At 46.5% G+C, this 141,808-nt stretch overlaps 5 protein-coding genes and 1 long non-coding RNA gene across 16 annotated transcripts; 4 read left to right on the top strand and 2 right to left on the bottom strand.

Moving 5' to 3' along the window:
* The first annotated feature begins 10,490 nt into the window (after positions 1-10,490).
* UPK3A (uroplakin 3A) lies at positions 10,491-18,494 on the top strand. The gene is made up of 6 exons (XM_025471426.2): positions 10,491-10,622; positions 11,554-11,709; positions 12,963-13,242; positions 14,730-14,812; positions 16,402-16,534; positions 18,199-18,494. The coding sequence occupies exons 1-6, from the start codon at positions 10,571-10,573 to the stop codon at positions 18,359-18,361; spliced, it is 867 nt and encodes a 288-aa protein (XP_025327211.1). The 5' UTR covers positions 10,491-10,570; the 3' UTR covers positions 18,362-18,494.
* Positions 18,495-26,200: 7,706 nt separating this feature from the next.
* Positions 26,201-28,557, bottom strand: LOC118350136 (basic proline-rich protein-like). The gene is made up of 2 exons (XM_049115063.1): positions 28,043-28,557; positions 26,201-27,908 (listed from the first exon to the last, which is right to left on the bottom strand). Exons 1-2 carry the CDS (start codon positions 28,555-28,557, stop codon positions 26,201-26,203), a joined length of 2,223 nt encoding a protein of 740 aa, XP_048971020.1.
* FAM118A (family with sequence similarity 118 member A) lies at positions 28,113-52,625 on the top strand. 10 transcript variants are annotated; one of them, XM_025456585.3, is made up of 10 exons: positions 28,136-28,213; positions 33,855-33,991; positions 37,660-37,715; positions 38,503-38,758; positions 41,966-42,187; positions 43,884-44,012; positions 45,323-45,608; positions 47,420-47,452; positions 48,315-48,398; positions 51,436-52,625. In XM_025456585.3, the coding sequence occupies exons 3-10, from the start codon at positions 37,669-37,671 to the stop codon at positions 51,453-51,455; spliced, it is 1,077 nt and encodes a 358-aa protein (XP_025312370.1). In that variant the 5' UTR covers positions 28,136-28,213; positions 33,855-33,991; positions 37,660-37,668; the 3' UTR covers positions 51,456-52,625. The 10 variants fall into 10 exon arrangements, with proteins under 10 accessions (XP_025312381.1, XP_025312375.1, XP_025312370.1 ...); XM_035696016.2 differs by lacking the exon at positions 28,136-28,213 and adding an exon at positions 28,599-28,778; XM_025456581.3 differs by lacking the exon at positions 28,136-28,213 and adding an exon at positions 31,180-31,305.
* Positions 52,626-54,322: 1,697 nt separating this feature from the next.
* Positions 54,323-125,337, bottom strand: SMC1B (structural maintenance of chromosomes 1B). Its single transcript, XM_035696015.2, has 25 exons — positions 125,182-125,337; positions 108,403-108,591; positions 106,071-106,183; positions 105,778-105,981; positions 102,758-102,996; positions 102,052-102,310; positions 101,005-101,145; positions 97,098-97,180; positions 96,311-96,518; positions 93,619-93,804; positions 92,089-92,268; positions 85,223-85,369; positions 81,708-81,845; positions 81,305-81,421; positions 79,795-79,901; positions 69,438-69,579; positions 68,465-68,610; positions 66,763-66,916; positions 64,470-64,568; positions 62,562-62,718; positions 61,722-61,876; positions 60,569-60,720; positions 58,702-58,771; positions 56,052-56,162; positions 54,323-54,836 (listed from the first exon to the last, which is right to left on the bottom strand). Exons 1-25 carry the CDS (start codon positions 125,288-125,290, stop codon positions 54,735-54,737), a joined length of 3,708 nt encoding a protein of 1,235 aa, XP_035551908.1. The 5' UTR covers positions 125,291-125,337; the 3' UTR covers positions 54,323-54,734.
* Positions 63,556-66,924, top strand: LOC112666068 (uncharacterized). Of its 2 annotated transcripts, none has more exons than XR_004803019.2 (3): positions 63,556-64,298; positions 65,481-65,575; positions 66,622-66,924. It is a non-coding gene; the product is annotated as an uncharacterized LOC112666068 (long non-coding RNA). The 2 variants fall into 2 exon arrangements; XR_004803018.2 differs by lacking the exon at positions 63,556-64,298 and adding an exon at positions 64,884-65,155.
* Positions 125,338-125,439: 102 nt separating the features above from the next.
* Positions 125,440-140,640, top strand: RIBC2 (RIB43A domain with coiled-coils 2). The gene is made up of 7 exons (XM_025456572.3): positions 125,440-125,744; positions 126,995-127,076; positions 128,879-129,223; positions 133,246-133,364; positions 134,901-135,128; positions 139,021-139,187; positions 140,464-140,640. Exons 1-7 carry the CDS (start codon positions 125,631-125,633, stop codon positions 140,540-140,542), a joined length of 1,134 nt encoding a protein of 377 aa, XP_025312357.1. The 5' UTR covers positions 125,440-125,630; the 3' UTR covers positions 140,543-140,640.
* Positions 140,641-141,808: the final 1,168 nt, after the last annotated feature.

Here is a 141,808-nt window from a genome sequence, read left to right as displayed (position 1 = left end):
CCATTTCCCCATGTGGGGGGCGGGAGCCACCTGCTGGGCCTGGAGCAGTGTGGTGAGCACGGGGCAAGGAAGCTGTTAAGGATTATTGGGGTCATGTCAAGGGGACGCAAGAGCTTACTTAAGGGACTCCCATTGGCCAAAGTTTCTACCAATTTGAAGATCAAAAGGAGATCGACTGTAATTGATTAAGGCAGACTGATTTTATGAAAAAGCACGCCGACAGTGACATATAAGTTACCGTCACGTCCTACCGAAGGCAACCGTCATAGAATGTGCTCACGTCTTATCATTCATTCGATTACCATATCACTAAAGAATACATTTGTCTGAAGACATTTGCCTACTCAGGTGAGGACTCCTAGAATAATCCAGTATTCGGTAACTTCAATAGTTGTAAATTAGGGTTTGATTTATAATAATGTCAGGGGAGGGGCCAAGGGGTGTCAGCACAGACAAAAGAAGATTGATGCAAGAGCCCAAAATTGTCAACGTTGGGGCATCGGGACTAGAGAGTCATTCTCTACTCTTGTATGTATTTATGATTTTCCATGATAAAAAAAAAAAAAAAACTTTAAGTCAGGAGGATGGGTGAAACAAAATTGGCAAAGCTCATTGGTGAGGCTGAGCACTAGGCACTTACTCTAGTCCTTCTACTTCTGCATGTGTTTTAGATTTTCCATAACAAAAATCACTTTTTCTAAGTGTTCACATCTGCTAGAGTCATTCGTTAGAATCCAAGGTTCGCAGGCTGAGCTCAAAGGCGAAGGAGGACCCCTTGAGGCTGTCACTGCCCGCAGTGCCTCCAGCCACCCGACCTGGAAGGGGCAGGGACCAGACCAACTCCACATGCCCCTTCTGATCCCTTTTCATCTTTCCACCCTCCTCTGGGCCTCCCGACCCCCAAGGGCTGCCTGCAAGCTCCCTGCCACCCGGGGTTTCCCATGTGTTTGGCTCTTCTGGAGGCCATGGACAGGAGCTGGGTCTCCTGCCTTCTAGCAGATTCTCTTCTTGCCCCCCGCGGCCTGGGGGGCCAGGGTGGCAGGAGGGGCCGCAGCACCCCTAGCTGGTGTGCAGTCCTGAGTTTCCTGTTCTGATGTGCAACGCTGTCTCGCGCTGGCTCGGGAGCCCCCCGCCGGCCAAACCTCATCCCCCAGAGCCTGGCCGGGGTGCCACTACCTCGGGGCACCTCTCCCATCAGCCTGGAAGGAGTCCAAGCCCCGATTCTAGCCTCACCCTAGCCTGTTATGGGGTTTCTTTGTTTGTATGTTTGTTTGATGTGTTTTGTGTGATTATTTGACAAATGTCTCCTTTTCCTAATAGAAAGCATCCTGAGCGCGGGGCCTGTTTCCTCCCACAATTGTCGGATGCTGTGCTCCCAGCACATGGTTATAGGCCCTTAGTAAGCGCTTGCTGAATGCATATTCATTCGAAGGAAGGAATCGTGAGGCACCTTGTCCTACAAGCAGCCACTGTCACAGGTGTCCTCAGGTGTCTCGCCTCTTATGCCGGCCCCCGTCCTGACCAATAAATGGAATCCCAGAGTGATGCCCCATGGACAGCCAACCTGGCCTCCAGAATAGCACCAACAGAACCTTCTGCAGTGGGCAACTGGATGGCTCAGTGGTGGACCATCTGCCTTCGGCTCAGGGATCGAGTCCGCATGGGGCTCCGTGCAGGGGGCCTGCTTCTCCCTCTACATCTGTCACTGCCTCTCTGTGTGTGTCTCTCATGAATAAATAAATAAAATCTTCAAAACAAAACAAAACAAAACCTTCTGCAGTGACAGAAATGTTCTAGATCCTCCGGGTCCGGTATGGCAGCCGCAAGCCACATGTGGCTACGGGACACTTGACATGTAGCGAGTGCACTTGAGGAGCTGGATTTGTTATTTTATTTACTGTGGGTGGACCGTGAACACCCAGTGGCTGTAGTATTGGCCACGCGGGGCTTTGGAGAAATGGGAGGCTCGACGACAGGGATGGATTGGAGGAGCAGCTGCAGACTAGCCCCCACCCCAAGACTCCCTCCCACCTCTGGGGTTCTTCGCGTGGAGGCAGCACCTACTAAACACGCAACTGCCCAGGGTCCCTTTTTAAAAAATTTTTTTAATTTTTTTTATTTATGATAGTCACAGAGAGAGAGAGAGAGAGGCAGAGACACAGGCAGAGGGAGAAGCAGGCTCCATGCACCGGGAGCCCGACGTGGGATTTGATCCCGGGTCTCCAGGATCGCACCCTGGGCCAAAGGCAGGCGCCAAACCTCTGCACCACCCAGGGATCCCCCAGGGTCCCTTTATTCAACGTATACGCTCTTACTGAATCCTTCCAACTGAGTCCTTTGCTACATACGGGAGTTTATTTAATCCTTAGAGCAGATGGAGCATTTCCAAATGAGGACATCGTGCGGCAAGTACTGTGCTCGGCCACAGCGACGTGCAGCTGCCCGGCTGGCCGCAGGTCCCTCGGGCTTCACCTGGAGGCCTCCTGGCTCCTCCAGGGCACTGTCCAGGGAGGTCCGAGACATCAGGGATTCGTGAGAATGGGTTTGTCCGGCCCCTCAGGTGCCCTAAAGGGGCTTTAGTTAGAATGGGGACATGACATGGAAAAATCACTTTCTTTTTTTTAATTTTTAAAAAAGATTTTATTGATTTATTCATTGGAGACACAGAGAGAGGCAGGGACATAGCAGAGGGAGAAGCAGGCTCCTCACAGGGATCCCGATGCGGGACTCGATCCTAAACTGGGATCCTGCCTTGAGCCAAAGGCAGACGCTCAACCGCTGAGCCACCCAGGCATCCCGAAAAGTCATTTTCTGTGGGGCTGCTGGCAGGGTGTTCACATGCAGACTCCGACACCCAGAGGGCAGTGTCGGAAAACACCAGGCTGGAGCTGTCCTGTGTCTGAGCCGCGAGAGGCAGCAAAAAGGGGCTAGAGCATCATCGGGGATGCAGGAGCATGGATGGGGCGAGAACGGATCTCTGAGCCCACCAGGCTGGGGCTGGGCTGAGTGGCTGTCCCCGGCTCTTCCCTCCAGTCCTTGGGGGGTCTGGATGCCCACAGAAGCCCCTGCCAGCTGGCCGGGTGGTGGGCTGGTTGGGGAGAGGGTGAGCTGAGCAGCATCCCATCAGACCGAGGCCAGGAATCCAAGCTCCCAGCATCCCCTGGAGTCTGGGGGTGCCCCACCCCATCCCTCCATCCACAGTCTCCCCCCCCAGCCCCTGACCCTCTCCCCAGAAGTCCTGCAACACATGCTCAGTGTAGCAGAGCCTGCACAGAGCCAGCAGCCTGGGTCGCAGGTTCAGATTCTGGCAGGAGACAGGGAAGACACTGCACCTGGAAGTCCTGTTTTCTCCTCTGTAAAGAGGGGGTGCGGGTTGGGGAGGGGGCAGACAGCCTGGGCCTACGCCCAGGGGCTGCAGGGATGAAGGGAAGCAGCATGCTGTGCTGTGGGGGGGGGGGGGTAGCCTGGGGAGCTATGAAGTGCTCTCCGTCCTCCCACCAGGGCCTGCGCTCATCCTCCCGGCTCCGACCCACCCAGGTTGGCTCAGGGTAGAGGTAGGTGGGGACCGACCATGTGGCAGAGTGAGAGGGATCCCGAGCCTGCAAAGACCTTTGTGGCTGGGTGAGAAGGGCCCCCAGGCCTGCCAGCCTCCAGATCCCGCAGATAAGGAGAGATTGTCTAATCTGGGCTTCATTCCAGAGATGGACAAACCAGTTTGCCTCACCTTCCCCCAGGGCAAGGGGGTGGGGGCCAGAGCCTCAGCCTGAACCTCCTCTGCCTGGGGACAGGCAGTCAGCCCCTTGGCCTTGACTCTGGGGCCCTGAGAGCCTCTCCAGGACTCAGCCCTCCGTCCTACTGCCCTCTGTCCCCTGTGCCCTAAGGCGTTTAGGGACATTTGGTAAAGGTACAGTCAGGTTGTAAATCAGTCCCCCACCTCCTGCCACCCTCAGGCGTCACTGGGGGGAGAAGCCGCCACTTCTGCTGCACCAGCTCCCTGGAGCCCTGGGCCAGGTCCTTTGATAGATCCCAAAGTGGACGCCACCAGGAGCAGTAGGAGCGGGTCTGACAACGGCGCTGGGCGGCCGGGTGGCCCCGGGCCGTGCTTTAGGACAGCCTCTGCCGGGGACCAAGTTGCACGTGGCACACCCAAAAGAGTCTCCTCTCTCCTCCTTATGCTAATTTAAAAATCCTTGCACTCATTCCTTCAATACGGATGGGCATGTGGCCTGGGTGGGGCACGGGAGTCACTGTGATGAGGACTCTATCACTGCCCTGGGGGAGGACTCTGATTCTGGGGTTCGGGGGGAGCAAGACACACCAGTGGAATGATGTCATCAGAGCTATGCAGGCCGTGTGCAGGAGAGCCAGGGAAGGAGGACGCCCGGAGGAGGAGGAATTGGGGCTGGGTCTCCAGGATGGGGATGTCCCTGTAGGAGCTCAGCACGGGTCCCCCAGGCAGAAGGCCCAGCGCTTCAGGGCAGCGGTTCAGGAGAGGGGCCTTGAGAGCACTAGTCATTGATACCAAAGTTGGGGACAACAGAGAAAGCCCTTGTTTTTGGAGCCTAGAGAGAGTGTGGTGAGCTTGGGGACGTACCAGTGTCTAGTGGGGCTGGTGCCAGGGGAAGGGGAGGGAGGGGAACAGACAGGCTGGCGGGAGCTGACCTGCCTTGCAGAGCCTTGGGGGCTGTGGCTGTGTCCTGCGGACACAGGGCCCCCAGGGGGTGACAACCAGATTTATGCTGTAGAAATGCCACTCTGGCTTCCGGGTGGAGAGGTGACAGGTGAAAGAGGGGACCCAGGAGGAGGTAGGGCCGTGTAGAGGTAGGGAGTGCACACTGGGGTCCCCTAAGTTTATTTATTTTTATATTTTTAAAGATTTTAATTGAGCAGCCTGGGTGGTTCAGCGGTTTAGCTCCACCTTGGGTCCAGGGCGTGATCCTGGAGACCCAGGATCGAGTCCCACACTGGGCTCCCTGCATGGAGCCTGCTTCTCCCTCTGCCTGTGTCTCTGCCTCTCTCTCTCTCTCTCTCTCTCTGTGTGTGTCTCTCAGGAATAAATAAATAAAACCTTTTCTTTTTTTAAAAGTGGTGCTAAACCTCTGAGCCATCCAGCCACCTGCCCCCTTAACCTAAGTTTAAAATCTGCTTCCCTACTTCCAACCTGGGGGTCACCCGACAGGTCCATCCGGCCAACACAGCAGTGTCAGGAACTGTGCTGGGTGCGGGCGTTAGAGACCCTGCTCCTGCCCAGGCCGAGCCTCCGTTCTCACGGGTACCTCCTCAACCCCTCTGAACCTTGGCTGCCCGCCTGCAAAGTGGAGGCAATAATCATACTGCCTCCCAGACTAGGATATGATACAGGAGTTGATATGAGTAAAATGCTTAGCGTCGTCCCTGTCGTTATGTTACTCGTCCAGGCAAGAAGGCAGGGGAGCAGCCAGTTGTGAACTGCGTCCCCTCAGGTCCATAGGCTGAAGTCTCAAACCCCCAGGACCCCAGAACATGACTGTGTTTGGAGATGGGGCCTTTGAAGAGGTAATTAAGGGGAAATACAGTCATCAGGATGAGCCCTAATCCAACCTGATGACAGTGACAGAGGCGTCCTTGGGAAAAGAGGAGAGTGGCCTGGGAGGAACCAGCCATGCCCACACTTTGATATCAGACTCTTGGCCTCTAGAACTGTGAGAAGCTAAGTCTCTGTGGCTTAGGCCGCCCAGCCTGCGGTATTTGCTTCTGCAGCCCTAGCAGACTAATAGGATGCACCAGGCAGCGTGGCAGGACCGGGAAGGAGGAGATGGATTTGGGTCCCTTGGGGGACTGGTGTGCCCAGCACACAGTAGGCGCTCAGGAGACATCTGTTGAGTAAGGTTCGATTCAGCATAAGAGGAGCCAGAAAGGGGGGACTGGGCATCCCAGAGGGGGCAGGACAAGCCTGATGGGGCCGGGCAGAGGGCGGTGGGAGAGAGATCTCTAACCTCCAACACTGCCCAGTGCCCCTGGCACAGAGTGTGTTCATCCCTCGACTGCACTCAGGCCTCCGCATGTTCTGGGACACCTCCATATCCCACATTTACTGAAAAAGAAACTGAGGCTCTGGCAAGGGGCAGGGGGTCCTTTAGGACCCCCAGGGGGGCACTCTGCAGGACGGGTGGCTGGAGCATGGGGGAGAAGGGGGTGCCGCTGAGAACAATCCGGAGCTGGGACCCGGGAGTTCCCAAGACTTGTGGGTTTGGGTTGCTTTGCTCGCCTTTCATTTCATTTAGTTCCAAAGTGACTGAACCTGAGCAGCCTTGGAAGCTTGACCCTCAGCCCCTCTCAGATGGAGCAAAGGCTGAAAGCAAGGGCGCTCCGGGGTCAAGATGACCCACAACTTCTCTGATTTCTAAAGAAAAGAGTAGTGGAAACCGGCTCAGGCCTCTCTGGTGCTGGGAGAGACATTTCTGGGTGGAGAATGTCCAACCCATAAATTCCCCATGTTTCGAATTCAAAGGAGGCCTGTATGGGGCCGGGAAGTTTGCATAACCTCTCACATCACAGGACTTCCTGCTTGCGGTGGCCTCCTGACAGGCTTGTCATCTGGGCCAGGGTTCAGAGACGGGCTGAAGCATCTGAGGTATCCGAATGGGTCTGAAGTCAGTCTGAGGCTCGGAGCCATGGAATCTGCTGGATCAAAGAGCGAAAAATTAAAATATATACATATATATTTTATATATATATATAAAATGTTGTGACAAAAATGTTTCGGGAATGTGTACCCAGGATGCTGGGCCACAGCACAAGGACACGGGCAGGGTGCTGCAGGGGGACAGTGGTGTCGTGGTCCTCTCCGTACCCCACCTCCCTGCTCACACACCAGCCTGGGTGTCTCCTGGGGGAATGTGCCACAGTCTCTCCTCTTTCCTGCACTTGTCCCTCTTCAGAACTGGCCACACCAAAGTCAGCATCTTTGAAGTGGAGACTTGTTTATAAATCCAAGACTTTTTTATTTTATTTTTTCCCAGAATGTTTTGGGGCCTCTGCAGATTGTTATTTTAACTCTTTTCCCCAGATGTTCTAGCCATATTTGGGCAAGACAAGAGACTGGAGGACTTTTTGTATGTTTTTTTTTTTTTTTCTTTTTTTCATGAGAAATTGCAGTATCTGAGAGAAGACAGCAGTGCCTGGGGTCTTCTCCCTCTCCCTCTCGTGGGTGATTCTGGGCTGAGCTTTTGTGGTCAACTTGGCCGGTCCCTATTTATGTCCACATTCACAAACAATCGTTGGATGAGAAATGTCAGTCCATAAAAATTCTTGGAGGAAACTCCCACCGCCTTGCCCAAGAGATCGCTATCTCTGGGGCAGTGACTTTCTGTCCCCCAGCGATAGGGATCTGACCATACACTCCATATGTCCGGGCTCCAGTGACTGGACCCCTCCCCATGTCACAGAGGGGAAACACGTCCAGAGACGAGCATGCTCCAGAGAGCATGAGTTTTGTTTTTTTTTTTAAGATTTTATTTATTTATTCATGAGAGACACACAGAGAGAGGCAGAAGCAGGGACATAGGCAGAGGGAGAAGCAGGGTCCCTGCGGGGAGCAGGATGAGGACTCAATCCCAGGACCCCAGAATCACAACCTGAGCTGAAGGGAGATGCTGAGCCACCCAGATGTCCCCAGAATGTTTGGTTTGTAAAAACACTCTTACTTGGGCAAATTTCAAACTATAGACACATTTCGAGAACAATACGATGAATATCCATATATATATTTTTTATTTTTATTTTTTACCAATTGTTAACATGATGTGACATCTGCTTTCTCTCTTACTTTCTCTCTCTGACTTCCTCATATACTTGTGCTAGTTTCAGATACGGTGACATTGTACGCACAGTACTCCAGCACACGTCTCCTTCCACGTGACCACCATACCACAACCACATTCAGGAAACTGAAGGTCTACTCTGTGTTATTATCCAGCACACATCCCATAATCCAGATTTCTCTCATTGTTCTGCTAACTACAAGGGGGCTCATTATAGGTTGGGTTTTTTAAATATTTTATTTGTTTATTTGAGAGACAGAGACTGAGAGAGCACAAGCAGGGGGAGCAGCAGGGTGAGAGGGAGAAGCGGACTTCCCGTCAAGCAGGAGCCCGATGCGGGGCTCCATCCCAGGACCCTGAGATCATGACCTGAGTCGGAACCAAGGATCAGCCATTCAACCATTCAACTGGCTAAACCAATCAGGTGTCCTACAGGTTGTTTTTATCCAACAATTAATCAAGGGGCACAAGGAGCAGTGAGCTGTTATGTCTTCTTCAACCTACGACAGTTCTCAGTCTTTTGTTTTGTTTGCCTCTGCCTTTGTGGATATGAGCATTTTCAAAGCATCCAGACCAGTTGGTTTGCAGAAAGTCCCTCAATTTGGATCTGTCCGATTGTTTCTTCTTGTTTAGATTTGGGTTAAAGTTTTTGGATGGGAGCACCACATAGATGGTCCCAAGCCCTTCTCAGAGGCCCCACCCCAGGAAGCACATGAGGTCAGCCCACCCCATTCCTGGTAACCTTAGGTTCAATTACTTCACTAACTTGACGCCCCCAGATTCCCACATATCTTGTTCCTTAAAAATCTTTCATCAGTGGTTTTAACATTGAGAGGATTCTTTCCTGTAATCCATTATTACCAGGAGGTTTGCAAATGACGATTTTTGTTTTGTCATTCCTTGTACATTTATTAGTTCGTTTTCTTCTTTGAAGGAAAATGTTCTCTTTTGCAACTTTTCTTAAAGTACCAGTATTGACTCATGGATTCATGTTTCACCCAATGGGCTAAATATGTTGCTTCCACTATTTATTTTGTGCACAAACTTTCCATTGGGCTGCTGGAAAGTCTAGGCCAGTACCTTGGACATAACTCCATCATCTTCCAATACTCCTCCAGATTCTAGGATCCTCTTGACATTCCCCATCCCAGCCCCAGAGTCACCTAAAAGGCCCAGGTGCCCTTTACTGGGGAATGCTGTTTCAGGATGCAGGGTGCTAAGTGGGCTCCTGTCACTTAGGAGTCACTTCAGTAGGTAGCACTAGGGGGCTGTTATTTTGTCCTAACAATGCTACTAATTCAAAACTCCAAGGGGTATCTGGGGGTTGGGGGGTGTCTACCTTCAGCTCAGGTCATGAACCCAGGGCCCAGATGGAGCCCCTGGACTGTGGGAGGGGGGGTCCCTGCTCAGCGGGGCGTCTGCTCCTCTCTCTCCCTTTGCCCCTTCCCCTGCTCATGTGCTTTTGAGCAGCCGGCTCTCAAATAAATAAATAAAAAATCTTAAAAAAGTCCCCACACCTCCGAGAGTTCTTCTTCCTCCCTTCCAAATCTCCTTCATCCCATAGTGAGGACCTGGGTCCTGACCCCAGTTCTAGGATACACCCAGTTGCTACAGAACTGCTCTGCCCTCCCCTCTGCCTCACTCCTGCAGAACAGGGTTCAGAAAGCTCTCTCTGAGGGAGTGTAGTCAGACAAGCTTTCCAGTCTCTTAGACACTTTTTTTTTTTTTTGCACAGGATTGTGTCTGAATTCCTTACTTTCTGTTGGTTTCTAATTCTAGTTTTTTCCCATCCTTGTTGACTTATGTCTTAAATGTAAAATATAGTATTTAAGATACTCTTGCGGAAAACTACCATTCCTGACTCTGGAAGGAACCATCTAGACCAGATGAAGCTCACAGCACTGTTTTCAAACGCTCCATGGGAAGCAGGCCTTTTGAAATAAATAGCCCAGGCTGGGCAGCAGGACTGTGCTCCTCCAATCTGGGCGTTTCGGAAGTCCCTGAGGAGCCCTGGCCTTGCACCTGTGACCACAAAGGGTCACCCCGAGGATGCCTGGGTGGCTCAGTAGTTTAGCGCCTGCCTTTGGCCCAGGCGTGATCCCAGGGTCCTGGGATCGAGTCCCATATCGGGCTCCCTGTGTAGAGCCTGCTTCTCCCTCTGCCTGCGTCTCTGCCTCTCTCTGTGTGTCTCTTATGAATAAATAAATAAAATCTTTAAACAACAACAACAACAAAACAAAGGGTCACCCTGGCGCAACCAGATAGCTCCCAGGCCCGGGACCTCAAGGTTTCCATGACAGCACTTTCTCTGATGAACCTGTTGCAACTATCTCCACCAGAGCCCAGCCAGCACCTGGCACTTAGTAGGGTCTCCATAAATAGCTGTAGGAATTAGCGCCCGGTTTCCCAGTGTGGACCCGGCGGCCCAGAGAGGGGATGTCTCGCCCCCCCGCCGCCCTCGAGGTCTGATTAGGCTGTGAAAGCGCCGCCTGAGCCTGTGCACACAGTAGGCGCTTCGGTAAAGGCGCGCGGGGTCGAATGGAGGGAAGGTCCCACAGGTGTGAGTGAGCCTCCGGGGGCACCTCGAGGTCCGGGGGACGGGGGCGGCGCGTATGCAAATAGGCCGCGAGGAGCCCGGGGATTGGCCAGCGCGGCCGGGGGGCGGGGCGCGCCGAGGGAGGCCGGGCCGCCAGGTGCGCGGACGCCGAGAGGCGCTGGGCTCCCCGGGCCCCGCAGCCGGCCGGCGCTCCCGCGGCTTGTTCAGGGCGATGCCCCCGCTCTGGGCCCTGCTGGCCCTCGGCGGCCTGCGGCTGGGCGTGGGTAAGCGGGGAAGGGACAGCGGGTCGTGGCCCGGGAGGGCGGGCAGCCGGCCCCACGGTCCTGAGCGCAGGGATGGAGCGCAGCCCTGGGAACTCCCTCTGTGCCAAGCCCTGGGCAGGCCCTGGGCATCGGATATTAATAATAAAGACAGCACTGTTTAATGAGCTCCCTTGGGTGGGGGATTCCAGGGCTCACGGATCAGATTCCTGGGATGGGCGCTGTGACACACACAGGGTCTGCGGGGGAGCAGAGAAGGGGCTGGACTAGACCCTGGAGGTGCCGGGACATTTCAGGGGAAGAGGCAGCTGGGCAAGTTCAAGAGGGAGGCAGTGTGGTCTATCCTGGGAACCTCCCCACCGGGGTCCATCAGCCTGGCTGGAGCATGGGATGGGGTGGGGCGTGCTTTGGGGTGAGCCTGGGCACCCAGGGAGGCAGAGCCCAGAGCTTCTGGACTATGATGCCTCTCCAGAGAAGCCGGACTGCGCTGGAGGCCCTTCCAATGCAGTGGGCGAGCCCCAGAAGGGGCCTAGCAGGAGAGCGACAGGGTCAGATGTGCCCGTTAGGGAGCAGAAGACTGGGGGAGGGGGGCTTGTTTCTGGGGTCCAAGTCAAGAGAGTGGAATTCCCAGACTGGGCTGACTGGGTGAAGAGATGCCTGGGGAGGCAGTGGGGTTCTTGGCAACTGACTGTCTGTGTGTGGGGAGAGAGGGCAGCCGTTAGGCCAGACTGCTTGGTTTCTGGAGGGACGGCTGGTAGGGGCAAGGGTGCCGCCTGTGTCTGAGACAAATTCTTGAGATGGGCCGCAGGCAGGGTGAGCCCCAGGGCCTGGCACACCCAATAATAGTATGCAGACTGGGGCGGGGGGCAGAGTGTGCCCATGGGTGTGGACAGTTCTACCGGGGGTCAGCGCCTGTCCTCCCTGCCTCCTATAGGTGTGAACCTCCAGCCCCAACTGGCCAGCGTGACCTTTGCCACCAACAACCCCACCCTCACTACTGTGGCCTTGGAAAAGCCTCTGTGCATGTTTGACAGTGCGGCGACCCTCAATGGCACCTATGAGATCTACCTCTATGTCCTGGTCAACCTCGGTGAGGGTTTGCTTCCCTTGGGTGGCGCTGAAGGGGGCTTTGGCCTGTCTGCGGGGAGGAGGAGAGGGGGCAGCTCGGGGGACGCTCTAGCTCTGTCATTCAGCTACCCCCGGGGACCTCACCAACGGCCACCAGTGCCTGCCGTGTGCCAGCCCTGGGCTGCGTGCTTGCCCTGGAGAGATGTTGGGCAGGTGGAGAAGTAAAGACAGTGCCAGTCACTGAGCATGTACATCATGCTCAGGGCTTCACATGCCTTGGAGCGAATGTTGACAACCAGCCCGCAAGACAACTGTCCCATCACAGAGCTGATGCCCATCTCAGAGCGAGGGACCTAGGCTCATGGAGACGGGATGGCTCCTAGGAGCTCCCAGGCTGGGAAGCAAACCCAGATCTCTGTGGCCCCTCAGACCCCAGCGCTTCCCCGTGCTTCCCCCGGTGGGTCGCAACTGGCGTTGGTGAGGGGAACCATGCACTGGGACCCACGTGCTCTGGGCCAGCCCCTGCCCAGTCACCAGAGCAATCCTGGGCTTCCCAGGGACCACCTCTTACGTTCCTGGCAGCCAGTCTTTTACAGCAGCTCATTCAGAGCTGTCACCTGGGCCTGTGCCCAATCCGTGCACACAGTGGGGTGTTTCTCTCCCATTTCACAGACAGGGATCCAGAGAGGTAGAGTGCATTGTCCAAAGTCACCCAGCAAGTCAGGAAGCGGCCTAGGACCCAGCATAGGTGTGTGCACCTCCACACAATTCCCCCTGAACCATATGACCCCCCTTCTCATTTTACAGAAGAGAAGATCTAGGGGCGCCTGGGTGGCGCAGTGGGGGGAGCAACAGACTCTTGGTTTCAGCTCAGGTCATGATCGCAGGGGTGTGAGATCGAGCCCCGTGTTGGGCTCTGTGCTCAGCGCGGAATCTGCTGGAGACTTTCTCCCTCTGCCCCTTGCCACTACACTTGCTCAAGCTCTGTCTCCACAAATAAATAAATCTTAAAAAAGAAGAAGACGATCCAGTGGTCTCAGGGGAGAATGACAGAAGTCTGTTGTAGTAGGAGGACCTGTGAGATCTTACAGGCCTGTAGGAAGAGGGGGTGCTCTTGCCCTAAGTCAGGGGTGCCCCTGAGGAAGCCCCTGAGGAACCCCACCCCCGGCTGGGACCCCCAGAGGATGTGCGGCAGTGCTGGGTGACTGGCTGAGTGAGTACCTTTGAGCTGGGGTGGCCTGACTCCTGCCCCTGCCCCTGCCCCTGCCCTTGCAGCCAGCTCCAGGAACGCCTCGGTGCAGGACGGTGCCAGGGCCCCACTGAGCTCCACGGTCCAGCAGACAGAGGGAGGGAGGACAGGCCCCTATAAGGCCGTGGCCTTTGGCCTGATCCCCTGCAGTGACCTGCCCAGCTTGGACGCCGTGGGGGACGTGGCCCGGGCCTCGGAAATCCTGAACGCGTACCTCGTCAGGGTGGGAGCCAACGGGACCTGCCTGTCAGACCCCAACTTCGGGGGTCTCTGCAACGCGCCCCTGTCAGCAGCCACGGAGTACAGGTGGGTGCGAGAGGCAGCGCTGCCCTGGCCCCGACTCAGGAAGGCCCAGGAGGGGGAGGTGTGCGAGGCCACATGTCTTGTGCCTGGTCTCCTGAAGGGCCGTATGACCAGGCCAGGACCCCTGGGCTCAGAAGGACCTGCTTGGCTGCTTGGCTTAATCCTCTGCTGTTGTCACCTTGAAATTCTTTTTTTTTTTTTTTTAACCAAGGGGCCTGCATTTCCATTTTGTACCCAGCTCTGCAAATCCAGCACCTGGTCCCGGCTCATCACCTGTGGCAGCTCCTTCCCAATCCACTTCATTTGACAGGGACTAGCTGGTCTGGAGAGAGGAGGGGTCCCCGCCTGAAAAGCAGTGGCCCCACATGAACGACAGCCCCAGCCCATCCTCTGCCTTTTCCTGCCTCCTTCTGACATATCCTCTGTGCCCCCCTCTCCCGACCACAGCACGTCCCTGATTCTTTTCCACACTTGTTTCTTCTCCTTGCGGAGCTGGGGGCTCAGCCCTGATCCATGGCCGTGGGGTCCCGCCTGTGCCAGAGCCTTGGGTACCCCCACTCCTGTAACCATGGAAGCGCCCAGGCCCGAGACTCTGCACCTGCTAGGTGCGCTCGGGGCCCAGACCACCCTGCCTGCCATCCTATCAGAGGGCTGGCGTCTCCTTCGGCCTCAGCCACAGGGCCGGACAGAAGCCTCGGTGTCCTCTCCCCTACCTCCAACCTTGTTCTTAATGAGGGAAACCCCTCCCCTCTTCCACCTACATCCCTGAGCCTCCTACCTGGGGAACTCGAGGCACATATCCTGGCCTCTGGAATTCTCTTCAAACCCAGAGAAATAGGAGGTTAAGCAAAACACTGGAGGTTGTAGAGATTTTAAGGGTCATCTTTTTTTTTTTTTTTTTTAACATCATACAAGAGGCTGTCAATTTTTTAGTTCTCAGACTATCCATCATTTTTAGCTGACTGTGTAGGAGGCCTCAGGTGGGCTCTGGAAATTTTGTGCTGATCTTTCATTATGGTTAGTGGCACTGGATTGGAATTTCTATATAAATGTGTAGTCCTGTCTCAAGGCAGTTGGGTTGGGAATGAATATTATTCCTTCTTTTGTTTGTTTTTTAAGTCCCTTTTGTGATACCAAGGACCAGGCTGGGAGGAAGGCACGAACTCCATGAGGACAAATGGGTCAGCCAAAATGCTACACTCATCCTGTAGATAATAGAGAAACAGGGGGGCCCCGGAGGGCGAGCTGCGAGGAGGGCCACTGACCCTGAAGGCTTTGTGGAAAAAGTCCAGGGGCAGGAGTAGGGGGCAAGGGCCCCAACGCCAAGTCCAGCACTGTCCTGTGGCCCGGAGCCCACCTTGTAGCCGTCTACACTTCCATCTCCTAGAAGGACCTCCTCTGCCCCCCCAACCCCATCCTGATCCCTCCGCCTGCCTCTGGCCGGGGCGCACAGGATGCTTAGACGTCCCCCTCTCTCTGTCTCCTTGCAGGTTCAAGTACGTCCTTGTCAATATGTCCACGGGCTTGGTGCAGGACCAGACCCTGTGGTCCGACCCCATCCGCACCAACCGGCGTGAGTGGCAGGGCTGGGCTGGGGGGCGACCCTCAGGGGGACGCGGGACACCCCCTCAGGCCATCGCTCAGCAAAGTACCCCCAGACACAGGCAGGCTAGTGGGCTGATGAGGAAAAGGCAACCTAAAGTGGTTTGACCCGAGACCCCCCCTGCCTGCCCTCATCTCCCTCCCCTGGGGCCAGGTGTCGGCAGAGGCAGGGGAAGGATGGGCTGGCATGATGGCAGGACCATAGTCAAGGCTTTTGCCTCTAAGGGGCAGGGGGTCTATCCCGCATTTCCATCCCAGCCTGCCCCTTTGTGGAGACCTCACAGCCACGTCAGATGGTTCCAGATGGTTCCAGATGGTTCCAGATGGGTCCGGAGGCGAGGACTTGGTGCAGGGGGCGAGCAGGGGAGGCAGCCAGAGTGCCGCCCACCTCTCCACCCTGTTCTCTGGAAACTCGGCAGGGCTCCTAAAGGCCAGGGAGCTCAGGGGCCCAGGCGGCAGCCTGTGGTCCTGCCCTGTCCCTCCTCAAGCCTCCATCCGGGTTCTCAACATGCATCTGAGGTTTAGACACAGAATCGTGTCTGCTGAAGCAGAGGGGCAGCGGAGGAGATTTCCCAGAGTAATCTTGACAGCACCTGACCCTAATGTTAGAGCCCCGGCCCCCACACCTTGGTGCCCAAGTTGACACTTGACAGCTCAGCATAAAGCCTCCTCAGACCCCCGACCCCCTCGGTAAGCTTCCAGGGCCTGCAGTGGCTCAGAAAGCTTGCTTGAGGTCACAGGGCTAGGGTGGGGTGTGGCTGGGGTGGCCCCCCACCCATCCTTCCCATGGCACATCAGTGCATCGGAGTCTCCCTGCCCTGGGACCGAGGGTGCTGAGTTCAAGCCCAGCCCCTGCATCTCACCGCTCTGTGAACCCGTAAGGACCTCAGTCTCCACATCTGAGAAGTGGGGAGAAAAGCCCTTGCTCTGCGTCCCCTCAGGGTTCCTTGGAACAATGCAGACAGAAGCGCTAGGCCCAGCTCTTCTTGGGCAGGGCAGGAGGTCAGCTTGGGACAGCGTGCCCTCTGGGACCACCCAGCCCCGTAGACTTGGGTCTGGGGTCCGGGTGCCCTTGAACAGGAGCCCAGCCTCCCTTGGCTGTGATGAGCGATCTGCAGAGCAGGGGTCTTGTCAGGTGTGCGAGGGACAGTGGCTGCGAAGCGGCTGGCTCGCAGGAGGACCTATGAAGAGTTCGTGTAGTTCCAAAGGGTGACGCAGGCCAGAGCCGAGGGGAAGCTGAGGTGCACTTGGCCCCTTAGCCCGGGCCCTTGTTCCGTCCTGAATCGCTTATAATCTGCGTCCCTTCCATTTCACCAGAAGGGTTTAGTTTGTAATTGAAAATTATGCAGAAAGACAATTAGGGAGAAAGGAGACGCGCCAGGGAGGGGCAAGCAAGGGGACTGCATCTCGGGGCTGCGCGGGGGGGACACAGACACTGACCGGGGTCCCACTTCATCCCGAGACCCGTGGCTGCCCGGCCGGGTGGGGGGGCGTGTGTGTCCCTGGGAGAAGGCTGAGGGGTGCCGTGTCTGGGGACTAAGTGGGCCCATGTCCTGTTAGCCACCCCGTATGCGGCGATCGACACGTGGCCGGGCCGGCGGAGCGGGGGCATGATCGTCATCACGTCCATCCTGGGCTCCCTGCCCTTCTTCCTGCTGGTTGCCTTTGCCGGCGCCGTTGTCCTCAGCCTTTTGTGAGTACCTGCCGGCTGGAGGCCCGGACTGGGGGCACTGGGGGCACTGGGCGCACTCCACCCACAGGGTCTTCTGAGGTGGGGGAGAAGGCAAGGGAGCCGCCTTCCACCCTGGGCTGGGATGGGGTCCGGTGAGAGGGGAGCAGTGTTCTGGGGTGTCCACGGTGGAGTCGTTCAGCTGGGTGGGGGGGACCCAGCAGCGGGACTTTGTGGGCAGGTCGCAGCTCCCACACGTCTCCCATGCCTCAGTGTTCCCATCTGGGAAAGGGGGGGGCTAAAAACCATTATCCTCCCTGTGGAGTCATGACGGGTCAGTGGCATAATCCCCACGGAGTTTGTAGGGCGGCACCTGGATACCCCACAAGTATTAGGGTTCATTGTCATAATCCACCCCCTGCCTAGACTCGTGGGGAAACTGAGGCCAGAACAGGGGAAGGGTGGCCCCGGGTCACATGGCCAGTTAAAACAGCTGGGACCGGAGCCTGGGCTCCTGGTGCTACCGACAGCCCTGACGTGTGTCCGTTTGGATCAGGACCGGAGGTCCCCTGTGGGTGTCTGGAGCAGCTAACAGGCTGCCTGGTGGGAAGTCAGGTGTGCACACGATCCACCAATCCTGGGCGGGTGGCACGGGGCTGAAGCGAGGCGCCAGCAGGTGCCATGGGAATCCAGAGGAGGCTGAGGAAATCCTGCCGGGACCACCAGGGTGGACTTCCTGGAGGAAGGAGCAGCAGGAGCGAGGTCTCTTCGGGACTGAGATGACTCATAAAAGTCCTATGACTTGTCAAGTCCTCTCAGCGAGAGGGAGGGAGCCCCCCGGGAGGCTTTGGAGATGGAGAGGGGTGCCTGTCCCGTGTGGGTGGGGGGAGCAGATGGAAAAGCTCGGAGTAGGTGAAGTTCAGTGGATGCAGAAATTAGCCGGGTGGAAAAAGCCACGGGGGCTGGAGGGGGGTGGGGGATGGAGTCAGGGGCAGGGAACTTGCAAATCAGGTGCCCCCCCCCCCCATGGTTAAGTCAATAAAAACACAAACAATAGGTAAGATTAGCCACCAAGAGTCTGGTCTGTCTGGCCTGGGAGCCGGCAGGACAGGGTCATGTCCCTCCCTCCTTTTGGGCAATGGGTTAATCTGGCACCAAAGGTCCTGTTACCTGCCGAGGGCCTGGCTCCTCCACTGAGCCCTCCTCAGTCCCCCGCCCCCGCCAGCTGCACCCAAGTGCCCACTTGCCCCAGACACTCTCAGCCCTTCCTCTCACATGCCTGGAATGCCTTTCTCCACCCACTCTCCACAGGCTATGCACGGTCCCCTCCTCCAGGAAGCTTTCTGGGGGCTCCCACCCAGACTTGTCCATTACATCTGGTCATTCTTTGCTGTGGCCCGTTTCCCCATACAGTCGTAGCTCTTTGGGGATTTGGGACCACGGCCTCCACCGTGTCCAGCTCCTGCTAAGATCTGTAGACTGTTCACCCAGTTGCAAACGGTGCCCCCCGCCCCCTGCACTCCCGCATCTCAGGGCTTGGTGCACAGTGAGTGCTCTGCCAACACTGGTCTACTGAGTGCACGCCTGGGGTGACAACAGCGTCTAGGGCGAAGGGCTCCGGCCAGCCGGAGGGGTTTAGGGTTGCTCTCTGCGCCCCTAACCCTCGCCCTCTCCATCTGCTCGGTCAGGGACATGGGCAGCTCTGACCAGGAAACGAGGACGCACGACTCCCAGATCACGCAGGAGGCCGTCCCCCGGTCCCTGGGGACCTCGGAGGCTGTGTACACGTCTGTAAACCGGGGGCCACCGCTGGACAGGGCTGAGGTGTACACCAGCAAGCTGCAGGACTGAGCCCGGGCTCCTCACCTAGGGGGCTGCAGGCAGCAGGTGCCCGCGCCCTGACCCCAGCCTCGGAGAAACAGGGCACGTTGGTCCTGCGTGCAGGAAGGCCTCTAATAAAATCTCCCCAAGATTCTGAGTTCAATAGAGATTTGCCGAATGAATGAATGAGAGGATAAAGGAATGAATGAATGAGCCAATGTCATAGGGAGGGGTTGGGTTGTATCTCTGCGGGGCGGGGGCGGGGGGGTCGTGCGGAGCAAGGATTCATTTGCAGTCATGGAGGTGGGGAGGGTTAGGAAAACTGGGGATGGGCAGCCCCCCGGGGGCGGGGGTGGGGGCAGCGGTGTAGCGCCACCTTCTGCGGGGGGGCCTGATCCTGGAGTCCGGGGATCAGTCCCGGGATAGAGTCCCCATCGGGTTCCCTGCACGGAGCCTGCTTCTCCCTCAGCCTGTGTCTCTGCCTCTCTCTCTGTGTGTCTCATGATAAATAAATAAAATCTTAAAAAAAAAAGGGGGGGGGAACCAGGGCTGTCAGGCCTGGAACATCTAGATGTGAGAACCTGCCCACCCCTGCCCCTGGGAGGGGGAGGGTCCTGACAGGCAACACGCTCAGCACGCGTTTGGGGTTCACTGGCCACGAGGAACTGGAAGCCGATCTGGGCCCCCTGGGGAGGGTGCTGCCTGGCCGCTCCTGTCACCCCCAGCAGCCGTCTCCTTCCCCCTGGGGCTCAGCTTCCTCATCTGGAAAATGCTGGTGTAAATGACTAATTTCAAGGCTCCTTCCCTAATTTCCTGAGGGCCCCGTGGTGGGCCGGCAGAGAGGCCTCGGACATGAGGGGCCCCAAGGCCTGGGGCGGGGAAGGGGCCGGAGGGACTCTCCCTGTCCTGCTTCTCAGCTCCCATGACTCACTTCTGTCTTTTGAGCCAGGTAGCAAGACCACTTCCCTTTGGGTAATGTGCAAACCAGGTGACCGTCCCACGTCCCATCACTGAAAGAAGACACTTGTCAGAGCAGGGCTGGGTCATAAAGCAGGAACACCACCGGCCACCAGCTGGGAGGAAGACCACCTTCCTGAGCTGCTGCACGCTCCCCATGGGCCTTGTCAGCAGGGGTGGGTGGGGTGCTCTGGAGTCACCTGATGGCCCTCTGGGGGCGCGGACGGGGGCTGAGACACGCACGTATCTGCCAGAGGGTTCCAGAGCTGAGAGGGCTGGAGGCACAGGCTGTGGGAAGAAGCCTGAAGGCATGAAGGGGTCAGGAGGAGCCAGAGCAGCTGAGCGTCCCAGGACCTGGGAAGAGCCCAGTCCCCGGGCAGTGGGGACAGGAGGGAGCCATGGTGCTGCTCTCCAGGGGGCACCCAGCCTGGGGGAGCCTTCCACTAGCTCCCAACCCCTCAAGACTGACTTCCGGGACACAGGAGGCCAGCCTGGGCAACCGCTGGAATTCCCGCTTCCTCTATCTTGAGCCTTCTCCTGACAGTCCTTCCAGAGCTTCTCTCTGAGAGTCGCCCGCCGCAGCAGAGGGGAGGCAAAGCTCCCTGGAAGTCTGCTGTTGGAAATTCATGCCAGTTTGCATTCCACTTCATAACATGCCTCTTTTGATTTTATTTTATTTTTTATTGAGGTGAGATTCACATAGCATAAAGTTAACTTTTTAATTTTATCTTAAATATTTTATTTATTGGGATCCCTGGGTGGCGCAGCGGTTTGGCGCCTGCCTTTGGCCCAGGGTGCGATCCTGGAGACCTGGGATCGAGTCCCACGTCGGGCTCCCTGCATGGAGCCTACTTCTCCCTCTGACTGTGTCTCTGCCTCTGTCTGTCTCTCTCTCTCTCTCTGTGTGTGACTCTCATAAATAAATTAATTAATTAAAAAAAAGATTTTATTTATTTATTCATGAGAGACACACAGAGAGAGGCAGAGACACAGGCAGAGGGAGAAGCAGGGTCCCTGCGGGAGCCCGATGTAGGACTCCATCCCAGGACCCCGGGATCACAACCTGAGCCGAAGGCAAATGCTCAACCACTGAGCCACCCAGGCACCCCTAAAGTTAACTATTTTAAAGCAAACAATTCAGTGCCATTTAGAACATTCTCAGTGTTATGCAACCATCATCACCTCAACCTAGTTCCAGAATGTTTTATCACCCCAAAAAGGAAACTCTGTACCTATGAAGCAGTGACTCTCCATTTTCTCCTCCCCTACTCTGTGTCCCTGACAGCCACAGATCTGCTTTCTGCCTCTTTGGATTCCCCTACTCGGGGCATTTCCTGTCAGTGCAGTCCTACAATGTGTGACCTTTTATGCCTGACTGCTTTTACTGAGCATGGTGTTTTTGAGGTCCACCCGCACTGTAGCAGGTGTCAATGCTTTGTTCCTTTTTATGGCTGAGTAATAAGTAGTTTGTTGTATGGATCTCTTGCTCATCGTCGATGGACATTTGTTTTTTTTCCACCACTTTGCTATTGCGCTGTTGTTTGTTTAGAACAATAATGCTCTGATTGTGTCTTCATGTACTTGTGTGAACACCTGTTTCACACGTCTCAGGTATGCCCCTAGAAGTGGAATTGCTGGGTTTCATGGTCATTCTATGTTTAACATTCTGAGGAAACACCAAATTGTTTTTGGAGTGGCCAGACCATAATGCATTCCCTCCAGCAACATCACCTGCATTTATTTTAGTATCAAAACAGCTAGAATGCATCAGTCGCTGTGGAGAAGGCCTCAGAATTATTCTATGGGTTTGAGTCTGGATCCATCCCCCCACCCCTTGCTACCACCATTTGAAAAGCAGGACCCCCAGGTAGCCCAAGCCCCTGTCTGCTAGCAGGAACTATCCCCTCACTGGGGCCGCTGGGTGGTGGCTGTCTCTTGATGCTGAGTCCTCTTCCCACTGGCCTGGCTGACTGAGGCCCAGGGGAACACGAACTTCCAGCTATGGAGACACTTTAGCATGAGTTCATGACACAAAAGCTGAAGGGACAGAACCACTGGAACGCGGATGGGAAGACACATGCTGGGGCTCCGAGTAAGTGAGCAAATGAGCGCTCGCTGGTCTGTGGCTCAGGCAGGACCCAGCTCCCTGGGTGATGAGTCTCCTCTCCCCAGGGAGTGTTAATGAGGCCCTGCTTCTGGCTCCGAGGGGACCCCGTTGGGAGAGGCTGTTGGCCTCGTGAGTAAAGCTCAGCCTCTATGGAGTCAGATCTGACTTACCTGTCAGCCGGCAGAACGTAAGTGACCCATGGTGCCTGGTGTTTACTTACTCCTGAGAGACACACACAGAGAGGCAGAGACACAGGCAGAGGGAGAAGCAGGCTCCCTGCGGGGAGCCCAATGCGGGACTCGATCCCAGGACCCTGGGGTCACGACATGAGCCGAAGGCAGACGCTCAGCCACTGAGCCACCCAGGTGCCCCTGAAAAGGTTATGCTTGCTTCCTCCACCAGCATCAGGCCCCCCTGGGACAAGCTGGGGCCACTTCTGAGCAGCTCCTCAAGAGCCGTCAGGTGGCTCCCCTTGAGGGAACATGTGCCAGGGCCACGAGTGAAGAAGACACTGCGGAGCAGAGCCACAGCCCACGTGTGATGCGAGCAGGAATGACACCTGGGGTTGCAGACCCCTGAGCCTTGAGGGTCGGCTGTCCTGGGAGGGGATCCACTCCCAGCTGTGCCCAGGGCCCTGGCATGCGGTCGCACCGGCTCCGAGGCAAGGCTGCCTCACAGCTGCCCCCGCCGCCGCCGCAGGCCCCGCGATCTTCCCAGGACAGGTGAGCAGGGCAGGTGTGGCAGCAGCAGCCACCGAGCCGTGTGCCACCAGCCTCCACGTCTTCCCAGGAGTCCGCCTGGAGCCCGTGTCCCGTCCTGGGGTTCTGATGAGGTCTGAGGCCTCCTGCCTCCCCTCCTGGGGGTGCGGCTGTAGTTGGGGAGCTGGGCACGGGGTTCCCCTGGCCCTGCGGCAGTCGTCTAGCCCCTTCTTTCCGGGGTCGGCCTGCGGGGGGTGGAAGGTGGGGAGCAGGGGTCTTGCTTGGTCTCCCTCCGGCCTGCGTCTGATGAGGAATGCTGTGTGTCAGCAGCCAAACCGGGCCCTGGGCCTTGAAAGTCGTGCATCGGTCACCACGGGCTCTGCAAACACGGTGTGAAGCCCTGGGACTGGCTGGGATCACTTAGGAGGGTGGCTACAGGGAAGGCAAAGGACAGAGCCCGCTCAGCACTGGGACCGACCGGTAAGGAGGGAAGAGAACTCACTGGAAAGGGATCCCTGCCTACCCTCCGTGACCCCACTCCCTCTCCGGCCTCCATTTTCCTGCTCAGCCCCAGAACCTCCTTGTCACCGAGACAGAGGCGGTGTCGCTCACCGTGTCCCCCTCTGTGCTCAGAACAGCCTGCCTGGAGGCCTTGGGTTGGTCCCTGTGGAATGTGGCTCCAGGCTCTCCCCGCCCCTCCCCAGGCCGGTGACCCAGCATTTTTCAGAGGGTGAGTTTAAGGCAAGGCCAAGCCTTCACTAACTTCCAGCCAGCTCGACCCGGTGTGAGCACAGTGACCCAGGCGGTGCGTGCAACAGCCGAGCGTGGCTCATGAGCCCTGGCGGGGGACGAAGCCCTCACAGAAACTGCTAATTATAAATATCCGCGGGAGCGGGTTTCCTAGCTCCCGTCCCAGATTCTGAGGCTGCCCCTCTCCCGCCTGACTGAGATGGCAGAGCCTTCGGAGCCGAACTTTCCGCCTCTACACGGAGACCCCAGGCACGGCTCATGCATTAGCTGATCACACAGACGGTGCTGTGTGGCGGGGGGCAAGGATGTAACCTCTCTGTGCACCCTTGACCTCCTCTGTGCAGACAGGGTCAGAATGCTGGGGAAGCCTGCTCTAAAATGGGCGATTTGTTTTTTGCTGTGATCCGATCAATCACAAAGTGATGCCAACAGAACCCTGAACCCCAGGCTTAGGAGAACTTGGAGCCACCCATCTGGGCAGGGGAACAGAACTGCACGGAGGATTTATTGGGGGCAGAGCCTTGGGCAGAGCACGGGCAGGCCTTCAACACACACGCCGGGCTAGAAGTACTGTAGAAATCAGGGCTTGAATAGTCAGGAGGGCTTCCTGGAGGAGATGGTACTCTTCCCAGATCCCTACCGCGTCTCTACCCAGAGCTCCTGAGGTCCTGTCACGGTAGATAGAGGCTGAGTAAACAGTGATAAGTTCCTGGGATGTTGTAGTTCTCGTTTCCTCCAGTTTTAATCAACAATTCTACATTTTACCAGCTGTGCAGCATACAGACAGGCTGCTTGAGAAAAGAGAAGAGGAACCCAGGGTGCTCCTGAGCCAGGCCTCGGTCCCCTGCCCTGTGCTTTCTTCTGGAACACAGAAGGAATTTTGTCCCCTGGCCATGGCATTCATCCTTGGGTGAATGGGTGTTTCCGGGGACACTTGGGTGTTGCCAGCTCGGGGTGTCTCATGGGTGCGGCTGCCGTGAACGTGTGTGTGAGCTTCTACAATGGTTTTCTAGTTTTTTCTGGGATGAATCCCCGAGGATGCAGTTGTTGGGCAGCGTGGAGGGCATGGTCACTACTTTCCGGGGACGGGGGCGGCTGGGAACCATTTACGATTCCCCAGCAGTGGGTGGATGATCCAGTTTCTCTGCATCCTTCCCAGCACTTGGTGTTACCGCTATTCTTTATTTTAGCCTTTTGGATAGGTGTGCGCTGCCTGGAACTTGTGCCCCCCGCCCCCCCCACCGCCACCACCAGGGCAGCATGGGAGGGCTCGGGATCCCCCTGCCCCTCAGCTACTCTTGGTGTGGTCGCCTTTTGGTTTTGGCCGCTGGAGTGGTGTGTGGTGCCGTCTCTTCGTGGTTTTCATTTGCGTTTCTGCAAAGGTTGAGTGTCCTCTTAGGTTCTTATTTGCCATCCACAGACCCACCCTGATGAAGCATGTGTTTGGGTTTCCAAAAAACTGGGCTGTCTGTCTTCTATGAGTTACAAGAGTTCCTTATATATGCTACACGAGGTCCTTGGTCAGACACACATCGTGCACGTTTCTCCCCAGTCTGTGTATCGCCCTTTCATTTTCTCATTGTGTGGTCTGTCCCTCACCCCACTTCCTTTTTCTTTAAAACCTCGTCCCACCTGACAGGTGTGATTATTGCCTGCTCCCCCCCCCCCCCACCGCCACTGTCAGCTCCATGGGCTCAGGGGGGCTCTCCTGCAGTGTCCTCAGCTCCCAGCACAGTGGGAACTCAGTATTTGTTCAGTGGCCCTGCCGGTCCCCCAGCCCCGTCAGAGCTGCTGGGGGTAGAGGGGGGGCACGGACTGGGAGTGGAGACCGAGGGCAGCCTGTTGCAAACAGGCTCAGCCTCCTCAGATCTCGCAGCCTGCAGACAGGTGGGAGCAGCATGAGTTTCTACAGGAAACTGGTGGGGGGCGGGGGTGGCGTCCCAAAGGCATAATCAGCTCCTTTTCCATCAGAGTGTGCACGTGTCACAGGGGCGTTATGTGCACAGGGTGTGTGTGTGTGTGTGTGTGTGTGTGTGTGGCGGATGTCGTCTATGGAGGGTGTGGTCCAGGGTATATGACGTTCGGGTGTCTGAGTGCACCTCTGTTACGATGCACATCTTCCCAGGTGAGAAAGCAACTTCTTCTCCGGGATGCAAGGATCGTGGCTGGTCTCCGTTTCCTGCTCACCCCTCCCGGGGGCCCATCTGTGGCTCGGTGCCTTCTCTACTGACGGCGCAAAGCTCCTTCTATAGCCAGACACCCCCTTTCCAGCTTGGCCTGGCTACCCTGAGTCTTTCAGTCTGTTAAAGGGGAATAACGGCTACTGCACAAGGTGACGGTGAGGATGAGGACCGTATGAACAGTTTAGAACGTGGCACCTTATGGTGCTCAGTAAACCGTAGTGAATACACGCACTCACCAGCAGGTCCCTTCCGAGTGCTCTCACGTCCCACCCGGCAGCCCCTGTCGTGCGCCCACCAGGGCAGCATCCGTGCAGAAATAAATGGGGTCGGTCCCTGGGCTTGGGCTGCTGAGCCTCGTCACGTACACACGTATTTATTCTTTGTTGAACACACACTAAGGGACGGTTGTGACAGCCGAGTGGCCGCTGGGACAGGCGACTAGCTGGTGCCGCACTGGGCACCATGGGACCCATACGCCAGCAAGCCAGCCCCCTATCTACCCTGGCAATGCTCAGGGCAGCAGGTGGCACCAGCTCCCAGTGATTCTCCACCAGTAGAGACAAGCTGCGCCCCTCTGGGTCCCCCTGGCACTGATGGCCACGGTGCGACCCTCACCCCGCTGCCAGGAGGGCTGATCCGAGGCATGGACCCACAGACCGAGGGCTCGGGTGAGTGCCCTGCCAGCGCAGGGGGCCCACCTCTGCCTGGTTCTCTCCCAAGCCACTGACCCCCCCTCCCCACCAAGCGGGCCGGTGCACAGGCTGCTGCACCCCACCAGCTTCCCCGGCCCGGGCTGGGGGTGGGGGCGGGGGTGGGATACGGTGAGGGGGAAGAATTGTTAACTGTGACTGGCTCCGCAGGACAGGGCAGGCCAGGCAGGGCAGCCAAGGCGGGTTTTGACCGAATCGGGGCTTCTTCGGCCTGACCGGTCCAGGGGCAGACGAGGCGAGGAGGGGGCCCCTGAGAAATAGGATCGCCAGGCGGGGGAACCCAGCTGCACGCTCCGGGGGGCAGTCCACGCGCGCACGACTCTGAGCTCCCTCCAGCACCCCCGGCTCACGGGGACAGAGAGGACCGGTCACAGGGCCTCGGAGCGAACCCAGCCGCGGCCACTCTCAGCCTCTGGGAAGAGCCTTTCCGGATGGCAGGGCGCCTGGGGAGGGCACTGGCACGTTCACGGGCACCTGGGCAACGGCCGCCGGGCTCCGCGGAGCTTCGGGGACCCGGGGACCCCATGGAGGTACGGGAGGGAGAGAGGGAGAGGACAGCAGGCGCGCTGCTCCAGGGGGTGCGAAGGGCTCTCAGGCAGCACAGCGCTGGGCAGGACTCCCTGGGCCGCAGCGCGAATCGGGGGCGCGGACGGGGGGCGGGGGGGTCGTCCCGGGGACCGGCGGAGGGATTCCCCGGGGGCCAGGGTGCGGAGGGGGGTCCCCGGGTCCGGGCGCGGAGGGGGCGTTCCTGGGATCAGGGTGCGGCGGGTGTTCCGGGGGTCAGGGTGCGGAGGGGGGTTCCGGGGTCCTGGCGCGGAGGGGGGTCTGGGCGCGGAGGTGGGGCCCGGGCGCGGAGCGGGGTTCCGGAGGTCAGGGCGCGGAGGGGGGCCCCGGGGTCCTGGCGCGGAGGTGGGGCCCCGGGTCAGGGCGCGGAGAGGGGTTCCGGGGTCCGGGTGTGGAGGTGGGGCCCCGGGGGTCAGGGCGCGGAGGGGGGTTTCGGGGTCCGGGTGTGGAGGGGGGTTTCGGGGTCCTGGCGCGGAGGTGGGGCCCCGGGTCAGGGCGCGGAGGTGGGTTCCGGGGTCCGGGTGTGGAGGGGGGCCCCGGGGTACTGGCGCGTAGGTGGGGCCCCGGGTCAGGGAGCGGAGGGGGGCCCCGGGGGTCAGGGTGCGGAGGGGGGCCCCGGGGTAATGGCGCGGAGGTGGGTCCCGGGGTCCGGGCGCGGAGAGGGGTTTCGGGGTCCGGGTGTGGAGGGGGGCCCCGGGGTCAGGGCGCGGAGAGGGGTTCCGGGGTCCGGGTGTGGAGCGGGGCCCAGGGGTCAGGACGCGGAGGGGGGCCCCAGAGGTCAGGGCGCGGAGGGGGGCCCCGGGGGTTAGGGTGCAGAGGGGGGTTTCAGGGTCCGGGTGTGGAGGGGGGCCCCCGGGTCCTGGCGCGGAGGTGGGGCCCCGGGTCAGGGCGCGGAGAGGGGTTCCGGGGTCCGGGTGTGGAGGGGGGCCCCGGGGTACTGGCGCGTAGGTGGGGCCCCGGGTCAGGGAGCGGAGGGGGGCCCCGGGGGTCAGGGTGCGGAGGGGGGCCCCGGGGTAATGGCGCGGAGGTGGGTCCGGGGGTCCGGGCGCGGAGGGGGGTTTCGGGGTCCGGGTGTGGAGGGGGGCCCCGGGGTCAGGGCGCGGAGAGGGGTTCCGGGGTCCGGGTGTGGAGCGGGGCCCAGGGGTCAGGACGCGGAGGGGGGCCCCAGAGGTCAGGGCGCGGAGGGGGGCCCCGGGGGTTAGGGTGCAGAGGGGGGTTTCAGGGTCCGGGTGTGGAGGGGGGCCCCCGGGTCCTGGCGCGGAGGTGGGGCCCCGGGTCAGGGCGCGGAGAGGGGTTCCGGGGTCCGGGTGTGGAGGGGGGTTTCGGGGTCCTGGCGCGGAGGTGGGGCCCCGGGGTCCGGGCGCGGAGGGGGGTTCCGGGGTCGGGGCGCGGAGGGGGGCCCCGGGGTCCGGGCGCGGCGGGGAGGCGGGACCGCGGGGGGCGCGCGCACACGCACAGGCCCCCCAGCGTCGGGCGCTTCCGGGCGCACGGAGTCGCTCCCCGGGTCCCCGCAGAGTGCGCCTGCGCCCATTTTCCCGACGCGAGCAGCGAGGACGCGCAGACCCGCGGGTTCGAAGGCGCGAGCGCTCCGCGCGTCCCCCACCGCGTCTGCGCCGGAGAGCCGGGGGCGGGGCCACGGGGCGGGGCTTGTGCGTCCGCGGGGCCGTTGGGCTCGGGCGGGACCTCGGCGCGGCGGCGGCGGCGGGCGGGGACGGCTCGGCGGCGGCGCGGCGGCTCCTCACCGGGAGGCGGCGGCTCCCGCCCCGGGGCCCCGCCCCCGCCCCGCCCCCCGGGCTGCGCGCGCAGCCCTCGCCGCCGCCGGCCCCGCCCAGCCGGGGAGCGCGCGGCCGCCCGGAGCCCCGGAGCGCGGAGCACCGCTGAGCGGGAGGCGGCGGCGGGAGCCGGGCCCGCAGGTGAGGCGCCCGCAGGTGAGGGGCCCGGGGGGAGGGGGGCGGGGGGCGGGCCCAGAGCCCCCGCGGTCCCCGAGACCCCTCCTCGCCGTTACGGGCCCCCCGCCCCGAGGCCCTTGGCAGCCCCTGGCCTCCCCGACCCCCGCCGCTCCCAGGCCCCCGGGGCCGCAGAGCCTCAGGATTCCCTCCGGACGCCGGGACCCCCCGAGGGCCCCCGAGGCCGCCCGGGGCCCCCTGAGCCCGCCCGGGTCACCGCCCGGCGCGCAGGCCCTCGGCGCCCTCCCGCGCCCCGGGCCCCCACCTCCTCTGTCACCTGTCACCTGCTCCGCGTCCGGTGCCCCCCCCATGCCACGGTGCAGTCGGGGCGGCTGCTGGGTCAGCTGACGACCCCTTGCAGCCCCGCCGGGCCTGTGACCTCGGCGCCCACGTTTCCATTTGTGTTCACTGCTGCTTTGAGGCCGGAGCAGCCACAGTGATGAACTTTTAATGCTGTTGCCGAGACTCCTGTGGCCCCGCAGAAGAGTCTAGAGAAGCCATCTGACGTCGCGGAGGGAGGGCAGCCAGGCAGGTGGGGAGTTGGAGCAGATCGGGCTCCGAGGTTGTCTCCTTGGCTTAATTTTTTCATTTGTGGAATTAATATATATATATATATATATATAAATTTTTTTTGAATGCTCAGTAGTTTCCAGGAATTGGCACCGGAGCCAGAGATGCCGCAGTCCTTGCTTTCAGGGCCGCATGTGGGCAGGGTCACCTGGGGGAGGACCGTGAAGCAAGCAGGTGGTTCCTCGGAGTGATGATCACCCTGTAGGCCTTGAGCCCAGCTGGGGTGGGAGCCTGATTCTCAGGAAGTGGTGTTGGGGAGAGCTCTCTCAAGAGGGGAGGGAGGCCCACCGCTAACAGGTGCGCTGATCTTGAAGGTTGAGGTTGAGAAGTTTGCCCCAGTCCTGGGAAGGGGACGGTGTGTGAAAACGCAGAGCGGTGTTGCCACCAAGCACAGCGGATTTTGGAAGCAGGGGTGGCTGGAGCCGAGAGCCATCCCGAGGGACGGCTGCAGATGTACTGCTGCCTTAACAGAAAGGTCGTCAGGGTGGGACTCGTAAGTGGGGTGAATCCAGCTTTGTTCCCTGAGACTCATGCCCTTGCTCCTTTCTTGAATTGCGGCTGCTCCTATCGTCCGAGGAGACAGTGACCGGGCTCAGGGCTGAAGGAAGGCAGGAGTTGGTCAGTGGGGAAGACTGAGGGAGATTCCAGGGAGACCAGAATGGGGAAATCGGGAAGTTTGGCAGAGTGCAGGGTTTGGGATGCAGAGTGGTAAAGAAGAGGGTGGGCAGGGGGGTTCAGGATGCAGGCACGGAGTCGGGGCCCGCTGAGGGGTTTAGGGGAGTGGAATGGTTTTTGTGTTTATAGCAATCACTGGCTGTTGCAGCGGGAGGAAGTGAGGTGAGAGATCGAGGGGTCCCGGACCAGGGTGGGGGCAGTGGAGACCTTGGCTGGGCCTCTCAAGGCTAGACCCCAGAGACTGCCGTTCAGCTCTTTCCTGTCTGAGCCTACACTTTCCTGCCTGGAAATGGACTTTGGAACTTAGTAGTCCCAGTAGGAGAGGTTTTGTCCTTTTCCCCAAAAGGTGGGTGGTCTCTGGGGCTTCAGGGTCACTGCATCGGGGTGGGAGCCCAGCACCCACACAGGAGATGCACACATGGCATGGGGTGGGAGAGGAGGCAGTGTGAAGAAGCAGGTTCTTGGAGATGGAATAGGATACAGGGTTTGGAGTTTGGACTTTGGACTTAGGAGCCCTGAGGAGATGCAAAGTCCGTGAAGGAGAGGCAAATTCGGATGGCTCCTGTGCTCTGGAGACTGTGTGGGACTGGAGGCAGGGTGGCTCTCAGGAGGACACAGGCGGTGGCCTGGAATTTCACGTGGTGGTGAAAATGTTCTGCATCCGTGCTCTGCAAGGCACTAGCCCCGTGCACCTATCAGGCGCTTAAAATAAGGCTGGTGGGACTGAAGAACTGGATTTGTAGATTTATTTAATTTTAACTAATTAAATCCAGGAAGGGCAGCCAGTCACATGCAGGGTGTAGTGGGAAGCATACTGTTCTAGTCTGTGTTCTTTTAAGTGTTACCTTTAATGTTTCCAGCAACCCTAGGAGACATGACATAGGATTCCTTTTTTACAGATAAAGGAAATAGAGACCCAGAGTAAGTAACCTATCCCCATGTTAAGTAGTACAACCAGCGTGGGGTGTGGAACTCCTCGGGCTGGGCTCTTTCCACAGACCCTGTTTCCTCCCTGCCAGGAGCCTGGAACCTCTCCTTGCCTGGAGACAGAAGTCCTTTTGAGGCGGCCCTGGTTTCTGCCCAGTGCTCCGGGTCTGGTCTGTCCAGGCCGAAGTCTGTGTGAACTGTGGGGTGGTGAGCCAGCCTAGACCAAACAGAAAACTGTTGGGAGCTGCTGCTTTTGCCTGCAGCTTCTTCCTGCTGCCTCTTAGAGCATCACGGCGGCCGTTGCTCTTAGCATTTCTGGAAAGTGAGCTAAGAAAGCAGGTGAAACTGCAGGTCAGCTAGACACCGTGGCTTGTTACTTGTGAGGAGCTGGTGGTACAAAAGGTGCCTTAGATGCAGTGAGTACTTGAGATGAAGCTTTGCTCCCATGGGGGAGCAGGTAATGCTCCAGGATGCAAGGTCAGGGGCCATGAGGCAGGAGCAATTTTCTAGCTTGCCCCTTAGTCCTCGGCGGGGGGGCTGGGGAGAGGGGAGAGGAACTAAGTCACTACCTCCCAGAGTCTTCATTTTCACTTCTCTAAAATTAGGGCATCTGGCATCCCATAACCTTTTGGATCCCCCCAGCTCTAGAATTCTGTAGTGTCACATCTCATTAGAGGTTTACTTTCTAGAACATCTCTTATTTTTCTTAGGATGGCTCAACGCCGGTGGTTCAGCCTGCCTTTGGCCTTTGTGGTGGTGTATCTTACTGTTATTGGCTTATCATTAAGTAACGTGTCTATTTGAGTTAATTTGACGCGTCTCATCTGATGGACAAACTAAAACAGCAAACACTTCAGAGGTTGCCAGGGTTCACGATAAAACATCAGGTATGTTTGCCATCCTGAGCTGGGCTCAAGTCAGGAGAAAATGCACAGGACTGTATTCACCATGGTGACCGATCTCTGGGAAAGGTTTACCGTTGGCCTCGCCTGATGAGGGGCCATAGTAGTGAGCACTTCGCCGGGTTACTGATGGGATGAAGTGAGATGATGCACGTGAAGTACTTTCCCCTGAATCTAGTAAGGGTAGAGAAAATGTCACTAACGAATGTTGCCATTTGAACCAAACTGTGACGTTCACGTTTTTTATGAGTGGTGGGTTTTCTTGTCTTCCTTTGGGGTATATGCCCAGGCAACGCTAGAGGCATTATAACTGTTAAAAATGCAAACAAATGAATGCATTATAACTGCTAACAGGGCGCATTTTTTTCTGTTGTAATTTATTTTGACCACATTTAAAAAAAGATTGGTTTAGTGTCAGGTGTTCAAATCAAGGTTCTGTGTTTTCTGTAAAATGAAGAAAAACCATTCATCGTAAAGACCCCTTGTTAGTAATGGCTGGGAGGAAGTTTGACCAGAACTGTGGCTAAGTGAGTGGTTGTGCTTGCCTGCCTTGGAAACCAGAGCCTTGAGCTGGGAGCCCCCTGATGCTGAGGGCAGCCAGCTGCTGCCGCGGTGGTTTATGGTGATCAACGCTTTACAGCCGATCAAGAACCTTTTTGGTCGTTGCCTCAACTGAAGTTTGTGCAACAGCGAGTGGTATGGGAGGTGGAATTCCCAGCTGACACGTTTGGAAACACAGGTTCACAGAGAGATGGCCCCTGCTCCTGAAGTGGTGGCATTTTCTTAAGTCCAGATCTTGTGTTTTCTCTGTAGCGGCTCCAGGGCTGCCCCCATATTGGGGTTGCTGTGTTCTCAGGGCTAAGCCTCTTGTAGTTCTGGAAGCTTGCTGTCCATTCACACCTTGTTTCCACGTCAGGCGAACTTAGTCATGCTAATCAAACTCACCAGAAGAACATTTATCACTCCCAGATGATTCATTTGTGGTTAGAAGTATGGCCGTCAGATGTACTTGAAAACTTTTGTTACCCAGTGATTTCTGCTTTTGCGTCCACCACCCCCACGTCTGCATGCGGAGCCAGGTTGCTGTGAAAAAGGCAGTTTGTGGGAATGACATCAGAGTAAAAGGAGAGGACAGTATTAAATACCAGTGTTTGCGTCAAGAGCTTTGGTAGTTGCTGTAGTGTGCCCATAGGTGGAGACGCACTGGGAAGCGCTTGCTTTATGGCTTCCAGGCTTGCCTTGGTGTAGCCAGAGTACAATGGCTAGGTTTTGGCCTCCTCTTAGGATTTTCCAGTCCTTAGGAACCACACTGATGCTGTAGATTACGCTTAATACTAATACAGTTGACCCTTGAACAACACAGGTTTGAACTGTGTGGGTCCACTTACACGCAGTTTGTTTTCAGTAAATACATTGGAAATTCCTTTTGAGATTTGTGACAGTTTGAAAAAAAAACCAGACAAGCCGCAAAGCTTTGAACTAAAAAAATTCAGAGACATATGTCATGAATGCATAAAATAGTTGTAGATACTAGTCTATTTTGTCATTTACCACCATAAAGGATACACAAATCTATTATAAGAGAAGTCAAAATTCATCAAAACTTACAGACTTATGACTTCATTCTTGGTCAAGAGAATGTAAATAGAGATGCAGTATTAATTGTAACTGCATCGAATGCACTGCAGTGATACTGTACTGTCCTTATTAGGTGGCTGCTTCCTGTTGCTCTTGTGGCGAGTTCAAGAACTGCCCGTATCTGCCTGAAATGCCGTGTGCACTAATCTCCTCGTGAACGGTTCATCTCTCTGTAAACTTTGTGGCTCTTTCTATTATTATAGTTTTGGGGAGTCAAAAGTTAGACGCAGCTTTTCAAGCATGCAGGGTGCCTCTAACCTGTCCCTCCTCCCCATTGTTCAAGGGTCAACTCCATTTCCGAGTCTCTGTCTTTGCGAGCAGCACATTTATACATGATTTCTCAGCCTGGGTTACTTTGTAACAGCGGCAGGGCCTGACTGTGGCTAGTACCTAATACCCAGGCCTTGCCCTGCTGCCAGTCATGTATTTCCACATGTCCAGGGACCACCTCATTCCATGACTGTGGGTCGGCTACAGGTGAGGGGAGAAGCCAGCTTTAGGAAACCTTGACAGATACTTGCATCTTCTCTTCCCCTGCTGTGTGAGAGGAATATATTTTGAGTGTACATCCCTCTTCACTGAGAGCTCTCATCTCTCTGCTCTTATGCTGCGCCAAATGCATATCATTCATTTATAGAGAGAAGTGAAGAGGTTTTCCTAAGGATACTTTTGAGGACCCCACAGATTCTCATTTGTGGTTTGTGCTTGTAAAGGGAAAGTGTAGTTTATAATAGAAAATAATTTGTTTCAATAAGTTTTTTGTTATGCTAATTTCATAAAGACTATTCTTGACATTTTATCCCTCCCCCTCAAAACTATGATTGGAACACTCCTTGATCCATTCTTTTTTCCTTCTCTTGACCCTTTTGCCTTTTCCATCCCTGCGCCCTTCCTAGCATTGGAGAACAGTGAGGTAATTCCAACAAAGGTCGGTTCTGCGGATCGGCGTCCGAGCCTGCTCCAGCAGGTCTTCAGCTGGCCTCACTGCAATCTCTCGTGATCTGGCTGCTTGGCCGGCACCAAATAGCTCCAGGTAGCCTTTGATGTGTTGGGTGGACGGGTGCTGGATAGTTGGATGGTGTGCCTCAGCCTCCCAGGAGGCTAGACTGTACATTGCAGGCCTGAGTTCCAAGAGGGCTGGCTCCAGAGTCAAAGCTCTTATGAAATGCTTGCTTGCCTGCCCTCCCATCTCCCCTTGGCTGGAGAAGTAACACAATGAGGTCCAGAGTTAGAAGTGTGGGGCCTCTACGTAGGCATGGTCAGGAAGGATGATGGCAGGGGAAGGTCATGAACCATCTGGCACAGTGGGGTTAGGGAGTTGGGAGGGGACTTTGTCTTGCTAGTTGTAAATAACAAGGGCCATGTTCATAGTTGATTCTCTTGCATTGGACCCAATGTGGTGAACATTTATTTTGTGCTGGATGCTGGCAGTCTCTGGCTACTCTGAAGCTAGTTCATAAAATACTCATGATCTCAGATTTTAAGCAGAAGACATCCTGTGAAGACTTATTCCTGGCTTTAGATGAAAAGGACAGGAACTGCTTCTAAAGATCTGTGTTGGGCCAGAGTTTGCTTTTAGGAAATGCTGATAGGTCCTTGAAAAAAAAAAAAAAATAGGTTGCTATGATGACTTGGCTTTGGGCCTACAAACTGTGGTGACGGCATGGTCACCAAGGAAACCAAAAGATGCAGCTTCTCAAAGGTCTCGGAAGGTTTTGTTGCTGCTGTCTGGAATCCGATTGGTTTAGAAGAGTGGTGTTGAGCATGGGAGCAGACCAGCTGGGGCTTGCCATCCTGCCGGAACTTCTAGGATCTGGCACTAGTTGCTTTGGAAATCTCCTACTTGGCCCTTGGTGTGAGAAGAAGGAGATTTGGGGGTACTCTCCAGATTCTGGTGAGATTTGGCTCTGATGAGTACTCTGCCGAAAGAACAGGAAGTGAGGTCGTATCTCCAGCCTGCAGCGTTAGAATGAGCCGTCGATGTCTAAATATGGGCAGCTGTGCAGCTCATCACAGTGCTTGTGTGGAGTCTTCATATAATTGGGGACTTCCCTGTTGGCTACTTTGCTTCTTAAAGATGCACAGCGGTGTGGAAGTCTAGAGGCACATCTATCTGCCTGTTGAAGCTGGAGCCTGGGATTCGGTTGAGGCGCTGAGGGGCCAGCTCCTGACTTTGATCAGGCTCAGACAGAGAAGGAGGTTTGAGCATCTGGACCAGCAGCAGACTGCTTTGGAGGGCGAGCTGGGATCTGTTGTGTGTAAGTGTTCAGTATTTACAGGGATGAATTCCTTTGGAAAACTTTGAAATCACGTAATTTGAGAGTTAAATCTTGTCCACCGAAGATTGAATTGTCCATACTGTTTTGCAGATGTGTAAATGCAGTGTTTGGGTTTCCAGTTTGTGCGGGTACAAGCAGTTGCACAAGAATTGAAAGAACTACAGGTAGATTTGTAAAGGTCTTTACCATGGAAAGAGATTGGGGCATTTCTTAAGTCTTTGGTTGACCAGTGACTGCTTAAAGATTACTCTTAAGATGTTATGTAGAGGAGGCTAAGATAAGAGGCTTCTTCCCAGGAGTAACTATGTCAAAGGGATGTGCGTTATTTTGGGAGGCAGGGGCAGGAGGCCATTGGATTAATCAACTGATAAGCATCTCCTACTAACTTGTCCAATAGGATTGAGTAGGAATGAGTCTCAAGTTACATCCTGAAGTGGGAGGTTAAGAAAGCTGCCTCATTGGCAGGTCAGAGCCTGAGCTGTTTGACTTAGCAAATTGAGCTTCCAGAGCTCCTTTCATATGAAAGATTCTCAAGCTTTCAAAACTTGGTCAGTTAGCCACATTTCATATTTTATAGATGTTAAAACAGGATTGGTGAACAGTTAGGTCAGCCATTGAAATCTCAGGGCTGGGATCCAGGGTGTCCAAATAGAGTGGAAAGCCCCAGTATGTTACTTTCCTTAGAAAATATCTAGTAGGTTAAAAAAAAGATTTGACTTTGATGGCTCTGATAGTAACTTTTTTTTTTTTAAAGATTTTATTTATTTATTCATGATAGACACATACAGAGAGAGAGAGAGGCAGAGACACAGGCAGAAGGAGAGAAGCAGGCTCCATACAGGGAGCCTGATGTGGGACTCAATCCCGGGACCCCAGGATCACGCCCTGGGCTGAAGGCAGGCACTAAACTGCTGAGCCACCCAGGGATCCCCTGACAGTAACTTTGTAGTGGAAGGAGGATGGAGTGAAGGCGGAGAACCAGCCCTGACTTTGCCAGCCTCTCCCTGGACAGATGACAGGCATCTGTGAGCAGCATTTTTCTTGCCTGTGTACTACGATTTCTTAACATTTGGGGAAAGGTCACAGACACCATTGGGAGTTTGAAGGAATCTCTGAACCCTTTCCCCGGGGTGGGGTGGGGTGGGGTGGGGCGAGGTGGCGGGGTAGGGTAGGGCGGGGTGGGGTGGGAGGAGGCATCCAGGCGCCTACATTGTGTGTGCATTGTCAGGGGATACTCTGAGGATCCCATTTAGCTCTAAAATCTAATGATCCTTACAGGGAGATTAAGCTTGTTTACTTACCCTGGGAAATTATTTTTGGTGACCTGGTTCTAATTGAGATTAAAAAAGACAAGACTACACATGTAAAAAGGCAGATTTCCGTCAGGGCTGGTTAGGATCTGGCGAAGCAGGCACTCACATATTCTGCTGACCGCTTTTCTGAGAGGTAGTTTGCCACTATGTGCTCAAGTATTTTACAGTGTTTATATTCCTTAACTCAGCAATTCCACTTCTCAAAAAATCTCTCCTAAATAATTCCAAAATAGATAAAAAATCTTTGCGCACAAAGATGGTTGTCAGGAAGATGCTTTGATTATAATGCATGGAAAACAGTAGGCTATGGCCTTTGGACTCCAATGAGAGGAAAATGTAAAACATCTAGAAGGCAATATACACCTGTTCGCAGCAGTTCATGCTGAGGTAGTGGTTTATGGGCTTTTTAAACTTTATTTTTCTGTTTCCTTGTTTACAGTAAATATTCTGGAATTGGGGTAAAGTGATTCTGCAAAATTTGTAGAACATGGAGGTAGTTCGGCAATAGAGACCTAGCTGGTTTAAGATTCTTGTTTTATGTAAAGCTAAGAATTGACCTTTTATTTAGATAATTTTTTTGGACTGGCTTTCAGCACGGCCGAGGGGGCTGGGGCCTGGGAAGACTTGCTGAGGGGGCTGGGCTCCCTTGCACTAGGGCGCTGCCCCCTGCAGAGCATGCCTGTGCCTCCCCCCTAAGAAACCGCTTCCTGGCTCTGCTCTGTTGGGCCACTTGCCCTTCTTCCTTCTGTGATAAGTCATTTGTGTCCATGTCAACTGGAAGCAGAGTCATAAAGGGGGCGGCAAGGGGACACCCACCCCTGAGCCCACTGCACCGTCTAGGTGGGTGTGCGTGAACTTTCGTTCCTTTTCTGTCTGGCGTAGAGCTACGGGGAATCTGAATAGGAGGCTTTGCCTGGCCTGGGTGGTGGGAACCGTGGTTTAGGAAACATTAGGGAAGTATGTGTTTTGTCTATGACATTTTTTAGACATTCTAATTTAAATAAGGATCCAGGACCTTTGATTTTAATTCCAGCTTGAACTCTCTTCTGTGTACTAATAAAAGAACTTCTATCTGGGAAACGGAAATCACTTCTAACGTTTCTCTTTAGGATTTACAGATGGATCCAGTGGAAAAGACAACAAACAGAAGTGAACAAAAGTCAAGGTAAATAAAGTCAGCCACATCTTCATGCATGTAGATAGCCTCTGTCACATGTCTCCTGAGGTGTCATTTATATTTAACCTGCCACCTACAGAAGCAAATGTGGAAGTGGAACCTTGTGTCAGGAGGGAACGTCAAGGGGCTGTGCGGCCAGCCTTCACTGCGATGTAAGAAACGTTCCAGAAGGCAGTTTCCTCTTTGCATAAGGAAACGACTGTCACCTGGTCTCCAAACCAAGCAACGAGTGATCCCAGGGTCACCTCGGGGACTGGGGTGCCATGCTTCACTGGAGAGCACTCTTTGACCCCCAGTGAAGCACGAGTCGTGCTTGTTCAAAGTGATGCTAGATGAGGAAGTGTTAGCTTGGGAGGGGCTGGGGTGCCTAAGAGGCAGAAAACCAGCTCTGGCCGGGAAGTTTCTTACCTGGCACTGCAAGCAGGGATCATTTTTGTCATCGTGGTTAGTATTTACAGGCTCTTGGCAGCTTCAAAGGAATTAAAACTGCTAGCTTTTTGTTCACATATATATCACTTAAATGTGTGCTTCACACCATGGGGGACTCAAGATGAATAAGACACAACTGTCCCTGGGTCCCAGGAATGAGGATAGGACGTGTAAAATAAATACACAAAAAAGAATAATGTGCAGGCTCTGTCTTCCGGTGGTGTGAGTGGGGACAGAGGGCCTGTGGTCCATCTGACCTCACAATTCGTAGATATTCCTAGACACCATTTTCCTCCGTGGGTGCAGTACTTTCCACATTGACTTCTGTTCTTTCTGTTGTTTTAAGTAGAAAGTTTCTGAAAAGCCTCATCCGGAAGCAGCCGCAGGAACTGCTGCTGGTCATTGGGACGGGCGTCAGCGCCGCGGTGGCGCCGGGAATCCCAGCCCTCTGCTCGTGGAGGAGCTGCATCGAGGCGGTCATCGAGGCTGCTGAGCAGTTGGAGGTGCTTCACCCGGGGGACGTCGCGGAGTTCCGCAGGAAAGTGACGAAGGACCGGGACCTGCTGGTGGTCGCCCATGATCTGATCCGGAAGATGTCACCTGTAAGTCTTTTTCAGACAGGCACTTCGGGTTTCCCTGGGGTAGCGTGGTTCTCTGAACCCGTGGCCGGGTTGGGACCACGTGCTCCCGACCTGGGACCCTAAAGTGAACACTTCTTTAAGCCTATGTCATGTTTAGTTCTTGGCAGAGTGAGGCTGCTGGGCCAGAAGCTTCCTCTCGCAGCAGTGGTGATGCCAGGTGCACGGTGGGGCTCCTCAAGGAGTGTGTGCTAGCTCGGGCCCGAATCCACGTGGGGCATCTGGGACGGGCTCTGGGATGTCGTCATGCCGCACTAGGGACAAGCCTTAGGATTTCGTACTCCGCGGAGGGGTATCCTTGAGGTGTATTTTGGTTTAAGTGGGCCAGCCGTGTATCTTCAGATGACAAGTGGTTCCTGACAACTTTTGAAGATAGGAAAAGGTAGAGCGGCTTCGTCGGCAGGTGGAAGTGGTCTAGTAGAGAGGAAGGGTGGAACAGGGGGCCATTGCCGAGGGATGCCCTCGAATCAGGTGCTGGTGCAGGCGTGGGGTCTGCCGTCAGTCGCTGCTTGGCCGGGTCAGCCGTGTGGACTGGTGTAGACGCTGGAAGCTACATAATGTGGTAGAGGCTCGTGGCAGGTTTCTTCTTGCTACTCGAGTATCTATTAAAGCACAGCCATCCTCTGAGGGTTGGGGTGGGGGAAAGCATTGGAGGTGTTGCACAGAAAGCATGAAAAGGTGTCTTTGGGGTCCCTGGGGAGACTGGAAGCGTTTAGCTGCTGTAGACACCCCAGCTTGGCTTACAGATGATCACGTTTTTATTTCTCACATAAAAATCTGGGCCGGCAGCCCGGTAGAGCAGGTGGTGTGCCAGTGTTGGGGGCCCAGGCCCTGTCCTGCTGCTCTGCCATCTTCACCATCCAGCTGGGGGGAGATGAGGTGAACTCCTGCCTCCTCCCCTCAAGGTCCTGACAGGGAGCCACATCTCCCACTGCCAGGTTACACATTGCCCTGCCCGGCTTTCCAGAGCCTGGGAAGGGTTTTCAGCGGGGCAGCTATCCCACAGGGGGGTGTTCTATTAATACTGGGCCACTTGGATCTGGGCCAGGGCTGGCAAGTTGCAGTCCCGGCCAAACCTGGCCCGCTGCCCGTTTTGTAAATGAAGTTACTGGTCCACAGCCACACGGATCATTTGCATATCGTGCGTGGGGCAGTTGAGTAGTTGTGGCAGAGACTGTGAGGCCCACGTTCTAAAACAGTGGCTCTCTGGTCCTTTATGGACAGGGTTGCTGAGCCCTGTCCTAGGAGGAGGGGGCTGCGTCTGTGGACAGAGAGGTGTAGGAGTGCTGGGCAGCGCCAGGGGCACCATCAGGTGAGGTTGTTCATGTGGAGAGAGACCAGCGAGGCGGACGCTCATTTAACCCACTTAGAGGGCCCACCTTCGTGGAGACTTGACTACTCTTCACGTGTGTATTTTGTAAAACTTCATAAGGACTTAAAGTGAGGCCAATCGGAACGACTGTGTCCCCCCCACCATGCTGAGCAGCTGAGAACGGGTGTGGGAATGCGGTGGGGGGAGGGGGGGTCGTATCCAAGTTGCCAGGAAATCCAGCAAAGCACAGGAAGGGGTCAGCAAGGTTGGAAGCTTATTCAAGAAGGTAGTTGCGGTGATAAAAATTCTAAAAATCGGGAGTGTAAGCTGCTGAGTGGGAGGAGTTAGGTCGGCAGTGGGGGAGACTCGGGGTACCTGGTAACCAAGCTGGTGGTGTGCTGCCCTGGGAGTCGGGGCTGCAGGGTCAGACAGTGGGAGCTTGAGCCAGAAGTTCTGGAAGGGAAGGGTCCTGCTCCTAATAGTGTCAGGTTTGGGATGTGATAGTAGGCTGGTTGGCAGAGATGGGATAAGGCCAGTGGAGGAAAGGCCGTGATGCAAAACGGGTCATCTCAGTGAATGAAGAAACCAGCAGACACTGTGACCTGACGGCAAGCCATTTCCCCATCTCCCCAGGCCCAGCGAGTGTGAGGGCCTCAGGGACGGCGAGGGCCAGCTTTCAGTGGCAGAAGGAGGATGATGTGGGGGTTTACTGACGATGGACCCACTGGGAACAGAGGAAGGGTTTCCGGGATTGGGGAGATAACAACTGTCAGAAAAGTGCTGGCTGGGAGCCACGAGTGCTCACAGGAGGGTCTTGTGGCCTGTGACATCCACAGAGCCAGATGGTACGGTGTGTGTGTGTGTGGGGGGGGTGACTTCTGATGGACGGTCCCGAGGGCAGGCTGAGGGATTTGGTGGTGATGCAAAGTCCTGGCCCTGCTGACCCCGCAGCTGGTGCTCATGGAATGCCTGGGGGAGGTTCGGTTTTACTGGCGTGCACGACACCTCCTGCCCCCCAGGTACTAGCCACCGCCCCAGGCCTCTGCTCCCCTTCACGGCAGAGCTGTTCAGAAGCACTCTGTGTATTTGCTGCTGCCAGTTGCTTACGTCTCCTCCTGAGCCCACCCCAGCCAGGCTTGGCCCCACCGCTCCACTGAAGCAGCTCTCGTGCAGGCCACAAGTGACCTCTGAGACCGCGGCTGCTCCATCCAGGGGCTGGCTCTTGCTCTCCAGCCATCGAATCCCTCCACACTTGCTTGTCAACCCCACTGCCTTGCACCTAACTGCAGATGCCATTAAGACACACTGTTTCCTCTACCAGCAAGAAAGACAAACCAGTACCCCTGCAGCACTCTTGGGGGGAATCTGAAGTCTTTCCTATGCTCTGTGGTCATCAGAGCCTCACGTGATCTGGTTCTGGGTCACCTCACCTGCTGACCTTAGCCATGCTCTTGCCCTGCGACAGGGGCCCCTTGCACACCCTTGGATCTACCCGTGCTGTTGCTACCTCAGTGCCTTTGCACCTGCTCCTTCCTCTGCCTGGGATACGCTCTCCAGAGGCCCCTCATTTCCTCAGCTCTGCTCAAACGCCCCTTCGCAGAGGCCCTCCCTTCCACCTGTTGTCCCTCTGCCCCCAGCAGCACCTGGCCCCCTTTCTCTTCTTACTTTCCCATAACATTTGCCACTGTTGACGAATCACTTACGTATTTGTGCAGGATCTGTCTCCCTCTAGGGTTTCAGTAAACTCGTACGAGTCAGGGGTTTCCTTCTTTTAACGCTGGCGCCCAGAGTATCGCTGCTTAGCTGCTCAGGGGTTGATGAGAGACAATGTTTGTAACTCCTGTTCCACCTCTTCCTAGCGTACAGGCGACACCAAGCCCAACTTCTTCCAGGACTGCCTGATGGAGATTTTCGACAACCTGGAGCAGCACATCCAGAACCCGCTGGTGCTGCAGTCCATCCTCAGCCTGATGGAGAGGGGCACCATGGTGCTGACCACCAACTATGACAACCTGCTGGAGATCTTCGGGCAGCAGCAGAGCAAGCCCATGGAGTCTCTGGACCTGAAGGACAAGACGAAGGTGCGGCCCGCGGGTTCCAGGGCAGGAGGCAGCCACGGAGGAGGCGGTGCAAGCTGGCTGGGGATCTGCGCTGCTTCAGAGGCGGCCCAGGCTTCCCACGGGGTGATGCCCTTCCCGTCTCGCTGCCTGCTCTGGTTTTGTTGTGTGTTCTGTCCTGCACGTCCTCAAGGGCTTCTTGTGTGGATTCATCACAGTCCTCGTGGGAAGTAGGGGCCGTAAGAGTCACGAGCAAGGTCGCCCCCGGTCCTGGTGCTGTGGTTCGGGTGGTCCTGTCCCTTCGTTAACAAACTGGGAGTATGCCATATGGAACGTTTTTATCTTGGTTTTTTCCCTTAATATTATACTTTGAGTATTTTGCTGTCCTTAAGCTGTGTTTCAAAGCGTGCTTTTAAATAGCAGTTTAATCATTGAAACATAACCGTTAATCTTTCTCTATTATCGTTAGCATATTTCCACAATTGTAAGTAATGCTGCAGTAAAAATCCTTATGTTTCCATGTCTGTTCTTTAGGGTAGATTCCTAGAAGAGTTGTGGGGTCAGAGGGCAGGAGTATTTTAGATGATAGGAATCACCAGCTGGCTGTCCAGAAAGATAGCGAGTTCATCCTCCCACCAGCTATGTGGGAGGGTATCCACCTCCCACGTCTTGTGAACACACCATGTTACCAGAAAACAAAACACATTTCCCCCGCTGAGGTGAAAATAGGTGAAAATTTAACATTTTGGTTTTGCCTTGCTAAGGTGGATCATGGTTTCGTGTTATTGACTATTGCTTTTGTGACATGTTTATATCTGTTGCATATTTGCTTAAAGATTTTATGTCATTACTGATACTGCCCCCACCCCATGTGTCTGCACCCTGAGGGTGGTCTCGGCCAGGCCTGCCCTCCACGCAGGAACCTAAGGCCTAGAGATTATGCCCCCTTGAGGCCCAGAGTGAGTGTGCAGCTGCAGCCAGTTCAGACCCCGGAGCTGCTTTCCTACAGAGCTTGGCACAAGTCTGGTGGGCGGCCACGTGTGTCCAAGGGACAGCCCGCTAGGACTGTGCTGGTGCAGTCACGGGTCCCACCCTCTGCTGAGCTGTTAGTGACACTAGTCCTTTTTGTGAGGCTTGTTTGCTGTTGTAAAGAGCATCTCTGGAAATTGCTGAGGGCTTGAGGCTGAAGTGCCCACTGGCTCATCTATCTGGGTTGCACCAGTAGAGCCGTTGGGGTTTGTCCAGTTTTCTGGCACCGTGGGGACCACCTGCGGCTATGAAGGTGCCCCTGGCATGAGGATAAAATTTGATGTGTGTGATGTGCCTCTTTTTTTTTTTTTTTTTTTAAGATTTTATTTATTTATTTACTCATGAGAGACAGAGAGAGGCAGAGACACAGGCAGAGGGAGAAGCTGGCTCCATGCAGGGAGCCCGACGTGGGACTCGATCCTGGGTCTCCAGGATCACACCCTGGGCTGAAGGCAGCGCTAAACCGCTGCGCCACCTGGGCTGCTCCCTGCAGTCCTCTTTGATGTGACAGGAGTCACCAGCGCCAACAGCTGATCACTCTTAGGCTTTGTATGTAGCACTAGGACGTGAAGTATCTCTGTCATTCTTTCCAAAGAGGTTTGAAAAAACCACAAATCCAATTTAGGTATTTTCCTCTTCTGTTTTGAATAATACCCACTTTTCCCCTTTGTCTTGGCTTGATTTCTGACAGGTCCTTCAGTGGGCAAGAGGGCACATCAAGTATGGAGTTCTTCATATTCATGGCTTGTACACGGATCCCTGTGGGATGGTCCTGGATCCATCGGGATATAAAGATGTTACACAAGACCCAGAAGTCATGGTACGGCTCCCCTTCCTTAGGCTTTAGTGGTGTCCCCTGGGACTTGGTGGCAGTGCAGGTAGCTCCCGGCCTCCAGGCATGCCCGCCCTGTGGGGCACACAGCTGGCCCTGTTCTCAGCTGGATCTCCAGGGGCTGGCGCCTCGCACGGATGCCCAGTGCTCACGCAGTGAGTCCTGAGTGCTCCGCGGTGCCCGTGAGCCTCCAGCGTGGCCCGTGGACCCTGCACCATCTGTGCGGACTCTCGGGCCACCCCCACCCCCCCACTACCCTCGTGTGTGTTCTTTCAGGCACCTCCTTTCCTTTCTCCACTTGGCAGTCTTTCTCTCTCGCTTTTGAAACCTCATTTTACAACTTCATTCTCTGTGAAGCTGTTTTGATATCCTGGACAAAATGAAGTGTGGAAAAGCTGCTTTTCAGCTTTCTATGAAGTTTTTTATTAGTGCATTTAGAAACCACTGTACCATCACTGAGTCCCTGCTGATCTTGGGGTCAGGCACTCCTGTCCTTGGGCTGACCCGGCTTGTGGCCCACAGCACACGTGTGGCCTGATGGGTGACTGGACTGGTGCCCCTCCGGGGGTCAGGGACGCTCGTGGGAGGCTGTGAGAATGGCTGGGTGGACCCTGGCCCTCTCACTAGGGTGTCAGATGTCTGAAGTGCTGACTCTGCTGTGTGCCTGAGTGACCCCCTGAATCTTTGCCGGCCCCTTTTGCCTGTTCCCTTGGATCACTGTCATGGGTCCCCTCCTTCCTCAGCTCTTTTGCCTTCATTCCCAAAACCCCTGTTCTCCTGACAGCGGTCCCTGGTTCCCATCTGTGATCCACGCAGACACATTAATTCCCGAGTGTTGGATTTGCACAGTTCTGAACAGAAACAAATGGAATGTCTTTATTTCATGTTTTAAGAATTTAAAATTGTACATAATCCCCGAAGATTTGAGTTGCTAGGCTGCACCACAGGATGGCTGGGTGGGTGGGTGGGTGGGTGGGCATTAGGCTTTCCTTACTTTGAGGCACAATGACACTGGACATTAATGGGGACTGTACCCATTACCCTGGCTTGGAGAGGAAGGGGCTCCCACAAGTGCTGAGCAGGGACATCCACTCAGCTTGGGCCTCTGTTTGCTGAGTGCTGCGCTGGGTTGACTTGCAGAGTGTGTGCTGCCTCTTGCTCTGTCCCTGGTGTAGCTGGTGGGAGGGGCCCATTGCTGAGCAGCGTTCTGAAGGCGTAGACATGCAGCTGGCACTCGGGCCTAGGGTCGCACCACTTTTCAGGTGAGCATCTGTGGCTCTTCGTTGGCTTTTCCACAGGAAGTCCTCCAGAACCTGTACCGCACCAAGTCCTTCCTGTTTGTGGGCTGCGGGGAGACCCTCCGGGACCAGATCTTCCAGGCTCTCTTCCTGTACTCGGTGCCGAACAAGGTGGAGCTGGAGCACTACATGCTTGTACTCAAGGAGAATGAAGACCATTTCTTTAAGCATCAAGCGGACATGCTTTTGCATGGGATTAAAGTCGTGTCCTACGGGGACTGTTTTGACTACTTTCCTGGCTATGTGCAGGACCTTGCCACTCAGATCTGCAGGCAGCGCAGTCCAGGTAGGGGATTTCTTTCTTGTTTTTTCCAGGCACGACATTAATGGAGTTCTTTTCAGTTTTTCCTTTTTTTTTTGTGATACAATTTACACCACAGAAAATACAATGGGGATGGAGTTTTCATACCACTAAGCTCCCCAGCCCTCCAGTTACCTTTAAAAAGATGCGTGTGTGAAATCGAAGGTCAAGGTTGTCAGTGTGATGGTGATCTCCGCACAGGACTTGAGCGTTTAAAGCTGTTCGATGGCAGTCAGTGTTTGCCACACTTCCGGTATCCTTAGCTAGGAGACGGCACACCCCGCCAGCTCCACAGTGGAGACGCCAAAACCCTGGGAAGCGCAGAGCCTCAGTTACCCTGTCTCCTCACTGCATTTTACAAGTTAAAACTGCAGAGGCACAGAATGATCTCACGAAGACTTTTACACTTTTTTGCAAATACCATCTTTATCCCGTTGCGGTGCGTGCAACACATAAGTCTCCTTGGCCCAGCTGCTGGGGACCTGTCAGGAATGACCTCGATAATGGAGCCGGTCTTAAATTGGTCATCCCGACATAAAGTGGTTAATGGCTTTGAGTTTGGGGTCCTAAAACATGGATGATGGCAAACTTGGAAAGGTCTGGACTGGCTGGATTTAACTACAGCGAGAACGTAGCCCCGCTCCCCACCCCCTGGGCAGGGGAATTGGGGGCCAGGGTCACAGGTGACCGGAGGCACACGTGGTCCAGCAGCTCTGTCTCTCCCCGCTAGTCCTAGTGAGAATTGCGAGTGATTAGCAGGTGAACCAGTTTAAGTTGCATGTCCGTGAAGGAAAGTAGAGTTAGGGCGTTAGCCCATTTCCTCGGCGGAGGAGAAGCAGGGACAGATGCTCACTCGTAAAACTCTGCGTTTTATGTTCTTGACCTTCATTTTCAGTGACAATATCCATGGCCAGAAACTAGATGATTTGACAGATGCAGGACCAACTCAAAGAGATGAATCACTTGTCTAGCTAGCTCCCAGAGAGTTTGGAGCTGGGACTGGAATCCAGTGTGTCCCAAAGTGGACCACAGGCCGAGCTCTGGAGAGGACCAGAGGTTACCCTGTGTGAACCACAGCCTCTCCTGCCTCTGCACGCATGGCTCCCCGGAGGACCAGGGTCTCACAGACACCCACATGAGCTCGGGCCTTGGGGGGTGCCTCTGGGTGCCTTCCTAACCCGGCAGAGGCCCCATTCCTGAGCCCAGGCAGCTGAGAGGATTTGACAAGCCGTTGGGGCCAAAAGATCTTTTGGACTTATAATTGGTGAACGGGTCCTTCAAGGATGTTGTACTTAGGTTTTTGTTTTGTTTTTTAAGATTTTATTTATTTATTCATGAGAGAGACACAGGCAGAGGGAGAAGCAGGCTCCATGCGGGGAGCCCGATGCGGGACTCGATCCTGGGTCTCCAGGATCACGCCCTGAGCCGAAGGCAGGTGCTGAACAGCTGAGCCACCAAGAGGTCCCTGTATGTAGGTTTTTGAAGTACCTCTCTTGACCGGAGAGGGTGGTGTCCCAGCAATGATGGTCATGATAGTGATGGTGGGTCCCGGACCCTTTCTCCCTGTGGGCCAGGCCAGCCCATGCCACCCCTCCCTCGGTCCTCACAGTGACACTGGGTGGAGGAGAGGAGGGCCGCCTGCTGGCCGTGGTCCCCCGGCTCCCCAGAGCTGGTATTGAGGTTCCCAGTTGCTGTGGCGCCGCCTGAGTAGGCCTGTCCGCCGTCCCCGCCACTGGCCCGAGGAGGACGAGCACGTGAAGTCTGGGTTCTGCTGACTGTTTTCCTTTCTTCTCCAGATGCTGACCGAGTGGACAGCACCACACTGTTGGGTAAAGCAGATCTTGATTTTTACCAGCCTGTTTTTTGCCTACACGTTCCATTATCTTCCTGCCACCGTAGAATCATGAAAGTTTCTCGCAGTAAATACCTAGCCTGTATTCAGACAGCCCCGCCAGAGATGTTGGCCGACCGTGCCTCTACGGTCCCTGTGACAGTAGAGAGATTAAACTCGCGTCCCTCCGGCAGGGGCAGCGTAAACTGGGGTCACTTGTTGGCACCTGACGATACTGTCCCGCAAGCAAGAGATGCAGGGCAATTGGAATGAGAGTCCTATTTTACCATGGGGTCTAAGGCATAGTAGCGTTGTCCCAGCCCCTTCTGAGATGTTTATTGCAAAAGTTCTGACCTTTTCACATCAAGTTTTTCTGTGCGTTGCTTGCTGGAAAGGAGAAGGTCCTTGCGGCTAGGCTCAACTCTGGCTGTTGACAAATTTGCAAGATAGGACCGAGTTCGGGAGCGGCCAGCGTCTTCCCAGCGGACTTGGTGGCAGGCTGTGCGCTTCGGTCAGGCGGTGGGGGAGAGGGGCCTCTGTGCACCGGCCCCGCGCCCTTGGCGGGTCTGGTGCGGGCGCCCTGCGCGTTTGGATGGGCTTCAGCGTAGAGACCCCTGAAAGCGTCGTGCTCTGCGTTCCATTTCTGCCTCCTTTCCCTGCAGAAGGACACCTTTATTAGAGTCACTTTGTCACTTAGATGTGACTCCTGGGTCCATCCTTCTCTTTTGGACAAAGCATCATCTGTGGCACCTGGCAGGGCTTGTTGGCCAGTGCTTCAGTGCAGTCAGATTTATAAACTGGTCCTTGAAGGGTGGATTCTAGAAGAGATCAGCTGGTAAGTAAAGGTTTTCACCTTTCAGGGAATGCTTGTCAGGACTGCGCCAAGAGGAAGCTGGAAGAGAACGGAATGGAAGTCTCAAAACGGCCCAGGCAGTCTGACACTGGTATGGTGCTTTCCCTGTGGTGGGGCCTGCTGTGGGTTGGCCGCGGCCGCGGGCGCGGTGCTCTCCTCACCTGTGCTTGGTCGGGAGGGCCTGGCGGGGGTGACGGGGGTGGCGCCCGGCATCAGCCTGAAGCCCGTCTGGGTGTCTGGGGAGGCGTGTGATGCAACAAGTACACACACACAAGGTGCACAGTCTTGGGTCAGCCCTCAAATTTCACAGAGCGCATCTGCCACCGGATTGTGTCCAGTTCACCAAGCAGTGTTGTTGGGAGCCTGTCCCCCACCCCTGGCACCTGGGGTTGACCACTGTCCTGACTTAGGTCCCCTCCGTCTCCAGAAAAACCACTTCAAATCCTGTTTCTTATTCCCCGTTACCGACTCAGATTTACTAAACGGATTATGTAAGTGGGTCCAGTCTATGGCCTCCGGGACAGGGGCTCTGGTGCTGCTCACGGCCTGCCCATCCTCCCGGGGGTCCTTCTATGTGGGGGTCCCCTCTGCGGGGATCCAGAGCACCTCCTCTCTGCTGCCCACGTCATGAGTGGGACTCCCGCATCCGCACTGGGCCCTGCCTGTCAAGCCCCCGCAGCCGCCTCACCCCCGTGCCGTGTCTCCTCTGCGGGCTACGCTGGGTGTGGTCATGGCCCAAGCCCACGCGAGCCCTCTGGTCGGCCCATAGGTTGGGTCTCAAAGTTGGAAAACAAAAGCACTTTTGTTAAAAGAAGGCAAATCATTTTTTTCTTGGTTCTCTGTCTTGTGTGCAGCGTTAATGGGATTGGTGCCAATTGCAGGATGTTCTCAGTATCAAGGGAAAATGCGTTTTTTCGCTTGTTGCATATTGGAGTTACTGCTGTTGCTTTTTAGTTTTTGAGGAGTTTCTAGATTTCTTTTTGCCTTGTTCAAAAAAATCACGTTTTGTGGTGTTTCTAATGTCTCGTTCTGTCCGTCATACTGCCTATCCCCTTCCTGAGACCCTGGCCTGCTGCTGCTCCGCCTGGGGCTGTGTGCAGTGTCGTGCGCAGCTGCCCCCCCACCCCACCCCTGGCCTCCTAGGCTGCTGCCTGGGTCTCCCCTCCTGTCCCCGGCCAACCTGCCATGACCCCTCGGGCTGTCCCACTCCGCGGGGGGCGGGGGGGGCAGCTCCCTGAGGCCCAGGCGTCTGGGCCCCTCATGGTCCTTACCCTCCACGCATGGCTGGTGCGTGGGCTTCTGCTGCTTCCTTTTCCTAGGGACTCCACTGTCTTACAGGTCGGGTCGGGTTTTCTGTTGAAGAGGGTTTGTTGCCAACCCAGGTCTTCATGACCTGTGGGTAACCTGTTGCTTTCCTTTCTGGAAGCTTTTTCCTCATGTTCAGAAATTTCATGAAGGTGTGTTTAGGTAGAAATCTTTTCTATGTCCCTGCTGAATTCTTTCCCTGCATTTCCAGTCCTGGGATAACTCTGGTTTCCTTGATACTTTCTTTCGACTCTGTTCCTTGTTCCTTGATTTCATGGTCCTGGTTGGACCTCATGGATTGATTTACGGTTGATTGATTTCTGGTTTATTCTCTTGTCTTCCTGTCGTTTTTCAGTCTTTATTTTTTCAAAAACTTTCTGGGCGGTTCTCAAAATTATGTTCTAGCCTCTGGTTAAATTTTTGAGAGTTTTAATGTTAATTTCTGGGAGCTCTTGTTTTCTGATTTATTCTCTTTCATAGAATCTTTTTTTTTCTCTCCCATGACAGTGATATGTTTTCAAATCTCTAGAGATTCCCAGGTTATCTGACTCTATTCCAGTCCCAAAAACATTGGGATTGAGGATTTTCAGATAACAGTATTAATTTTTTACTACTTTAACTAAGAAAACTTAAGCAAAATGCTCTTAAACACTTCTCTAAGAACCCATTGAGATTCTCAGACTACAAAGCATATCGAGTGTCAGGTACCTGTTACTCAACATTTAAATTAATCCTCAGTGGGTATGTATGAGGAGTGCTGCGATGCTGCATTTTCCTTCTACATCACAAGGAACATGTGCTGTTGAAATAGTCTGTTATTGATAGAAAGATCCCTAATGAAGCAAATAACAAAAGCAGTTTTTAAAAGCGGCTGCGCAGTGTTGTGCCCGAGCAGGACTGGTGGCAGGAGACAGAGGCTGTGGTGGCTGGAGGTGTGTCTGTGAGCCTTCCTGAAGGACACTAAGCCACCGCTGCAGCAGGTCCTCAGCACACAGACCTGTAGGGGGAGAATGCCACTTCAGCATTTGGAATACAATTCTTTGAAGTCTTTCGGCAAATATTTAGACTGAATTCAGCCAGTAGAGACATCTGTAACCAAATAAAAGTGAAAGAAATGAAATGAGCACTTTGACTCATTTCTTCCAGGACAGGTGGTTTTTTCCACTAGGCTCTTTCCTGCCTCTTGTTTTTGTCCTGTCTGGGCTCCTTGGTCACTTGTGATAATCAGGAAGGCAGACCTGGAGATGCTCCGCCCGTAGTGGTGCTGCTCTTCGTGCGGCTCCCCCTCCAGGGCCGCCTCCGGGTGGTGTGGCCCATCTGGGGCGGCCCACGTGGGGCAGAGGGCTCACTGGCTGGGGCTTTGGGGGAGAGCGGCAGTTGAGCCAGTGGGGCCCCCAGGGATCCCCTGGATGCCAGCACCCCTGCTCTGGGCAGTCGTGTCTCCCTAGAGAAAGCTCTCCGGGTTTGTGTTCCACGCTCTGGCTGTCCCTGTGGGCCGGCTGTCATCCCGCTGTGGACACTCCTCTGCTCTCCATCGGGCTATCATCTGAAGGTTGAAATTGTCCCTGTCTGGTGACAGCCACCTACTCCCAGTCCTCTCAGAAGGAAAAGGGCACCCACATCTATGGGTGCAGATTCCCTGCTGTTGTGTACAAGTCACAAAGCCATTTCTCAACAAGGGCTACTGTTAACATTATGGAGTCACTTTGAAAGTGTGTAGCATGGAAAATAAACTCGACAGTGTCTGAAATGGAGATCCTCTTGCAAATAGTCCTTTAAGCTGAGTTTAACATTTCTGTATTCCTTTCATTTTGTTGAAACAGATGATGCTGGAGGGTCTTGAAATGTTTAGGACCAATAAAACCTGCAATGTGAAAACCAGCCTTCTGTAACCACAGTGCCATAACCTGAACGCTGAGGAATGTTCAAGAATTCCACATGGGATCTCTCACTTTGAAACCATCCCACACCCTGGAAGAGCCATGTGGCTGTGTGGCCTCGGAGGCTGGGTGCAAGTTCCACTGTGTGGTTTGACTGTTTGGGAGGGGAAGCACGAACGTCAGGGTTCCCGTGAGGCCCGGCGGACACCTACCTCAGGGACCACTAGCAGCGGGGAGGGAGATCCTGGGCCTCCTGGCTCCTGCTCGACACACTCCCTTTGTCAATGAAAAGGGGAGGGTGAGGACTGTCTAAGCAACAGTAGTTGCCAAAGAGGAAAAAAAAAACTAGACGCTTAAAATTTTCTAATTTTTATGTGGAAACCTCTGTTACTGTAGAAAAAAACTTAAAAGTTTTTGTTGCATTGTTAAATAGTAAAGTGTGTGCAGGTGCTCCTTTGAGGCACAGCATCTGCTGCTGAGAATATGTTTTGAAAAAGGAAGAGCAGCTCATGGACTTCTTTGGAATTACCTAATTTTAGTGACTTCGGCTCCAGAGCTGCCCCAGAGCACAGCAGGCCTGATGGCGGTGGAGGGGCCCCAGAGGGCAGCTCGGTGCTGGGCGAGTCCGCACGCTGGCTCACAGCTGCCAAGCTACATGTGGAGCACAAGACCAAGTTTGCAAATTTTAGTTACAAATTTCAAGCTTTCCGAGTTTTTATTCCATGGGGTAAGGGCCAACCTTTCTGTTCTTGTCTCTTAAAAGTCTCTTCCTGTGGCCCACTTGGGGTTCGCATGCAGCGAGGCCGGCAGAGCTTGTAGAGGGCCTGTGGCAGTGTGAGCCGTCAGGGTCAGCCGGGGCCGAAAGCGCTGGACTGGGGGCAGTGCTCTCGGACCCTGCTTGCTCTCCTTGCAGGGGCTGGTATTTTTGACGTGATGTTTCTTGCCAAATCTCATGACACTCCCCATTGATGGCGCTGGAGCTCTCCCAGGTATAAAGTTAAGAACAGGAAACACAAAGTTGGTCAGGATGTGTTGTGTTCGAGAGAGAAGCCAGAGATCCACTTAAGACTTTCTTTTTGAAGCATGAAAAATCTTTTATGTTACTCTGGTCATCAATAAAATGTTAACTTCAACTTTGTGTGCTCAACTTCAGTTATGACAAAGCTTGGTGTGATGTAGTTAATGAGAATGTTTGCCCTGAGCTCTCAGTTGTGAGGTCAAATGACTACTTGAATGTGTGTGAATTTTTTAAAAAGCAAGTATTTGAATTTGTTGGTTTTTTAAAGACACGTTTACAAAGTGCAATCAGCGATGAATGTTTGCATCTGAAAGTTGGTTAGACGCAGGGCAGACAAGCATGAAAAGTGATGTGGAACAGGATGAGACTGGAGACGTAGAAGTAGCTCAAGATGAGTGCTGAGTGCCATGCTGAAGGGTCTGAGGGCTTCTTGTAATGAATGGGTATATGTAGTCAGTTCTGCTAATGCTTATATTAAGATGGAAATGCATTCCAACATGATTGATCTGTTCGAAAAAATTCGAGCATCATTCATTTGTGTATAATTTCATCACTGAGAAACACTGGCTCAGGGTGATTACAGGATGGCCCTGTAGTAGCGCCCCGCCCGCACATTCCCCATCATCTGGTGGTTTGCAGGAATGGGGGTGCATCGTGCTCTAACAAAACAGACTGTACTTTGAGGGATCACTGAGTGAGAATGGCCCAGGCAGCGATAAGGGACTGACTGCCCTGAGCTCATGTGGCACTCCAGGGACATTTCAGCGTGATGTTGATGGTTTCCAAGGCAGAGAAAGTCCGTGATTTATGTTATTCTGGTGTTTTCTTAAAAAGGTAACAAGTAGAGTGGCTTCTGCTGACTAGTTGAGAGATTGGCTGGGTGAGGGCAGGAAGCGTCTCTGTGACTTCAGTCTACTTCTTGGGTGTGGAGTGCACTTTGTTTACGTGCAGTGAGTGGTGTTCACAAGTGATTGCATTACTTCTTCAGGAGGCTGCTCCCCAGTTAGCACTTGGGTCTAGACCTTTTTTTTTTTTTTTAAGGTTTTATTTATTTATTCATGAGAGACACAGAGAGAGGCAGAGACACAGGCAGAGGGAGAAGCAGGCTCCCTGCCAGGAGCCCGATATGGGACTCGATTCTGGGACTCCAGGATCACACCCTGACCTGAAGGCAGGCACTTAACCACTGAGCCACCCAGGCATCCCCAGCCCTCCCAAGTCCTGTCTTCAATGGAAGACCCTCAGCACCTTAGAATTTTTTTATTCCATATTTTGTTGCTTTAATTTTTTTAAATGTTTATATGCTTACAAACTCTTGTGTCAAGGGGTGACTTTCGGTAGATTGCAGTGAGGGAGCTACTCTGTCAGGTACAAAATTTTTTTTTTTTTAAGATTTTATCTATGAGAGAGAGAGAGAGAGAGAGGCAGAGACACAGGTAGAGGGAGAAGTAGGCTCCTCACAGGGAGCCCGCTGTGGGACTCGATCCCCAGACCCAGGATCATGCCCTGAGCTGAAGCAGACGCTCAATCACTGAGCTACCCAGGCATCTCTGTTAGGTACGAAATTTTACTCCATTTTGAAAATAGAAATGAAGTATTATTGAAAACACTGCAACTTTCTTTAAAAGTTGTAAAGAAATAAATGGGAAATATATGTAAGTGGAGAAGTCAGTTGTTACTTGGGAAAGCTTATGTTCTTCGATACTTCCTTAACAGAAATTACACATAGAGAAATCTAGATTTCATTGAAGCAGACATAACTTAGTTTCACCCTAAAATTTTTTTTGTCTGTAAAATTATAGATTGGAGACATTTGAAATTAGAATATTCTTTATTGATATTTTCAATATTGACATCAGTTCCTCTGAAATAACTTCCCATAAAACCTGGGTTCAATGCCGTATAAGTAGTATACTTGAGACCTAAGAATTTTCCTTAAAGATTAAACGTACAAGGCAAGAAAGACCTGAATGAAAAAAAATGCAGAATTCAACATTTTTCTGACTGGCTTTCAAAATGGCAGTTAAGACTATGGTACAAAATTGTACCTGTCACACTAACTCTGGGGAAACTTGACCTATGGGGAAGGGGCCCAAACTGGGACGGAAGCCAGCTCCAGCGCCTGGCCACTCAACTGCTTCCGCACTTTGTTGTTCAAGAGCAAGGACTAAGGGGTGATCCTGACCTGCCTGACTGTCCTGTTGGCTCAGAGTCATGCGAGGTCTTAACGTGACTCGTGGTTTCTTTTGCTGTTTTCTCGGTCTTCGTTGTCTGGATACTGGGAAAGATCCAGGGTCAAAACTCTGCTGAACATGCAGTCATCATGCTGAAAAGAGAGGAGACAGCCAAAAGTCAGCTCTCTGCTTAGGGACGGTGTCCTCAAATATCTTGGGTCACTAGGGAACCTGGATCCACACTTAAAACAGGGGCCACTTGTGTCCAGTTACATCAACCTCACATCTGTGTGTTCCCTGGTGGAAGGTAGGAGCAAAGGTTCGGCTTTGAGCGAAGGCCTGCTGAGGCCAACAACACAGGATGAGTTCTGACAGCAGGCACAGGTGTCCCATTGGCAAAGGACATGTACGCTGCAGCAGGAGAAGGTGCTTGCTCTGCTCTGCCCTGCGGTCGCCATGGAGAAGGCGCCCACATCCTCATGCACCACAGGCTTCACTGAAGGACCTGTGCTCACCACACTTCTGTTCATTTCTCCCTCCCCTGACTCCCTGATCCAGAAGCCCTGAGCCCCTTCTCCTTGTTTAGCCTGGAATGGTGTAGAAGCCCAAATCCTAGCCAGCAGTTCTTGGGGTTACTCTTCACCAGGTGTGTCTGCGGTGTGCATGTGCGGTGTATGTGTTGGTAAGCTGCCTTTTGCCATTCTGATTTACAGAGCCCCAGCCAGAGAACCTAGCATGGGTAGAGGAAAAAGGTATTTTTTACTCTTCTACACTGGTATGACAATTTCCAGTGGCCCCCTAACATCTTTCCCTAACAGGAGTGGGAAGTTAATTTTTATCTTAGTTTAAATGAAAACTCAGGAAGTAAAGCCTAACTGTCCAAAACTGAATGATCTGAATTAGTTGCTCTATTCCATTAGCTCAGGTAAGTGTCATGAACAGGTTAAGAAAGGAGTGTTTGATCAGACGTAACTTAGAATTCAATTTCTTTTTTTCCTCTGGTCCTTTTTCAAAGGTAAATAGGTCCTTTAGTGCTACCCACATGCGTTTGTTTTGCCTAAAGCATTCTAACATTACAAAAATATATAATATTCATAGTTAGTGGTATATGTTAGCAAGTACCTTAACAAAACTATCCTACTGTTCTGCAATTTTTGATTTGCTTTTTCACTTAAAACATATCTTAAAAATTTCTGTGTACTGCCATAGAAAAATAATGAGGTCTTAAAATCTTATTCTGTTTAAAAAGTCATTTAAGTCTATATTAGTCAACTGAAGAAATCAAACTGTATCTCCATTCTACTGGTACTTATGAGTAGGTGTCAGGAGTCAACTGAGTGACTTCTCTCCCCGTCGCTGGTCCTCACCTCTGGATAGACGCCTATCAGCGCATCGGCTTTGGAATAGAACTCCTCTTTTAGGGAAATGATTATCATCTGAAACTGCTCTTGAGTCTGCTCTTTGATGTAACTTGAGACCTGGAGGAAATGAAAAGCCCACATTTCACCCGCAGGGAAAGGCCTCATTGCTGGCCCCGGGATGGTGACTGCCTGTCCCTGGGTCTGCCCCTTGTAGGTAACGAGGCACTGGGCTTTCTGGTAATTCAGTAAATCCATGATAACTGCAGAAATGGAAAGAACTCAGATTCCAAAATAATAGGTTAGTAAAAAATTGTAAATCTTATTAAATCTATCCTCTAAAACTTTAAGAATTTTTTTAAGAACAGAGCTTTTACTTAAGATACTGTCAAGTGAAAATGCAATCAGCTTTCATAACAAGATAAAAACTGTCGCTCATACACTACGTGAGGGCAAGAACAGACTGGTATTTAAACTTCCAACTTCCTGTTTTGCTAACTCAAAGCCAGAAGATGAAAAAATGGCAATTATGGTAATTGCCATTTTGTGGCAATTGTGGCCAAAAATGGTAATCATAATCCATAGCATAATTATTTGGTTAGAGCTGAACTCCGTGGCTCCTTCAGGAAGCTCGAGTACAAGGCATGAGAATCCGAACAAAACAAGCTCTGGATAGAAATCGGTCTTGCTGAGCAGCCTCTACTCAGAACCCAGAAAAAGATGGAGATGAACTGAGCTACAGTTTCACAAGGTATCTGCTGACACTCTGCGTGTCTCTGAGGGGCTTGAAGCGCTCTTCATTTGCATCGTTCCAGACAATGCTGCGGCGCTAAGGACGCAGCTCTGGCAGCAGGCATGGCAGCAGGTGTGGCCGCGCCGCGTGGGCAGTAGTCCCTAGCTGACGTGCGCCATGGAGGGGAAACTGCTTTGGGCTGAGGGCTGAGCAGCAGACCCACAGCAGAAGGAACTCCATCTAGCATTGGAAGCAATGGTAGCCACCAGGATGCAGGGCTAAAAGTCATGGGCTGCTGACAGGAGTGGGAGACGAAGCAGAGGGATGCATCTGGCTTGGAGAGTTACCTACGGTAAGTGGGGGCACCCTGACCCTGGGAGGGAGTGGGAACAACTTCCGAATTGCTCATCCTACATGTCACACTCAGGGCAGTGGTGAGCATTTACAGGAGAGTAAATCTCAAGGGGAGACAAAGCTAAAAGGTTTTTAATACCTCAGATGGGTGTCACCAGGAGAGTCTTAAGTCTCTGGAGGCGACAGTGATATATCTAAATTTTGCTAGAAGACCCAGATACCTTAAGAGAAAAGCAGTCCACAAAAATACATACAACCTGAGTTCAAAGTGCCAGAATCACCTCTTCAGGGGAGGTTTCTCCAAATGAGTCAGGCCGTGGAGTCCAATCAGCCGATGCACACTGGCTGGCATTCAAGAGACAGATTTTCTGTTGTCCCCATGTTTTCCTCCACCTATTACCTTGAAGTCCGGCAGGTCACAGAAGCTGGCTCTTTGTTGTCCTCTACAAGGTTCAAGAGTCTGGGGATCAGTTTTCTAAATTTTGTGACTGTGGAGCAGACATGCTGTCCTTATGCACATGGTGATGTGCAGAAAGCAGGGGCCTGGAGAAATCCAGGCTGGAGTACCCATCGGGAAGTGCTGGAGGAAGACATGCCTGGTTCCCCACTGGAAGGCCCCTCAGCCCCAGCCCCTGACACTCCCTGCCTCTTAGGCAGCTCATGGCAGGCTCTGCAGACTAAACCTGGCAGGTCAGGTTCAGAGACTCAGACCCGGCCGCGGTGGCACCTGAACCCTGAAGACCACTGGGAGATGGACTCCTTAGCCAAGCTCACAAGACTAAGGTATACTGCAGGATGCCAAGTTTACACTGCCTGGGATCAGAATCAGGAGTCTGATCCATCCAGCTCCAAAACAGAGAGCGCTGGCATGGCAATGGGACCATGATAGAGTCTGTGGGCCACAGCTGTGGCTTCCCTCTGCAGCTGACTCATGCTGTCCTTTGGTCATGCTTCCACGGCTGACTCCGTTCTCGTGTCAGAAAGTCACAGTGGAGATACGTGGCTTCAGTGTCGGTCCTTTCAGGGGGTTTGTATATCGATGCTTTCATCTTGAAGGCTGACCTTAACTTGAACTCCCAAGAGTCCAACTGTTTCCTTAGTTCCCTCATTGTCTCAAATACTGAAAATAGGATCATGTAGGAGTGCAACGATCAGGTAAGTTTCAGTAAATGAAGGGGGGTGGGCAGAAGTTTGAACTTTAATTCCTTTGGAATTTTGTTTAGAAATGTTATTTTTGGACTTTATTAAACAACTGATTTGGTCCTATTTGCCACGGGGCCTACTGGTAACCCTCTAAGTCCCAGTATCTAGATCTGGGGAGAAGTTACCACTAGCAATGGTACGGACTCAGTAAAACTTGATTCCATTTTGATTCCATAAGAATTCATTGAGGGTCCCTTAAACCTCGAATGAAAACTATTGCCCCTAATTTTTAGATATTTAACTCAGATTTGATTTTTAATCAGCAGTTATCAAACTGTGGGTGTTCAGGATAAACTGTCTTTCTGACCAGAATATGATCCTCGAATTGTAAACATTCTACTGGAAAATTAAAAGCAGAAAGAAACTTACTTTGCCAATGTTTGTGTTGTCCAGGGCTGCATCTACTTCATCTAAAACAAAGAATGGAGCAGGCCGAAAACTAGAAAAGAAATTACACTCAAGTTGCAGCTTTCTATTTGTTTTACAAGAGACCTGGAGAGGATTAACAGTATTCAGAGTAAGTAAGCTATATCACCTTGGATGCTTCGCCTCAGTCACCAACGACCCCTATGATGCTAAGTCAAATGTGCAAGGCTCAGTCTGTGTCTCCCATAACTGATGCAGGTGGCATCTGGGGCTCCCCCTGCCTTTGGCTCTGATGTCAAGGATGACCATCTATTCCCCCAACCTGACCCACTGCTCCTTCCATCTCTTCCACTAACTTCTCTCAGTGCACTGCCGTTGAGGTGCAGTGCTTACATACTAATTAACTCCCTTGGTGATTTCTTCTCCTCTCAGGGTTTGAATATGGTCTATGTTGGTGGCTCCCATGTCCAGCAGCTTACTAGAAAACTCCATGTGGAGGTCTAATAAATAGCTCAAGCTCATCCAAAATCCCACTCCTCACCTGCCTCTCCAGACCTATTCCCTCCTGGGTCTTCCCACCTGAGCTGATTAGGGGTCATCCCTGCCTCCTCCTTCACACTCCACACCTTGTCTGCTCAGCTTCTGCTCTTGCCCTGGTCAAGCCCACCTTCCTCTCCCACCGTTATTGCTACAGTAGTTTTCTAGCCCTGTACCTGCCACTGTTGCATAGAGGCTATTCACTACAGATGCCAGGCTCTCTCTGGCTTCCAGACCTTTGTACTTGCTGTTCCTCATGTCTAGAACATTCTTCCCTTAGCTATCTGCATGACGTGCTCCCTCCATTCTTTCAAATCTTTGCTCAAACAGGCCTTCTTCCCAGGTGACTCTTTAATATTGCAAACCCTTCCCAGCTACTTACGATCTCCATTCCCTATTTTGTTCTCTGTAGTATCTGTCATTTCCTGATAGTCTCTATGTTACAGAATGAGTTTACTAATATACCTTCTCATCTGTCTTCCCCAACAGAAATAAAGTCTCTTTGAGGCAGGTATTTTGTTTTGTTCGCTGCTGTCTCTCCAAAGCTACACCACCACTTCCACACAGTAGATATTTAAAGCTGTTGAATAAATGGATGGCAGTGACACCTGATACTAGTCCTGTCCTGCTAGGACTTGCTCAGCACAGGCTCATGGTTTGATTCCCAGAGTCCACAGACAGAGGAACTGTCTGTTCCTCTCCTGTAATGGCTTCCTTTTTTACCCCTGGGAACAGTTAAAAGTAGTTGGAGAACTCAAGATAATCCTCCTGGTCATGAAAGCAGAGAGGCAGCATCATGTGCACCTACATCTTCATCTCAGGATTTGCATGTTGAAAATCAGTTGCCCTAATTTTAGCTAACAATTTTACTGACTGACTTCACAAACCACCATCACCACTAGTGGAAAGGAGGTTAAACATTTTTTCGGAAGAAATGCTTCATTTAACATGCTTTCCATAAACAGCTCTCTGAACAGGCACTAGGAAAATAATATACAGGTCGGGAGTTTTTGTTCTGTTTGGGTTTGTTGTTGACTGTTTATTGGCAATCCTGATGTCACATCTGGCTATTCCAGTATTTCTTTTTCTTCTGTAAAGCTGGAATATTAGTATCTGGTAATTACAGAAATTAAATGAAAATCTGCCAAAGACTGAGTTGTGTGTTTTGTGTGTTAGATTTGCAGTCTAAATTATTATAGGCCTAAAACAGAACCTGAATATTGTCTGGCTGAAGAAAAGAGTCTTGTTTCACATATGGGAAACAGATCTTCTGTGGGGAGGTCTGTTTGGTTTCTGCCCTGATGCAAAATCAGATAGCCCACTGTGACCTTACCTGTGCACAGCAAACAGGAGGGCTAATGCTGCCACACACTTTTCTCCCCCTGACAGATTGTCCATTGGCATGAACCTTTTGCCTGGAGCCACACAGTTATAGCTAATTCCCTCTAGGTAAGGCTCTTCTGGGTTCTCTGGGCTAAGAAATGCCTGAAACACAGGTTATTTATTTACAAAATCAGAAAAGGAGTAAATTTCAACTTTGGAAATTGCAACTGAGTTTAAATGCCAAATATTCTATTGGTTAGGTTTCCCTCCATTGTGATGGCAAAATACCAATGCCTGCAAATATGCAGCTCTACAGGTAGTCACAGGAAACAGGGCTGTCTGGGTGCGTAATAGAGGGGAAACATGGTAACACACACAAAAGATCAGGCCTCTCCAGAGGCCTGCCACACCTTGGCAGCACACACCACAGTCTGACAAAACAGCCTTTATTCAGCACACTCAGCCCATTCACTGGCCACTTACTGAATACCCACTGTGGGCCAGGTACTGTGGCAACAGATGAATCCTGCTTCAAGGAGTTTGTGGGTTTATTTTAGTTTTACTTTGCTGAAAATAAGTAAATTGTTTTTGGCTAAAATTCTAAATATCTGATCCAGGATCAACTTTCGGCCATAAAAGAACACCACAAGAAAGGTAAGAGCAGATGAAGACCTGGTCTACATCTTGACTTCACATCCAGTGCAACAGGATCTGCTATGGGTATTGGCTCCGGAATGGGCAAGGGTGATAGCAAAGAGACTGTTGACACACAGTCCTGCTTTGGTTCTTTCCCCCTCCTGACCCCAGGTCAGCCATTCCCCAAGACCCCCTACATTACATGCACCTTCACTACAGAAACCACTGACTGTTCCATAAAATCAAATTAGCACTAGACAGCAGAACTCCAAAACTGAAGAGAACCTGGAAACTAAATGACCTAACCCCCTCATTTTTCAGATGAAGAGATGGGACCAGAGAGTCTCTGCCTTGTCCAGGCCGGCCAATGGGAGTGAGTGGGAACACAGTTACCACGGTAACCAATCTTCTGGAATGGATTTTGCTCCGGAAGTGGGTCATTCAGATAATGTGATGGACATTTATTTCCCACCAGAAAAAAACTACCACCAAAACCAAGTTACCTTTTGGGGGTGAAAAATATGTACCTGGGCACTGACGTTTCTGCAGAGCTTCTTGTAGATTTCATCAATAGAGATTGAAACGTGCTCAAAACACTGGCTGAAAAGGTCATATCTCCTTTTTTTCACCTGTTCAAACTCTTGCCTACACATTCTGGCTTCCTTTTTGCTGGCCTCAAAAGCTAAAAGAGAATCATTGTTCTTTATTTTGCAGACCACTGAGGGGCTGGCTCCTCTTATTTCAACTTTAAAGCATAGAATATTTTAAAAACTGGATTTTGAATTTGATTGTCTTGAGTAAAATCTATCTTTAAAATACTTCAATTATTATTGATTCCAAGAACATGGCTCTTAAAATTGATGAGCCCTTTTTCCAGTAGAGCTAATTTTAACATAATAATGAAAAATTCTGAAACTACCTAATAATGACCATTATGTTGATATAAAAAAACGTATCTGTTCTAAAATAACCAGTACACCTGGGGCGCCTGGGTGGCTCAGTTGAGCATCCAACTCTTAGATGCTCTTCTACTTAGATGCTCATCCTCTTCTACTTAGATTGTGATCTCAGGGTCATGAGGTTGAGCCCTGTGTGAGGGGGTGCATGTTCTCTCTTTCTCAAATCTTTTAAAAAGATAAACCAGTACACCTGTTCTTAAGTTAAAGCAGAACACTTTCAAAAAGGAAGCAATTAATAACTCAGTATTAAAAATGCACATTAATATAAGACAACAGAGGAAAATATATGATACAGATAAATAAAGCTACAATGGGGTGGGGGAGGAGGGATTGCTGATAATTGTTACAGAAATCAAAACCCGTTGCACTCAAGAATACGGCCTCCTGGCAGCTACAGCTCAGGCTCACCATCTGTGGACTCCTGAAACTTGTCTCTGACGGTTTTTAGGTTTTCCAGGGCTCTCAGGTTGGGGGCTGCCGTCTTCAACAGGACATCTTCCTGGGATGCTACTTGTTGCAGTAGGAGTTTAAGGTGGGCCTCTATTTCTTTATCAGACTCTAGAGCCTATTATTGGGCAGAGAATTGCAATGATTACCCTGTCTTTCCAAACTGCTGAGTAATCAGGAATAGGGCACTTCAGGATTGGGCCCCTACCTTCCTTCCTCCACACCTACTCCTTCCCTCCCACGAAGCCCTGAGTCTGAAATATGGTCAGGCTGCCCGATCCCAGCTTCCTGAGCCACCTGGGCTCTTCCACGGTTCTAGTGTTACGGATACTGCTCTCAGAACATACTTCCCTTCCATATTTCCTAGTCTGGCAAAAAGCAACAATTCATATACCATCTTCATTTACTCAGTCATGAAAAAACAGTATTGTTTACTATGTATTAGACACAGAGGATTCAGTGATGAAAACTGTTTTGGCCTGACCTTAGCTCACAGGGAAGTCAGACATATATGCTGGCATTTACAACAGCGTGAAAACCCTCACAAGCATAGGTGCTGTGAGGTACGGAGAAGGGATCCAACCCATCTGGAGGGGGGAACACTTAAGCTGAAACCAGAACAATGAATAGAGTTTGAGTGAGGAGGGAAGGAAAAAAGAGGTATAGGCATGCGTGACCTTCTTGGGAAGCCTTCTTGCCTCCCAGGATCTTTTATTTATACATGATAAAGGTGACGTTTTAAGTCATTGAGAATTATTTGAAAAATGTTGGGTAAACTGGCTAACTTAGGTAATTTTTAAAAAACAGATTCTTATACCATATGCCAAAATAAATTTCAGATGAATCAAATAGGTAATAAAAGCAAAGCCACGAACAGAAGAATATAAATATTTACTCGGTAATAAGGTGGAAAGGATTTTCTAAGACAAAAGCACTAAACAGACTACAGAAAAGACAAAAGACAAAAGCTTTTCTTTGCATAAAAGCAGCACAAATACAATCTAAGAGTCCAACAAATTTCACAACATATATGAAGAACATGCAAAATTAAAATATGTGGATATCGCTATTTGGCCCCCACTCTCCACTCCCTCCTTTCTCACGGAGCCCGTGTTTAACCATTTCTCCCTCCTCTGTCCCCTGTAGCTGGGGCTAGTCCACCCCATCCCCCCAACAGCGATTGGTCAGGAAGGAACACATGGCCTAATTCAGGCCACTGTGATGTGGGCCCAATTCCTGGAGTTCCACACCACGACAAAAGGCAGGCAGCCTGTCTCTTCTCTGAAGGTTGTGGTTGTGTGGCTGGAAAGCCAAGAATGGCTAGTCATTTGGCCTCAAGGAGAGAGGCAGCCTCAGGATGGAGTCAAAACACAAAGAAACATAGCATAATGGTATGGCTTACAGGGATGCCTGTGCCACAGAGCCGGAGCTGCTCAGTTAAAGAGCCCTTGAAAGTGGATCCCAGGTGTGCCCCCACAACTTTGAAGGGTGTGTCTTCTACTGCGGGGGCCACACTGGGATGCTGACGGGCCACAGCCAGGATGCTGGAGTATGGTGGCTCCTTCTGTGTCTTGCAGGACTCCGCAGAGACTAATAATCATTGTGAATCTCCAAGGAGACAGCCCTTCAAAAAACTGGCTGACCACAGCTCTTCTTTGGAGAGAAATTTCATGATACTAATATTCTGCTGAATACACAGTAAGAAATGCCGATCTAAACATTTTTAAAAAGCTACCTATTTATACTATTTCTTCAAAAACCATCAGGAAATCTACTTTCCCCCCTAATCTTATGCTCAATGTCCTAAAAACTATTCCATAGTATATTTAAATAACAGTAAGTTAGGGCTAACACCAATCTTTCACTTACCTTCAAATCATCTCTTAGAGAGCTGTAGTCTATCTCAATGGCTTCTTCTTTCTCATAGATGTCAACTGTTGCCTGGGTACTTTCTGCTTCAGTTCCCAACTGAAACACAGACAAAGCCCTTTCTTTGTAATATGAAATGTGATCTCTCCTCATCCATCTACCAAGGCCTCCAGTGGATTCTCACCTCACTCCTTACTGGGGCCTACCAGGCCATGATGCTCTGACAAGATCCTTAGGTACTTCCATGTGTACAGTATGAATTAAGAGCTAGTGATCCAGTATAGTCTCTCCCACAACAGAAGAATCTTCTATAAGAACCCTGGCAGGTCTAGGTAACGTACCCTCTGTCTGAACATCTCATCCTAGGTTCCACTTACCAATTGTGGTAAGACAATTACTCTTGTAACGACTATTGTAATTATTTCTACCCAGTGAGCCTTATTTAGCCCTTTGGAGAGAAAGAATTTAGACCTCATGCCTTTTCTATTTGAGGCTTTATAGAGAACACCTTGCACAGAATTCCTGTTACATAGCTACTACTGGATGTGCTTACAGAATTCCAGTCAGGGGACTCACCACTAAAGGCTCTCCATCTTCCTAGACCAAAGTTCCCTAGGAGAAGAAATCTGTCTCTGTGGCCTCTACTTCCCAACCCTGTATCCCCTTGGGACCAGAAAGAATAAACGGTAATCCCTCTGTGATAGATTGTCTTCTAATGGAGGAGAATGACTGTATTCCCCGATGGGCCTTCTCTTCCCAGCACATGACTTCTGGGTCTCTTCACTATCCTGAACACTTTACTCTTAAGAAACATTATGCTTTAAACAATATGCTTAAAGGCAATATTCCAGTGTAGCCTGACCACCACAAAGTAGAGCAGAACTATCACTTTTTCTCCTTAGATGATGATTCAGTATTAGTCTAGCTTAAGGTCTTTCATACCTGCTCTGAAGTAGCCCACCATGAGTATGACATTCTTTCAACAATCAAGAAGTCATTTCACATTCACAGGGGCATGCTGGAGAACAATTCTGAAGGTTTGCTAATGGAAAGCCATAGGAGCAAAGCGGCAGCGCGAATACTTGACCAGTAACATTCACTTCGAGGTCAGTGATTAAAATTGCTTCCTCCTCTCCTCTGTAACCTCTTCTAAGATTACATTGCCTTTTAAACAGATATTCTATTTCCTTCTATAGTATAACTATTGTTTTCCTGCTCCCATCCATTTCTGCTGTTAATAGACCCCTCCCTTCTCTGCACTTACAAAAGTGGACCCATAACCCAAAATGAGCCAGAATTTTTCCCCAGGATTTTCCTAAGAGAGAGCAGGGGAGAGAGTTCTCTTTTCCCCTCTGGTCAGAGCTAGTGATTATAACTGCAGCCTTGTGGGGACAGCCGATTTGGGAGAATAAAGCAAATATATTCTGAGCCAGAAAGAGATCTTGATAGTGTTCAAATTCCTGGACTAAGTCAGGCATGAGACCACCCCATCATTATCCTGCCTCCCTACCCAGCCGTATCCCTTTACCCCCTTTAAAGCCATCTGAGTTAGGTTTATGTCATTTGTGGGCAAGAAAGGGTTTTCTCCTTTCCTTACCTCCTGTCTGGAATGGGCTCTCTGCTACAATTGAGAAAAAAGACAAAGACTTTTTGAGTATAAGGTTATGAGAACTGGTCAATGACAGCAAGAGAAGAAGTGTTTTTTATAGATGCTTCACTCTGAAGACTCCAAAGGACTCAGGGCACTTCTGGAGTGGAGGAGGGATGGAACAGAGACTGCTGGGGCAGAACAGAGAGGGGAAGAGGATGTGGAAGGGAGACCCCAGGGAAGAGGCTCACTAACAAGCTCAGGAAAGAGCCAGAGATGACCCAAGAGGCAGGGCAAACAATTACTGTCACCAGCTTGTGGATGAGCTAAGGGGAAGATGCTCTTTACAAAGCACACAGCAGCAGCTTCCCTAACATCACCCCTAAAGGTCACTGACACCAACAGCTTGAGTTCTCTGACTCCTCTCCGGTATCTAATGTGTAGGAAACAAACTCCAGCCCATCTTGTGGAGCTAAAAGGATGTGGATTAAAAACACACATGAGACAACTGCACAAAATGCCCAGCCCTCTGCAACGATGATCATGCTGCCCTTTTTCCCTTAGAAGGAGATGCCTTCTCCACTGCTGATGGGGCTTTAGGACCAGAGGAAGTGTCCACAGAGCTGGGGCTTCACCAAGCAGCCAAAGGGCATCACATGAAGTTCCACACAACTGCACTTAGTCTGAAATCCTGTGGCCAAATACCTCGACTTCAATGATGTCATCCAGTGATCCCAACAAAAGGATTATTTCAATATCTTGAACTTTGCAATCAAGCAGTAGATTATGCTTCTCTAGCCGTTTCTGTTCCAAAGAAGTTTGAATGATTACAACTTCTTTTTGCCATTTTCCCACTTCCCTGTAAATACACGATATGAAAAGTGATATTTTACTACTTATGTAAAGTTGCACCAAAGAAGAAAAATGAATGTGTTATAAATAAACTTACATGGAAAAAAGATTTTTTTTTCCTTTGAGTGCTATAAGATCTGGAATTACCTCATTGATGTTTGTAATATAAACTTTAACACTCTTGAGAAAGGATGAATATAGTTAGTTAACCCAAGGGAGCATTTTAAAATAATAAACATAATTACTTTAATCAGGCTGGCTTTAGGAGTACCTGGGTGGCTCAGTGGTTGAGTGTCTGCCTTCAGCTCAGGTCGTGATCCTGGGGTCCTGGGATGGAGTCCCACATTGGGCTACCCGCAGGGAGCCTGCTTCTCCCTCTGTCTGTCTCTGCCTCTCTCTGTGTCTCTCATGAATAAATAAAATCTTAAACAAAATCATGCTAGCTTTGTTTCCTACTTTAAAATATGTACATGTATAATTTTTCAAGCTGCACTTCTCCCTCAATATAAGCTCTACACTTTAGAGCCTCAAAATGAAAGAAACAATCTTTTAATAAGAGAAATATTTTACCAATTAAGTCATTATATATCTAATGGTCTGAACTTTTTTTTTTTTTTTTTTTTTTTTTACTATAGCCACTATCAATGTAATGCCTTCTATCTTAAATGAGGGCTTGAGGGTTTTACCAGTTAAAACAATGTAGGATTTTAAAGACCTAGAAACAGGACTAAAAAAACAAATTAAGAATTATATGGTTTTCAAGAATACAATGATGAACAGAGATGGAGTTCTGTTTAAATACAGGAGTGAAAAAAACTCAAGAGTAAATTAACTTTAATTCCACTCAAAAATCTTAGACAAAGAACTTTCTGACTCTATCTTGAACTGTTGAAAGTCTTCTAACAGGAAAACCGTGAAATGCCAAGAGTCAACTAAATCAGAGCACATTTCATGTGATTGCATACAGTTGTGTCAATTATACAGGAAAGTAGAGGTCACTGTGGTACAACGGGCCAGGTGATTCCCAGGGTCACCATCCCCATCATGACAGACACACATGCTTATCACATGCTAGCTACTAAGTGTCATATGAACAGTGTCTCACTTAATCCTTACAACTCTCCTGGGAGGTAGGCACTATTAGTATCCCCATGTTACTATTTTCTAGACGAGGAAATGAAGGCATGGTATGTAAGTAGCAAAGCTGGGGTACACAGTGATGCAGGCTGGCTCCAAATCCCACCCTTGTCCCGTCAGGCTTTGTCGCACAGTGGGCTAGAGAGGGGCCCTGTATGACAGTGTCAGAGGGGTTTAGGGTAAGGGGCTCTTCATACAGGTCCATGTTTTCATCTGCCAAAGAGAACTATTCATTCTAAACAGCTAACCACCTCTTTGGTTTTCCCCCAAGGGAAAATACTTGAAAGGTGTGATAAGGGACCAAAAGCACCAAGGGTATATATTCAAATAATAAAACTTCCTACAATAAATTTCAAAATTGGTAGTAAACTTCTCTAAAACTCTGGTTATGGTCCTGGAAAGTAATAAGCTTAATTACTTGTCAATGGCCAAAAATTTCTTCCGTTTTTCTTCAATCTGAGCTTGAACCTTCTCAGCGTTGGCATTCTGAGTGACAAATATGTCCTTAAGCTGCTGCCGCTTTGCCATGAGTTCATTCACAATTTGCAGACAGTCTTCTTCAACCTGAATGAAGATGATTTGCATTGTAGACTCACCATCTTTTACAATAATAAGGTCAACAGATCATCTTATTGTCAGGAAACTAGCACAGTGATTCTGGGATTAACCCTTAAAATCTGTGTTCTGCTTGAACCTCTATCTCAGAATGTGACCCACTCTTGTTCTACACTTTGGAAATTGGTAATGACTACCTGCTTTTGTCCTTCACTTGGATTAATTCCACAGCCTGCTGCCATGTGACTTCTGTTCCCATTGTCCCATGAAAATGTTCTTGCTACTATGACCTCTTAGTTGTCAATAACCATCCTCACTTTCTCCTTCCTGGAATGGTGGGGTTTCTGTGATGCCACCTCTTCTGGGTCTATCTTCATAACCTCTGTGACTACTCCTTCCAGAGTTCCACTCTTGCCTCACTGCTCTTCATTGTCCACTGCTCTGCCTGGGAGTCTCAACCACTCACATACAGTTTCAATTCACTCCCATAAACTAGTCTGGACTCCTCCAGCTATTGCGTGCTCTTCACCTGCCAGAGATCGCTGCCTAGGTGTCAACACAGGCAACTCAAGCTCCACAGGCCCAGAATGTTCTCCCTTTGACTTGCTTCTCTGTCCATCAATCACCCAAACTAGAACTCAAAGTCATCAGTGGCATCCCCACTAGCCCTCCTCTCCCACTTCAACATCTAACAATTCATGAATTGCTGATTTGACTTCCAGTATTTCCCAAATCTGCCCACCACCCTTTCTGTCACCAGGAGCTCAACACACATTTACTCAATGGAGGATGTCGTCATTTCAGTGATGTCACCTCAGCCCCCTGTTACAAGTTACCTGCTTTAGGTCCTCAATCTCCTCTCTGCCTTTCTGGATGGTTTCTTTTAATGTGTTGATCTTACTCAGTCTCTTCTTCAGCTGATTGCGACTATATTCAAGTTGAACATTAAGCCGAGTTTTTTGTTTCTCAAATTCTAACCTAGTATAATAGAGTCAAGTATTACAAGTGGCAAAGAATCCTTTAATTCTTTACTTTTGTTATTATGGAAAATTTCAAGAAAATACAAAAGTAGACAGAATACTATAATGAATTCAGTTCACAGTCAATCCTGTTCCATCTATAGCTGTACTCATCACTCTGCTCCAGCACAGGTGTCTGAAGCACATTTCAGACATCATGTAACTTCATCCATAAATGTTTTAGTCTGTATCTCTGGATGTGAAGTGGCCATTAACACAAACCACAAGCTACTATAGATACAAATGATGAAAACTCCTTAATATTAGATGGCTCTCATTGCCAGATTTCCTGAGTCTCATTAATACAAAACAAAACAAAACAAAACAAAACAAAACAAAACAAAACTGGTGTGTTTGGATCACAATCCATACATTGCATATAGATGTATGTTTCTTCCATCTTTTGTTATCTGTGGCTCCCCTCCCCTCCTCTTTAAGTTACAACTGATGTGCTCATTCTCGTTTAGTCAGTCTTTCCAAACAGCTCATTACCCACAAACTCTAAACCTGGGAACTGAAGAGCATGTTCCTACCTCAAGTGCCTTCCTACTTTGTAAGCTTCACAAACTCCTCATAAAGAACTCCAAGACCAATGGTAGCTCATCCTTTCCATCCTCTCTCCCTCACATACCCTGCTAACAGATTTTCAAGCACTAACTGTTATCAGAGACTGTGCTAGATACTGCTGATACAAAGACCACAATAAGAACAGTAATGATAAAAACAAAGAGTGATACTCGATGAGAGGCCACTGTGTATCAGACTGTCACACCTGCTTTTACATGAATTAAATCACTTCAGTTGCAGGACTCTCTGAGTGGGTAATACCACTATCCCTGTTTATGAGGAGGATGAACAGACAAGGAAGGCACTGAGTTAAGTTTCTTGCCCAAGGCTACCCCATGAGAAAGTGGTCGAGTGGGCATGACACCCACTGAACACAGTGCCTGCAGGAGGGGTTAAGAATAAGCCCGTAAAGGATTTATTCTTGCTGCAGGAGGCAGACATGCAGACTATGTATGAGGGAAACATTTCTTCAGTTGGCTCTGGAACACTGTACTATTCTAGCTTTCCTGTTTCCTCACTGGCTGCTCCTTTGATGGTTCCTGGTGATCTTACCTAGGCATACAAACAATCCCAGAACTTATACCTCCAGGCAGGACCTCTCCCACAAACTCCTAACTTATACATTCAACTGCCTACTCCACCTCTCCAATCAGATGTCAAACGCATCCCAGAATACATAATGGATAAATTTCTGGAAGGAGTAAGAGGTTTTAGCAAACTCATAATATGTAAATCTAAAATTTGTTTTTTTTTAAAGATTTTATTTATTTATTCATGAAAGACAGAGAGAGAGAGGCAGAGACACAGGCAGAGGGAGAAGCAGGCTCCATGCAGAGAGCCTGATGTGGGACTTGATCCCGGGACTCCAGGATCGCGCCCTGGGCTGAAGGCAGGCGCTAAACCGCTGAGCCACCCAGGGATCCCCGTAAATCTAAAATTTGATAGCATTTTTCTACACTAGTAAAAGCCAATTAGAAAAATATTATAAAAATAAATACTACTCATAAGAGAAAAAAATCTATAAAATTTCTAGGAAGTAATTTAAGATCACACAAGTTCTCTATGGAAAAAAAAACCTTTAAAATTCTAATAAAGGATATAGATGATTAGAATAAATGAAGAGACATACTATATTCTTAGGTGAGAGGACTTGATATTTTGTAGATGTTCTCCCCAAATCTATAAATCCGATGCAATCTCAATCAGAATTCCAGTTGGATTTTTATGGGAAACTCAATAAACAGTAATAGGCATAATTCTTTACAAAGAAAATCTATCAAAGTTCAAGTAGACTTCAGAAAAAAGACCATGACAGGGATAGAGAGGGACATTGCACAGTGATAAAGGGATAATTCAGCAAAAAGACACTGATCCCAAATTACATATGGACTGAATCACAAGGCTATAAAATACATGAAGTACAAACTCACAAAACTGGAAGAAGAAACTGACAGGTCCAAAAAGTATTTGGAAAGCTCAATACTCCTCTCAGTATTTGCTGAACTACGCAGAGAAGGACCACTAAGTACAGAGAGGACCTGAGTGACACCAACTGATTGGATTTAATGGACACTCAAAGAACACTCCAACCAACAGCAGGTATCTATTAAATAACACACTTCTAAATGCCCCATGGGTCATTGAAAGAAATCACAAGAGATATTAGAAAATATTTTGAATGGAATGAAAATGAAAATATGGCACACCAGAAGTAGTGGAATGTAATGTAAGCAGTACTTCCAAAGAAATATACAGTTTAAAAAATATATACAGTTTAAAAGAATTAACCCAAAATAAATAGAAGAAAATAATAAAGGTAAGAACAGAAATCAACAACACAGAAACAGACAAACCACAGAGAAAACCAATGAAGCCAAGAGCTATTCTTAGAAAGGATCAATAATTAATAAAATTAATATACCTCTAGCTAGGCATCAAGAAAAGAAGACACTAGCTAGGCATCAAGAAGAAAATCAGAAACAAAAGAAAGGACACCAGTACAGATCCTATAGACATTAAAAAGGATAGAATGCAAATATTAATAACTTTATGTTAATAAATTTGACAACCTGGATGAAATACGTAATTCCTTGAAAGATACAAATTACCAAAACTCACTCAAGAAAAAAAGATATTGTTGAATAGCCTTATATCTATAAAGAGAACTCAATTTGTAACTAAAAACCTCCCCAAAAAGGTGGGTGGCTCCAGTGGCTTCACTGGCAAATCTTACCATATATTTATGAGAGAAGTAACCTATTCCACAAAATCCCTTCCAGAAAACACAAGAAGAGACAACAGTTCTCGACTCATTTTGAGTGTGGCATTACCCTAATACCCTAATACATGATAAAGATATTGCAAGAGAAGAAAACTATATATGAGTACAGTCATGAACATAGATGCAAATATCCTTAATAACATTTTAGCAAATCAAATCCAAAAATTTTTGAAAAGAATAGTGTAATATGACTGAGTGAAGTTTATCCTGGGTTATAAAGTTGGCTTAACATCAATCAGTATAATTTACCATATTAATAAACATCAACAAAAAACCCCAACCATGCAATCACTCAAAAAATGGCAGAAAAAGTATTTGACAAAATTCATTATTTATTCATAAAAATTTCAGCAAACTAGAAATAAAAAGGAACTATCTCAACCTGCTAAAAGGGATCCTAAAGTTAAAACTATGCTTAACCATGAAAGACTGAATGCTGTACCTCTAAGACTGGGAATAAGGCAGGATGTTTGCTCTTACCACGTTTATTTATTCAACATTGTACCAGAGGTCCTAGTTAGTGCAATAACACAAAAAAGGAAATAAAAGGTGCACTAATTGGAAAAGAAGAAATAAAATTCTTTTCACTGAAATACAATTACCTATGTAAAAAAAATCCTAAGGAATCTATAAAAGAGCTCCTGCAACTAGTAAGTACAGCAAAATTGCTGGATACAAGGTCAATTTATAAGAACCAATCTTATTTAGGAGCACCTGGTAGGCTCAGTTGGTTGTGTACCTGACTCTTGATTTCAGTTCAGGTCATGATCTCAGGGTGCTGAAATTGAGCCCTGAGTCGGGCTCTGTGCTCAGCATGGAGTCTGCTTGAGATTCTCTCTCCCTGCCTCCCACACCATCCTCTCTAAATAAATAAATTAATTAAATCTTTAAAAAAATCACACCAATCTTATTTCAATATACTACCCATAATCTATTTGAAATTGATAATTAAAAGCAATTCTATTTATAATAGCATAAAGATATAAGGTAATCAGAATAAACTCAACAAAATATAAGACCTGTACACTGAATACTAAAGAACGCTAATGAGAGAAATTAAGATTTACGTAAGTGAAGACAGACACCATGTTTGTGCATTAGTATTTTTTCAATGTCAAGTCTTCCCAAATTGATTTATAGATTCAACATAGACTCAATCAAAACCCCAGTAGACTTTTAAAAGTAATTGAAAAAAAAAAGGAAAAAAAAAGTAATTGAAAAGCTCGTCCTAAAATGTACATGGAAATGCAAAGGACATAGAATAGGCAAGGGCTTGAGGCTTGACCTTCCTTGTCCACTGTTGTAATCTCAGTGGCTAGAAGGGTATCTGGCTCATAGAAGGCTTATAGTAAATAGGTGTTGAATGAATGAATGGACCATGAGAGAATTAGAATAAAATTAAAGGAAACGGGCCAAAATAGTGACAGCTTTTATTTCCGGACAATGGGAAAATGATTTGATTTTAAAAAATGTTTTTTCTATGTTCTCCAAGACCCAGATACTACTTTTGTACTTAAAAATTGTACTTGATTATATGAAAAACCCAGAGTTGGGACTCCTGAGTGGCTCAGTCAGTTAAACAACCAGCTCTTGACTTTGGCTTAGGTAGCGATCTTAGGGTTGTGATCTCAGGGTCATGATCTTGAACCCCACATCAGGGTCTGTGCTAAGCACGAAGCCTGCCTGAGATTCTCTGTCTCCTTCTCTCTCTGCCCCTCCACCCCGACCCCCTTCTTTAGATAAATAAAAAGAAAAACTCACCGCTAAGATTATACTACTGAGTGGGGGAAAACTGAGAGCTTTCCCCCTAATGTCAGGAATAAGACAAGGATGTCTACTCTCGCCACTTTTATTCAACATAATACTGAAGGTGCTAGCTACAGCAATCAGAAGAGAAAGAGACATAAAAGGCTTCCAAATTGGTAATGAAGAATTAAAACTTTCACTACTTGCTGATGACATGATACTATATATAAAAAATTCTGAAGTACCCTCCAAAAAACTACTAGAGCTGATAAATGAATTCAGTAAGGTCCCAGGGCACAAAATCAATCTACAGAAATCCATTGCATTTCTATGTACTAACAATGAAGCAGCAGAAAGAGAAATTAAGAGAATGATCCCATTTGTAATTATATCAAAAATAATAAAATACCTAGGAATAAGCTTAACCAAATAGGTGAAAGATCTGTATTCTGAAAATTATAAAACACTGGTGAAAGTAATCAAAGACACAAAGAAATGGAAAGACATTCCATGCTCATGGGTTAGAACAAATATTGTTAAAATGCCTATACTACCCAAAGGAATCTACAGATTTAATGTAGAGGCATACATATTGCCTATTAAAATAGGCAATAGCATTAAAATACCAATAGCATTTTTCACAGAACTAGAACAAACAATCCTGAAATTTGTATGGAACCACAAAAGACCCCTACAAGCCAAAGCCATCCTGAAAAAGCAGAGCAAAACTGGAAGTATAATTCCAGATTTCAGGTTATACTACAAAACTGTAGTAATTAAAACTGTATGGTGCTGGCACAAAAATAGACACATAGATCAGTAGAACAAGACAGAAATACAAGAAATAAACCCACAATAAATCTTCAACAAAGGAGGCATGAATACACAATGGGAAAAAGACAGACTCTTCAACAGATCGTGTTGGGAAAACTGGACAGCTATGTGCAAAAGAAAAAAACCAGCCCACTTTCTTTCGCCATACACAAAGAAGAAACTCAAAATGAATTAAGGACCAAAAATGAGACCTGAAACCATAAAAATCATAGAATTCAGGACAGGTGGTAATGTCTCTGACATTGGTTATAGCAACTTCTTTTTCTAGATAGGTCCCCTGAGGCAAGGGGAAGAAAAGCAAAAATAAACTAATCGGGATTACATCAGAATAAAAACCTGCACATCAAAGGAAACAATCAACAAAACTAAAAGATGACTTACTAGATGGAAGAAGTTATTTGCAAATGACATATCTAATAGAGTAGTATCTAAAATATATAAAAAACGTATACAGCTCAACACCCCCAAATCAAATAATCCAATTAAAAATGGGCAGGGTCACCTGGGTGGCTCAGTGGGTCAAGCACCTGCCTTCAGCTCAGGTCATGATCTCAGATCCTGGGATGGAGCCCCATATTGGGCTCCCTGCTAAGTGGGGAGTCTGCTCCCTTTTCCTCTGCTCCCTTACCCTCCCTTATGCTCTCTCTTTCTCAAATAATCTTAAAAAATAAAATAAAAAATAGGCAGAAGACATGAACAGTTATTTCTCCAAAGAAGACATACAGATGGCTAACAGACACTGAAAAGATGCTCAGCATCACTCATCATCAGGAAAATACAAGTCACAGTGAGATATTACCTCACACCTGTCAGAATAGCTAAAATCAAAACATAAGAAACAAAAGATGTTGGTGAAGATGCAGAGAATGGGGAACTCTCATGAACTTTTGGTAGGAATACAAACTGGTGCAGCCACTGTGGAAAATAGAATAGAGGTTCCTCAAAAAGTTAAAAATAGAACTACCCTACAATCCAGCAATCACACTACTACTGGGTATTTACCCCAAGAATATGAAAACATTAATTCAAAGGGATACATGCACCCCTATGTTTACAGCAGCATTATCAACAAATAGCCAAACTATGGAAGCAGCCCAAATGTCCATCAATTGATGAATGGATAGGGACGCCTGGGTGGCTCAGCGGTTGAGCGCCTGCCTTCCGCCCAGGGCGTGATCCTGGAGTCCCGGGAACGCGTCCCACATCGGGCTCCCTGCATGGAGCCTGCTTCTCCCTCTGCCTGTGTCTCTGCCTCTCTCTCTGTGTGTCTCTCATGAATAAATAAATAAAACCTTTTAAAAATTTGATGAATGGATAAGGAAGATGTGATATATGTATATTCCAGTATATATATAATGGGATTATTATTCAGCCATAAAAAGGATGAAATCTTACCATTTGCAACAACATGCATGAAGCTAGAGAGTATATGCTAAGTACAATAAATCAGTCAGAGAAAGACAAATACCATATGATTTCACTCCTCTATGGAATTAAAGAAACAAAACAAATGAACAAAGGAGGAAAAAAAAAGAGAGACCAACCAAAAAACAGACTCTTAACAATAGAGAACAAATAGTTACCACAGGGTAGGTGAGTTGGGGGAAGTGTGAAATAGGTAAAGGGGATTAAGAGTATAGTTATCTTAACGAGCATGGCATAACATATGAACTGCTCAAGCACTATATTGTATACCTGAAATTAATATAACACTGTATGTTAACTATATTGGGAATAAAGTAAAAAGTAAAAACACAGGTAAAAATAAAAATTAGATTTGTTTTTTGTATCTATATGAGATGATAAGTGTTAACTAAACTTATACAGTAATCATTTTACAATACATGTAAGTCAAAGCATTATGCTGTACATCTTAAACAGTGATGTATGCCAACTATGTATCAATAAAAACAAAATAAGAGAAGTGCTTATTACAAAATACACCAACCATCTTGATGAGTAGAAGTACAGTAAAGTCTAGATCTTAAATAATCTGCAGTCATAAATGCTTTGTTCCTATTTCTGCATAACTTTGACTCCTTTTAAATATAAAATGACTGTCTTGGGCAAAAGGGACTGTCCTTTGAACTATAACATAACCTTGTCATCATCACTGTTAATCTCAAATTAATTAATTAATAATTAATCTCACTTAATCCCAAATTAAGAATTTATAGTTATAATGCTAATGCAATTATATTCAAATAGATAATACATGGATGTGGTACAAAGTTAAAGAGATGTAAAAACACACAAAAAGTAAAATACCCCTATCCCAATCTCTCAGTCTCCTCAGAGGCAACCACTCTTAACGATCTCTAAACACATGTGTTATGTGTATTTTCCCCCAGAATGTCATTTGTCTCGATTTTCTTCATGGTGCCGTTGCCATGCAAAACATGTTATTTCTATACATTTGCATTTTATCTTTTCTTTTATGGCTTCCAGCATTTATGTCATACTCAAAGACCTTCCCTGATCTGAGATTATTTTTAAAAATTCTCTTATGACTCACTCTAGTATTTTTATGCCTTCATTTAATTTATTGAAATCTTTGATTCAGCTGGCATTAATCTGAGTCTAAGGAATGAGACAAGGATCCAAATAGGTTTTTTTCCAGGTTGCAAATAGATGTATCCTAACATTTACTGAAAAGTATATTTTTTTTCTCCACTGATATAAAATGCCAGCTTTATGTTAACTCTAATTTCCCTTATAGATCTGAGTATATTTCTGGACTCCATTTGTGAACAAGCATCTCAAGATTTTAATTAATCCAACTTTATACAGTTTTAAAATCTGAGGTTCTAGTCCTTTCTCACTACCTTTTTCAGATTTTTCTTAGCTAGTTCTGAACGTGAACTCTAGAATTAGCTTATCTAGTAAAAAAACTTTGTCCATATATGTATTGAGATATATGTAAATTAGAGATTAAATTAGGAGAATCAACTTCTTTATAATATTGAGTCTTCCTATGAAAAAATATGCATTTTTAAATTCAAGGTTATTATTTCTCTGTTCTGTTTAAAAGTTTCTTTTTTTATTAAAATTTTTTTAGGTAAACTTTACCCTCAACGTGAGGCTTGAACTCACGATCCTAAGATCAAGTATTGCATGCTGGGCATCCCTGAAAGTTTCTTTATATACTTTCACATTTAGTAAATGTCTTCTTAAGTACTAAGTATTTTACCTTTTTCATCTCTTAGATAATTGAGACATTTTCTCCCTACATATTGTCTCCCCGGTAGTTTTTAATAAAGGAAGTCTATAAATTTTTAAACTTTTATATTAATTTTTAAAGTTTTCATATTAATGTTTGATTCTAGCCACATTACTGAATTCTTTTTTTCTAACAGTTTTCTAGAAGTTTCAGTTTCTAATTTGTTTCCTAGAAATTTCTAGATATATATCATAGCCTGCAAATAGTAGAAGTTTTATTTCCTCTTTTGTAAATGTTTGTTTATATCTTATTTATATTTCTTGTCTAACTCTATGGACTAGGATTTCTAGAAGAGTATTAGGTAACAGTGGTGATACAGAATGTTCTTCTCCGTTCTAACTTTGCTAGGAACACTTCTAGTGTTTTCCAGTGTTGCTCTAATGAAAACATGATGCTGATTTAGAATAAGGTGTATTTTCTCATATCACAGATATCTACTCACATTTTTAACTTTAAATCAAGAATGGATGCTGAATTCTGTCAAGTAACTTCTTCATCTTCTCTAGAGTTGTTCGCATGATTTTTCTTCTTTGATCATTAATATGGCAAATTACAGCAATAATTCCTGATATTGAACCACCCTTTTATTTCTGGAATGAAGTCTACCCTAGATAACAATGTATTATTGTTTTGCTGTGTTGTTGCACTGCTGGTTCCTGCGTAACCTTATTTTATTTGGTTATTTATAGGTAGGAATAATTTAGAGTTTCTTATTCTATGTGTACATGCCTTTTTTGGATTTTTGCATCAATACTATTAAATATTAGGTTCATTTCATAAAAAGGTGTTTCTCTTCCTCTTCTATACTATGAAGCAGCTTAAATATCAAACATTTGTTTAAATGTTGAAGTTACTTGTGCCTTTGAAGTTTGCTGGGATGATTCATTTGTGAAACCATATGTCCCTGGTGAATCTGGGAAGGGAATGCTGAGTCGGAAGCTTTTTTACTTTCTTTTCCTATGGTAATTGGCCTCCTTAGATTTTTCTATTTTAAGAATATGTTTTTTCTTGAAGATTATCAATTTTATTCACAGAGATATTTAAAGAGTAATAAATTATGTTTGACTTTAAAAAAAATAACTACTATATGTGTAATTATGTCCCCATTCTCTTATTTTGTATATTTATGCTTTCTCTCTTTAAAAATTATGGAATAAAAGAATTATATCTCTTTATAAGAATATCAATATTTACTAGCTATTTCTTGATGAACTGAAATGAAGACTCACCCAGATATGATTTCCTTAAATTAAAAAATAATAATTACAGGGGTGCCTGGGTGACTCAATCAATTAAGTGTTGGACTCTTGGTTTTGGCTCAGGTCATGATCTCATGGGTCATGAGATCAAGCCACACACTGGGTTCTGCTGCACTCAGCAGGGAATCTGCTTAAAGATTTTTTCCTTCTGCCCCTCTGCTCTACTCTCTCCCTCTAAAACAGATAAATCTTAAAAAAAAAAAAAAGAAAGAATAGTTACATTTATATATGTGTAAGTTGCTTACTAACATCTTCTAATAGAAATACCTTTTCTGATCAATTTCTTGTTGCTGTTTAACATGTTTCTTCTCAAACTCACGAATATTTTCTACACCAATTTCTTCACAAAAGTGTTGGAAAATCTCATCTTCAACCTTTTAAATTATTTCAAAACAACTGGTTTAATAATTTTAAGAAAGTATACAATGCTTAAACCTAAATTCCTCCTACCAAGAATTCCCTGTATTACAAGGTCAAAAACTAGTCTGAAAAGCATTATTGTACTCTGAGGAACCAGTGCTTTTTTTTTTTCTTAATTCCTCAAACTACACCCATCTATTTTCAACTTTCTTACTCTAAAATCTAAATAAGAAAGCTCATAACTGGCCTTAATAACTGTTTTGGCTTTTTGAAGTATTGGGAACAAAATTAGAACTATTTCCTTTACATTAGCCACACCATAATATAACATTCTACATAAATAAATAAAATATTCTTTAGATATGAGTAATATTATAGAGTCTGAGGCAATAGAAACCAAGAGGACTAGAGCATAGAATTAAGACTCAGAAAGATTTGGAAGAACTAGAATGAGCCAAATCCAACAAAACAACATCTAACTTCAATATTTTTAAAGCCCTGCATTTATATACAATTATAGGATAAGAAAGGCCTGTTTTAAACAGCAGGACATGTTAAAAAACTTTCAGATTTTAGTTGAATATAAATTAAATATAAATGGGATATGATTGATGGCAGTGGTAGGTTACAATTTACATAACTAGATAATCAAAATTATGGAAAGTTATAGTTCTATGTGTTGAGTCCCACAGTACTCTGTACAGGTCAGACAGTATTTTGACATTATACTTTGTTCTGAGCATTGAGAAACAACAGAGCACCCAGAAGATGGTTGCCAGAGCTACTCTTAAATCCATGGGAAATGTACATGATTAAAGTAATAGGGGTACTTAAGCTGGAAAAGAGATAATTAAGGAACAACAGAAGTGTGGTTTCAAATTCTGTGATATAAGGTAGAACTAAAGCAATGGCTGGAAATTATTAAGTGATGGTGGGACAGACAACTTTCTAAGGATTAGGATCAACAGCAGAATAGATTAAGCCATAAAGTTGCTGTCATTTTTATCAGCAGAGGTTAGATGACCAAATCTTTGTTGCCTCAGAGCCAAGCACTGTGCCTGGTACATATAATACATGTTCAAGAAATAATTACTGAGGGAATAAGTACCTTTAAAAGATAACCTGAAAAGTTCTTTCTTTCTGTTGTTAAGGACAGTGGGAGATGAAAGGTGCTATATAATTTTTACAATGGGCAAGGAGATGCTGGAGAACAGAAGAGAATAACTATGCACTGGTCATTATCTCTTAAGAGGGGCAACAGTGGTTCTCCAAAGACACAAAGAAACTCATCAGGCAAACAAATAAAATCAAGCACTTATCAAACTGCTTTAGCATATATTCAAGAAGTCCCAAATTTGGTATCTGGGCTAGAACTATATTTTACATGTCAACCAGTAACAAATACACCACTCATGACCTTATCTATCTTTTCTTGAAATTCTTCAATTCTTTGTTGCCGTTCTTTGATTCCTTCACTCAACATAGTACATTGAGACTCAATATTTAGTAGTTCACTTTGTAGTTGAGATTGTTCCTAATCACAGAAGAGAAAGATTTCTTTTTAGCATAATTATTTTACCTTTATACGGTGAAGCAAAACAAAAAAGTGAAGATATGTTTTAGAATAAAAAGGGAATCCATGAGACAAAGTAAATGCAGGTAAGGCTATATGTCAAGATTAACAACCACAAAAATAAACTAGAATATAACCTCAATCATGAGTTAAAGTGTAAAAACTACATGATGCTATATAAATGTAATTCCTCAAATTCTCGGTCCTGCTTCTCATCTCCACCAAGTTTTCTATAAGCCCATATTACCCGGTAAAAAGCAGCAAGTTGTTTCTTTTTAATCATCTCTAGTTCACTCTGAGAATATTTGAGTCGTGTATGAGTTCCTTGTACTAGAGTTTGTATTTGTTTCAAATCTGCTTCCTTGCGAAGTATCTTCATTAAATCCTAAAAAGGGAGAGAAATAGAACATTTTACAACGGAAAGGTACTTTCACATGTCATAATTCCCCCTTCTGATAAGAGACTGATAATTAAGTACACAAGTCATCTGGAGGGATCACAATGCCCTAGAGCATCTCCAAAGACTACCATGCTTCCTAGTAGGAAACAGGAGTGAAAAATGAGGAATGGGAAGGGTGCGTTCCATCCAAGGCACACAAGTGACATAAATGGGATTAGCCTTCCTTTGAGTCCATTCCTTCCTCCTTTGCCCACCCTATTACTCAATCAAAATAACTCCCTGGTATATGTATGTTCTTCTGTATTTTTACTCCTAGTCTTTCTATGAATACATGCGTACATAGTCACCTATATGTGGTTTTTTTCACTCTTATTTTACAAATTTAGAATCCGGTTGAATGTGCTTTTCTGCCTCCTGTTTTACTCATTCAGTTACTCATAAAAGTCAGCTGATAAAGCTCTAAATTGATTCCTTCAATGGCTGTATTTTATTCCAGTGTGTAAGTGTACCGAAATTATTCAACTGTTCTCTTAATGATGGGCCTTTGCTTTGTCCAGTCTCTGCCATTACTAACAGGGCTACAACAACAGGCTTATGTGTTTTCATTTCCATGCAGTAGGTGCCCCAGGGTGAGATCAATGGCTCAAATTCATGCGTCTAATAGCTGCTACCCACTGCTTTCCAATGGCTGTATTAAGTCACGTTTCTATAAATAGTGTAGGAGTACGTTTCTTTACATCTCCACCAGCATTTACATATTTTTCCAAGCCTTATTGATAGGTGTGGAGTACAATGAATTTAGCATGTATTCTCCTGAGTACTATACTCTGTATTGAGCAATTTTTCATGTGTATTAGCCAATGGACTTCTTCCTGCAAACTGTCTAATCTTATCCTTTTCCCAGATGTTCTATCATAAAGTCCTTTTCATGTCAACTTGTGAAGAGATCTTTCATAGTACAGAAACTAGTCTTCATTTTAAACTTCAAAAAACATATATAATGACTCTTATCCTCGTTTAATTTTTTTTTTACATTCAGGTTTTTAATCTATCTGGAATTTATTTACTTATTTTTTAAAGATTTTATTTGAGAAAGTGAGCAAGAGATTCTTAAGTAATAAATACCCTTATATCTCATCTTTCTTCTTTAATAATGAAGGTATTTCCTCTTGATGCTTTTGTGTGTCTCAAAGACTTTCCATTTACCACTTTCAGGACATTTTATAATTTGCCTTTTGGTTACTTCTTTGATCCCCAAGCTATCTACAAGTCCATTTCTTAATTTCTATGCACACAAAAACTTTTTAGTCATTACTTCTAACTTCATTAAATTATAATCAAGATGACCTTTTATTTTATTTTTTGTGATTTATTTATTTATTCTTTTTTTAATCTTTTTTTAAATTTATTTTTTATTGGTGTTCAATTTACCAACATACAGAATAACCCCCAGTGCCCGTCACCCATTCACTCCCACCCCCCGCCCTCCTCCCCTTCTACAACCCCTAGTTCGTTTCCCAGAGTTAGCAGTCTTTACGTTCTGTCTCCCTTTCTGATACTTCCCACACATTTCTTCTCCCTTCCCTTATATTCCCTTTCACTATTATTTATATTCCCCAAATGAATGAGAACATATAATGTTTGTCCTTCTCCGACTGACTTACTTCACTCAGCATAATACCCTCCAGTTCCATCCACGTTGAAGCAAATGGTGGGTATTTGTCATTTCTAATAGCTGAGTAATATTCCATTGTATACATAAACCACATCTTCTTTATCCACTCAAGATGACCTTTTAAAAAGCTACTGAGGTTTCCATTATGGACAAGCATATGATCAGTTTTTAAAAGTGTTTCATGGATATTCTAAATAATAGCTCACATTTATTGAGCACTTACCAGTGTTCTATCAAGTTTACATTATTAACCTACTTAACTCTTTCAACAGTGCTATGGAAGAGGCATTATTGTTATCCCTACTCTCAGTCCAGGGTCCAGGGAGGAGGCTGACTACAAAGAAACCAGGGCGGGATGGAAATGTTCTGTGATTGTGGGGGTGATTAAATGACTACATACATTTGTCCAAACTTACTGAATCACACACTTAAAGTAGGTGGTGTATATAAATTATACCTCAACACAATGAAAAGTCAAACAATATTATTTACAACATATATGATTAAGAACAAATTTACTCATTATACAAATAATTCTTAAGAGTAGGTAGCAAAATAACAAGCGCCTAATAGAAAAATGTACATAGGAGATAAAGTTTGAAGAAAAAATTACCAAGAACCAATAAAACAAGGGGAAATGCTCAATCTCAGATATAATTTAAGAAAGGCATACTCAAACAATTAGATTATATTTATATAAATATAAATATATATAAATATCATATATATATTACCAATCAGACTGGTAAAGATGGAAATATCTTCTAATATCTCATGTTGCAATTCAGCGGCATACACACTCTACTACAGGTGTTCTTTTGATGGGAACTTAGCAACACCTATTAATAGTTTAAATATGTATAGCCTTAGACTCAGAAATTCCACATATAGGAATTCATCTTAAGAGATATATTTATACAAATAAAGATATTTTAAATAATAACAACAAATATTTATATAGTACTCACACATGCCAGTCACGGTTTTTTTTTTTTTAACTGGATTACATGATTTAACCCTTAAAATAACTCTAAAAGGAAGGTACTTTTATTATACTCATTTTATAGGTGGGAAAACTAAAGTACAAAGAGTTTAGGTAACTTGCCCAAGGTCATAGTGTTAGTAAGTAGCTAGTAAGTAGGTTAGCCAGGATTTAAAGTCCAGCAGTGTGGCTACACAACTCATACTCCTAGGTACTGTGTTATTCTCCTTCTCTATAGAATGTTTAATGCTGCCTCATTTGTAACCCAAAATGTCCATTGTCCAGCAAAACCCAAAATGTCCATTATTGGAGACTGTTAAGTAAACAACTTTTACAATGAAATACCAGGCAGGATTCATTACAAATAAGTGGTTCTCTGTATGCTAAGATGAAAATGTTAAATGAAAAAGCTTCTTGTAAACACTATTTGTAGCAAAATCCCATCATAAAGCAAACAGGAAAAATAATACATATGGTTGCATATACAAAGAAAATTCCTAGACGCTATATATCAAACGATGTTTAGTAAATATCACTGAGCTATGAGGATAGGTAAGAGAAAGATTTTTATCTTTTACTTTATTCTGTTTTGCTTTACTTAAAGTTTTTTAAACTATAAACATGGTACTTTTATTACCACAAAAATTAGTTTAAAAACACAATTATTCTACTTAGTATTCCACAACTTTTACAGCATGGGCTTACTTTTAATTCTTGGATCAGCTGGGCTCTTCTGTCTCTTAAGTTTTTTATCTCCTTCTCATCCCAGCATCTAGCCTTGTATTTTAAGTCGCTTGACCCTCCAGAGATCACCCCAGATTTTAAAAATAATGTTCCATCAAGAGCTACTGTCTGTAAAATTAAAAACATTTTATCCTGGAGAAATGCACATAAGGAAGATAAAAATAGGATATAAAATGGCAATTTTTATAGCTGAGAGTTTATAGATGAGTAAAGTACATACTGAAATTCACTAATAAAATACCTCACTTAAAGAGGGACACTAGCTAATAAACCACAAATACAACATTCTGTTTTGCTAAGGCCCAAAGCAATTCTAGACAACAAACCAGCAGCAGTTAAAAAGGTTAAAAATAAATAGTATATTAGTTCCAAACATGTTCAATATTGAGAAGCAAACACCAAGGGTATTGTACTTAGTATCAAAAAGCTTGCATTATATAATCCTGTATTTTGAAGATTTGTTATCACATGTCAATGGCATATTATGAAAACAGCCTTAGCAACTTTAGGACAGCAAACATAGCACCTTCTCCAAGATGCATATGAAACTGTGATCAAGAAAAAAATTTAAATGGAGTCAAAGGTATAAAATAGCTTCAAGTTTATAGTCCTGTGATTACATATATGCTTTATAGGATACATGATTCTTAATGTTTTGTAAATGTTTTGTAATTATTTTGTGAAAGCAGGAGAGGACCATGTTTGGAAGACTAAAACCATGCAACATGAGTTTAGGAAGAAAAAAAAAAGCCAACAAATAGGAGTTTCATTCATTCCTTCATTCAGACAAACCCTCCCCACGTGCTACTGTGTTTGAGGCATTCTATACTGGGGACTAGAGAGACCAATGGGAGTGACAAATGGTACTGCCCTCAGTCAATCATGCTAGTGGGAAAAGAAACATATCATTGTAACATAAAGTGATGAAAAGCCAGAGTCATATTCAGAGCAATCTGGAAGCATAAAATTGGGGGGGTCCTCACCCAGCCACTCCATAAAAGGCTTCCTGAAGAGGGGAAGGTATTCACTGTATCATATCAGAAGAACTAGTTAGAAGCTAGGTAGCTATATTTAGCAGAAAATTCAGTTTATTTCTCTCTCACAATTACAAAGGTACACATTAAAGGGTTTGTATGTGGCTCCATAATTAACAAACCCAGACTCCTGATATAATATTGCTCTATCATCCTTAGTATTTGGATTACTCTTCAAGGGAGACAGCCTTTTTATTTTTTGGAAGGTCTTAGGGGCCCTCTTCCCTCCCAGTTGTTAGTTTGGCAGTGAGTTTGGTCACTGGGTCTGAAATGGCTCTTTGGACAAACACTAGATCTTTACTGGGCAGCAACAGCAGAGGCAATAGAAACTGAGCTCCTGATGGGAAGCTCTCTCTGGTTGGGAAGGGAGTTTCCCTGACCAGGAAGCCTACTGTTACACACTTCACTGATTCTTCCAACATCTCCACAAAAAATAAAGTGTTATGGAGACAGCATCCCTCTCCTGGAATACTTTTAGCTCACGCTATTTTTGACTGGCCAAACCACACCCCTATTGAATGAAAGGTAAAGATCCACACAGGCTTTTAAGTTCTCCATAAAGCTTACTTTACTATGTGACTATGTGTCACTAGTGATGCGTGTGTATTCTCTTATATGACAGTTTTCAAAGTCATTTTGTAGTCCAGGAGAATCCTACAGCTCTAGCTATTGTGTCTACGTTTTAAGATAGAAGGTAAAAGGGTTCTATTAATAAACTTTCCTGGCATATCTTTGATGACTGCCATTTACTTGCAGGGGCCCCTCCTAGTTAACACAGTAAGATCAGGTTTCTGTTAGCAAGGACAAAGGGGATAGGGATACAGAGGCAACTGCAGTCTCCAAAACAGACAGGTAGGAAATAACCAGGAAAAGGGTAGTGGCAGGCCACTGGCTATGAGGCACAGACACATAAACAGATTGTGTGTATGCATGTGTCACAGAGGTGGGATGGAGAAAGAGGGAACAAAGAGTTCGGAATTCCTAGCAAGTAAAGTGAGAGTTAAGGAATCAGTTGGAGGTGAGGCTAGCAGGCAGGGCAGACTGTAGAGCCCTTTGTGTGGCATCTTAGGAAGAATGGGGAAGGAGTACAATTGAGGACTGATGGGTTTATGGAGAGCATGGAGGCGGACTAGCACTGAACAGTGTGATAGCACTGAGAGGTGGTCAGACAGGTGCTTTTAACAGACAGACCACTCTGGCAACTATTTGGAAAATGGATTGGTTCAAGTGAGCCAGAAGTGATGGTAAGAAATCAGCCAATAATAGCTAGGATGAAGAAACGGAAAAAGATCTGAGAAATGTTTAGGACATATAATCAGGCAATTATAATCCTCTGGGGATTACAGAAATTACATGGAAATCCCTGAGGAAAAACCAGAACTTCATATGGCTAGAAGAGTTGTACCAAAAATTAAATACAGGAGATCAATATTTAGAAAGAACATAAATTTAGACATACTGATTTTACAGTGCTTGTGGGCTTATATTTTACTTACTTACAACATATATCTTATTTTCTGAAAGAAACTAGATTTTATAAATTATAATAAACATAAATATGCAGTAAGATAACTACAAATAGTAGAGATACGAAATTATACTAGGTGAAAAAAGAACCAAGTATAATAATCCAGACTATTATAATGAGAAATCATTAAATTCAATTAAGCTGGGATCCCTGAGTGGCTTAGCAGTTTAGCACCTGCCTTTGGCCCAGGGTGTGATCCTGGAATTCCAGGATCAAGTCCCACATCGGGCTCCCTGCATGGAGCCTGCTTCTCCCTATGCCCGTGTCTCTGCCTCTCTCTTTCTCTCTGTGTCTCTCATGAATAAATAAATAAAATGTTAAAAAAAAAAGAATTCAATTAAGCTGTTAGATTAAGAAAGATTATTCAATATATGATATTAGCATAGGCAATTAACTATTTAGGGGGAAAGCTAACAGCTACAGCTACTAATGCAAATCAAAATAAATCCCAGATTAAAATTAAAATACAGAAGTGGTACCACCAAGAAAAGTGAAGAAAGGTTAAGTAAATCCATACTTGGTTTCATAGTAAAGACCAACTATGTAAAAACAAAACTTAGAAAAGGTAAGGGATAAGCTGATTTTTAACTATATGGCATAGACACCATGGTACACACTAGACACTTCCAGGGTCTGGCTGCCAGATTTAGCAAACAGAAATATGGCATTCCCAGTTAAATGTGAATTTCAGGTAAACAATGAAGAGTTTTTGAATATATATACATGTGTCCGAATATCTTCTCTTTCAACTCTATTCTAGGAGACAAGTTAGGGATGGTTTTCATTTCCCTTTTTGAGCTCTATTTTCCAAAATTTCTAAACTGCACACTTATTAACTTCTATTTCTGATATATAAAAATCAAATATAATGCTGAAGAAGAACCTCAGTGGGCCTGGCTTGGAGAGAAATGTATCAAGAACTCAGCTACGAAGAATCTGCCACACTGTGCATAGGATTGCCATGACAGCACCCTCTTCCCAGCCACTGTATTCAGGTAAAAATCAACTTCTCCTCTCTAAGCAGGGGGTACAAACAATGATTTTCTGAGGTTATTTTTACTTTATTGCTTGCCTGGCTGTTGCTGTTGTTACTGCAACCATTTACTATTGCATATACTGTGCCCGACGTAGTGCATATATGCTATTTGATTCTATGTTCACAAGCCTATGATGTAGATATTATTTCCATTTTATAGATAGGGGATAAAAGATATTAGGTAACTTGCCTAAGGCCATACGCAGGGACTCTCGTCCAAGTTGGTCAAATATCAATGGCCATGTTCTTAACCACCATGTTATATATATCTCCTTCAATGCCAAAAACATAGTAACAATTTGTAGAATTATAGATCTTAGGGGTTTTAATAGTTCCTGTGTTTATTAAAACAACTCATTTCTTCTAAAGGTAAATATAATCTTGGATAACCTATTTTCATTTGACTTGCAGTCAAATTCTTATTCCAGAAGGACTATAATTTTTATTTCCAGCATGCAATTTCCTTAACTTACAGCTTACATTAGTTGGCCAGGGCAGTAATCCTATCCCCACATTGAGGGTTACATTCCTGAAAAATAACCTGGCTGATGCAACTGGGATTTCATTTAAAATAAGGAGTGGAGGAATTTTTTAAATTACATTAAATAAAAGTTTGAGAAAGTATGGTATGGGGTAGAAAAAAATTCTTTGCCACTAAAAATGTTTTCTGCAGGATTATCAATCATTCCACTGAATCAACTTCAACTGTCTCAAGAAATAGTGTTTCAGTGTTACAAACTGCTAACTATAATTCTCCTATAATTTTTGTATTATGTAGATTATACATAATTTTGAAGTTGCCTTTCATTGGTCTAAAAAATAATATACTTTAACATTTTGTTTCTGAATGGATGAGACAGTCACATATTTCAAAGTCCAAAAAATACAAGACTGTAGAGTGAAAAACTCCCCTGGCTGTTGCCACCCATGTGCCTTCCCAAGAGGTAATCAAAGGTGTGAATTTCTTATAGATGCTTCCAGAAATGTTTTTGCATAAACACTTGCAAAATGTTTGATACAGATATCATCCCTTATTTCCCCATTGTTTTTACACAGATGGTAGCATACTTACACTAGTCTGCATATTACTTTCTAAAAAATTGAATAGATCTTGGAGACTGCCTCATTCTTGTATATAAAGAAATTTATTCTTATTTAGGATTGCATAGTATTCCATTCTATGAAAGCACTATAATGTTATTGAACTAGGCTTGTCTGGATTGTTTCCAATTTTTCCTGTTACACAAAATGGTTCAATAAATAAATTTTGTACATACATATATCATTTCATTTACATGTGAGTTTATCTGTATGTGAAGTTCCCAAAAACTATAACTGGAAGAACTGTACTACATGGAGCTGGTACAAATTCATACTCTCACAGTAGTAAATGGTAGGGCTTCTTTCCTCATAAAGTGTTAGCAATCCTTTTTTTTTTTTAAAGATTTTATTTATTTATTCATGAGAGACACACACAGAGAGGCAGAGACACAGGCAGAGGGAGAAGCAGGCTCTATGCAGGGAGCCTGACATGGGACTCGATCCCGGGTCTCTAGGATCATGCCCTGGGCTGCAGGCGGCACTAAACCGCTGAGCCACCCGGGCTGCCTAACAAACTTTTTAATGTTGATCAACCTGACAGGTGAAAATAGTATTTCACTCATTTGGCAGAAAACTTACTCTAGTGTTGGGAAGTCACAATGATGCCACAGACACTGCCCTTTCGTCTGAATTCTGTGAATCTCCACCTGGCCTACCCTGGGGTGGAACCTGAACGGTACTGTTGCCCTTGTCTAACCTTCTTCCCTACATCCCTGGCAATGGTCGTTTTCTGTGAAAACAGCAGTGAACAGGTTTGGTTTTGCACTGGCCCCGAGGAAATGGATCAGGAGTTGTATGGGCAAGAGGGAAGGATGAGAGCCATTGGAGAACTGAGAATGAATTTTTTTTCTTTTTAACATTTTTTTATATTAGTAATAAATGTAGTGGAAACAAGCAAAAAAAAGTATTTCAGTGTAATTTTAATGGTAATTTCCTATATTTTAAGTGACGATGAGCTTTCATATTTAAGAACAATTATATTTCCTTTTATGAAAATAAGCTTATTCATATCCTTTGTCCATTTTTCTACTTTGGACCTCGATGATTTGCAGGAAAATTTGCTCTTTACTGTGAGCTGTAAACATTCTCCATGTTTTTTGCTTTTGCTTACAGTGTTTTTGCCATGCAGAATTTTTTTAGGTTCATGTGAATGTAACTCATCTTTTATAACTTTTGTCATACTGAAATGGTCTCACCATTTCTGACATTAAGAATAAATTTCCCATGCTTTCTCTCAGCATACTTACAGTTTCATCTCCTACATTTGTTTTGAAGCCATCAAAAACGTATTCCGATATAAGGTATGAAGTTTAGATTCAACCATATTCTATTCCAGATGGTACTGTTTTTTCAGCTTACTATTCCCTGCATTTTATTCTCTTGTTCAATGTGTGTAGTTTTTGGAAAAATTATCTTTTCATAAATTACTAGCTAGTTAACGACATTTTTCTGAATCTGCTTTTTGTTACATCATATTAAAAGGGCAAAGCATAAATAGATCTTTCTATTCACTTTTTTGAGTAACAATCATCCAGTCTATGGGAAAGGAAGCAAATAACTGTTTCTCCGGTTAAGGAGAAGGGATGGAATAATCACATGTATTCAAATAGACTCCATATTTTAAATTTTTGCTATATAAATTTTAAAAATATTTTAAAATTGAGTTACCATAAAAATCTTGATGACCAAACTATAGCTAGCAGAACTGCTGCTATATATAAGATAAGCTGCTGCAAACTATATAAGATAAGCTTATCTAATATAGTTTATAAATACTGTATGTAGTTCATAATCTAGCCAAAATACCATTTTGTGATTTAACTTGCACTATTTGAATTTTAAAAATTCTAAAACATGATATCAAACCTATAGAAAGATAATCAAGTCCATGGAAAACCAAGAGCACAAATTCAAGACATTGGATGATTTCTGTGAAAATGTGACATCTATTCAAATGTTCTACACATCCTAAAACAGCGAAAATTCTAGAAGTGGAATAATAGTCAGAAGGTTAAAGTCCCTGAAATATACTTGATACAAATAAGACAAAGCAGATTAAAATTTTGAAATAATGAAAACAAGATACAGTCTAGAGGAGTTACCCCAAAGTATGATCTAAGCCTCTTACTTTCCGTCTCTCAGGTCCACCGAATGCAATATGCCTTGCTTCTTCCACAGTCTCACAGACAAGGCCATTTCCACACACAAACTGAATTACTTTCTTCAGCTGAGGAAAATGAGTCTTTATGACATCAATCACCATTTTACAGCCTTTAATTTCCCTTAATCTTTCATTGATTGGCTTAATCTAAAAGGTTAAAAAATATTTGATATATTAGATACTCTAAAATAAAAACCAAACAGTACATCTCCCAAAAGCATACATACTAGTAAAAAAAAAAAAACAAACTACAGAATGTACTTATACATAGTAAAATTTTGACCAGAATCTGATGAATTATATCCCAACAGTGGCTCATGTAATATTTAAAGAAAACACACTTCAGCAAAAAACAGAAGACATAATTTACAGATTCAATTCTGCCACTGACTAGCTGGGACAAAGCCATGTATGAGAAGTGTTCCATACTCTCAAAATCAGAAAATCTAATGGGAAAAAATACCTATTTACATATGTGTCAAAAGAATAGCACGTCATGGAACTCAGAAAATCATGTTAGGCTTAAATGACCAGGAAAGCCTTCAGACCCTCTTTGACATGACTTTTAATTTTTAAGCTGGGTTTGTAAATAGATTTTTTAAAAAAAGATGTTTGCAATGATTACTGAAGAACAGCAGGCATGACCTCATTTTTATGAGAAGAAACCAATGAGAACTAACGACAAGCAGGGCTGACAGTCAAATGCAGGGCAGTGCATGTCTGCTCTAACCACTGCTCACGTCGCCTGCAGTTCAGAGTCTTGAAAGCTGGACCAAGTGGAGCATTTTCTTTAGTAGGCAATAAAAAACCAGTAAAGGACATCACTTGTGATAATGGCAAAATTCCTGCTGCAGGAATTTACTCTGGATACTCTAAGGCCTCTTCATGCATATCTTAAGGTCCCAAATTTTGTCTGCTCCACCAAGGGGTGATTGCATAATTAACAGTCGAAACCCAGGGTTGGCATTTCATGGACAGGCCATATGTTTTAACTGTTCTATAGTTTGCTATAGAACAAAATAAATTGCTGGTAGGTTGGTGTACCACTAGAGTAATATCCTCTAGGTCATCAAGGTAGAATTACGGCAAAACTAAATTAGGAAGAAATGATATTAAATCAAGAAATTTTATTCCTGAGGCAGTGGCTCAGTCAGTTAAGCATCTACCTCTGACTTAGGTCATGATCCTGGGGTCCTGGGATGGAGCCCTGCTCAACAGGGAACTTGCTTCTTCCTCTCCTCTGCCCCTCACCACTGCCAGAGCTCTCTCTCTCACTCTGCTCTCTCAAATAAATTAAAAGGAAAAAAAACTTAAAAAAAAAAAAGAATTCTTATTCTTTGCCTACTAATATGTTAACACCTGCTGATTGAGTGACTAACAGGCATCCAAACTATGACTTTTTTTCAATTACTACCATAGTTTTAGGTAATAAAGACATACTTTAAAAGACAAGATTTTATCACTATTAAGCACTAATAAGCATTACAGATTTCTTACATCAAGGTAATCTAGAGCAAGGAATGTCTCTGGTTCAGCTCTTTCTTCCTTCAGAAATCGAATACAATCTTTTGCTACCTTTTCAGAGGTTACAACAATGGCAACCATGTACCGGCCAAAGAGTTTAGTAACAGCCAGCTGGTATTTTTTATGAATAGGATGACAGAGGTCAAGTAGTCTTCCAAACTTAGCAGGTTTCAAAAGAGGAGAAAAACAAACACGTTACTAAGGAACATATAATTCATTGTTTCTTAATATAACAAAGAATAGACCAAAAATGAATTTTATAAAATTATAAACATATTTGAACAGAATCTCATTCAAATGGACATAGGTTTCATCATGAAAGTATCAATTTGGGTGTCACACTTCACCTAAGAGAAGAGTAGTGAGGAGGGACTGCCTTACCAAGGTATTAAAATATAAGGCTATGGTAATTAAATAGCATTCATCCACTATCTTAGTTATTAAATAAGAATCAATGAAGTACCTACTACATGCAGGTACTCAGCTAGACATTGTGTGAACATTATAGAAAAAAAAACAGACACTCTGACTTCACAAAGCTTTTAGTCTAGTAGGGAAGAAAGATACAAATAATCAATAATTACAAGCATGTACAAAATACAGCAATAATACACACTATGATAAAGCAGACAGTGCTCTGAGAGTGTGTAACAGGGACCAGGCTGACCTGAGAAGTTAGGGGAATCTTCCTATGAAGGAGTGTTACCTGAAGTCTCAAGAATGGCCAAGAAGTAGACGCAACATCAACACCTTTGCTACAAAATGTCAGAACATCAACCGTCCTGTATCAATGTTCCCTAGAATACTTGAAGATTCAATTTTACATCTTTCTACCTTTTTTGCATGATAATTTCTACTTCAGGAATACCAATTTTTTATGATAGCCCATCATTGTAATTAATATTTATTATCCTGCTCTTTGTTTTTTCCTTCTCCATTCACCTGTAATTAACTCCAATCTTACTTCTAGGTCAGTAATTTGATTTTCACCTATGTAACCCATTCCTTGCTACTTGCAATTTCTTATTAGTTCAGTAATATTGCTTGTTCTTGATTTGTTTTCACAGTTCTGTTTTACTTTTTATCTTGTATTAGTTCATATGTGAATCTGGTTTTAGGAATTCAAGCTCTTATTAAATTGCCCATAGCACAAATTACTTAGGGGGGGGATTTTGTTCTGTAACCTTCTTCCAGACTAGGCTCTTTGACTTCTAAATGCTTCTAATTAATTAATTAATTAATTAATTAATTTATTAAATGCTTTTTAAAATCATCCTTTCTTTTTATAGTCATATGGACCTATAGCTGCCATATTGAATCTTTTCCCCTTGTTATGTTTAAGGTGGGCAACTCTATTCCAACTTTGAAGTTGCTGAGGTGGATAACTGTTTTTGATTGCCTCACCCAGAACTGAGACAGTTATCTCCTCTGAGCAACAGGTGACAGACTAAGTATTTTCTGTTCTAGCTTCTCAGTATTTTCTGATCTAATTCCTATTATCTAAGGGCATGGAGGACAGCAAGTGAGACCTGAGTTGAGGCTGTGTGTTATCTTTTGTCTGAACACCTGAGTTTTACCCTTTGAGTTTTTAATTAATATCCCTTACCAAGTTTCTTCTATGGGGGAGTGGGAGAGAAATCCCATTTTTGGGAGAGGGCTTTGAATTGGCCTTCCCTTCCATCTAAGAAGATCAGAGGTTCATGCTCCCTGATCCACAAGTTTTTTAACCAAAAGGTAGCAAATACATATGTGTTTATTTCTTGCTAGGTTAAGGGATACTAGGTGAGAACTCTCAGGAAGTAATTGATTTGTTAGTTTTCCTTCTGCAGAGTTAAGAACAAGGAATGTTATCGTTTAATCTTTTTTTTTTTAATTATGGACTGTCACCATTTTCTGAAGTTCTGGCATTAGATATAATAGCCTCTTTTATTTTTTGGTTGTTAAACTCATTTTTAAATGAGTTTTGCTATTTTCTTTGGTACTGGGGGAAGGATTCTGTGACTGAGCCTTCCTCTTTCATCACGATCTAGAAGAGCGGTTTCAGAACAGTTTAAGTGGTTAACAGTATCAAAAGCTGGAGGTAGGCCCTCATAAAATAAGGACTACACAGTGTACACTGGAGCTAGTGACAAGAAAGTCAGATGCCATAACCCTAATGCCAGAGGAAATAATTCTGTGAAGTTGATACCCTAATAGGTTAGATATTGCTATATTTGAGCTAATGAAATACATTAGCAAAGTAGATACACAGACTTACAGAATAAAAGTTCATTGTTTCAAAAGCATGCCAATGATGTCTACTGAAAAATATATATATTTTTAAATTCAAACTACGAAGAATATGTGGTTTGAGGCTATCCACCCGGGGTGGGGTGGCCAGACTATTTGATGGCACCCATGTCCTTTGGTGATACTGGTCGTAATTTAGACTTTCTGGGTAATATGTTCATGTCAATGATTGTCTCCCATAATTACTTATCTATAGACACTATTGTATTGGAATTTTAAAAAAATTTTGTTGTAATTATTTACTATTATGTTTTAAATATAAATTATCAAACACAAAAGTAAAAGATTTCTGAAATAATTCTACTTCCTAATGACGATAATCCCAAATAAGAAAGATTAGCCTTTTTGTTTCAATTAACTATTCATTTCTTATTACCACAGAATCTGGGTAAAGCCTTTTAAGGTGCTCCAGAACCTCTGCTCTCTTTTGCTGACGAGTTCCCTCATGGCTATCAATTCCGGCATTCTGCAATTCGCTTCTAATAAGATTCAATTCCTCATTAACTTCAGACATTCTTGATTTTGTGTTTTCAATTTCACCCACTAGGGTTTCCTCTTGCTGTTTTTTCTCTTTCAAGCAATCCCTACATAATAACAACAATAAATTACATAGCAAAAAGAAAAAACAAAATTTAATTACAAGATATAATACTCTGTGGTCTGGCATCGCAGGGGAATGGAATAGTGCTTATCAATTTTAAATGATGAAAAATACAATAAAATGAGCCTAGCACTAGACATGGACAAAGAGATTTTAATCATTCTTTGTTGATTCAGAAGATACATACTTCTGAATACTGAGAAAGTAAGGATAGACTGTTATAACCAGAGTAGTCATTGTGGCTTAGTAATAAGTAAACACCAATGAAAAATAGAAGTCCCAGTGACAGGATACTTAGGTCACATTAGCTTTCGTGACCTAACTTTTATTATAAAATATCAATACCAAAATTTCATCATTTAAAAGTTTATATTTTCAAAACTTAAATACTGTATTTACTTATGTGATTATAATTTTTAATTATCTATGATGAAATGGAAAAAACTGGAGGACTGAGAACATTAGGATACAATCACTGGAAGCCTTCATTTCATGAATATCCCACAAATATACCAGGATCCCTGAGATATAAGAAAGCCACAAGAACTCCTCCTATACCCACATGCATGTTTTTGTATACTCCTCCAACTTCTCTATTCGTTTTTTATGATCTTCTATCTGTTCTTTTATTTGTTTTAGATTTTCCTAAAATAGGAAAAAAAGAAACTTAAAATCAGTACTAGCAACTCCAAACAAATACAATTGACTATTTTTTCACTATATCCCTAGAAATTACTATAGAATTGTAAGGTGTGCTAAATTTGAAGTATGTCAAATATAACTTTATGAAAACACTCTAAGAACAAGGTTTAACTCTGAAAAGGCAGTTAGGGATAGAGCTTTATGCTTACAAGCTTAAGGTTCAAATTCTGGCTTAGCCATTTACTAGGTCTCTGTGGTAACTTCCAGCTCTAAGAGCTGGTTTTCAAAGGTCTCACATATTTCATGTGTCCCTCAAACCAATTCATTCAATATTTACTCCCTAGCTACCATGTAGTAGGAACTAGAGATATGATAATGAACAGAAGGGGTGCGTGAGTGGCTCAGTCATTTGAGCATCTGACCCATGATTTCAGCTCAGGTCATGATCTTGTGGGTCCTGGGATTGAGCCCCTTATCGGGCTCAGCAGGAATTTGGTTGGGACTCTCTCTCTCCCTCTTCCTCTGCCCCTGCCCCCACTCATGTTCATGCTCTCTCTCAAATAAATGAACAAATCTTTAAAAAAAAAAAAAAAAGAACAGCACAGAGTCTCTGTTCTCAAGGGCAGAGGGCTGGTGGGAGGAGGCAGACAAATGCACAGCAATTCCAGGAGAGTGACTTGGTGTTACAATTACATAGAAAGCTGGAAGGCAACAATGGGTTTTGGGACTAAGCCTTTACAGAAGCCTTGTTCCATTCACTTTATCACTAACTAAGTACAAGTGTTGTGTTAACCTTCAACTGGTTTCACCTCTAACCTTTCCCCTATTCACCCTGTGTACCACAGCATGATTAACCTTCCTTATTCCATTACTAAGTGATCTAAAACCAGGAGTGTACCAAAGTAAAAAAATATAATAGTTTTTTAGTGTATACCAGGAAAGAGAATAAATGCCAATTTTCATGTGAAAAAGGACAAATACATTCTATAAAGAAACTATGTCATTTTATTCATTTGTAATACAAATTCACTGAATGAACACTGTACCACAGTTATAACAATAACCAACACATGGTTCCTTTTCTCTAGGACTCACACATTTCAAAATGAAAGTCCCCATACTGAAATTCTATTATCTCACTTATCTTTCATTCAAAGAAGTCCTTCTACAAAATGTCATCTCTGCTACTCATGATTATCAAATAGTTCACCTTCCTACTTATTAGTATTTTCATCTGCAAACTCACAACATGACTAAACTGAGAGGCAGTACAGTGTAGGGTTGAAAAAGTTTATTCTGGAGACAGTGTTTGGAACCAAATCCCAGTTCCTCCACTTACTAGTTCAGTCAAGTTAACCATCTTGTGCCTTGATTCCTTCATCTGCAAAATTCATCAGTTCAACAAATATTTATTATCTGCTCTAGATAAGGAACTATTCCAGGTACTTGGGATGTATCAGTCAACAAAACAGACATCCCTGCTTTTGTGAAGTTCACATTCTAGAGGAGGAAGGTAGACAAATATAATATACAAATTAAATCATGTACTAGGGGGATCCTTGGGTGGCTCAGCAGTTTGGCACCTGCCTTTGGCCCAGGGCATGATCCTGGAGTCCCAGGATCGTGTCCCACATCAGGCTCCCTACATGGAGCCTGCTTCTCCCTCTTCCTGTGTCTTTGCCTCTTTCTCTCTGTGTGTATCTCTAATGAATAAATAAGTAAAATATTTAAAAATAAATAAATAAATAATGTACTAGGACAAATGTTATGGGAGAAACAGAGCGGGGTGAGGGGAACAGAAGTGCAGTGGGGACTGTAATTTTAAACAGGGCCATCAGGGTACGCCTCACTGAGAGGGGGGCATTGAGCAAAGACTTGCAGGAAGTGAGGGAGTCAAAAATGAAGAAATGTAGGGAAAGTATGTTCCAAGTAGAGGAATAACCAGTGCAAAGGCCCAAAGACAGAAATATGTCTGCTGTGTTCCAGAGGCCAGTAAAGGGAATAAGAGGGAGACAGCAAAACATATTTCAAAGGTAAATTGCCATGGGAGAGGTGAACAAATCAGGCAGGTCTTCGAAGGGCATAGACTTAAACTTTATGTGGGATGGTGAGCCACGGGAAGACTTACAAAAGAGCAAGTTTCATGATCTGACTTAGATATTAAAACCATTTCTCTGGTGCTGTCCTAAGACTGTTGTGGAGAAGAAGAGTGGAAATGGGAAACTAACAGGCTACTCCCGGTGGCCTAAATAGACAAACAAACAAAAAGATGGTGACTTGGGCCAGCAGAAGTGGACAGAAGTGATACGATTTTTGGTATACTTTGAAGGTGGAGCCAGCCGAATTTCTTCAGAGTCAAAAATGGTTTCTAAGTTTTCTGGTCTAAGCAACCAGTAAGATTGAATTGTCATCACATAAAATGAGAAAGATCAATATGCGGGAGGCATTTGAGTGTGAAGATCAGAAGTTCAGCTTGGGATTTAAGTTTGAAATGTCTATTTAACATCCAGAATGGAGATGCTGACAAAGCAGCTAAATATATGAGGTTGTGAGCAAGAAATACAAATTTGGGAGTCATCAGCAGATGATATTTAAAGCTATGAGAATATAGATCACCAAGGCAGAGAATGCAGAAAACAGGAAAAACCAGGATGAGAACATAACAGTACTAATATCTACTTTACAGAGTTGTTTGAGGATTAAGTAAATTGGGTTCAAGGCAGGGCTGTAAACATGGAATATACATGGTCTGCACAAAAAAGCACTACATTATAATATTACTGCTGTTACCTCTGGAGAATGTCAAATCCGTTTCCAGAGACATATTTCATTTTGAAATGTCAATCCTCAGCTTCTTCATCTGTACCCTACAGCAAATACCTATTCTTCAGAATAGTGAAACATGCAGGAGCTAATGAATGCAAAGTGCCTAGCAAAGTAATCAATAAACATTTTTCCTCTAAATTCCAATCCACTTATAAATCAAATGTATGTATAATTCAGAACCACTTCCCCTTTATGGTTCTTATCAGAAATGGTCCTGTTCTCAGCATGGCCCACTGACTCCATAGAGTATCACGAGTTGTTATTACTGTTGAATTGCCACAGTAATAATTTTACAGGCCAATGCTCAGTCTTTGGAAAAGGTGGTCAAGAGGCACAGAGGGAAAGACCAACTACTTCATATATCATCGCACTTCCTTTCACCTTGTTCAACCTCCCCATGTCTATGAGGTAGACACATCTGTCCTCATCATACACATGAAGAAATCAAAGCTCAGAGAAGTTAAATAGTTTAGTTATTTCTCAAGATTACACCAGTCAGTGACAGAGCAAGACTGGCAAAGACTGGCAGGAAGCCATGTCTGCCTTACTCAAGGGCAGAATACAATCATGCTGTCTTGCTGGTCACTTCCCGTGTAGAGAGGGCATGAAGCTCCTCCTGGACCATGTCCTTAATGTTTCCACAGGACTTTGCACTCACCTCTATTACGACAGTTGTTTGTTTTCTCTCTTTTTCTGTCCTCCTTCTCACCTTACTGGACTAAAATAGATGTAAGAACAAAACCTGTATGGTCTGCCCATACTTATCACTACAAAGATGTGTAGAAAATATTAACACGAATGAAGGCACTGTCTACTTCCACCTTAGACCACAATGAAAGAGTACCTGGATGATTCTAAGCAACAAAACAGGGAGTTCAGCACTTTTTAAATTGATTGTTATGTTTAGTGTAAACCCATTTATATATCGAAAAGTTGATATGAAAAGAGAATATACTTTCACTGAAAATAATTCCCAGTCATGACTGCACAAACCAAGGTACCTGAACTTCTCCATGCCTCCGCCTTTCAAATGCCAGTCTCTCTTTGTCCGCCTTCTGTTCCCAGTGCAGCTTTTCCAACTGTTGGGTCATTATAGCCACTTTCTTTCTTACTTGTTCCTTAAGTCCTTTGTAACGATCCAGCTGTAGAAGGAGCATCTAAATATTACTAACTCACAGAAGAAGCGTGAGAGGGAAATTTTAAGATACCATTTACTAGCAGATAATTAATCTTATCAAAAGTTTTACATAAATTAGAGGGATAGTTGGTCATCTTCTCAGGTAAGATAATGTGAACAGAAAATGAAACTCTTCTTATTCAAAACTGCTCAGATAAGTAAGGTATTCAAAACTAGCTTTATAACATTTCTGTAAGAAATTCTTAGAAGAAAAAGGGGATTGATAGTCCAAAAGCAAGAGGATTTCAGATAAAATTGCATATTTATATATAGTTATTTTAGTATATATTGTGATGTAAGATTATCATAAAATTAATGAAAGATAAGTGACAAAAAATTCAGTTGAGAGAATTGTGAAAACTCTGATTACAAATTTTTGTTTATCTACTACCAATTTATAATTAAATTTTTTACATACCAAATTGGATATTAATTCACCACCACATTTATACTACTTCAATCAATCAACTTCCCTCCTGCCAATTAAGTGGTCATGTTTCTTCAAAGCCATGTATATCTTATTTTTAGTTTTTATAATATTTATAAGGAAAAATGATTACTAAAACATAGGAATATTATTAATTATCTAATTTTTATTACAAAATATTACCATGTAGTCTTGTTAAAGTATTTTCTAGGACTTTAATTAATGCATAAGGTTATATATAATACCATCTAATCTTATAAAGTAAAAATAGCCTAGCCTAAAGATTAAATTTAGATTCTATATATAGGCTATTTTCAACCCCCATAATTTAGATGAGGATTGTTTGAAAATAATCTCTTAAAATATCAGAGGACATTCTTTAAATTGTTTCTAAGAAGATCAAATAATAGAAATGACAATGTTCTCATTCATTAACTTGTTCACCTGACTGGCTTCTAGTTCAATGTCTCGCCCCTTGTGTAAGATTTCTTCCTCAACCTGCTTCTCAAAACTTCTCCATGCACCATCTAAATCAACCAGCTCTGTCTCCAGGGCTTTTATGTCATCTTCCTGTTTAGAACACTGTTTCTCACTGTCCTTTATTGATTTCTTAGCCACATCTAATTTCTTGAGGTGGTGAGAAGTATTTTCTTTGGCTTTAATGTATTGAGGCCTTTTCTGATTTAAAAGTGCTTCAAGAGATCTAAAAAGAAAATAAAGTTTGCTTTAAAGTAAATTAAATCTATACTATATAAAGGAAGGAAGTTCTTTTGATCAAATCATACATTTAAAAATAAATTCTAGGCAGCTTACTAAATGTAACTTGGTGTTCTTGATCAGAAACAGGACACTGAGGAAATATCAGAAAATATAAGTAAAGTATGGTCCTTACTTAATAGAAGTGTCTCAACACTGGTTCATGAATTCTGACAAATGTATCATATTATTAATGTGTAAAGTAGCAGAAATCAAGTGTGGGGAATACAGGAACTCTTACTATCTTTGTAATTTTTCTGTGTATCTAGAAGTATTCCAAAGTAAAAAGTTTTTTAAAAAAAATCAACTTTCAAAGTGTCATTTATATTTTTACTTTTTCTATCAATGTACATAAAATCCATCTATTTATTAACATCTACTTGTAAAAACTTACTTTAATTCTTTTTCTGTTTGTTGTAGTTGTCTGGTTAGCATTCCATGTTCCTTCTTCTTGGCTTTCACTGTGTTTTCATGACGAGAAAGAGACTCCTTTGTGACACTCAAGTTCCTACTCACATGCTCTAACTCAGTGTTCAGGAAATGAATTTTCTTCTCATTATGATATAGCTGGAAAAGCTGTAATTGTATCTTATTCATTTTCAGTTCTTCAAGCAGACTCTGATAACGTTCTGCCTATAAAGCAGTATAATTCAACAAGAGTTAAAAGTGAGTATATTTAAGGTGACCTTTCATAAACTCAGCAATAGTACCATCTTTAAGGAACGAAATTATTTCTTATTCTTCTATCATTTATTATTCACAAGTTATTAAATTTATGAAACAAATTACTTATGTCATCAAGAAATAGAATTGTCAAAAGTAGCATTATTTTCAGAAAGTTTCTGGATACACTTATATAATAAACTGGTACACCAGTAAATGATTTTGTTTTCATATACTAAGTGATAGGAAACCATAGGATATGGTTTCCTAATATGTAAATTGAAGGAAGTTATAGGACTTGTAATATCCTTAGCAACTTTATTTTTTTAAGATTTATTCATTTGAGAGAGTGCATGGACACCCAGGTGTGCATGAGCAAGGGAAGGGGCAGAAGGAGAGGAAGAGAGCAGATTCCCTGCTGAGCAGGAGCCTGAGGAGGGGCTCAGTCGCTCCACCCTGAGATCATGACCTGAGCTGAAATCAAGAGTCAGATGCTCAACCAACTAAGCCACACAGGCACCTCTCCCTACCAATTTTAGTTTTTTAAAAAAGATTTTATTTATTTATTCATGAGACACACAGAGAGAGGCAGAGACATAGGCAGAGGGAGAAGCAGGCTCCCCACAGGGAGCACGATGTGGGACTCTATCCTCGGACCCTGAGATCATGCCCTGAGCTGAAGGCCAGATGCTCAACCACTGAGCCACCCAGGTGCCCCTCGCCCTAGCAACTTTAAATTCAAGAATTCCAGGTAAAATTCCTGCTATAAGAAATTAAAATTTTTTTTCTGTTAATAGACAAGAATATTAAAATTCTAAAATAGGGACGCTTGGGTGGCTCAGTAGTTGAGCATCTGCCTTTGGCTCAGGGCATGATCTCAGAGTCCCAGGATCGAGTCCCACATCAGGCTTCCTGCACGGAGCCTACTTCTCTCTGCCTATGGCTTCTGCCTCTCTCTCTCTGTGTCTCTCATGAATAAATAAAATCTTTTTTAAAAATTCTAAAATAGATGTAAAATTGAAGAATTTTCTTAGCATTTGTACTATTAATAAAGGAATAATGGGCTGCCTTGAAGGGAAAGCTCCTAATTAATGATGTATTCCAAGTAACAACTAAACAACCATTTGCCATGACATTCATTATAAAAAATAGTTAGGAAATTCAATGACTGTCCTCATAAAGTTTAAAGTTCTGCAATTCTACATTTCTGTAAACTGTTTCAGTATATTATGAATATCATAGTCTTTCACTGACACCACCTCTCTCCACTAACAAAACGAAGGACATATACACACATGTAAAAATAAGAAAAACAGAGAAACATCACAATGAGAAACATATACACCTTTCATTTATTTCTTCAAATATTAATGATTGTCTACTATGTGCCAGGCTCTTCTTGCTGGTAATGTAGTAGAGAAGATGGAAACAGTCCCTGCTCATATCAGCTTATAAGCTAGTTGTTCTAATGGTGGGGAAGGGGGAAGCAGAGAATAAATAAGCAAATAAAATAAACAAGACAATTTCATACAGCAATATATGTTACAAAAGAAACAATAGGGTAATGCAATAGTACCAGGGAGCGGTGCCAACTTAGATTGGGGTTAGATAGCAAATGTCCACCGGAGAAAGTATCTTTTTTTAACAACAACTTGAATAAAGAGAATTGACCATCCAAATGTCAGGCACATGGCTATCTAGGCAGGGGAAACAGGAAAAGCTCTGAGCTAGAAACAAAGTATGTTCAATAAACAGTAAAGATTAGTGTGGTGGGAGAGTAGAGGAAACTAATTTAGAAGTGGGTAAGGGGCCAGATCAGAGGTTGGGATGAAGACTAGAGGGAAGCACTATACTGACAGACATTTTATGCAAGAAAAAGACAGAATCTGATTTGCATTTGACAAAGATCACTGTAAGTGCAGTTATCAACCATAAATAAGGCACTATACCAGGTATTGTGAAGGGCACCAAGAAAATACCACAGAACAGCAGTATTTGCAAAGTGTGTCTATGGCCTCCTAGAAGTTCCTGGTACCTTTTAGAGAGCTCCAGAGGTCAAAACTCTTTTCATAATAAGTAAGACTTCATTTGCCTTTTTCATTGTGTTGACACCTGTACTGATGGTAGGTAAAGCTGCTAGGCCTCAACATAAATAAGCTTTATTATAGAAGGAAATAAGAGAATTCATCTGTCTTCCATTAAGCCATATATTAAAGAGATTATAAATATGTAAGACAATGTCACCTTTCGAATTAGTTTTAGGAAATGCAGTTATTTTTTATAAAATTATGTCATTTATGTTAACATATAACACTTATTATTGGTTTTTTTACATTGACTTAAAAGATATTTTTTAAAATTCTCAGTTTTAATTTCAAATATTATAAATATTAATAGATATGACCCACATTAACAGAAACACTTTGGGGAACTTACAAATTTTTAAGAGTATAAGGGGACAAGACCCAAAAGTTGAAAGGCTCCGTCATATAAGATACAAACCCTTCATGCTTATTTTTAGTCAGGAAAATCAGACATTTTTGTGGTTGAGGTTGTACGGTCTATTTAGGAAAAACCAAAAAAAAACAAAAAACAAAAAACAGTGGAAACTACATCAAAAAGTTTATCTTTGATGAATGGTGGGCTTTGTCGTACATTATTTTTAAAATCTTGTTAGTAACCCCAAGCCAATACCTAGAAATGCTAATAGTCTTTGTACCCAATTTATTATTTCTATCTTCATGACCTTACCTCTTCTTTCTCTAATTTTGCATGTTTGCGTTCTGCAGCTACATTTTTTTTCTTATTAAAATTAAACTGTGCATCCTCTTCAGCTTTCTGTAATTTTCTTTTCTTTTCCTCATACTCTCCTATAAGCTCTCCTGAAGTGCTGATTTCCTCAAAAAACTGGGTTCTTTCTTTGGGTTTTTTCATTGAAATAGACTCTACGGTTCCCTTTAAAAAACAGTAAAGCACATCAACATATAAAATATATGGATGCATTTTCAAAATCACAAGCCAATTAAACTAGCACAGCTCCTTACCTGAAACACTAGACAGTTCCGTGCTTTAACTATTATGCCTATCTTTTCCAACTCAGCTATGTAAGCAGAACGACTCACTGGATTATCATCAAAATGAAATTCTGAGCATCCCCCTAAAATAAAAGAATAAAAGCTGTTATTGGAAGTATAACATGTAACAACAACCATTCAAAGTTTAGTAAAATTATTTTTCTGATCAAAGCAGTTATGCTATAACATGTGTGTTATTAATAAATGTATTTAACCAGTTAACAAATATTGAATGTCCACTATAAGCCAAGGAGTATTCTATAGCAGTGAACAAAACAGATGAAAGTCTGGATCTCAAGGAGTTTATATGCCACAACAAGGACAGACAAAATGAGATATGTAAGAACAATAAATATCACATAAGAAAGTGTTAAGGAGTAAAAAGAACTGGGAAGGGGATATGGAAGTCTCTGTGTATGGGGAACAGGCATTACAATTTTAAATAGGATAGTGTTATGGTCTAGATGTTTCTGAACCCTCTAACTTCATATGTAGAAATCTTAACTCCCAAAAGTGATGGTACTAGGAGGTGGGGCCTTTGGGAAGTGACTAAATCGTGACTGTGGTGCCCTTGGGAATGAGATTGGTGGGCTTATAAAAGACACCCCACAGAGCTCCCTAGTTCCTTCCACCAATGTGAGAACATAATGAGATGTCTGCAACCCATTAGATAGACCCTCATCTGACCATCCTGGCATCCTGATCCTGAACTTTCCACATCCAGAACAGTGAGAAATAAATTTTTAGTGTTTATAAGCTATTTGTTATAGCACTGCAAGCAAACAAAGGCAGGTGGTTTAGGAACAAGAACAAAGCCGAGGCACTACACTTCTTCTTTTAAAATATATTACAAAGCCACAGTAATCAAAACAACATGGCACTGGCATAAAAACAGACATAGAGACCAATGGAACAGAACATAGTGTCCAGAAATGCTGCATGATCTCACCTATATGCAGAATCTAAAATAGTTAAATTCACAGAAGCAGAGAATAGAATGGTGGATGCCAGCAACCAGGGGGAGAAAAAAAATGGAGAGATGTGGTCCAGGGTTACTAAGTTTCAGTTATGCAAGATGGTAAGTTCTAGAGATCTAATGTATAGCAATGTGACTACAGCTAACAATACTTATATACTTCAAATTTGTGATGAGGGTGGATCTTAGGTCTTCTCGCCACAAACACACACACACACACACACACACACATGCACGTGCAAAGAAAACAGTAACCATGTTTGGTGATATATATGTTAAGTAACTTGATTGCAGTGCTTACTTCACAATGTATATTAAAACACAGATGTATACCTTAAATATATGGAATTTTTAAAATTAACTATTTCTTTTTAAGTAAGCTCGAGGCCCAAAGCAGGGCTCAAACCCATGACCCCGAGATCAAGAGTCACATCCTCTTCTGACTGGGCCAGCCAGGAGCCCCTAGATACTTGCAACTGATACCTCAATAAAGATGGGAAAACATAAATTTGTGATGATTTATTAGATAAACAGAGTAAGCTAGGGAATCTTTACTGTAACAGAGACTTTTGAATAAAAACCCAAAGGAAGTGAGAAAACTTACTGATAAAGATATCTATGTGGTAATGTGGTGAAAAACTTAAGTTACATACTAAGGTATAAATACACAATAATAAGTATTTCCAGAATTATTGGTGGCTGAATTCAGGGAAAGTTAATAAGACAGTATTTATACATTAAAACATTAAGACAATGTTCTAGGGCACCAGGACAAAATGCCAAAAACAAAACAAAAACATGACTATTTTATGGAGGCTCTGTAAACTCTTAGCATACAGAAAAGATACACATCACAACTCTCAATCTTGCTTATTTGGGAAACAGGGGTTTATCATGAAATCTCTGTTTCCTGAATAAATCACAAAATACAAATTAAAATATTTCATTCAAGTTGCTATTTGGTGGTAGAAAAACTTTCTATACAAACCAAAAATATACATATAATCAATTCATCATTAAAAAAAAACAGACATACATACAGAACCTCCTTCATTTTAACCCAATAATCAGGTAGAAAAATGCTATTTGACAGCAAGGAAATGTGAACAAATCCATCTGCTTAAACAAGACTCTTAGTGGAGAATCAAATAGGTTCTATTACCTGCCTCTGAGATTTGCCATCTAAGAGGGAAAAAACCCCAAATCTCTAGTTGACTATGCCAGTGGAATAACAAATCATACTCTTCAAAAAAAGAAAAACAGATGACCTGAATTAACTTATGAAAAATCAAATGACTCATAAGCAATTATCTACCAAAAAAATACCTCGAATAATCCTTGTAAATGTTTTCTCTTCTCCACTTTCCTCCACATACACAATTTTCACACTTGCAGAAGAGGAGACCGGTCTTCCAATATGTGCTCCATGAATGAGTTCTTGAATATTTTTGACTCTTAAATTAGCTGTTTTCTCTCCCATTACAAAACTAAGTGCATCCATTACATTAGATTTTCCTGGGAAAGAAGAGAGAGGAAAAAGTTATTCCTTCTTAATAATAAAAAAACCTTTCCCTGAGCCAAAGAAACCAGGCCATCAGTGGAAGTGAAATATAGGCAATATACATCTCAACAGTACTGTCTTGTCTACATTAAAATGCATGTGACTGAACAATTTTTCATAGACCACTGGTTTCTTCTACAGTAGAAAGCTATGGTAGAGTATTAAGTGCCCAAATTTATAAGATCTAAATAAGGGGATCTAAACCTGAGCTCTCTTTCATTACTAAATATTATACTATGGCAAATCATCTCTGAATTTCAGTCATCCCATTTTATGAATATTAACTATCACATATTTAAAAAAATATATCCAAGATATTCCCAAGGATAGAATAAGGTTACTAGAATATTTATGATTTGTAGGAGTTGGTACAGAAAAGTTATGTAGCAGGCCTGAGCCTGCTCTCCTTTCTTTTTTTAAAGATATTTTTTTATTTTTAAAGATTTTATTTATTTGTTAGAGACACAGAGTGAAAGAGAGGCAGAGACACAGGCAGAGGGAGAAGCAGGCTCCCCGTGGGGAACTTGATGTGGGACTCGATCCCAGGACACTGTGATCATGACTTGAGCCAAAGGCAGATGCTTCACCAACTAAACCCCCAGATGCCACATGCCTGCTTTCCTTTGAAAGGCCTGCTTACAGGATTGGCAAGCATCTGGGGGCTTGTATTTCTATTTTAGGAGAGTTTCTACCACTCTGATAAGAATGTCTCACTGTGCCTAAATTATTTGTTTAAAACAACATGATTTATGCTGGACACCTGTCTTTTTTCTAGGAGTCTAGAATTTTGTTATGTGCTAGGCAGAGAGTACCTAGGTGGCCAATCCCCAATAAAAACCTTGCACAGTCTTTAATAAGGTTCTCTGATAGACAACATTTCACATGTACTGCCTCAACTTGTTGCTAGAGGAGTTGCCTGTTCTGTGTGACTCCACTGCAGAAGGATTCTTAGAACCCTGTGCAGGTTTCTTCAGTTGGCTCCTATGCCTTCCCTCTCGCTGAGTTTGCTTTGTTCCTTTCACTGTAACACAGAACAGTTCTAAGTACAACTATACCTGAGTCCCGTGAATCCTCTTAGTGAATCACTGAAACCAGAGGTAGCCTGGGGATTCCCAATCCACATGGCAAATTGTTACCCAGTTATGAGCCCATGGATAGCTCCAAGCCAATTTCCAAGGTGCTGTGTCATTTCAGCTACTACCATCTCTATTTCTTTCATTCTTTTTCACATTTCTTCCCTCATATCCACAAGCAACTTAAATTTCCAATAGCAGAATGGGTGGAAGGTAATACAAAGAAAAAATACTGTCAGCCACTAAAAATATGGCTTAATTTTAGTTTACAATCTTTCTAAAAAGAACCAGAAGTGGTTAAAATGCTATAAATTTATTTATCTAAATCTCAGTGAACTAATGGGTATGAAACATGGCTTTTTGGGTCAACTGATAATCTGCAGATTGAAAGCTATTATAAGACAGAGCAAATACAGGACAAAGTGAACACTCATTGAACTGAATTAAGTCTGACTGTAACAGAACTAAACAGAAACTCGTTTTGGTCAATCCTTATTTAACATCTGCCTAAAATAAACACTTACTTGCCCAGATCCATTTATTCCATTAATATCTTCTGAACAGCTATCATGTGTGAGGTCATGAGGACATGGTAAAAGAAAAAGACAAAAAGCACCCCTGTCTAATGAAGATTATACTCCATTAAGAGAGACACAACATAAATAAGACAATTATATATTACAGTAAGTGTCATGAAGAAGGAAAGATGGGTGATGAAATCGAGGATAACCTGGAGACTCGACTTCAGTTAGAACAGTCAGGAAACATTTATTAAGAGCCGATCTGCTAATTAGTGTCAGCTTAAGACCCATCTGCTGAAAAACATGAATGAATGAATGAATGAATGAATGAATGAACCAAGTCAAGACTGGGGACCTCTGCTGTATATAATTCAAAACCAACACCAAGAAAATAATAATTCCAGAAGAATTATCTTTTAGGCTACATCACTTGATGAAGATGGACCAAATACTCAAAGATGTAAAAATTACACTATCGCTATTCCATCTCAAAAACCTCAATCTTTCCATTCATTTGCCTTCTTACCTAACAGGCTGCTGAGTCCCTCTGCGTTCCAATTCTGTCTATCCATTCCATTTCCTCCTTTCCCAGGCTTCTGCTCATTCAAGCCCTCCCTATACTTCTCAACCTCTGCGCTCTCACCTCCTTAAATCCACGCATTCATTCTGCAGACATTTACTGAACACCAGGCACTCTGCAAAATACTAAAACTACAAACAATACGTAGGATTCTCTCCCCAGGTGTTTACTGTGGGGATATGATAAATTTTCATTGAATTCCATTTTGTGCCAGAGATTCCATATCCATTATTTTATTCAGTCATTGCAAAACCAACTACCTCTATGAGGTAGGTTTTAATTTGCATTTCATAAATTAAAAAGTAGAGACACAAGGTCAAACAAATCATTTGTTTTGGAGATAAGTATCTGGATCTAAAATCTGTACTCTTCTTACAAAAAGCAGAAAATTATAATCCACTATAACAAGTTCTAAAATAAAAACACACATTCAAGTACTTAAGAGAAGCAGAGACTACTGGAGGCTCTGAGTAGACTTTAGCAGATGATTCCAGTAATTAGAAGTTTGGGGAGGGGGATTCTGAAGGTAATAATACTATTTCAGGAAAAGAGAACAGCTTAGTCATAGGTACAGAGGAGTGAGAGAGCATGGTACCACTCCAGTAAGAAATGGCAGATAATTTTATATAGGTGGAGTTTACCAGGTTGGAAATGGTAAGAGAAAAATTGAACTTCATGCTGAAGATTACGTGAAGCCACTGGAGGACTTTAGGAAGAGCAGTGACTTTTTCAGATAGGTTTTTATCCATTTCTTGGATAGTAACCCACCAGAAAAATGAGCAAAGGACATGAAAAGGCAATTTGGAGAAAAAGAAAATGAAAAGGCTGTTACACATATGAAAGCATACTTGAGTTCCATCATAATAGGGGAAATGTAAATTACAACTGTATTGACCAGCATATGTCAACTATCAGACCGGCAAAAATCCAAAATTTGAAAATATATTCTTTTAATGAGGCAGGAGGGAAACAGACCCTCTCATACATTGCTGCTGGCAGTCCAAAATGATAAAACTGCTCTGGAGGGGGAATTTGGAAATAGCTGACCAAATTATAAATCTGTTCATCTTTACTTTTCATTTGAATTTCAGTAGAGTTAACATATCTTAGTTTCAGGTATACAATACAGTGATTCAACGCTTCATATATTACTCCGTGCTCTGATGGTCAGTGTACTCTTCATCCCATTACCTGTTTCTTCAGTCCCCTATCCCCTCTCCTCTGGTAACCATCTGTTTATTCTCCATAGATAAGAATCTGTTTCTTGGTTTGTCTCCTTTTTTTCTTCATTTATTTGCTTTGTTAAATTTCACATGAGTGAAATCACATGGTATTTATCTTTCTCTGACTTACTTTGCTTAGCATTATACTCTAGCTCCATCTATGTTGTTGCAAATGGCAAGATTCCATTCTTTCTTAGGACTAATACTGCACTGTATATACATACCCTATCTTCTTCAACCATTCACCTATTGATGGACATTTAGGCTGCTTCTATATCTTAGCTATTGTAAATAATGCTGCATGTGTCCTTTTGAATTAGTGTTTTTGCATTCTTTGGGCAAATACCCAGGAATGTGATTACTGGATAATAGGCTAATTTTAACTTTTTGAGGAACCTCCATGCTGTTTTCCACAGTGGCTACACCAGTTTACATTCCCACCAACAGTGCACAAGGGTTCCTTTTTCTCCACATCCTCACCAACACTGTTATTTCTTGTGTTCTTGATCTTAACCATGGCAACAGGTGTGAGGTGATATCTCATTGTAGTTTTAATTTACATTCCTTGATGTGGGGCATCTTTTCATGTGTCTGATGGCCATCTGGATGTCGTCTTTGGAGAAATATCTGTTCATGTTGTCTGTCCATTTAGAGAGACTCTAAAGCAGACTCCACACTAAGTGCAGAGCCCAAATGGGGGCTCAATCACACAATCCTGAGATCATGACCTGGGCAGAAACCAAGAGTCAGTTGCCTTTGGGGTGTTGAGTTGTATAACTTCTTTATATATTTTGGATACTAACCCTTTATCTAAATCCACTCATCTTTTTTTTATTTAAAGATTTTATTTATTCACTCATGAGAGACACACACACAGAGAGGCAGAGACACAGGCAGAGAAAGGAGAAGCAGGCTCCATGCAAGGAGCGTGATTGTGAGACTCGATCCTGGGACCCCGGGATCATGCCCTCGGCCAAAGACAGACACTCAACCACTGAGCCACCCAGGCATCCCCCATTCATCTTTTGAGCCAGTAATTCACTTCTAGAAATATATCTCCCTGATATACAACTACACAATGGCAAATACGCAATTATCCAATTAATTATAGGTTGTTTCTAACAGAAAAAGAATGGAAACAACTCAAGTGTTTAAAAATTAAAGGAATACTTGAAATAACTATATAACAGCCCCACAATGGAGAATTATACAGCAAAAAGTGAATAGAAGATGTAGTAAATGAAAAAAAAAAACAGTGCATAACAGCATATACAGTAAAAAACAAATTTAGAAGTAAAGAGAACTGGGTGGTTAGAAGTAGCAATGCATACATATTTGCTTGCATTTGCAAAAAGGAACACTGAAAGATAATCAAGAAATGAATGGTCACCTATACAAAGTGGAGAGTAGCACACAGAAACTGACTTGGATATCTGTTTGCCTCTCCTGGTCCATTTTCCACCCTGCTTTCTGCCCTGTATCAATAGGCTCTCATATCTTTTGGCTTCTGGTTGGATTTGGCCAATGGAGAGCTCTGGCAGGAGGGAAAGAAAAGAGTGGGGTCAGGTATTTATTCCCCTACTTCCCTCTCTGTGATGTGGCTTCCGACTAGCTGTGTCCTTTGACAGGTCACCACTCTTAAATTTCCTTTTGAGTTCCTTCCTCTCTGGGCCTTGGTAGTGACAGATCCATTGTGCTAACCCTGCAACTCCTCTGGTCCTGGGAATTCCTTTATAGCCTCCCACACCTTTGTAATTAGTCCCTTTGTAAATAATCCTTCCACAAATTGTCCTCATTTGAATGTGCCACCTGTTTCCTGTTGGGACCCTGACTGATAGAGGGAACGTGGCAGAAGCAAGATTTCTCCATGTATACCTGTCTATAGCTTTGACCTTTGAAATACGTATACGTCTTGCCCTTTTTAGAAAAAACACTAAAATTTTAAGTAAATGAAAACAAAACACTAAAATTTTGAATAAATGAAAACAATCAGAAACAAATAAACTTAACTGAGTATGAAATTGGTGACAGTCATGAAAATGGTTCATTTCAAGGGACTTCAGATCACAAAATTCTGACTACCTTCTTCATAGGATGTATTTTAAAGACCAAAAAGAAGTAGAAAAGATCTAAATATCCTTTGATACCTTTATACTAAATAATATACTATAGAACTATATATATTATAACATACTAATAACATTGGAATGTTATTGGTAGTTTTAAAAGTTTTCTTTATATTGCACATTAAAGCAAATATGTAATTATATTAGTGATGTTAGGAACTAAGATTTTCAGAGTAAGAAAAAACATCTGCAATGACAAGAATCAGGAAACAGTAAAAACATAGTTGTGTTAACACTGAATGGAGGGGGACGCCTAGGTGGCTCAGCGGTTGAGCATCTGCCTTCGGCTCAGAGCCATGATCCCGGGTCCTGGGATGGAGTCCCGCATTGGGCTCCCTGCAGGGAGCCTGCTTCTCCTTCTGCCTGTGTCTCTGCCTCTCTGTGTCTCTCAAGAATAAATAAAATCGTAAAAAAAAATAAAAAACAAAACTGAATGGAGGGGTGTTTGGCTAAGTCAGTTATGGGACCAACTCTTGATTTTGGCTCAGATCATGATCTCAGGGTTGTGAGATCCAGCCCTGCAAGGGACTCCATGCTTAGCAGAGAGTCTCCCTGAGAATCTCCCTCTCCCTTTGCCCCTCCCCCTGCTCTATCTCACAAATAAATACATCTTTAAAAAACTGAATGGAAACATCAACATGAATTCAATTTGTTTTGTATTTTATTTTTTAAAGACTTATTTATTTTAGAGAGAGAGAGAGAGAGCGAGCAAGCGTGTGTGCCCACACAAGCAGGAGTAGGGGAGGAGGAGAGACTCTAAAGCAGACTCCACACTAAGTGCAGAGCCCAAATGGGGGCTCAATCACACAATCCTGAGATCATGACCTGGGCAGAAACCAAGAGTCAGTGGCTTAACCGACTGTGCCACTAAGGTGTCCCATGAATTTGATTTTTAAAAATTACTATAACATGGAAAGATGCTCAAAATCATATTAGTCACTAGGGAAATACATATCAAAACCAGAATGAGATACAATTCACATTGACTAGGATGTCAAAACAAAAAAAGTAACAACTACTGACAATGTGGAGAAATCTGAACCTTCATTCATTGCCAGTGGGAATGCTAAAATAGTGTACTTACTTTGGGAAACAGTCTGGCAGTTCCTCAAATGCTAGGCACAGAGTTATTATGCCACCCAGCAGTTCCACTCCTAAGGTATACACCGAAGAGATATAAAAACGTGCCCACACAAAGATTTGTACACAAATGTTGAGAGCAGCAGAATTCAAAACCACCACAAAGTGGCAACAACCCAAATGTCCTTCAACTGGTGAATAAATACAATGTGGTATGTCTTGCAATGAGATATTATTCTACAATAAAGAGAAATTAAGTACTAACACATACTATAACACAGAGGAACCTATTATGCTAAGTGAAGGAAGCCAGACACAGAGGCCACGTACTGCATAGTTCCATTTACATAAAGTGTTCAGAATAGGAAGACATAGAAACAGAAAGTAGATTAGTGGTTGCCATGGCCTGAATCAAAAGGAGATAATGGAGAGGGATTGCTAATGCATACAAGGCTTCTTTTTGGGGTGATGAAAAGGTTTTGGGATTAGATAGTGATGACAGCTACACAACTCTGTGAATATAATGAACATCACTGACTTGTATTCTTAAAAAGATGAACTTGATAGTATGTAAATTATATCTCAATAAAGCTGCTATAAACAAAAGAACAAATCTGTAAAAGCACCTTATACATTTTCTAGCCTCAGCCACTGAAATGGCCTAGACCTGCTATTACCCAAATCCACTGACCAAATGTACAAAGTATCCCTTGTTCCCAGATTGTGGTGGTCTTTAATAACTTCCCTTCAAAAAGAAACCAGAAATACTTGAAGAAATGGCTAATTCCAAGTCTGAGGCTCAGAAAACTGAAGAAGAGCCTGGAAACTGGGACATCTTATGTCAGAAAGCAGGAAGATTTCAATTAATGAGGTCATGACCAAAGGGCACAGGAAGAGGCTTGAAAGAGCTCCTATTGACTAAAGAAATGACAAGGTGAGCATCAAAAAGATGAATGATTTTGATGTATTAAAATACACTATATCAATGAAAATTCATGAGTTCAAAATGACAGTAACAAAAAAAGAGAAAAACTCATTTTTACCATTTGTGGTAAAATTTTAATTTTACATTTTAATATAAAACTTTTATCTCTGTAAATACTAATTTAAAAGTACAAGCATTTGGGTTGCCTGGGTGGCTCAGTTGATTAAGTGACTGCCTTCAGCTCAGGTCATGATCCCAGGGTCCTGAGATCAAGCACCACTTTGGGTTCCCTGCTCTGTGGGGAGCCTACTTCTCTCCCTCTCCCTCTGTCCCTCCCCCCAACTCATGCTCTCTCTTGCTATCTCTCTCTCAAATAAATAAAATCTTAGAAAGAAAAGAGGACAAGCATTTACCCTGTTTTTCTAATGTGAACTCTATTTTAGGTTTCTAATAATCCCAGTCAATAAAAAAAACTTTTTTAAAAACAGGGGACTACCATTCAATGAACGTAGAAAAGCATGACACATTAAAAACTCAGTTTTGCAAACCTTTATGAAATTCTGATTCAGTCAAGATTATTATCTGGCATTAATACCATCTGGGTAGCACATACATTAATTTGTCTGACATTGGTTGTAGCAATATTTTCCTAGGTAGGTTCATAAAGCAAAGGAAATAAAAGCAAAAATAAACTATTGGGAATCCATCAAAATAAAAAGCTTCTGCACGGCCAAGAAAATCAACAAAACTAAAAGACAACCTACTGAATGGGAGAAGATATTTGCAAATGACATAGGCAATAAAGATCAGCATCTAAAATACAACTCGGGCAGCCCGGGTGGCTCAGCGGTTTAGCGCCCCCTTCAGCCCAGGGCCAGATCCTGGAGACAGGGGATCAAGTCCCACGTCTGGCTCCCTGCATGGAGCCTGCTTCTCCCTCTGCCTGTGTCTCTGCCTTTCTGTGTCTCTCATGAATAAATAAATAAATAAAATATTTTTAAAAAGAAGTTATACAACTCAATACCCAAAAAACCAAATAATGCAATTTAAAAATGGGCAGGCAACATGAACTGGTATTTCTCTAAAGACATACGGATGGCCAGACACACGAAAAGATGCCCCACGTCACTCATCATCAGAGAAATGCAAATCAAACTATAATTAGATAATACCCCAGACCTGCCACAATGGCTAAAATAAAAAAAACACAAGAAACCACAGTGTTGGCAAGGACTTGGAGAAAAAGGAACCCTTACGCACTCTTGGTGGACAGTATGGAGGTTTCTCAAAAAGTTAAAAATAGAACTAGCTTATGATCCAGTAATGACACTACTGGATATTTACCCAAAGAATACAAAACACTAATTCAAAAAGACACATGCAGCATTATTTACAATAGCCAAGATATGGAGGCAGCCCAAGTGTCCATCAATAGGTGAATGGATAAAGAAGATGGGGTATGTATATACAGTGCAGTATTAGTCATAAGAGAGAATGAAATCTTGCCATTTGCAACAACATGGATGGAGCTAGACAGTATAATGCTAAGCAAAGTAAGTCAGAGAAAGACAAATACCATGATTTCACTCATGTGGAATTTGAGAAACAAAACAAAGGAAAAAAGAGAGATAGACAAACCAAGAAATATTAAAAAAAGAAAAAAGAAACAGACTCTTAAGTATAGAGAACAAACTGATGGTGACCAGAGAGATGGTGGGGGGAAGTGTTAAATAGGTGATATGGATTAAAGAAAACACTTATCATGATGAGCACTGAATAATGTATAGAATTGCTGAATCACTGTATTGTATACCTGAAACTAATATAACACTGTATGTTAACTATACTGGATTTAAAATTTAAAAATAATTTTTTTTAAATTTTGGTAAATGGTTGATAAGGAACATTTGTCTAATGTCAAAGTAACACTAGAACTACTATACTAGTTAGAAGGGAAAAACTAATTATACAATGGAGTGATTGATCACTGTCACCACCCTACCACTAGGTAAAACAAATAGATATTATGTGATTTAATAAACTGTGAAGTACACAACATCATCTATGATGGAGTCTAACCAAAAATGTTTAATTTGAATCCATCAACCTATTAGGTATTGAATTTTTTCAAATGCCTATCAAAAAAATAAGATGGATCTTCTTTCTTGTGGGAATAGATGAAGACTACTGAGGTAGCAGTGTGGCACATCGATTAAAGTGGGGTGAGACCAAAGGCTGGGAACTCAGGTAAAAGATTACTACATTAATCCAAGGAAGAAATGATGAGAGCCTGAAACAGTGATAGTAGTGGGAATAGAGGGAAGAGGACAAGGTTATTAAGGCAGTAGAACTGGCCCGGATTGGTAACATTCTGGGTGTGACAGGGAGAATTTATAAGGACGAAGGAGAATTCATTTAGTTGGCAGCCATACAAAACTCTGGGAGAAAAGCATTCTAAAGTCCAAGGAACAGGGACGCCTGGGTGGCTCAGCGAGTGAGCGTCTGCCTTCAGCTCAGGGCATGGTCCCAGGGTCCTGGGATCAAGTCCCAAGTCGGGCTTCCTACATGGAGTCTGCTTCTCCCTCTGCCTATGTCTCTGCCTCTTTCTCTGTGTCTCTCATAAATAAAATAAAAAAAAAAATCCAAGGAACAGCAAATGCTCAGATCCTGTAATGGAAGTAAGACTGGTCTATGTAAGGAAGGCAAAAAGAAGGAAAGAAAGTCAGACAGATAGACAAGACAGACAGGCAGGCAATTCTGACTGGAGCATAGTAAACATGAGGGAAGAAAATATTAGAGAAGAGAAATACACAGGGCCAGATCATAAAGGGCTTTGTGGATTATGGTAAGAAATACTGGATTTTACTCCAAGTGTAGGGAAAAGCCAATGGAGAGTTTTAAGTGGAGCAGTGCTCGGACTTATAGGTTCACTTTTTTAGTTTGTTTTTTAACTGCTCACTCTGGCTGCTGTGAGAGAGAATTGTAGAGAGACAAGAAGGAAAGCGGAGGAACAGGTTAGGAAGTTATAGCAATAGTCCAAAGGAGAGCTCTAGTAGCTTCGACTGGGTAATAGCAGTGCAAAGTGGCAAGAAACAATTGGATTCAGGATGTATTTCGGAGGTAGAGTTATTAGGCTTTACAGAAGATTAGATGAGGGAAGTGGGGTGTAAAAGAAGGAATATAGCATTACTCTGGGTTTCTGGTCTGAATGAACCAGTAAATGGCGCCCCTTACTGAGCAGGTAAGATCTAGGAAGTAACAAGTTTGGGGGAAATAGGGGAGAGGAAATTTACTACTCTTTCTGATTACAGTATTCTTTAAAGATTTTTTTTTTAAGATTTTATTTTTAAGTAATCTCTATGCCCAACATGGGGCTTGAATTAGACTAAGCCAGCCAGGCACCCCTGATCATACTATTTCACATGCTTATTAGAAATGGCAAAAAATGCTGAATATTATAGGCTAGGTATATAATTTTGAAAGTGACTAGCATAAGGATATATTTGAAGCTATGGGACTGAATAAGATCACTTGGGAAAAGAACACAGGGAAGACACACAGACTGAGGACATATTTCCAGGAGGTGGGAGGACTCTAGTGCTTAAGAAACCCAGGGGAGAAGCAGCCAATTTCTGAGGGCTTGCTGTCAGGAGAAAATCTAGTTGGTACACAAAATCAGAAGAGCAAAGAGGCTCAAGGGAGAGAATAAAATATGACCTATCATGCCACCTAGACAGCAAGACCTTCCTCTGACCAACTTCTTTAAAAATACCCCCAGCATTTGATTCCCCTCCCATTTCTATTTTTCTCCTTGATATTTAACACTTTAACATTCTATAAAATTTTTGATATTTTGTTGTCTCTCTGCACTGGAATGCAAGTTCTATATGGGCAGGGGTTTTTAATGTTTGTTTACTGATGAGAACAGTGAATAGGCATATAGCTTGCACATTATTTTTAAATGAATGAAATACCACTGAGATGTCAAATAGAATGAGGATAGGAAATTGGCCACCGACTTACAAGATGTAGGTCAATGGTGACCTAGATAAGTGTCATTTCAGTGGAGCGTGGGACTGAAAACTGAGCACTGAGGATGGTTCAGAGTTTCACTGTACTGATAAAATGGAGCAACAGCCTACAGAGAAAGTGAAATTCAAGGGCTTTTTCCCCAAGCATTTCATTACAAAATTTTCAAACATACAAGAAAGTTGAAAGAATTTCATAGTAAACACCCATATATTTATCACTAAATTCTGCAATTAACATTGTACTATGCTTTCTTTTCATATAGCTATCTATCTATGTCATATCTATGTCATAAGAGTGAATAATAAGGCATGTATTAATGTCATATCTATGTCATAAGAGTGATAATAAGGCATGTATTAATGTCAGTGAAAATTATCCAATAAGGGAGGAAGATACAATCCAAAATAGAAAGATAACCACAGAAGCAAAGAACAGAGGAGGGGGCAGGATGTAAATCACAAGTGGAGAGGATAGCCTTAGACTCAGGCACACTGTGGAATTTCCCTGATAAATATGCTTCAAAGTCTACCATTTTTTCCCCCATAAGGTTAAATATATCACTCTGGCAAGGACTTACACCATAGGATTCCAACATTATACACCACTGCTCCCTTACATATGCACTAAATTTTGCCAATTTGGGCTACTAGCAGTCCCACAAATAGACTCACAAATTTCTGGAAAAATACTCTTTACTCTTTGGGCCAGCTCAAATGCTAACTCCCCTAGAAAACCTTTCCTTATCTTTACCTCTTCCTGTCCATACCTCCCCAAATCAGATCTAGTATTTTCCTCTTGAAGGTCCATAAACCTTCAAGGGTTATTGGGCCTTCTATTTTAAGAAGTGTGCCATTTTCTTATATGCCCTATGCCTTGGGAGCAGAAGCCGTCTTATTATACTTATCTTCTTCTACTTCTGATACTATATATATGCAAAAATATTTGCTAAATGCTAGTGGAAAAGATCAAGGTTAAGACTAAATATATAAATTTTCCCTTACCCACAAAAAAACCCCCCAACATTAGATTTACTAAAAAGAAATGAGAACATGTCAAATTCAGACAGGTGGTAGCAATAGGGAATTATTACAAAACATATGACCAACTAACTAAATTGAAGTTTAAGAGAAAATAAGTATAACAGAAAATTATCAATTGGTCTAATAAAATCTACTTAAATGTGCCAGCAATTCTGTAAGATTTTTAGAAAGATGATTTATTACAAGTGTTCAAATAAATATAGATGAATATAATCCATTAAATTAGTCATGGATTAGTATTATACTGAGTTTTGGCTATGATATAGGAGAATGTGAATAGCCCATATAAAATTCAGCAATAAGTAGACCAGAACTTTTTGTTGTGGAGAGATGATATTAAGGTAATGCTGAAATAATCCACAACTGGCTTTCATGGTTCTAAGCAGTCTCTGGGTTACCAGTGATTCTCAGGAGGGAAGTGGAGCTTTCAGGGTAAGAGGGACAAGAGGAGGTTATAAAGGTATTTTCACAATAACCTCAAGATGTGTTGTTAATCACAATATGTATTGCTGAATTAAGAAGGTAAGACTGGGCAGCCCTGGTGGCGCAGCAGTTTGGCGCCGCCTGGGGCCTGGGGTGTGATCCTGGGGACCTGGGATTGGGTCCCACATCGGGCTCCCTGCATGGAGCCTGCTTCTCCCTCTGCCTGTGTCTCTGCCTCTCTCTCTCCGTGTCTATGAATAAATAAATAAAATCTTTAAAAAAAAAAAAAGATAAGACTATCTTGAAACTTATGTTTGGCACTAGTTTAAAAAGGTTCAAAACACCATGTTATCTGGATCTTGACTGGCAGTGGGCAAGTAATTTAGGCTGCTTGTAGTATAAGATTTTACCCAAATACCCATTCAAAGTATTACACTGTTGGAAGTACAAAATATAATTGAGCAACTCTTTAGCCCTTCACGTTAAAAGGTAAAAATCAACTGATGGTGGGCCTAGTAACCTGATAAATGAGTGGAGATTATTATAAATACTCTTGTATTCTTACCCTTACCTTCTCAATGTCTTTTTGATAACAGAATCAAGGACATCTGGCCGGAGAGAGCCAAAAGGAAGACTCAAGTCAGGAAAATTCTCAAATTATCGTTTTAGGCCTTCCACCTGCTGGGGTTATTACATCTACAGATTCTTACTGCAGTGCAGTGGGGAGCCTGGCCAGGCCCAAACTCAAGTCCAGGTCCTGCCACTTTCTGGGCAACCTTGGAGAGTCATCTGGTCCCTCTGAACCTCAGTTTCCTAAACCATAAAATGGGATAATACCCATTTATGAGCATTGGAACAGGGATGCCAGGAACTTGGTAAAAGCTCCATGAACACTGTTTTTATTACAATATTCCCGTATAAAAGTTTCCTTAAATCCAAACAGTTGTTCAGCCTCCTTAAAACCAAGTATTTCGGGGATCCCTGGGTGGCGCAGCGGTTTGGCGCCTGCCTTTGGCCCAGGGCGCGATCCTGGAGACCCGGGATCGAATCCCACGTCGGGCTCCCGGTGCATGGAGCCTGCTTCTCCCTCTGCCTGTGTCTCTGCCTCTCTCTCTCTCTCTGTGGCTATCATAAGTAAATAAAAATTAAAAAAAAAAAAAAAAAAAAAAAAACAAGTATTTCCTTCAACTCTTTCTAACTTAATCTTTGGAGGAGAAAAGGGGGTGGAGAGGAGAGGTATCTCAAGCAAGACAGTCACTCATGTCAAGCAGGGGCCTGTGTCAAGCAATGAGGTAGTAGGTAAGGGCACTGCAGCTAAGATAGATGTCACCTGGACCAGCACCCAGCTGATGACACACTCAGAACTGAAGACCAGAAGAAACAGAGGAGAGGGGTTTGCAAAGGCCCAAGACTAATTAAATCCCTTTAAAAAGAGGTCTTTAAAAAAAAAAAAAAAAAGAGGTCTTTTGCAGCCAAGTGTCAGATTCCTCAGACATTGGCCCCTCCAGGCCTGACCACTTCAAAAAGGCAGTGGAGGAAGGCTCTGCAGCCTGATCTCAAGAGAGCCTTCACTGTTTGAACATAAGAAGCAGTAAGTGCCCAGCACTCACCCTGTCTGGCACCCACAGACTGACTTCAGGATGGGTTGGTTAACTTCCTACCTCCTGCTCTATCTTGTTTTTTTTATGACTTGCCTTGTGCTTCACTTTGTGCTGTGTGAGAAGCCAGGCTAAACAAGTGGTGAAATGTCACTGAATCTGGAATCCTGAACCTGCTGTATAATGATGTCAACTGTGCTCAGGACAAAAGGTGACTAGAGCTCAGGGCTGGAGAAGAAACCTGCAAAGCACTGGGAGTCAGCGCAAAGGAGAGGAGGGTCCCGGGCAAGCCTGGGGATGAGTGTGGAGGAGAGGGGTCACCGCCCAGCTGCAGAGGCCATGGGGGACACCAGGCTGGGAGCACTGGTCCCTGGAGGGCTGGGGACTGACAGCAAGGGTCTGGTCTGGGCCCTGGTGCTGGAGGGCTAGGGGCCAGATGGTGGAGGCGAAGGGTCAGGTGAAGGTGGCCAGATGGTAAAGGTGGGGGCTTCGGGGCTGGGCAGAGGGCAGGGGTGGGCACCTGGCGGCAAGGACACCGGACCAGCAGTGCCTGAGGGTGAGGGCCGGGCTCTTGATCCGGGCGGTGGAGGACAAGGATGGGCACCTGGCAGTGGAGGCAGAGAGTGGAGAGTCGGGCTCCAGGTGCTAGAGGGTCGAGGGTGAGGATCGGGTTCCTAGGGTAAGGGCTGCAGAGGGCCAGGGGTGGGGGGCAGAGGGTTGGGGTCCCAGCGGTAGAGGATGGGGTCAGGGTTTGGGGTCCGAGCACTGGAGGGCCGGAGTCCTGAGGAGAGAGTTGGAGTCTGGGTCCTGAGGAGAGGGTTGGGGTCTGGGGTCTGGGCACTGGAGGGCGGGGGTCTGAGGACAGGGTTGGGGTCCTGAGGAGAAGGCTGGGGTCGGTGGTCCAGGTGGCGCGTAGGATGGGAGGTGAGGGCAGAGCATGAGGGTCAGGTCTGGGGTCCAAGTCCTGGAGGGTCAGGGTCCCGAGAAGAGAATTGGGGTCTGAGTCCTGGACAGCAGAGGGCCGGGAGCTGGGGGTGAGGCACGCGGTCGGGGTCCGGGGTCCTGAGGAGAGGGTCGGGGTCCGGGGTCCTGAGGAGAGGGTCGGGGTCCGGGATCCTGAGGAGAGGGTCGGGGTCCGGGGTCCTGAGGAGAGGGTCGGGGTCCGGGATCCTGAGGAGAGGGTCGGGGTCCGGGGTCCTGAGGAGAGGGTCGGGGTCCGGGGTCCTGAGGAGAGGGTCGGGGTCCGGGATCCTGAGGAGAGGGTCGGGGTCCGGGGTCCTGAGGAGAGGGTCGGGGTCCGGGGTCCTGAGGAGAGGGTCGGGGTCCGGGGTCCTGAGGAGAGGGTCGGGGTCCGGGATCCTGAGGAGAGGGTCGGGGTCCGGGGTCCTGAGGAGAGGGTCGGGGTCTGGAATCCTGAGGAGAGGGTCGGGGTCCGGGGTCCTGAGGAGAGGGTCGGGGTCCGGGGTCCTGAGGAGAGGGTCGGGGTCTGGGATCCTGAGGAGAGGGTCGGGGTCTGGAATCCTGAGGAGAGGGTCGGGGTCCGGGGTCCTGAGGAGAGGGTCGGGGTCCGGGGTCCTGAGGAGAGGGTCGGGGTCCGGGGTCCTGAGGAGAGGGTCGGGGTCCGGGGTCCTGAGGAGAGGGTCGGGGGCCTGAGGAGAGGGTCCCGGGTTCTGAGGAGAGGGTCGGGTCCGGAGTCGGGCCCGGGCGCTGGGGTGGGGCACGCGGTCGGGGTCCGGGCTCGGGGTCGGGGTCGCGGTCCGGGGTCGGGGTCGCGGTCGCGGTCCGGGGTCCCGGGGCGGCGCGGTGGCGGAGGCCCGCGGGTGGCCAACGCCCGAGTCCCGCACCCGAGGCCGCCCTCCGTCCCCTTGGGCCAAATGCGGCCTGGACGAGCGGGGCGGGCAGAGGCTTCAGGGTCCCAGTTACCGGAGCCATTGGGGCCGATGATGCAGGTGAACCTCCTGAAGGGGCCGATGACCTGGTGGCCCCGCCACGACTTAAAGTTCTCCACAAGCAGCACCTCCAGGCGGCCCATGGCTGCGCCCTCCGCGCCTCACGCGTCCTCCTCGCACGCCCGCAGGAAAAGCGCGGGAAGGGCCTCGCGGCGTCTCGCGAGAGGAGAGAGCGCGCCATCCCCACCCCCAGCGGGCGCCGCGCCGTTCCTAAGCAACCAGGTTGTTTACGTCTCCCAGGAAACCGGCCCCCGCGCCCTGCGCCAGGTGGCGGAGAGCCGAACTGAAAAGCTCGCGAAGGGGGCGCGTGTTGCAGCGGAACCAGCCTCTCCTAGGCTACAACTACTTTTATTTTCGTTGTCTTTTTCCCTTTGCACCTCGCAGGCCTTAAAAAACCCGTAGAATTTCTTCGCGATTCCAGTCATGGAGCTAGCGCAGCCCAGGGACCTGGGGCAGGACTTGGCTCTGGGTAAAAGGAGGCACAACGAGCTGTGCAGGCAGAAACGGGTCTTCAACGCCAGGAACCGGATCGTGGGGGTGAGGCCCGCGGGCAGGGAGGGCATGTGCGGGGCGGGGGGTGGCGAGGGCGGCGGGCTGCGGGCGGCGGGAGCGGAGGCGAACCGCGCGGGCGGGGAAACCGCGGATGCAGGCACAGCTGCAAAGGCTGACGGCTCTCCCGGGGAGACGGGTTCCTTGAATGGGCTGCTGACCTCGTGGCGGGGGGAGAGGGGGAGGGAGCCCCTTCACCTGCAGGGCACACCAGATACTGCACTCTCTCACCTGCAGGGCACACCAGACTGCACCCCTTCACCTGCAGGGCACACCAGACGCTGCGCCTCCTCACCTGTGGGGTACACCAGACACTGCACCCTCTCACCTGCAGGGCACACCAGATACTGCATCCCCTCACCTGCAGGGCACACCAGACGCTGCACCCTCTCACCTGCGGGGCACACCAGATACTGCACCCTCTGACCTGCAGGGCACACCAGATACTGCATCCCCTCACCTCAGCACACCAGACGCTGCACCCTCTCACCTGCAGGGCACAGCAGATACTGCACTCCCTCACCTGCAGGGCACACCAGACACTGCACCCCCTCACCTGCAGGGCACACCAGACACTGCACCCCTTCACCTGCAGGGCACACCAGACACTGCACCCTCTCACCTGCAGGGCACACCAGATACTGCATCCCCTTACCTGCTCAGCAGGAAAATGGAGTCCTGCAGCAGGGAGGGGGCTCGCCTGCACCCACTGGCTCAACGGAGACCTGAGCACATCTCCTTTCCCTGAGCCAGATTTTCTACACTTGCCAGGGGCTCCTTCCAGTCTATTTATTTGTTTTGTGGCAGGTTTTTTTGGGGGGGGGCACAAAAGGAGGAACATGGCAATTCCTGCCTGACCTTGCAGAGTTCATGGCCCAGGAAGGAGAAGAGAGGCAGGCATTAAAACGGTCACATTACTATGCAGTGGAATCAATGCTGTGAGGCAGGGAAGAACATACTGGGTCTGGGGGAGGAAATCAGAGAGGGCTGCCCAGAGGAGGTGTTGCCTAAGCCTGTTCTGAGGACACCTATTAACGAAGAGAAGGGGAGAAGGAAGCTCTGGGGACAGGAGGAAGAACCAACTATAAGCAAAGGCATCCAGGTATCAAAAGACCTGATGTGCACCTAAGACAACTAGTTAACAGTGGAACAAGGCTTTTAAAAAGGTAAGTGGGATTGTTATCAACTGACTAAAACTATCTGGCTGTAACTGGTCTCCCCTTGTTTTCCATTTCCAGGGAGACACAGAAGCCTGGGATATTCAGGTTCGAGACCAGAAGATAAAAGAAGCAACAGAAAAAGCTAGACATGAAACTTTTGGTGAGAATTTGCTGGAGCCTATCTAGCAGTTTAGGGCCGGGTACCTCTAGACTCCAGTTCTCATGTCTTCAAAGATGTAAAACTCATCATTTTCACACTCCTCCTCCTTTTAAAATTTCACCGTTGATTTTATTCAATTAACGTGCTGATTCTTTCTCTCTTCAAAGGAAGACAGCTATTGAATTCTATGTAGGTGGCAGGAAATATATTTTAAGGGTAAATGTACATTTGCATCAGTTTTCTTTAAAAACTGATTATGAGAAACCCTACACACACATCATTCTGTGCCCCAAGGTTCCAGACCTTCTCCTGGGGACAGCTGCTTGCACTAGATGACATGTGCACACTCTCAGCTCACACTCCTGCGTGGATTCAGAGCTAGATATGGTAGTGTGGTAGCTCTGAGATAAAAATCTCAAATAGAATTCACTTTCCCACAGCAGGTACAACAAGTCTAGCTTATTTTTTTTAAGTACCATAAGGATATTTTTAAAAAAGATTTATTCATTTGAGAGAGAGGAGGAGAGAGCAAGAGTGAGTGTGGGGGGAGGAGCAGAAGGGGGAACTCTCAATCCAACTCTGCACCCAGTATGGAGCCCTACTGGGGGCTTGATCTCATGACCCAGAGATAATGACCGGAGCTGAAATTAAGAGGCAGACACTCAACCACTGAGTCACCCAGGCGCCCCTAAATGTTAAAATATACTTTAAAAAATAAGCTTAGAAAAAGACAGACAGAAAATCTATCAAAATGTAAGCAGTGGTGATGTTGAAATGATAGAATACAAGTGAACTTTTATTTTCTTCTCTAGTTTCTGAATAGTTCAGCTTTTTTATGTTAATTTAAAAATAATTCAAACTGACAAGAACAATATGACAGGCACATACATAACTACTTGCAGATTAGATGTTAATATTTTGCGAAATTGGCTTTAGAGATCTTATTTTAAGTATTCTTTTTGAGAATTAAATGCTATATATGTATGTATATCTATAGCTATAGATATATAAATGCTATAATGTATATATAAAAACATATACATGCTTTATATGCATACATAAATATAGATAAGCACTACATATGTATATGTGCATATATATAGCTATAGATAGAGCTCTCGCCCACCTCATCTTTCCTCTTCCTCCTTGACAGGTGTATCATTTCCATACGTGTTTCTTATAATATACAGTTTATGTATATATTCATGATGATATAAAATTTTGTGTGTGTATTTTAAAACTTCACCTAAATTTTACGTAAATATATTGAATGAATCTTTTTGCAACTTTTTTTATTCAACATTTTTTAAATTTATTTATTCATTCATAGAAGACAGAGAGAGAGAGAGAAAGGCAAAGACACAGGCAGAGGGAGAAGCAGGCTCCATGCAGGGAGCCCGAAGTGGGACTCCGTCTGGGACTCCAGGATCATGCCCTGGGCCAAAGGCAGGCGCTAAACCACTGAGCCACCCAGGGATTCCTATTATTCAACATATTTTTAAAATTAATCAGTGATGGGGTGCCTGGGTGGCTCAGTTGTTAAGCGACTGACTCTTGATTTTGGCTCAGGTCAAGATCTCAGGCTCCTGAGATCAGCCCCAGCTCCCAAGCTCCCCTGTTTGGTTCTTAACACCGATTTGTAGGTACTCTTTATATATTCAGAATACTAATTCTTTGATGATTGTGTTACCTCTATAGAGGCTTATGTGACTTTTAGAATCACCAAAAATTATTTTTTAAAGTGGATTCACATTTATTTTTTCTCTGAACCTAATCTTACGGGTATGCTATATTTCTTCTAGCCGCTGAAATGAGGCATAATGACAAAATCACATGCATATTGGAAGGCCGGGAAAGGAGAGATAAGAGAAGCCTCTGTAAAGCCATCAATGACTTCCAGCAGAGCTTCCAGAGGCCAGAAACGCGCCGTGAATTTGACCTATCTGACCCCCTAGCCCTTAAGAAAGATCTTCCAGCGAGACAGTCAGATAATGATATTCGGAATACCATATCGGGAATGCAGAAATTCATGGGAGAGGATTTAAATTTCCGGGAGAGGAAGAAATTCCAGGAGGAACAAAACCGAGAGTGGTCCTTGCAACAGCAAAGGGAATGGGAGGATGCCCGTGCCCACCAGAGATGTGCAGGTAATGAAGCAAGGAGGAGGAATTGGTCCCAATACTTTGCTCGGCAAATTGGCCCCCTGGTCTTCTCCCCAGCTTCATTTTGTCTTTTTTTTTTTTTTTTCTTTTTTTTTTTTTCATTTTGTCTTTTAAGTCCTATAGATGTGCTGCGTTGGCCATGAGGAACAGGGGTCTGCATCCCAGGGTATAAATGTCTTCAGCCACATAGCAGTCACCCAGGAACCCTGCTCTGAGCTTGTGCTCGGTGCCCAGGATTCAGCTGGCCCCCTCAGAGGCAGCTCACCACCCTCCTCCCAGCCTCCCCTCCCCTCTTCTCTTCTCACTCTGCTCTCTGGGGGTGAGGTCTCCCCAGATGGCTATCTCCTGTCGCTTCTGAGCCCACCCCCACCGGACATCTGCCCTCACCCTGCCCTGAACCTGCCTGGCCACCGTCACCAGGACCTCCATGCTGCCCCAACCAAGCTCCATTTTCAGGCCTCTCCTTCAGCCTGTGCCATCGTGGATCACCTCCTCCTCTTCCTGGGACTACTTCCCCCGACTGGTTTCCCGGATGCATCGTCATCCCAGTGCTCCTCCCCAGGCCATTTCCTGGTTTCTCCTCACTTGCCAAACCTCTAGATGTGGTTGCTGACCAGGGCCCTCTGCCCCTCTCCTCTCTCAACTACACTCATTCCCTTGGCGATCTCAGCTAGTCTTATGGATTTAAATACCACCCACAGACCATCCTTCCCCAGATTTACATCTCCAGCCTGGACCATTCCCTGAATCCGGACTCATCCATCCAGTCACCTCCGGACATCTCTGTGCTCTTGGATGTCTAATAAACGTATCAAAGTCAATACCAGACACACTGACTGACCTTCCCCCAAAGCTGACCTTCCACCTCTGTCAATAGGAACTCCACTGTTCTAGTTGTGCAAGTCCCAACCCCAAGGCATCTTGATTCCTTCCTTTCTCTCAAATGCCACATCTGGCCCAGCAGCAAATCATCTCGAATTGCAACTACCTCCCTCCACACCCACCGCAACCGTTCTGAAATAAACTATCAGCACATCTCAGTGGGATTATTGCAACAGCCTCTAAGGGGTCTCCCTGCTTCAGGCCTTGCCCCTCTGAAATCTCCTCTTGACCCAGCGACCAGGATGATCCTGCTAAAAATGAAACTAGGTCTTTTGCTTAAAATCTTCCAATAGCTTCTCTTTTCACTCAGAATAAAAGCCAGATTCATTTTTAGGACCCATAAGGTTTTCACAGCCTGCACTGATCTCCTACCACATTTCCTTTCATTCATTCCACCCTTGCCACCCTGGCTTCCTCAGAACGTTAAGAGTGTCCAGCTCACTTCTGCCTCAAGGCCTTTGCACCTATTGTTTCCTCTGCCTGAAAACATTTCCCTCTACATTGGCAAAGCCTGCCCCTGATCCTTCTTCAGGCCTTTGCTGAAATGTCATCTTATCAGAGAGGTCTCTCCTGACCACTCTTTTAAATTGCACCCCTGTACCCTCCCACATCCCCACACTCTCTTATCCACGTCTCCATAGCAGTGATCACTGACATACTATACGATCATGTATTTGTCATTCCTGTCCCCAATATCCTATAAAAAGCTCAGTGAAGGCAGGAGATTTGTCTGTTTTTTTTTTTTTATTTTTTTAATTTTTATTTATTTATGATAGTCACAGAGAGAGAGAGAGAGAGGCAGAGACACAGGCAGAGGGAGAAGCAGGCTCCATGCACCGGGAGCCTGATGTGGGATTCGATCCTGGGTCTCCAGGATCGCGCCCTGGGCCAAAGGCAGGCGCCAAACCGCTGCGCCACCCAGGGATCCCGATTTGTCTGTTTTATTCACTGCTCTATCTTTAGTTCTTGGCACATAGGTAGCTATTGAAGAATGAATTCATAGGCCTTTAAAAACATTGCACCCACTTCCCAGGGGCTTCACATTTCCATCTCTGGATGAGAGCCTTTGTCTCAGCCTTGAACTTGGTCCTTGAACCGCCCCCTGGACATCTCCCCAGGCACCTCAGAACATTCTAGAAAGTAACCCTGAATTTCTCTCCAGCTCTGCTCCTCCCTCCACCCTTCTCCCCTCAGTCAATGACGCCTCCATCCCTTGTCAGGCCACAGACCCAGGAGTCCTCCTTGAGCCACCCTTGTCTCCAGGCCATCTTCAACCCCTGTCCTTCCACCTCCTGTGTATATTTTGAATTGCCCATTTCTGCCATCCCTGCCATCACCACGGTGATCCAAGCCACCTGAGGGACCACGCCAAGGGCTTTCTCATTGTCCTTCATTTTCTTTCTTGTCCTCTCCACTCTATTCCCAACATAGCAGTCAGAGTACTTTTTTTTTTTTTAAGATTTTATTTATTCATGAAAGACACAGAGAGAGAAGCAGAGACACAGGCAGAGGGAGAAGTAGGCTCCCTGCGGGGAGCCCGATGTGGGACTCAATCCCATGACCCCAGGATCATGACTGAGCCGAAGGCAGATGCTCAGCCACTGAGCCACCCAGGCGCTTCCAGAATGCTACTTTTTAATCAACATCAAGTTGGACAATGTCACCCTCACCCCATCCCAGCTTAAAACCCTCCAGTGGCTTCCCATTCTATATGGAATTAAGTGCAAAATCCTCTGTAGCCTGTGGGGCCCTGCGTGCTGGGCCGCTGCTCAGCAGCCCCCCACCCCGGGCCAGCTCTGCCCCCTACCCCACTCACTCACTACCTTCCAGCTAGTTGGCTTCCTTTCACTTCTGGATCCTGGCAGATCCCATCAGAGCCTTTGCACCTGTTCCCCACCCAACTTCTTGTCCTGCCTCAGCTTCAAGGTCACTTCCTCCTGGAGAAGCATCTGACTCCCCCACCCACCTCCACTGGAGGTGGGTACTCCCAGCACTTCCTCCCCTGGGACCCTTCCCCTCTTGAGCACTATCTCCACATGCATTCATAGATGTATTTCGGGTTTTGCTTGTTTATAATGTTGCTCATCTCCGGACAGTAAGTTCCATGAAGGCAGGAAAAGCCGTGATGTCTTCGCCACCGCTGCACACACCGTGCCCACAAAGGGCGCAGTCCGTGTGGTTCTCCTTGTGGCACTGTGTCACCTGGAAGGTATAAACATAGGAGTTGGGGGAGATGGAGCTGAAAGCAGCAAAGGCCATGAACTCACCCCTTGATCCTTGTGTTTGGAGATAACAAGGACATCACGGGGCATAAGACCATAAGGAGAACCTTGTGATTGGTGACTTTAAAAAAAAGTGTAATAACCCTGTGACGTAGGAGCTGTCCTGTCTCCCAAAAGAGGGCTGTAGGCTCAGAGAGGTCGGGTAGGGCAGCCCGGGTGGCTCAGCGGTTTAGCGCCACCTTTGGCCCAGGTTGTGATCCTAGGGACCCGGGATCGAGTCCCACTTTGGGCTCCCATGGAGCCTGCTTCTTCCTCTGCCTGTGTCTCTGCCTCTCTCTCTCTGTGTGTGTGTGACTATCATAAATAAAAAAAAAAAAAAAGAAAAAAGAAAATGTCTGGGTGGGGACAGGGGTCTGCTCTTGTCTGACGCTAAATCTTTAGCTTTTGCTGTTTGGATGCTCCTCCTCCAAAGTCCTACTGTGACTGCACGAATATCTCCCCCAACTCTGACACCCGTCCTCTAGGGAGCCCCCTCTGGTCCCCCTTGCAGAGCTCCCTTGCCCATTGTGAGGATGATTGCTCAGAGCCCCTCCACCGCCAGCGCCCCAGCCCAGGACCACAGCCCACATCACCGATCCCCAGGTAGTGGAGCTAACAGCCGGTGCCTACACCCCAGAGCTTTACCTGAATCCCCTCACTGAGTGTCCCCGCAGCCATGAGCAGCCCTGCTCTGTGGAAGAGGGCAGGATAAGAAGAGGTGCTCTGCATGCCTGGGAAGGAGCTGGGGTAGGGCCTGCAGGTTTTGTCTGTATGAATGGACATGCCACAGGGTGTTCTGCTCCCCTGGGAAGGAGCTGGAGTGGGGAGCCTGCAAGATTTGACTGCATTTTGCTTCCTTTTCAGAGGACCTGTACTTGAAGACAAGGCTGCAGTTTGATGAAACAGCCAAGCATCTACAGAATCTGGAGAGCGCCACCAGAAAGGCGGTTTGTGTAGCTGTGAAAGAATTCAACAAGAGCCAGGTGCGTCCCAGGCTCTATGGGGGGAGGACACACCCATGGCTACAGCCATGGCTGCTCCCCCGGGCACCCCAGCCTCCCCTGCCCACACTCAGCCCCTCACCTGCTCACGCCACACCTGCACAGAGCCCTGCCAGGGCTGCCTGGGTACAGGGATGAATGACACCCAGTCCCTGCTCTGGAGCTCTGAATCAGGGCGTGAATTCAACAAAACTAGTCATGCGAGCCTTGGTGGGGGTGAGGGTCTCAATAGACCCTCTAAACCCCAGGCTCTTCTCAAATACTGAGGACCATGACATCTACCTAAAAGGATGCCACCCAGCACTGCTCTGACACCTTGTCTCGGTTTCCCTTCCTCTCTGTCACCTCTCAGAGCGCTGGTCCTTACCAAGAACAGGTCCACAGGGGCTCATTAATGGGAGCAATTACTATGGGGATGATTAGAGCAGACTCCTGGTGGCTCCTGACACACCCTCTAAACTCTGTAGGAACTCCTCCCAGACTCCTCCTCGCCTGGCCATTCCCTGTTTTCCATCCCTTTTGTTAATTAGACAAAAGTCTAGACAGCTGTCCTCAAGGACAAATTCCCAGCAGGTCAGTCCAGTTCGGCAAGGAGACGCACACAGGAGAGTCTCCCTCGAGGCGGGGGGTGGGGGGGGCTGCTCTTTTTGTTAGACGTGTGTCGTGGAGTCAGGGTCGGTGGCAGGCCCTGGAGCCCACCTCCGCAGGGACAAGACCAGGCCCTTCCTTGTCTGCCTCCTTGGGAAAGCCAGCCACATGCCTCAGTTCTGTCACCTGTAGAGTGGGGATAATGAGGACACTCACCTGTGCCAGTCAGAGTGAGCTAATGCATGCTGGGGTGGGTGGGAAACACCTCCCAAATCTCAGTCCCCACCGTTGGGGCACCTGGGGGTTCAGCCAGTTGAGCGTCAGACTCTCGATTTCGGCTCAGGTCATGATGTCAGGGTCCTGGGATCAAACCTCACATCAGGCTTTATGCTCAGGGCAGGTGGCGAGTCCATTTGAGATTATCTCTCTCCCTCTGCCTCCCTCTCTCTCAAATAAATAAATAAATCTTAAAAAAAAAAGAAAAGAAAAGAAAGAAGTCACCACTGTTGTCAATCACTCTGTTGGGTGCACTCTGGGCCTGCAGCCGTCCAAGGGTGACCAGGGCCACCAGGAGGGACCTGGAGCCCTGCCCTGAGGTGAGGGAAGCCACGCCAGGGGGAGATGGCATCCTAACCCGGGGAGACAGCTCCCTGCTTTGGCAAACCAGTGCAAACAGCTGCAGCTCTTACACACACAAGCAACAGGTAGGGAGTCCCTCGGCCCAGCCCATGTGCCTGTTGTCATCCAGGCAGCCAGGATCCAAGGGCCTCCGCACATCCATGTCTGATGAGTCTACTGCTCCCTCCTACCTGTCCCAGGTGCACTTTAGCAAACTCCTCCTTCAAGGGCCCCCAGTGAGATTTGCCCATCTTTGCCTCGATCTCCATGGGGTCACTCGGGGCATCTTCCTTAATGTCTCCCCCTGTACAGGCCACCGAATCACTGGAAAGGAAAATTCAAGAGAAAAAACAGGAACAAGAAGACAACGTGGCTGAGATCTCCAACCTGCTGCACGGGGACCTGCTCTCGGAGAACCCACAGCAGGCAGCCAGCTCCTTTGGGCCCCACCGTGTGGTGCCAGACCGCTGGAAGGGCATGACCCAGGAGCAACTGGAGCAGATCCGCCTGGTTCAGAAGCAGCAAATCCAGGAGAAGCTGGTACTTGCCCCTCATCCCCCCTCACAGAGCCCCCAGACGTAGCCCTGTGCCACCTGCTGTCTTCCTCCAGCATCTAGTTATAGCTGCGCTGCCCTTGTCCCTAGAAGAAGCCCTCAAGGAATTTATGTTCTGGGTGGGGCTGGGGGATAAAAGCCAAATGATCCCACACATGTGTGACAGTGCTTGGGTAGAAGTAAGGCCGGGCCAGGGGAAGGGAGGGTACAGGGTTTGAGGGGAGTCACCAGGGGACTGGGAAGTGACATGGTTTCAAAGACCTGAAGAGGAGGAGGGAACGAGCCATGCAGATACCTGGGGAAGGACCACCAGGCAGGGTGAATGGGATTCAGGCAGGCTGAAGGGTTGGGTGTGGCATATGAGACCCAGAGGAGTTAAGGATTACTCCAGGCCTTGTGGCCTGAGCATTGAGAAGGATGAAGTTGGCATTTACTGAGATAGGAAGATAATGGAAAGCGCAGGTTGGTAGGTGGAGTGGAAGTCACAAGTGCAACTTTGGATATGGTATGTGTAATGCAATGTCCATTAGGCATCTATGTCTGTTAGGATTTTGTACCTGAACATCCTTGGTAACTGGCTCCCACCATCTAGTGCAAGACGGCTGCTTGAGCTCCAGCCCTCACATGCATATTTCATCTAGCAGGAAGAAGGAATGAGGAAGGACACTCCAAGGACACTTCTCAGAAGTTTCACAGGACACTTCCACTTAAATTCCGTTAGAGAACATTCAGTCACAGAGTTGCCCCAAACTGTAAAGATTGGGAAATGCAGGGTTTATTCCAGGGGTAGTAAGGTGTTGGCAATTGTTTCATTAAGGAAAAAAGAAAAATGGCTACTGGGAGGGATGTAATATTTTCTGCCACAACCTCCAAGTAGAGCCAGCAGCTGGAGTTCAGAACAAAGTGTAGACGGGAGACACAGGCACAGGGACATGACCACGCAGGCAGTGTTTAAAGCAGTGAAACTGGCTGAGGTCATGCAGGGAGCAAGTCAAGATGGACTAGCAAAGGGATCCAAGGACTGAGTCCTGGGACAGCCCCCACCCCTGCCATGGTTTGTGAAGAGCGAAAGGGCAACCAGTAAGGGAGGAGGGGCCCAGCCAGGGAGCCCCCGGGTCAGACCCTGCTGCTCTGCTGCTGCCTGAATGCTGGGTCCAGGTGGCGGTCCTGGGGACTCAACCTGGAGCATCCTTGGAGGAGGGGTGGAGGCGACAGAGGGGTCACAGGCAGGCAGGTAACACTATCTAGGTTTTGCTGTAAAGGGTGCAGGGAAACGGGGTGGTAGCTGCTGGGGACCTGGAGTCAAGTCGTTTGGTTTCTCTGACTGTAGAAATAACAGCATACTTGTCATTCCATGAGGATGACAGCAGAGACGGGGAAACTGATGCCAGTGAGGACTTGCTGGAGCTGTGTCCTGGTTGGCAGGAGCATGAGGCACCGGGGCATTAGTGAGGCTTGGGGTGGGTGGGAGTCAGGCTGACTGTCCTTGGCCGTGGGAGCAGCCTGCGGGGCTTCTCTTCCGGAGACCCACTTTCCTGGGGAAGTAGGAAGATAGCAGCTGAGGGTGGGGATCCGGTTAGGGATTTGAGGACAGAGAACCAGGTGCTGATGGTCACTTCGGACAGCTGGAACGGGATGGCCTGGGGAAGAGGGCAGGATGGCCGGGCAGAGCCAGGGGTGGAGGGCCCTAGAGATGGAAGGGCACGACCTTGAAGTCTCCCTAGTGAGCACTGTCAGGGGCTGTCCCGGCGACCCTCAGCTGTGAGGGGCCCCTGGGCCCCTGGCAAGTCTGTCCAAGTGAGAGTTTCAAGGGTGCTGAGGGTGTCTGCTGGGCCAGGTGACAGCCAAGGATACTGGGCTGAACTGGGGCGGGGGTGGGGGGTGGACGAAGACGCAGGAGCACCAGGAGAGTGGAAAGTGTGTGGTCAGTGGATGGGAGGGCCCTGCGTGGGGACCCAGTGGAAGAGGCAGATCAGAAAGGTGGTAGGGGTTGGGGCACTTGAAGGTGATACCAGGGAGCCTGGCCTTCTTGGTAGTGACAAAGTGGGGGCAGGAGTTCTCAAAGTGGGGTCTCTGGACCAGCAACATTGGCATTGCCTTGGAACTTGGGAGACATGCAGATTCTCAGGCTCTACCCCAGGCCCCCTGAATCAGAAACCCTAAAGTAGGGCCCATAGCCTGTGGCTGGGAAAGCTCCCTGGGGGTTCAATGCCCATTGGAGTTCGAGGGTCACCAGTAGGCTGTGCCCAGGGGGTGACAGCTGACAGGTTGGCCCTAGGTCCTTGGAGAGGAAGGGGAATCACTGACAAGCCAGGGAAAGGAAAGTTCTCAGGCCTATGGGATGGGGGGCACCGCCCCAGGGTCAGCAGAGGAGAACCTGGGGTTCGATGGCAGGTGCTGTGGTCAGTGTGAGCTTCCAGGCTGGCAAGTCCAGGGCGAGGGGCAGCAGCCTAGCTCAGGAAGTGAGGAGCGGATGGGACGGCTCCCCTGCCCGCTCTGCTCCAGGCCCAGAGGGTCACCTGTACAGGAGGGAAGATGGCACCTGGGTGAGAGGCAGCGGGGGGGCCTGGGAGCCAGGATGGGGGAGCCGCCAGGGAGTAAGGTGGGGGAGCAGCCCAAGAAGAGCCCTGAGGTAGGTTTCAGATGCAGGGAATGTTGGTCACCCTTGCAGGGCCCTGCTTTGCCCTTCTCTCCTGCAAGTCAGCCCAAATGTCTGGCAAGGAAGGTCAACCATTTGTCCCCAAAGTGGCATTTTTATCTGATTTTCGATCCTTGCAGAAAATCAAGACAGAAAAACACAAAGGGAAAAAACACCTACATTAGGTCTCACCATTCGCAAATACTCCCCCTCCCCGCACCCTTGAGTGCTCCCTGGTGCCTGTCCCTCTTGCCACCTTTCTCACCTGTGTAGATGGTTTGGAGAGCTGAGGTCATGCAGACTAGTTAGGCCATCCGTCTCTGAGTCCAGGGCAAGCATGCCCCGCGCCCCCCCCCCATGCTGTATTCTTGACTGAAGCATCTCGTGTCATGACTGGGGGCGGCTGTGAGCAGCCTCATTTTACAGGTAAGGAAACTGAGGTTTGGACAGGCAAAATGACTGGCCCAGTAGGTGGCAAGACCAGGTGCCAGCCTCGTCTCCGTCCCTGGGAAGGGGGCCAGGGCCTCTGCCTGTCTGCACATGGTGGCTGGCGGCCCTAGGTCTACGGGGCCACTGGACACTCAAGCCCTGCTCATCTGGTGGGTGGAAGCCCGTGGAAGGGAAGGAGGTGTGCTTGTCTTCAGACCCGGCAGCACCCACTTTTGCTTCCTTTTCCTGTAGAAGCAGTGATCCATAGGCAGGATGGCTGATAAAACTACTCACATTTGGGAGAGTGACCCCTTCCCTCTGCCTTACTCCAGTTTCCTCTTCTAAGGCTCGGTGGTTTTTATAGAGGGATCTGGAAGGTGATGAGGAATGAGCTGAGATGCAGAAATTCCCCCCAAGCTCATGAGTCCATTGTCAGGTGGGGGTGCCACTTCCGTGCCTTCTAGAAGCGACCAGGTGATCCCAGTGTTCGGCAGCATGGCCCGCCGGCAGCATCCTGGGTGGGAGGCCTTCCTACGGAGCCCTGGGCTGGCAGCTGCTGTCCCTGCACACCTCAGAGGGCCGGCTGGCCCCTACAAGCATGGGAAGCCCCTGGGCCACCTGGACTGGTGGCAGGCAGGGGCGGTCTCTGCTGATTTCCTGCATGATGATGCTCACCTGCCTGCACCCCCTCCCCCCACTCTGAGCCTTAGTTTCCCCAGCTGTAAAATAAGAGGCCGATTCTCCTGGATGGTCGCAGGCTCTCTTCCGGGTCTGGGGACGGGGGGTGGCGAGTCACCTGTCCTCCCTCCAGAGGCTTCAAGAAGAAGAGCGGCAGCGAGATATGGACTGGGACCGCCGGCGGGTGCAGATGGCTCGAGCCGCCCTCCTCCTGGAGCGGCAGCAGCGGCGCCAGCAGCGTGACCTGCGCAGGGCCCTGGACTGCAACAACCTCAGCCTGGCCAAGGAGCAGCGTTTGCAGTGAGGGCCTGGGCCAAGGGCCATGGGGAGGGGTGGCCGGGTCGGGGGAGCAGGTGGGATGGGGGGTTGTCTGAATGGAGATCTGACTGAGTGGTGGGGAGGGTCGAGGCAGGCTGTGCAGGCCCACCCTGAGGCTCCAGACCTGAGTTGTGGCTCCCCTTGGAGGCCCCCCAGCAGCAACAGCTTGGGCCCAGCACAGCCTCCTGCTATAGGATTCAAACAGGAAGGGGAGAGGCCTGAGAGCCACAGGCCAGGGGTTAAGTGGTTGGAAACCAGCTCCCTGGGAGGTGCTCATGCAGGCACTAGCACCCTCCTCCCACCCCAGCAGCTCAGACTTGGGTGCTGGTGATGGAGTACACAGGGCACTGGGAGCCCCCGGGGAGGCCCCTGGGTGGGCCTGGGGGAGTGGGAGGATGGTGCCAGCTGCCTGGTGCAGGGAGGGGCCTCCTGGGCTGCCAGGGGCAAGCTGGAGTCTCTCTGTCATGGTCGGACCCCAAGAGTAGTTCAGAGTTCCAGCTACAGAAAATGTCAAATGCAGAGCCGTATGTGAACTTGTTCGTTAAAAAACATTACTCATTAATCCGTTCGTCGAGCTCTGTGCTTGAACTTGGCAGAGAACCACCCGTATGTTTGCCAGTGGGTCCACCGTTACTGGGTCCCTTCTGTTGGGGGCCCCAAAGGAGCAGTAGAGATGACCTGAGGGGAGTCAGATGGGATGAACAAATGTCTTTACAGCCATACTCATGTATGTATATATGTATACATATATACATATATATATATATTTTTTTTTTTAAGTGGGAGGATATTGGGGCACCCGGGTGTCTCAGTGGTGGAGCATTTGCCTTCGGGTCCGGGTGTCATCCTGGAGTCCTGGGATCGAGTCCCACATCGGGCTCCCCACAGGGAGCCTGCTTCTCCCTCTACCTGTCTCTCTGCCTCTCTCTCTGTGTCTCTCGTGAATAAATAAAATCTTTTTAAAAAGTAAAATAAAAACAAAAAGTAGGATATTTAGGAGGCACTTGGGTGGCTCAGTGGGTTAAGTGTTTGCCTGCGGCTCAGGTCATGATCTCAAGGTCCCGGAATGGAGCGCTCTTACAGGCGTCCTGCTCAGCAAGGAGTCTGCTTCTCCCTCTCTCTCTGTCCTTCTCCCCTGCTCGTGCTCTGTCTCCCTATCAAATAATAAATACAATCTTAAAACAAAACAAAACAAAAAAAGGTAGGATATTTAGGAAACAAGGTATTTGCGGATTTTTTCCCCTCGTTTTATTTTCAGGAAAAAACATATGGAGGAAATCTGTACAAATGAACCCACTGAAGACTATTTCACGCAATTTAATACAAGAAGTCGGTAATGAAAGAGACAGCGTCCTTCTCTTCTGAATTGTTTATGCATAAAATGCAATGGCCGTGAAGAGTCTCATTTATTAAAAAAAAGAGAGAGAGAAATACATTCCTTGTTTCAGAGAAACCCTCTTGCTTTTCTCCCTTGGGTCAACAGGTACGGAACCCCATGCTTGTATGTGTGCAAGGAGCGTTAGTTTCTGTGCAGCTCCGCTCAGAGAATGTTCCCGGAGCAGCTGTGGGTGCTGTGGCCACAGGGATGGAGCAGATGTGACCCTGCAAAGGACCATCCCAGAGAGGGGCATTTGAGGGGGCCCGCATCTCACTGAGACCCTAGTTCCAGCTGCTGTCAAAGCTAACACGGGTGCTCACTATGTGCAAGGCGTTTAGAACAATTTCACCCTCACGGCAGCCGGTGGTGGGTATCGTTATTACTCACGTGCTCCGGGAGAGGAGCCTGAGATTTAGGGATGTTAAGTGACTCGCCCACGGTCATGCTGATGGCAGTGATGGGCCTGGGGTTAAGCCCAGGGAGTCCAGCTCTCAAACGCACGCCTCACTCTCCTGGCTCCAGTGACAGAGACCCAAAGCAAGTGTGGCCTCAGCAAAGCCACTTCCCTCTTGCTCTCAGAAGACCAAGCCAAGTGCTGCTCCCTCCCTGCTCTGGCATCTCCCATCTTGTGGTCCAGGGATGCTGCTTCCAGGTGCCACCACCATGTCACTAGGCCAGCAGGGAGGAGGGGAAAGGGGGGCAAAGGGGACCATGGCATGCTCCTTACTCTCCAGGACGAGCCATAGAAAGTGTACGTTTCACCTCCGTTCACATCCTGTTGGCCAGAGATGGGTCACGTAACCACATCCCGCGACACAGGGGGCTGGGAAACTGAGCTGGCCAACCATGTGACCGGGCAGTGATTCCAGAATGGTGTAAAGAGTAGAAGAAGAGTTGTTGGGGGACCTCCAGCAGACTTGAAGAGTGGACTTGGAATTTGCCAGAGGGGAGGTGGAAGGAGGCACTTTATACTGGGCAGGAGTACTGTGTCTGGCAGGAATGGGGTCTCTAGCTCCCAGGCCCAGGATGAGTGCATCTTACCCAGTTGACTCTTCCTTCTCCATGTAGGTTTCTTGGGGGGCCATGTGCACAGAACCAGTGACATATAGCAGCTCTTGGTGGCCCTTTACCAATTAGCTGAGAGAGAGCTAGGTATGCCAACATAAGCTGGTTGGCTCATCCCCCTCTTGGTCTAAAGGCGACTCTCATTCTGCTTAGGCTCCAA

Source organism: Canis lupus, chromosome 10 (assembly GCF_003254725.2).
Source record: "Canis lupus dingo isolate Sandy chromosome 10, ASM325472v2, whole genome shotgun sequence".
Lineage (NCBI taxonomy): Eukaryota > Metazoa > Chordata > Mammalia > Carnivora > Canidae > Canis > Canis lupus.
The sequence above is the reverse complement of the archived record's forward strand: the minus strand, read 5'-3'. Positions and strand labels throughout refer to the sequence as shown.

Coding starts and splice junctions, on each gene's coding strand:
- RIBC2 (XM_025456572.3), top strand. CDS start 125,631: ATGGAGCTAGCGCAGCCCAGGGACCTGGGGCAGGACTTGGCTCTGGGT. Junction 125,745..126,994: donor CCAGGAACCGGATCGTGGGG/GTGAGGCCCGCG, acceptor TTCCATTTCCAG/GGAGACACAGAAGCCTGGGA. Junction 129,224..133,245: donor TGCCCACCAGAGATGTGCAG/GTAATGAAGCAA, acceptor CTTCCTTTTCAG/AGGACCTGTACTTGAAGACA.
- SMC1B (XM_035696015.2), bottom strand. CDS start 125,290: ATGGGCCGCCTGGAGGTGCTGCTTGTGGAGAACTTTAAGTCGTGGCGG. Junction 68,611..69,437: donor AGATTGAGGACCTAAAGCAG/GTAACTTGTAAC, acceptor ATCTTCATTCAG/GTTGAAGAAGACTGTCTGCA. Junction 64,569..66,762: donor ATGACATCATTGAAGTCGAG/GTATTTGGCCAC, acceptor TCTGTGTTTCAG/TTGGGAACTGAAGCAGAAAG.
- UPK3A (XM_025471426.2), top strand. CDS start 10,571: ATGCCCCCGCTCTGGGCCCTGCTGGCCCTCGGCGGCCTGCGGCTGGGC. Junction 11,710..12,962: donor CTATGTCCTGGTCAACCTCG/GTGAGGGTTTGC, acceptor CTGCCCTTGCAG/CCAGCTCCAGGAACGCCTCG. Junction 13,243..14,729: donor TCAGCAGCCACGGAGTACAG/GTGGGTGCGAGA, acceptor GTCTCCTTGCAG/GTTCAAGTACGTCCTTGTCA.
- FAM118A (XM_025456590.3), top strand. CDS start 37,669: ATGGATCCAGTGGAAAAGACAACAAACAGAAGTGAACAAAAGTCAAG. Junction 42,188..43,883: donor ACCTGAAGGACAAGACGAAG/GTGCGGCCCGCG, acceptor GATTTCTGACAG/GTCCTTCAGTGGGCAAGAGG. Junction 47,453..48,314: donor GGACAGCACCACACTGTTGG/GTAAAGCAGATC, acceptor TTCACCTTTCAG/GGAATGCTTGTCAGGACTGC.
- LOC118350136 (XM_049115063.1), bottom strand. CDS start 28,557: ATGGGGGGGGCACCGGACGCGGAGCAGGTGACAGGTGACAGAGGAGGT. Junction 27,909..28,042: donor GCGGGAGCCGCCGCCTCCCG/GTGAGGAGCCGC, acceptor TCTCCGGCGCAG/ACGCGGTGGGGGACGCGCGG.